The 144,179-nt window shown below is 43.1% G+C and overlaps 2 protein-coding genes and 1 long non-coding RNA gene across 10 annotated transcripts; 2 read left to right on the top strand and 1 right to left on the bottom strand.

Annotated features, from left to right (window-relative positions):
• Positions 1 to 23,753: 23,753 nt before the first annotated feature.
• On the bottom strand, positions 23,754 to 130,375 carry foxp2 (forkhead box P2). Of its 8 annotated transcripts, none has more exons than XM_074697879.1 (19): positions 130,032 to 130,375; positions 121,203 to 121,269; positions 120,504 to 120,569; positions 87,225 to 87,411; positions 66,365 to 66,454; positions 56,845 to 56,982; positions 55,596 to 55,685; positions 53,665 to 53,851; positions 52,555 to 52,864; positions 49,055 to 49,159; positions 43,440 to 43,527; positions 41,812 to 41,895; positions 36,673 to 36,883; positions 35,831 to 35,934; positions 35,542 to 35,643; positions 33,270 to 33,391; positions 33,084 to 33,153; positions 32,032 to 32,336; positions 23,754 to 27,409 (listed from the first exon to the last, which is right to left on the bottom strand). In XM_074697879.1, exons 4-19 carry the CDS (start codon positions 87,399 to 87,401, stop codon positions 27,265 to 27,267), a joined length of 2,328 nt encoding a protein of 775 aa, XP_074553980.1. In that variant the 5' UTR covers positions 87,402 to 87,411; positions 120,504 to 120,569; positions 121,203 to 121,269; positions 130,032 to 130,375; the 3' UTR covers positions 23,754 to 27,264. The 8 variants fall into 8 exon arrangements, with proteins under 8 accessions (XP_074553980.1, XP_074553984.1, XP_074553985.1 ...); XM_074697883.1 differs by having other exon boundaries at positions 35,831 to 35,907; positions 130,032 to 130,374; XM_074697884.1 differs by lacking the exon at positions 87,225 to 87,411 and having other exon boundaries at positions 130,032 to 130,374.
• Positions 96,653 to 100,311, top strand: LOC141810391 (uncharacterized). The gene is made up of 3 exons (XR_012600092.1): positions 96,653 to 96,838; positions 98,237 to 98,489; positions 99,166 to 100,311. It is a non-coding gene; the product is annotated as an uncharacterized LOC141810391 (long non-coding RNA).
• Positions 130,376 to 135,415: 5,040 nt separating the features above from the next.
• Positions 135,416 to 140,514, top strand: ppp1r3aa (protein phosphatase 1, regulatory subunit 3Aa). Its single transcript, XM_074698812.1, has 4 exons — positions 135,416 to 136,167; positions 136,917 to 136,975; positions 137,084 to 137,181; positions 137,645 to 140,514. Exons 1-4 carry the CDS (start codon positions 135,416 to 135,418, stop codon positions 140,447 to 140,449), a joined length of 3,714 nt encoding a protein of 1,237 aa, XP_074554913.1. The 3' UTR covers positions 140,450 to 140,514.
• Positions 140,515 to 144,179: the final 3,665 nt, after the last annotated feature.

Below are 144,179 nucleotides of genomic sequence, written 5' to 3'. Positions count from 1 at the left end.
TGCCAGCGTAGATCTGTTTCATTCACCGCCTCTTCATCACTTTGGCATTAAAATACATGAGACAAAGCATCTGACATGATGGGAATTCACACTGTAGATGTGAGTAATGACATATGTTACGTTCCATTCATGCCACTCTAACACGTTAAGTTATCAGACACCAATTTGTGACAGATGGTTTGAAGCTCCAAATGCGTTCTCTCTTTTATAAGCATTAGCTGATCAATACTGTAAAGAAACTGTTATTATTCTGACATGTTATTTTCTACATTTCTAAGCTTGTTTCCACCAAACACATATCTGCTTCACTTAAAAAGTTTTCTGCCTTCTTCGTCCTCTGCTGCCTTTGTTGTCCAACATGGAGTGATAATCAAAAATGTCAGACTGTTTGGATTTCTGTGATCCTTCACAGATTTGCGATTAGCATAAACCATAAGCCGAGCTAAAGCGACACTGGCTAAAATCACAGTGGGATCCTTATTTGTTAAGGCGTGACGCCTCATAGCCTGTGTGTCCTGCTTTGAGCTTTCTCACATGGTGCCAGCATGCACCCCTGAGTCCTGTTAGCAAAGCCCCCCGGGTTGAGGCAGATCAAATTTTTACCTACGCACACTCGCATGCACCCAAAAGCACAAATGACACACAAACAAAGCACAAATATTCTTCCACATTTGTGCAATAACTCATGCAAGGGCACACTTCCCTGCACGCTCCTCCACAGTCCACAAACACACTGATTTCTTGATTAATTGGATGCCCTGCCTAAGCTTCCAAGATTAGGCTTTGACAAAGGTTATAATTAAAAAAGACAAATTCAGGAAGTGTATGAAATCACTCATTTCCTGAGCAGAAATGTGAGTTTTAATTTACCTCATGCGGAGACGAGCTGTGGTCACCTGCAGAGAGCCAATTCACTGTGCATTGCTCAGCGCATGATGTCTGGCTTGGACAGAATGCGTCGTTAAAATAAACCCCCAATGCCAATTTATGGAACAGCGGTCAAATATTTATCCAGTTGATGAGCTGGGCTGTGTGTTCCTGCCTGACAATAATTAAAGACAAACCCAAGCTAAAGGTGAGCGGCAGCTATGACATCACTTCAGATCTCTGCTTGTGAACAGACGGGAGTGGACAATAAAAAACGACTCTCAGTTGTAATTTTTTCTTTTCCTGCATGGCTGCTAGAAGCAGGCATGGGTGTTTTATTCAGCTGTTGTGGTTTCCTGTTAGCATGCACTGTTGCATGCTGGGTAAACAGTCTAAATGTCAGTGCCACTGCTTATCCAAACTGATTTAACCTCCTGATGACTTGCTGCAGGGACAAGTGAGTTTGCCATCCAGATCTGAAACTTCACCAAATCACAAAATGCACGAGCCTGGATGGCCTCTGTGGTGGCCTGCTCGCTCCAAGGTGGAGGGATTCAGACCTCGTCGGCATGAATGGGGCGCTGGATTGGCCCTGTTGCACAGGCTGTGGTTTCTCAGACAGAGATCACAGCCTGAGGTGCTACGTGTGTCTAATGAACAGTACTCAGCACCCTGGGATAACAATGAGAGCAGCACAGTTGTGAAAATCAATAAACTGCTGGAGCTCTCCGTGGCCTCCTTCATAGAGAAATAACAGCATGCCAGAGTCTATCAATGTCTCTTTTTGCCTTTATCTTCTTTCTCACTTTCTATCTCCTGACACAACCAGAAGAAAATGGACAAAATAGAGAAACAAACCCCAAAAAGATGTTTGTAAGTGATGCATGGCAGTCTGCACAGCAAACAATAACTTCTCTGCATTTAATCTCTTCACACTAATCATATTTCCTATACATCCCTCTGCGAAGCATGCCCCTATAAATGTCACATCTAATCCACAGACTCACAGCATTAATGTGAAGATTGCAAGACGTGCATGGAAACAAGTCAGGACGGCAGAAAAGAGGGATTTTGTAAATCTTTCATCAAAGTTGTCTAATTATGTTAATCAAGAATTCTCCAAATGTCAGCGTCGCTGGAGAGGATGAGATTTGGGGGAAGAGTACAGTAAATGATGAACCAACCAATCAGCCGGACCACAATGATAGTAATGACATTAATTAATTTAAGTTGGACATACAAAAGAGGCAGGCTTAAATCATGGGTACACTTCAAGAGTGAACGCATGAATTAATATCAAGAATCAATTTGTTGAAAGATAAATGTTTTCTTACGCTGAATCAGCATAGATTTCTCTCGGCGCTTCAGGAAATTAAGAGTTTGGTCTCTGAATGAGAAATTTGCCATCTGTAGAGAGTGACATCCATTAGAAGTGGCTTAGATAGGACTACATTAACAGAAGAATGTGTGTAAAACATTCGTTCTCCACCTCTTAAATAATAAAAATGGAATTAAAAACTCTTCAAATGATGTCGCTGAGCATGCCGTCGAATCAGGAAGTTGAAGAGGATTTGGAGATATGGTTGGGACAAAGTCTGGTTTGGGTCCACTGGCTGAAATACAGTAATCTTTAAAGAGGAGTTTGAAGAATTAGCATATCCTATCATGCTAATAGTTTAAGAAAAGGCTGATATCACTTCTATAGTTACATATAGGTGAAATTAAAGCCTGCAGCTGGACATGAAAGCTAGCCTAGCTCTATCTAAAGATTGCAGAACCACCTATAAAATCACACATTATATTTCTTGGGATTTATCCTGACATCCCACACAAATACAACTTAGTGGACATTTCATGTCACGATGTTCGACTTCTGATAGAGCTAGCTGGCTTTCTTTTTGCACCCTTAGCTAAATTAATTATCCCTCAATATTATTTACATGTCATACAAACACTTCTTTTCAAAGTGTCAGAGTAAACATGTTTCCTGGAGTTTGTCCGCTGTAACAGAGCCAGGCTAAAGGATCTTCTCAGTTTCTGGTACTCATGAGAAGCTAAGTGAGCTGAGTTTGGCTTCTTTTTTTTGAGGGACGTTCTAGAGATGAATGCTTAGATGATATCAGTTTATAGGTCATCATTCTTCGGCTCAAGAAAAAAGAAGTTCACGTCTTCTAAACATTTTCTGCGGCTGTGTTTTTTCAATTTCTATGTCAACACCATAAACGAGACTCAAGGTCCATTTTCATATGGCCACCAGTTTTCCTCAGTTATTTATTTTTTTTTTTTTAATCATTTGTACGGTTGCCTGGGTGAAATACAGTATCTTTTGATTCAACCAACATTTTGGCCTCTTTCAGCACCAGCTTCTTGTGTCCACTAAAACATCTCTCTGCATTTAATTCTGAGGACGTGGCTCATTTTACCTGACTAACACTGTATTTAAAGTGCCTTTTATTCACCAAGTTTTATAGTGATTGACAAATTAAGTTTATTATCTGATGTAGAGTTCAACATTCAGGTCACCAACACTGAAACCCAGCCATGTCCAAAGTCAAGCCTGGGGGCCAGTTGTGACTGGAGGTCTATTATCATATGGCTCCCAGCTTTGATCTTACACACGTATTAATTATGACAAAGAAATGAATCATGTCCTAAATCATGTGTAACTTAACATTTTCTGCTGGGTGCGCTAACCGAACCAAAGCCCATCTGGTACCCACTAAACATTAGGGGCTCTAATTTTGTGGCGCAGCGCAGGGGGCGCAAGCCTGTCGCACCCTGCGCAGTGTTAATTTTGTGCGGCACACCGCCATGCACTGCCAATTTGACAATTTGGTAGACCGTCTGCGCACCAGGTGTCGGCATATTCATGTTTGCACAGTGACAATTCCGTGCCAAAAACAGCACAGAAAGTGTGCTGAAACTCACCAGCTCCAACCTGGTCTATCCTCGGCGCAAAGCGGAGTGCACCCTCTGCAGCTGTAATTTGGTGACAGGAGCACATGTGCGCACATGTCAACAAAGCCTCAGAGGCAGGTTTCCAGAGTGTCAGGCACATTTTAATGCAATAAACAATCACAGAAATCACTATTTAATGTAACTGTCTGAACCAGCATATACATTTGTATCTATATTAACTGTCCCGTCACATCTGATGTCAGATTAAAGCCGTTTGTCATAATGGAAAGTTAACCTGACGGCAGCTGAAAGTTTGATGCACATCTTACAATTAAACAATAAACAGCCTTAACATCTGATACTGAGTATATATCTGGCTTCTCTCATTTCATTTAATTCAAAGAAAAGAGGGAGAGAAAAGACGAAGAAAAAAGAGATGAAATAAATGTATGCCACTCTGGATTTAACCCTGATTTCCGATATTTGACCTATAAACTGATAAAAAGATGGAGTACATTATTGTAAGGAGGATGAGGCGGAGACACCAGGAGAGTATACAGTATATCACCAAAGGTTCTGCTATTTGGCGATGACAAACCAGGAGTGCAGGTGGATCAAAAGTATTCTGAATGTATAAGCCAGCTGTGTAACTGTCTCTTCATTTTGTACTCCTATTAATGACAAAGGAACAGATTACATCTGTTCCTGATCTGCCTCTCTTGGCACTGCAGGAAACGTGCAAAGTGCGCCGGTCACGCCCTGTCCGCACGGTGAAGGCCGGCGCAGGGCAGGTGCGCCTGCGCTTGCGCCTAGTCTAGGAATTAGAGCCCTAGATGTCTGATGGATCTCCAGATAAAGTCTGTATCACATCAGTAGGTCCAAGACACAACGTTCAGATTAGGTCAACTATTTGGACGTCTAACCATGACCCCATTTGGACATCAATATGCAGTTCAACATTAGAATGTCAGCCTTTTGAATGTCAAGTGGACGTCTAAGCAAGAGACAGTCAGTGAGCCTACTGCACAAAGAGATGTTCAAAGGACGCCCTTTCAATGCCGTTTTTGGACGTCTAATCTTAATTATTAGCTTTGAATCAATATAAATATTTTGTTTGTTTCCATTTCCTAGTTTCTTCTCTAAAATGGTGATGTCTTATTCTGTAGAAGTTAATTTTCATGTAGCTTCATGTGGCTCAGCAACAGCTTTGAAGTGGAAATGTATAATGTCTTTGTATGTATTTACAGTAACTATCTGCTGCTGAGAAAATCAAATGAAGCTTCAGGAAAATGAACAGGAACAGTCTGCCACCTTCAGAAACTGGACTACGGTTGGACACAGACACTAGAAGGAGAAAAAAATAAGAATGATTAATGGCTGATACGATGGCTGCTGTGACACAGCAGAGACAGTAGCTAAGTTCATTGGGAATTAGCTCTGGGCCCAGGACCAAGGTTGTGTAGCTCTTATACTGAGGTACTGTATGAAACCCCAAAAGAGTCATAATAAAATAAATAAAAACAACATTTTGAAATTAATGCCATTTTGATAATTAACTAATAAATACGGTCATATAATTGTGAAATAAGGCAATGTTAGTATGAAATTTTTTTTTATTATTATTCTTTAATGTTAAACTATCATAATTAAGTATTTCATAATGATAATTTTCACAATTGTATATATTTTTTTTAAATACTGACTTTTTTATTCATTTTCCAAGCTTAAATGATAATGATAATATTTTTTAAAAACAACAACAACAACACATTTTTACAAAGTCTATGTTTTCTTGCATGATGTTTTTTCCACAATGGCCTGTTTATTTCCTAATGTCATTTTTCATCAGAATGACTTAGTCTTGGTCTGAACCTTAAAAAATGGTTCAGAACGCAGGATCAGAAATATTTTAGGTTTGCTGGTCAAAAAAGTCTAAACACTGATCAAACCCAGATCTTGATCCTGTCATTAAAAAAAAAAAAAACAAACAAACAAAAAAAAAACATCCTGGCATATTTTGCCCATATCGCCCCTAATGGAGAACAGCAGTTTGTTGGTTTTACACAGCACATAACACTGCAGTGAACTGACCACTCACTTAACTGTAGATTTTAATGCTTCTGCATAGGCTTCATACTTTCTGACCAACCAGAGGTTTTTGCTTGATCAGTTCATGTCAAAATGTCCATGATGTGTTTAAATCTGATAAATGCTCAGATTGAGCTCAGCAAAGATAAAAAAAAAAAAAAAATCCAAAGGGAATGGTTATTAATAACCATCATCAGACATCCTTTTCATCTGCAGTGCGCCTCAGTGAATGTATGGAAAGCAGGCGTCAGAGGCAGACATGAAAAACAATCAGCCTGTTTATTGTGTTTGCAATAATTAAATCTTAGACAGCGGGAGGCTGTTTCTCACTGATTCCCTAATTTGATACAGTATCATCTCATTGCCGTGCCGTGGGTTAGCCACACAGGGAGGAAGCATTAATCTAATCTAACACTTCATTCCAAACTCCAGAGGGATCTCCGCTAAGTGCTGCAATCTCTGACTATTACATTAATGTTGTTGTTTGTTCCACAGCAGAACAAATAGGAAACACTTGGTGATGAATTAGCTGCTGTGCGCCTGTGAAGTAAATAAATAATATAAAGCTTACACACTGGAGTTGGGTCTGCATCAGCCTGGTTAAAGCAGTAAGACTGAGTGTTACCACTGTAGATTTTATCCTGTGTTGCATGAGCTCTGATCGTTTAACATGATGTAAACTTAAAGTTCTATTCAAATGACAAGCATAAACATTTTTCCAGACTCAAACTCCACCATGAAGCAGTGGGTCATATGTCAGCCGTTCTTTAGGACATACACTGGCTGCGCTTTAATTCCCATAACACCAAAGAACTCTCTAGAACGGGCCTGACAACAGAACAAAACATTACACCCCATTTGCATGTCATTAGGAAAATGGAAAGCCACCTCCCCCTGTGGGTTTAACCCCTTATAAATATATTTAAATATATAAATATCATGAATACATTAATTGAAAGTGCCCTCACAACATAACCACTAAAAGCATGCCGTGTGACGCTGCTTTGTCTCTCCAGGGAGAGGTCATGTGTCTAGACAGCTCCATTCTTACCTGGAAAAACGCGCATATATGGAATCACACAGATGAAAATCATCACAACTTTTTTAACTCATGGCTGACCTTCTCATAAACACGCACCAAGACTTACTCCACCCTTAATAAAACAGTCCCACGCACACACACATCCTCCCCACACCTCCCTGACACACAATCCAGCCTCGCTCCTGACTTTACAGCACAGACTGTCTCTTTTCTGCCTCTGTCTTTTGCTACTTTCCCTTTTCTCCCTCGCCTTTCTCTCTGTTTTCATGGATCAGCGGAGAGAGCAATTACATCAGCGTCGGTCTGGCGGCCTGGAGATGAAGAGCTGTGTGGCTGTGGGCAAACACCTGGCCACGGTTAGAGGAGCAGAGCAGAAGAAGAGAGGAGGAGATGCAGTGTAGACAGATGTGCTGCAGGTTCTTTGTGATGAAGGGAGCACAGTGTGTGTGTGTGTGTGTGTGTGTGTGTGTGTGTGTGTGTGTGTGTGTGTGTGTGTGTGTGTGTGTGTGTGTGTGTGTGTGTGTGTGTGTCAGGGGGTATGATGGAGAGCACTGAAGCACAAACGTGAGAACCAACAAGATGTGTGTGTGTGGTTGAGTCGAGTCAGTGAAGCCCTAAAACAACCCCCCATCACAAGCAGTTAACATTACCATCCTTCACAGCAGTCAAAAGTCTGCTGCACCAAAGTTTTAGGGCAATTCATTCAGCATGCGTCTGCCTTTCTACTTATTGACATAGTCACAGACATTAGCATTACAAAAGGAAGCTGTTTGAAAATATGCACAAAACATGTCATCTCTGATAGGGCTTCAAACTGCTTCAAAAACATGCCCCAAAAACACTGGAAACTCAAACGTAAAGAGGACAATAGAATGTGAAACACTTGCTGTGCTGCTGCTTCCTCTTTTCTGTTGCTGAGGGATATTTAACTTTAATGTGAGGAGGGAGAAGAGGAGGAAGAAACAGAGAGGAAGGGTGGAATAGAAGGAGGGAGAGAGTGCAGGAGTGGGGTTGCGTGAGGATCACAGATCTGCTCTTTGACCTCAGTCCAACCTCTCTGAGACCTCAGACAGACATGTGGTTGCCATCTGGTCTGGTTTAACATACTATTATACCAGCTGATTTATTCTTAAATGCTACTTGGATCTTACTGTTCTGGCTGATTTAGCTTCAGTGTTGTTGAAGGCTGGAGTTGGTTTGACTCTGACTCAGAGTAGTGTTACACTGTTCACAAAGACGGTTACAAACTGCCAGGGATTTAACTGTAAGCTCCAAAATGTAGACAGCATACTTTGGTTAGCCAGACAACTTATCTTTTTAGTTTCCTCCTGTTTTAAACTGACAAATATTCAGACAAAGTTTAGTGTTTCTAGCGAAGGAAAAGGTTTTACTTAAACTAGTTTTAAAGAAGTTTGAACAAGAGTTTTGGGTATTATTATCATTATTATTATTATGAATATTATCTCAAAGATTTTCATTTCCATTTCAGTCTGAGCAGCTGCAGGTAACTTAACTGGTAGAAGATACAACTGGTAGCCAAACTAAGTCAGTAAGTTTTAGGGCTCTAATTTCGTGGCACAGCGCAGGGGGGACCAAGCCTGGCGTACCCTGCGCAGTGCTGATTTTGTGCGCTGCCAATTTGACAATTTGGTAGACCGTCTGTGCAGAGATGGGTGTGACAGCGCACCAGGGGGAGGTGTCAGCAGATTCATGTTGCCGCAATGACAATTTTGTGCCAAAAACAGTGCAGAAAGTGCACTGAAAGGTCGCTAGCTCCAACCTGGTCTATTCTCAGCGCAAAGCGGAGCGCACCCTCCGCAGCTGTAATTTGGTGACAGGCGCACATGTGCACACATGTCATCAAAGCCTCAGAGGCAGGTTTCCAGAGTTTCAGGCACATTTTAATACAATAAACAATCACAGCAATCACTATTTAACATAACCGTCTGAATCAGCATATACATTTATATCTATATTAACTGTCCCGTCACATCTGATGTCAGATTAAAGCCGTTTGTCATCATGGAAAGTGAACCTGACGGCAGCTGGAAGTTTGATGCACATCTTACAATTAAACAATAAACAGCCTTAACATCTGATACTGAGTATATATCTGGTTCTCTTATTTCATTTAATTCAAAGAAAAGAGGGAGAGAAAAGATGAAGACAAAAGAGACAAAATATATGTATGTCACTCAGGATTTAACCCTGATTTCTGATATTTCTCTGTTTTAGTCTTTATTTTTAATGTGATCTAAAAAGATGTCAAAGCCAGCTGAGTAACTGTCTCTCATTTGTACTCTTATTAATGACAAAGGAACAGATTAAATCTGTTGGCCCACACGGTGACGCGCTTCGTGTCCTCCAATGCGCCCTGCTGTCCATTCTCCTGCTGCAGGGACAGCGGTTCTGACAGTCTCCGCTCCCCGGTCTTTCCAGAACACTGTTTCTGCTGGGGATGCTGGGGATCACTCAGACCAATCAGACGCTGCGCCTTGGCCACAGCACATTTAAAGGCGAGGAGAGGCACTCGGCTGTGTTAAACCCACTCACGGCTTTTCTCCTCCCTCTCTGCCATTTGCGTGGAGGGAGGCGTGGACGTGCACCTCTGCGCTCCTCTGCGCCTTGACTGTGCCTCTCTTGGCACTGCAGGAAACTTGCAAAATGCGCTGGTCACGCCCTGTCCACGCGGCTAAGGCAGGCACAGGGCAGGTGCGCCTGCACTTGCGCCTGCACTTGCGCCTTGTCAACGAAATTAGAGCCCTTAGTGGTGGCCAGAGAGTAAAGCTAACTCTAAAGTAAAGTATCCCTTTAACTAAGAACCACTTCATCTCCCCTGTACAGCCTTTGCAACACTATTCAGTATTTACAAGAGCTTGCAGTTTGCCTGTGAGAGTCTATAGAGCATGCACACAAATGAGGACCTGCAGGTAAGAACAATGTCCTTTGTCTAAAACTACAGGCTGGTGGTAATCTAGGAGGTTTGTAATATGTGGACATAGAGGGAGGTAGACAAACCTGGAAGTCAAAGACTATTATTTAGGTTATTTGAAGAAGGAGTGACGGCTTTGATGGTATCCTGTGTCTGCTGTGGCTGATGTTAGCTTTCACTAACACACAGTTTAAACTGACACAGAGGTTTGCACTAAAAACAGACTGATGTGCAGCTAACAGTTTAGAAGCTCTAAGCTTTGCAAAGGCAGAGGCTTGGGTTGTAGATCTAGCTAACACAGCTCTATCTGAGGATGCTAATCAGCAGTTCAAACCCAGCTCATCGGCACTTGTTGCAGATGAGAGCAGAGCCGCAGTACAGCAGCCTCCTAGCCAATTAACAGCAGAAATCAACCCAAACAGATTTCCAATTGATAAATCTTTAATGATACCAGGGATTTTACACAAATGCACACTTGACAGTGCTAATTTAAAGCAAATAGGAAGCTTGATTAAAAATTCCCCAGACATGATGGGAGGTGTGTGTGGGGATAAATGTTTGAATAATTTAACTGATTTAATTGACACGACGGCGATGCTGTAAACACAAATGTTTTGATGTTCGTAATGCATCTTGACATGATGAGATTTTGGGACGGTTCCAAAGACGGGAGCCGGGTGAAGTGCGAGTAAGTGGAGAGAGAGAAATGTAAAAAATGCATTTTTATTCCGGATGGAGCCTCGACGAGTGCTTCTGGGTGTTTTATCAGAACGAGTAAGAGAAATAAATAAGCGCAGGGAAAGTGTTGGATAGGCAGTGAGAAAGATCAGCAAACACAATGATACACAAGCCTGCAAGCCACCCCGAGGCTACAGCGCTTTGGTTTGACCCCAAGAATGTGACGCCAAACAGGGAAGCAGGAGACTGAGCAGGAGGAGGAAATTCTCAAGCCAAGCACATATGGTGTTTGTCACAAAAATACAAGCACACATCAAGATAGACAGAAGAGTGTTTGGAGGGGAGATGAAGGAGAAACAGGATTCTTCGTGGTCCACAGGGGACCTCACAGGGAATCTCGCAGGGGTTAGATGGCCGACAGGTGCAGGGCCACTTGTTCGATAAGAAACCGATCTGCATGTACCCGTCTGCTTTTCTGTCTGGTAAACATCCCCAGTTATCTGCAAACAAACAGAGTTTACTACCGACTACGAATGAATACATCAAATTTTGATGGAACTGCACATGTTGGACTCCTCTACGCTCCCTGAATGCATCCAGACCATGATACAATGTACACCTGAATACATGAATAGCCAACAAGGACGCCCTCGCTGTTTGTAGGGGGCAATGTTGACTGAATTTTTAAAGATGTTATTTTGATTTGACACGAATGCTGGCTCAGTGGAGTTTGAAGGGAGGTTGAGGAGGGAAGGAGACAGCTGGAGGAAGGGACAGCTGAGCGGCCTGCATCCAGGGAAGGTGCAGGGTAAACAGTGAAGTGAGCATGGAAGGAGACAAAAGACAATCAGCTGCTCAGGGATGGATTTACCATATTGACTGTCATGGGGACGGACAGTGTGGAAGAAAAGAAGGAGATGAAGATACAGAAGAAGATAAACAGGTCCAGGGATGACAGGCTCGCTGACAGTCCTACACACCAGGACATGAAAGCTGGAACACATAACGGCAGATGTAAAGATGTATGTCAGCATCACAGACAGCAAAATAAAGTCACCCAGACAGCCTGCAGGTAACACAGGTAATTGGCACCATTTGTTTTTCCTTACACCTTCCATTTATTCCCAACAATGACAACAAATGTGAAAGCACAACGCACACACAGTGCAGAAAAGGATGCTGGGAGCAAAGCTGACATTACAACAAATGCGTTTATGTTGCTCGACAATGTATCGCTTCCACATCAAAGGAAAAGCTTCACCTTTCGCGAATGGGGAAAGCGAGGCTGAAATAAGTGGAAGCCCTTGCTTTATTAACTCCCAATCAATAAACATGCAGTTGGTGGCGAGGTAATCAGGAAACACTGGCAAATGGCCTGACAATGAATCAAAGTCGACGCTGCGAGGCAACAGCACAAACTCTAACAAGCATTTTATTACCGGTAGCTGTTACTGACATTAGTCAAAAAACCAAGAGAGATAAAATAGAATAAGGAATGCAGCGTGGCGGCTGAGAGGAGCCCTCGGCTCAGAGTGTGCGCCTTGTTTGATAGCAGCACGCCTCCTCTTTGATATGATAACAAATATAAATTGTTTAAAAGCATCAAATAGGAAACCAGGATGCAGGCTGGCTGTGACGGATGTCTGGTAGAGGTGTCCGTGAGGCTGTGAGCCGATGCTTGAGTGGTGATGATGATGATGATGATTATGATGATGATGACAATGATGTTGATGATGTTGAGTTACTGTTTAAGAAAGGAAACAAACGTCCCCTCTGTGTCACCAACTCTTTCTGTTCTGGATCTTTGCCATCTTATTTGTGTCTTGCCAGCTCGGAGAGAAAATCTCAGAGAACAGAACCAGAACTGTTCTCATCATGTCCCAGACAACAAGCCAGAGCACACGTGTATGAATCTAAACAGGAGGAGAGAAGGAAAAACTTTCAGTAGCAACTCAAACTTCCAAATGTTAAACTTCATTTCTAATTTGAAATGGTTATCGCTAATCAATTGATGATCCATCTTGAAAATAATTAGGTTTATCATCCAAAACAATTTGGATTTCATAAAAAAATTTCAACTGAGATGGCATTGTGTCACTTCATTGAGAGATTAAAATTTTCACTTGACAATGGAAACGTGGTCGGAGCAGTGTTTCTGGACTTGAAGAAAGCCTTTGACACTGTAAGTCATAAAATACTTGTTAGCAAACTAACACATCAATTTAAATTTTCTGCCACTGCTGTTAGTTGGCTTAGCTCATATTTAGAATATTGACAATAGTGTGTTCGCTTAAGGAATTTGAAAACATCTCCTCTGTACAGTAAGACTGGACTGCCACAGGGATCAGTCCTAGGTCCTATCCTTTTTTGTTTATATATAAATGATTTACCTACTATGTGTACAGACACTGTACGCTGATGATACAGTGTTTTTTTTTTTTTTGTCTCAGCAATGAACTCCCATCAAGCTTCAGAGATCTTAAGCAGGCAGATGGTTAATGTTTCAGAATGGTTACAAAGGAACCACCTAACACTTAATTACAAAAAAACAGCATCAATGTGCTTTTCAATAAGAAAGAAAGTTCTAGCTAAATTTCACATCACTATTGATGCGAAAGAAATAGATGTGGTAAATGACTTTAAATATTTAGGAGTAACTTTAGGTTCTCAACTTAAGTTTGATTTAAATGTAAAGAAGTTATCTAAAACTGTAAAAACCAGTCTGAACTGCTTTAGACTTATTCAATCATGTCTCTCTTTTAAGGCAGCTCATTTATATCTGCATGCCATGGTCCTTTCACATTTGTCCTATTGCATCACTGCCTGGGGCCAGGCCAAAGACTCAACTACAAAACCTTTATTTTCACTTTATAAACAAGCTTTGAAAATCTTAGATCAGAAGCCACAAAAATGGCACCACTGCAAAATTATTGAGAAATACAATTTGTTGACCTTTTCTAACTTTATGAAATTATCTTTTCTGAAAGTTGTTTTCAAGTGCCTAAATGGTCTGGCTCCACAAGTGATGTCCCAGAACTTTACAAAGACAGACAGCTGTAGGACAATAACAAGGAACTGAATACAACAAAACTGTAAAATCCAAAGATGCAGGACAACATTTGGGCAGTCATCGCTCTCAGTGCAAAGCATACACCTGTGGAATTCCTTAGCATCTGAAATTCAATCTCAAACAGAACTTAAAAAGCTCAGTGCAGAAGTTAAACAGTGGCTTAAACAGCAGCAGAGATACGAACACTTATTTCTCACAAGTAACTAACTGTAAACTATTTTAATAATCTTTGATGTTTTAGCTCTAATTCACTACAACTGTGTCTATTTATTTATGGTATTTGTTGACTGTATTACTTGATTTGTAAAATTGTATCAGTATAACTCATTGTACTGTAAATCGTGATCAGGAACAAGGACTGCAAATTAGCTGAAGCTAGACGTCTTATGTATGTTCACATTTTCCCATTGTGGCAGTGTGGTATATATCGTCCCTGTCAAATAAACAAATAAAATAAAAAATAAAATTTTATTGCTTGGTCAACACTGATATGTTAAAGCATGAGGTTGTGTTTTTCAATAAAGTAACCCTGCAAAAAAGTGTTTCTCTTCTTTCTCATCAAATTCTGTCTTTTCAAAGAACGCGGGGATGGCCTGGTGGATTTCTGAGCATCAGTCCCCATTGTCCATGTCTGAATAAAGGCAAAAAAAACAACAACTAACAACATCCTTTGAGGTAAATGTAAATATCAAGGGCTAAGCTAAGCTAAGGATGACTGAAGGGAGTTTAATATATACTTCTTGGCTAACTCTTCCCTAACTCAACAAAAGTTGAAATCATAAATTAAACAGAAGTTTTGGATCACTCAGAAGTACACTTGTGTAAATTATTTGTCTCTCTCCGTGCTCAGAGTGCTTGGTAGACTCGTTCAGGGCTGCCTTCCCACCCTAAGGATCACACACAGGTGAGAAACCCAGATTGAAACCCTCTCCTTCCGTCAGCTAATTTGTTTGTTTCGTTCTGGGGGCATAGCTGATATTAAAAGGAGATCCTGAGTTGCGCGGCGGTGGGGAAAGAGAGAGTTGAGGGGGAGAGGAGGGGGAGATGAGTTTACAAGCCTCAGGTACGGTGAAAGGGGTGAGTGAGAAGATGCAGAAAAGGAGGCAACGAGGGAGAGAGAGAAAAAAAATCTCATCCAAATAATTTTCACCCTGTGGGCGCTAAAATGCAAATCACAGATCAAAGAGGTTTGGAATGGAAAACTAGCGAGATTGGAAGAGAATATCATCAAGCTGGGGTTATATATGTATGTTCAGGATGTGAGAGAGACACGCTGGACTCAGGTAATGGAGCTGACCTGTACTTGAACACTGCCCCCCACTGCCACTATCATTTCCCCGCCTGTCTTCTCCCAGGATTAGAGCATGTACAGTACACTGAGAGGTAATTTACTTTCTCCTTCGAGTACCTTTATTCCCTCTCTGTTCTCTCCCTGCCCCTTTGATTTGTGCGGCTGTCACATGCAGGCTGTTTACATATTTGGGCCCTAAGGTTTGATTTAAATTTGTTACAGCAGGAAATACAACAAGATCCATCCATCTCCCCGCCTGTTAGTTTGTCTTTATAAACTTCTCCGTCTCTATCCTTGTCCTTCTTTCTGGACCCGTCCAGTCCTGCTGATGAATGAATCAGATCCTGCTCTGGGTTTTTCTTTACCAAAGCACTAACTCATGGTGTGTAAATGTTGGGTCTCTGTAGACCAGGGCTTCCAAAACTTTTTCACCCCCAAATGAGTGATTACTCCCTGCTGTGGGAATACAACACTAAAGATACTAAGAACAGGGGCGTATTTAGTTGTTTGGGGGCCCAAGGCAAACCCAGTCAATGGGGCCCTCCATGTCCTTGTAACTCATCTTCCTCAGAGCTAGACTGGCCTTCCCTGGGTCCACTGTCTCTTTCTGAGAATCAAGGTATGAGACAGTGCTAATCTTGTACATGGTAACTTAACGCAACTAAATGCATTTCCTCAAGTTCTGTACTTTAGTTTGATTTTGAAAAAAGTGAAAACACAATTTAGTCCACTTTGTCCTGGATTTGAAATCTTTTATGGTCAATTGACAGCTTATTTGTCCCACAGTGGGGAATTTACAGAGTAACAGTAACAAACAAGAAAGTATGAAGTGAAAAACATTACAATAGGTAAATATTGAAAAAAAAAAATAGTAAAGAAAAAATATGTAAATATCAAGCACAACATAAAACTGGAAAAAAAAAATCTACTGAAAGAGGTGATATTTACTGTTACAATACTTTTTGGTACTATTATTTTAAAGTGAATGCATTTTTATTTGACCTCCGTCCAGTGAGTTATGTATCCAAAAAAAGATATTTTGTACAATAATGTTTATCACCAACACAAAAAGTTTTATTTTGAGAAAATGATCCTGTTTCCTGGGCTAGATAAAGTCCTTAAAATCCTAAAAGTCTTATATGTTTATCTCAGATCTCAGAGCAACATTGTTTTTATTTCCGACTTGGTTGAAATAGAAAAAAAAAAAATGAGGAAAAAAAAGTGTTTTATACCACTTTCTTCCTGAATCAAATTTTCAGATGTGTTGTAACATGGAATAGGTCATTGAATAAGAAGGGAGGGGGAGCACCCAAAACCATCATTAAAGATTAAGCCTTTTGATGTATTTTGAAGCATGTGAAGTAAGATTTAGAAAAAAGAAATGCTTTCAATTGAAGAGAACTTCATAAATCAGTTTTTAAGGTATGCTTTGGGGGGCCCTGGGAATCTTGGGGCCCCAGGCAACTGCCTGTGTTTGCCTAATTGTAGCTACGCCCCTGACTAAGAATCTGCTTCCACTGGTACTGTTGTTATTCTTAGCACCTCTGTGGACATGTAAAAAAAAAAATGTTGAAACCAGATCAAACATGTTCAGATTTCATAAAAACTATAGCCCAGATTTGTGTTTATGTTTACACATTTCTTTTTTACAAAAATGAAACAAATAAGCAATCATAGTTTTGATTTTTGAAGCATATTGAGACCCACACTTTGGAAAAAGTGTATACTTATTAATAATATAACATCATCTTGCCTTACTCTTTACATTGCTTTATATTACTAATTTGTTGTCCTGAATTAGGCTGAAAAACAAATTAATGTTAATTTTTGTAGATTATGTACTATTTGTCCCTTTGTGCTCACTGTAGTAAGGCAGCTACAGAGTCTTCTTGCTTCCTGCTGTCACGATGATGAAAAAAATAAAAAAATAGCACCACTGTACCCATTCCAGATTTAAATGGTCTTTGTATAGGTCAATAACACCAGCAAAGTTCTGTGAACCTGAGCAAAGCATACAGGTGCAGCTAAACAGGCCGACTTTTGGTATGTTTCCCAGACCTTTGGATTAGCCCTGAGTCTGATCAGTCTGAGTCAAAGACGTTAAAGTCAGTGCATGCCTAATGTGTGACTGCAGGTCAGGCAGCACTATGGAGGCCTTCATTTTTCAGTGGACAATAGATTCTTGCATTCACAAACAGAAAAATCTACCAAACTGGAAATTCCAAGTAAAGACCCTGATAGACTCAAAAAATGTTTTGAAAATGCAGGAAAAAAAAAATTATCATCAGAAAATATACACTGACTGCCCCCTACATACATAAATCCATGGATACATTAAAATGATTCAGACGACAAAGAATCATCCCAAAATTCAAGTACGCCGAACAAAATTGACATTAGTGGATCTTTCAGTGGTCTAAATTGCAGTTGAGTGCTTCTATTTACACAGATGAGTGGGTGGGTGGGTGGGTGCATGGGAGGGGGGTACATAGGCACGTAGTGGAAGGATGTGACTGGCAGAAGGTGAGGGTAGACTGCGTACAAAGAGTCTCTGCATAATGCCTAATTAATGTCTGTCTCCCCCATTAATGTCTGATTAATTATTCATGTCTGTCTCATCCACCTGAAGCTGTCACAACTTTTCTTGTATCCTGACATTGAATGTGACAGTGTTGTCCCCCGGCACGTACTTTTGTTGTCCAATGCTGGCTTCGAATCACGAGAGAAAGAGTCATGCATAGTTTCAAAACACAGAAAACATACAGTGAGTTTACTGCCATAAGTATTTTTTTAGGATTAAAACATTTCACAAGCTTCAAAGCTTCAAATCAGAGTTGTTTTATCTCCTTTAGATTGAACTTTGGACCCTCTGGACTTCACTGGCAGTCTTTATGTAATACGGTTAAATCTGTGAAGTGCAGTTAAAAGCCATTTTTCTGTAAGACACAAACAGTTCACTCAAATCTAAGACAGTTAAATGTGAAAAATGGACATACTTTGCTTTATTTATAACTTAATATTAAAAGAATGTCTGAATTATTTTCCTGTGACTAATTTTTATTCACATTTCTCCAAACAAACACATTAACATGTGTACTTTACCAACACGCTACAAGCTACAAGGCTAACATGGCTCTCAAATGCATCCAGCTATTTCAAAATGCAATGCGCACACACACACACACACACACACACACACACACACACACACACACACACACACACACACACACACACACATCAGCAGCAGCAGCAGTCTTGTCTCCTGACAAAGTGAAGGTTAATTTTCCCTCTCTTCAGTATCTCTTCTCCAGGTTCCAAGTTGCAGTTTCTCTCCGTGCCATCTGCATCAGCAGCAGCAGCAGCGTGCGTCACTGATGTGGATTAGCGGTTCGTAGCACTTTGACTCCCACTGCCACAGGATTCAAAACACAGCTGCTTTTTAAAGCTGGTCAGCACAACCTGTGCAGAGCCACACTTCATCTCCATCCATCCTTCAAAGACTTTATTTCTGCTGCACTCTACTCTCTTTCTCTCCTGCTATTTGCTTTTGAATGTAAATCCTTAATCCTTAAATCTTTCCTTTTCTCTCGCCACCTTTTCCTCCTCTGTCTCTTCCCCTCCATCCCCTCGTTACTGCCTGTCGTCCACATTTCCTGCACCCGGTGTCACCTGCTTTGTAATCTGATTACTTCACGGTGGAATTAGTATGTATATTTAATGCAGTTTTTTTCTTTTCTCCTCTGTGTCTTTTATTCTTTTAAAATCTTGATGAGTGATGCAGGGAGAGGAACGGAGATGGGGTGGGGTTGCTCTTCTCTTGCATGTCTGGCGGATATGCCAGGGCCATGCTAATAAATGACAGCTGATTTATGCGTCTGTATTCTTTTATTTATAAAAAAATAGCAAGCGGGCTGATTTCTGATATTAATAATACAAGTGGATCCACTTTGATTAGGCTTCTGTGGAGAGCTGTGCATATTCAGCATTACAATTAAAGCCTCTGATGTGAAATAGGAATGACACGCTAATGAAGCGAGCTAGCGAGCCTGAACCGCGACTGTCCAACAGCATTACGGCCCATCTCGGATGAAGAGTAATTATACGAGGAACACTGAAATGTCATTAAAAATCTTCAGTAAGTGATTTAACCCACCATTCCTCACTAATGCTAGATATTTCTTTTTTTCTTTGCCACCCCCAACCCCCACATGATCAACTCCCAAGGTTTCCTTTGCCTTAAAAAATCCTTCTTTTCAACAACACTGAGACCCCACGTCTCCTCCAGAAGTTCCTGAAACCAAACTGGGGCACCAGGCTCCTTAAACACAAACATATTGAGCTTTAAAACAAAGACGTACAATTGCATTGTCCTAATTTAATTGCAGAAGTCGCTGTAGTGCCGGTGGTGGTAGGTAATTGAAATCTTTCCATTAGAAATTCCATTATGAGTTGGTGATTAAGGCCAGAGGTGATTACCATGGATTAAAGATGATAGTTTGGTTTTTTCCAGCATAACCTCTCCAGCCACCTGCAAACTATCCAACTATCCACCTAGATCAGCTCGATTTACCACAGCTGACATGGGAAGGATGTTGGAGAGGGACAAAACATGTGAAGAGAGTAAAAACATGTGTGTTAAAGGCGAGGAGTCTGTGTTGTCTCTAAGAGGATTTAGCTAATCTGATTCCACCCCTTCATTCATGTTTGCTGGGCTCTTCTTCCTGAGCAGAATCAGCCTCAGAGCATTGTTTTTGTTGTTGTTTGAAGAAAACAAATAATGAGATGTATCATGTCACCATATCATTTTCATTAGGCCCATTGTCAAGTCTCAGTGCTCGTGTGTGTGTCACAGAGGGAGAGAGACCCTGATAGGATGTGTGTGTGTGTATGTGTCTGTGTGTGTGCAGATAACGCCACAGGCAAGAATTCATGAATATCAGCACTTTCTCACCAGTTTGTTGGGTTAATCCCTTGTTTCAGTTGGAGAAATCTGAGTTTCTCTTGCATACATTACACCAATGCCTGCACATGCTGAAAAAAAGTACCTCCACGTCAGGTCCCTCTGATGAAATGATGAGTGAAGTTTTATGTTTGGAGGTCACAGGATTTTTCGTCTGTCTCAGCAGCTTCTTCAACAGAGAGGAAAATCTGACGTGTGGCGATGGGGCAGCTGAGTTTGGAGTTGGGTTAACATTAAAACGCAGTGACCAGGGGAAAACACAGCTCCAGAAAAAGTGTTGAAGGAGTCTGACCTCATGGGAGTTTTCATTCCTACTTGAAAGTATTATTTCGTCCTTTGTTTGAAGTGAAAACTTGCTGACTGAGGACTCAGGGGATGGCTGTGAACAAAAACATTACTTAGCTTTTCAAGCTCAAAAGTGCACCCAAATCATCAGGTTTATAAGAAAAAACAAAAACCTGACCACAAAACTATCAGAAACAAAAACTATCAGACAAAACAAAAACTACACGTAACACTGCACCACTGCTCAAAAGCTTTAAAAACTTTGCCAAATACTTCAACAAATCTTCACCAAACATTGCACAAAAGTGCATCGCACACCTCGCGACAAACCTTTAAATCATAATCAAATACTGCAACCAAAAAAACCCAAAAAACTTGCTCCAAACAAACAAAATTTTAAAATGACTACATCAAAAAAGGCGACAAAAATGACTAAAACAGCATCAAGAAGTCAAACAAAAGCAGCAAGACCCACATCCACAGCTACACCAAAGCCGCAAAAATCTTGTCTCAAAATCTCATGACAAACCAAAACACACCAAAGACTGCCCCCAACCAACAACACACCAAACACTGCATTTCATTTACACTGGACAGACAAATTACACCAGTAACCACAACAAAACACCTCAAACTGCAGAGAGTTCTTTAAAAAATCTTTACCAGATATCGCACAAAATTTAAACCAAGTTCAACCAAACCAAAACCTAGTCACAAAGCTATCACTAAATCAAAAACTATAACAAAAAAAAAAAGAAAAAAAAAAGAAAACATTATAAAAGAAAAAAAAAAAACAAAAAAAAAACTACCAAAAAAGACAAAAACTGTGGCAAAATTCTTCACCTTGAACTATCCAATCACGGGATAAATCAAAACAAAATCTATGTAAAAAATAAAATTAAAAAAAACAGAAAGAAAAAAAGAAAAAAAAAAACATTATAGAAGCAAAGAAAAAAAAGAAGAAAGGAAAAAAAAACCTACCAAAAAAGACAAAAACTGTGGCAAAATTCTTCTTCTTGAACTATCCGATTACAGGATAAATAAAAACAAAATCTATGTTAAAAAAATAAATAAATAAATAAAAAATAAAAAACTGCTCTGAAAACTCTTAAAGAAATTAAACAAAAAGTACAAAAAGCACCAAAAACTTTGCAAAAACCACCGTCTACCTAGCACAGCCCCAACTTCTGCTAAAAAAATTGAGGATTTTAAAAAGCTACACCATCAAATCTGTGCTTCCTCCATGATAACCTTGTGACTCCTGTGATGGCATCTTAAATTGGGTGCATCGTCTTGTGGCACCTAATTTGGCACCGGCTGGGGCGCTTACAGGAGCGGGGTGGGGTGGGAGCGGCTGCACGAGTGCCCCTCGCCCACCACCAAAACCGAGCGTCATGCCTCCCAGCTATGCAATTATTTTTGCACTGCGTCCAATATCAACTTGAGAGCAATGCAAATTATTTAAGACGCGCTTTTCAGGGCTCGCAATTATAATAATGATGATCTCAATTAGCGTTGCCATTGCCTCGGACTATTTAGCAGGCAATTTTGCAGCCTGGGGGCGAGGGTCTTCAAGGGAGCCGACACGCATCGTCAGGTCAGAAAGAAGTGGAGAGAGGAAGAAAGAGACGGAGGAGAGAGTCGACACTCTTAATCAATAAACTGTGAGACTGTGAGATATTTACCACCCAATCCCAGAAGGGGACGCTTCATAAAGTGACCTAATTGGTCAGTGTTGGAGATGAAATGAGTGATGCTAGGATGCACTTCTAATTCAAAAGGGCAGGACGTTAGCAGTTTGAGCTCTTATCCTTGGACTGAGACGAGCAGAGAGTCACAGAGGAGTCTGTTTGGAGGATACTGGTTCTTCTTATACGAGCAAATGAATACAATATGAATCAGAGCTACAGCTGGGGGAAAGTTAGGACAGGACTGGAACAATCGGGCTCTAGTTATTATAGGTCAATGATTATAGGTCAACTACATCTCTGAGCTTTAAAGGAGCGTTTGTTGACTTAGGCAGCGCCACAGAAGTTGTTTACCTACACTGATCCTTTAGTCTAGGCCTCACTAAGCAAAGTGGAGCTTTATCTTTATGACACCAAGATCATGAGGATTTTATCTCGATGTGAATTTACCAAATGATCGAATAATTTCTCCCCTCCTCCTCCAAATAAACCCATTCTGTGAGTTCTCCGTTCCCCCGCTGTAGACGCAGTGTACTGCATTGCCACTGCATATTAGAGGGGCCTGTTTCCCCCGCCATTCATGTGGAAAGGCTTGCACCACCAGCTACCCTTTCTTTTATTCATCGTACTGTAAATAACTCCACTTTATGAAAAGCAGCCAGTGTGACTCACGGATACCTCTCTAACCACAACCCATTATTATTTCATGGCCTTTGAAAGAAGGGTCTATAGCAGGCGCTCTCACACTTTAATGTCGGAGCTCTCTCTGATGTTGTGTAGTACACAGCGGCCCTTGTTGCGCTCCGTATGCGATCCCTCACTTGAATTCACAAACACTTCCAAGTGCATAAATAGCACGGAAGACGAGTGCCTTGCGAGCTAGCTAATGCTCCGGAACGCCATTGCTGAGGAGATAACAGGAGCCTGCCATGGCTGATGCTGGGGACTATCATTGGAGGGAGGGAGAGAAAGGGAAGTGTGCCTTTTATGAAAAATGCTGTTGTTTTCTGACCCCTCATGGGACATCATATGGTAAGGAAAAAGAACATGCATCAGCGTTACGATTAAATGACCAGCAGACATGATTCAAAGGGTCCCACGATGTCCCTGAGCACCCTTTGGAACGTGTAGAAAGCTCTCGGCATACAGACGAGCTAATGGGCAACCCATTGGTCATGGTAGATTCAGTTTGAATCTCAATGAGGGTGTCAGTGTCTGGCTGCTCCATGACCGACAAGGTGTGGTAGGCCTGTTGGAGTTGATTTAGCCACACAGCCTGTCATAGCGCTTTAGCAGTCAACATCCATCAATCCAGGGGCTAAAAGGCATGTTTCTTTTTTTCACAGTCCAAGTGTCAAAAGCAAACTGCTGCGCTGAAGATTGATGGAAAATGCAGGAGTTTTGATGAGAGTTGTTTTCTCTACATGAAGCAGAAACTTGATGGTAATAAGGTCCATTTTTTCTGCATGACAACAGATTTAATAATGTGGTTTGCGTCAAAACCACTTTTCAAAACCGACCTGGGTTCTTACAAAAGCCTTTCAGAAGGTGCGCAGCAGTGCTCTGTGTATACTGGGACATGCTTGTGCTACATGAAAGCAGTGGGCTTGAATCATACAAAGGCTAAACCCATTACAGGTCCAGAGGGGTGGGCAATGCAGAGCCTTCTTGTCCCGCTCTTCTAAACAAGACTCTAGGTGCTGCACGCTGGAACAAAGCCTTGTAACATTTACATTAAACTTTAATTGTTTTTTTTTTCCAAGCCTCTCCCTCACATCTCTGAAGTAGCTGCTCCTGAAACGTTAAAAGTGTAATGCCAGCTAGATTTTCATGGCTGTGCCTTTGTAGAATAAAAGATATATGTGTAACAATGGAGTGAGGGGTGTAAAAAAAGAAAGCCTCTGATGCTGGAGGTAGACAGTTGCTTTTCAAATTCCAAGTTTTGGTCCTTTATTTTATTCAGCAGTGAAATGCCATGAATACAGAAAATAATAACGTCTGTTACAATTCTCAACCATGACCTTCTAATGTCAGAGAACCTTTAACGTATGGACACAGTACACAGTAATGAAAGTATCAAAAAAAGGAGCTGAATCTCAATCGAAAGGAATCCAAAAGAAAAAATAAAAGTTTTCACCAATTACATAAACATATGTTTGCTACAGTCCCAATTTACTGTATACATAGGGGGATCATATTCCCAATTATTAGAGAAGGATAGCAGTAGAAAGGATACATGACTCAACTGCCAGACATAATGCTTCATAAAGTATGCACAGAGGTACAAGCAATAAATACACACATTAGGTTAAGCCTTACAGCTACGCAAAGCAGATGCAGAAAAAGCAGGTTTGCTATTCTTAGCGAGCAATGAGAGAGAAACAGTAAAAATTCAGGTAAGTCAGAAAAGAAACACTGAGATTTTTTTTTTTCCTCTTAGAAAAAAGTCTGGTAAATTTATGGGTCCACCAACATTTTTTTATACATAAGTATGCACAGTTATCAAAATACAGACAAAATCAACCCAGAAAATCCAGACAATCCTAAAATCTAGTGGAGGAGCAGATCGCAGTTCTGGAGGTCTTTCTGGTATTATGTGCAAGCAACTATTTTAGACATTTTTTTACTTAATTTATACAAAACCCATGCAAATCTACAGGTAATATGCATTCTGTGGCTGACAGGTTTTATCCCTCCCAAAACAGTATATCTGAGGTAATGCACTCTGATGCATTGTACGTACATTTAGGCCATCGTCCGATGATTTTTATTATGTTCTTTTACAGGTTCTTGTTTCCAGTCCACCAAATGATTTTTTTGACATGCATTTTTAAAACACAATATTCCCTTACAGGTAATCTATACATCATCATTCTACAAATGTTTGAGGACAACCTATTACAATGCAAATCTTTCCATATCTTGACGCAGGGAATGTAAACGTTGGTTTGAGCCACGTCCTATGAGACAAACGTAGTAAAGTGTATCAGCTCCTGTGGCGTGCAATCTGTTGTAATTGTTCTGAATTTGTTGTGCAGAGGTAGAAGCTTCTTGAAAGCCTTTTTGGGTGAGTGGGAGAACCCTTTTTTTTTTTTTTTTTTTTTTTAAAGACGTAGCGTCCTTTTTATTTGGTGTGATAGGATTATTAAGGACGTCGTCTTCAAGTCGTTTTGCTGACTCCAGCTATGTGTTGAAGGGAAAAGCTTTGTTCCTGGGCCCAGTAACCTTTTGACGTGAAACTGGTGTATGTGTGTGATCTGTTTGTGTGTGTGTGTGTGTGTGTTTGCACAGTACTGCTCGTGTCTGCGTGTTAAGCTCTGGGCACAACACTTGAAAACCACATATGCACAGTGTACAGTACACTTAGGTCAGTTGTTTGTTGCAGCACATTTCAAAGCCACTCTTTGACAGTTAGCTCTGGGTCTGCGTGTCCGTTGGCATGTACTGCACCAGCGTAGATGCTAGTTTTCCATGTGGTTGTTTTACCGTTTCTTTATCCCATACGAGAGGAGGCAGAATTTTGTGTAACTTTGGTTTACTGAAAACAGAAGTGACCATTAAAGCAACAACACTTTTCTAGATGACATTAGCGGTGAGGAAAATGACGGGGCGAAGTCTCCACTACATCTCTTTAGTTTTTACAGGTGTGTTAGAAAAAGCTGGCAACCCATACAGACTACATGTGTTGTATCTATGTAGTCTCGAAGCTTTGAACCACACGGTGAGCGTTTGATGGTGAGTTAAAGCAAATATCACCTAGAAAAGGTTAACGTTCACCTTTAATATCCTCTTAAGCAATGGCTATTATTATTTGCTTCTCTGTGGTGACTTAGCCACATCATTTCTACCAGAAATCATGACTTATTTGGCTTCACTAGATATTTTTCTTGTTTGGTTAGCGATGTTTCAGTTTTCGACGTGGCTCGGAAACAAAAAACCGCCACAGAAAGAGAGACATGACATTATTTTGACAGTCCCACTTGGAACGTTACATAATCACCAGGTTAGGAAATCAAATCCCTTCAAAATAAAAGGATGATGTGTAATGCAAAACAACACAAATACTAATAATAAGTAAAAAAACAAAAAAGGTAAAATTCACAAGAACACAATGTGTCTGCACTTTCACTGAATACACAAATGTTTTGTTTTGGTCATATTCCACTTTAACAGTTAGCTGCTCTCTACCAGGCAAATCACCAGCACACAATGACTGCAGCTCAAATATCACATTACCTTTAACCTACAGTACGTCTGGCAGAAAGATCTCCAAAGTGGACGCTCTATGAGTTTATCAAATTACACATCAAAATCAGCATTTCCTTCCCGTTATCTCTTAACACGTGATCATCTTTGTATAGGGCTAAATGAAACAATCCCAGAGGTTTTTCAAAGGTAGTTTGTGGAACAAAAGCTTCTCTTTGTTACTCATTTAAAGTCACAGAAGACCGAGAGGAGTTTGGTGCCTTCTGTTAATAAGCTATTGGCCATTGCTAGTGTTGGCTTTGGTTTCTAGCTGTTGCCTGTGACTGTTAGCAGGTAGACAAAGCTTTCGTACAAGGAGGTAAAGGATAACAGCAAGAAGAAAATTATGCAGAAATGCATTTGTTTTGTAAATGGTGCTTTACACAAACTTCTTTCCCAACTAATTTTCCTGTTTTTTTTTTCATTTTAATCACAAACAGATAATAGACTGGAAGCCAACTTTTTTTTCTTTTTTTATCACTTTTTTCCTGGACAGCTGCAACAACAGTCTTGGTACCGCAGTTTTGTTTCTGGTGTGATTTAGGGAATGGCATTTACAGTCGGTGGTATCTAAAAAAAAACATATTTTTGAAATCAAAGATGGTAAAAAAAAGAAGCTAAAAATAATATACTGGTTTTGATAATAGTAGCAACATACAGGCAGTGACACAAACTTCTGAGACTACTCCTGTGCAAATGAAAACAGAGCAACAACTTGAATTGAACCAGCAATTGTCTCTAGACATGAACAACTACTGGGAGGAAGGGGGAGGAGGAGGGAGGGGGTTATTCACAAACATAAAACGTCTTCCTTTTTGGCAGTATATGAGGCCGCTAGCTTTCAACGGAACATGATTTGCTCATCTGTTTCAGATTTTTTCCCCATCCATGAGTCCATCATCCTTGTACTGTACGTGGCCACGCCATCTCGAATGAAATAGGTCTCAAAGAGTTCATTTTTTAAACCAGACATCTCATGCCTGTCATGTTCAGGGGGCATCCCAAAGGGCTGCAACAAAGAGTTCCTTTGGACCGGTCTCCATCCGGATGCATGCTCAATAAATAGTCCCAGTGGTGAGAGAGACGAAAGAAGAGAGTCAGCTGTGGTTTTCTTGGACTGTGGAGTGGTTTGTTTTTTTCTAGTCTTGCAGGAGGTCTGTGTGAGACAAACAGTGCGGCGGGGTGGAGGGATACGTCGATGGGAAACTGTATCCTAGTCACTCCAGGTCCTCTGATAAATTCCCTTCCTCAAGCTCCCGGTCATCATCTAGCTCTGGACTGTGATTGGCGGTCGTCACCAGTGACATCGGACAGTCGTCTTCGTCCATGTTGAGTGGCTCCTCCTTCACATGAATGGACGGCCTGTGACACAGCACAAGAAGTGTTAGACTTACAGGTGTTTTTAAGACCCATTTCAGTATCGCTTTATTTTAAGGTCCTGTAATAAGCATTAATAAGAACTTTGTAAGTATTTATAAGATACTTATTAACATTATTATTTGTTTATAAGACTATATAACTGATTAATAAGTGTTTAATAAGATCATTGTAACGGTCAGGCGTGAGGCCCCATGAGAGACAAAAGCAGAAGATTAAAAACAAAGAGGGTTAGGGTTACGTTCCATATAGCTTATAGATTAGGTAAACACTTATTAAGCAGTTATATAGTCTTATAAACAAATAATAATGTTAATAAGCATCTTATAAGTACTTACAAAGGTCTTTTTAATGCTTATTACAGGACCTTAACATAAAGCGTTACCCAAATTTCTGCAGAAATACAACAATCGTTTTTGATATTTCTTTTTAAAGTTTTTCCAACAAAGACTTTTTAGATGCTTTCTTTTACTGTGATGTGTTTTTTTTTCTTTATTTGTAGTTTAAGCACTTAGAAGCTTTGTTTTGAGATGATTTTTGCCTTAAAACAAAGTGTAAAACAGAGGAAGGCTTTCTGGTCCTTCACACTGTGTGCTGCACACAGAATACAAAGTGTGATGTTCAGCCAGCAGACAAATATTTTGTTGTATCAGAAAAGAAAACAGGCCATTACATGCCTTATCTAGCAGAGCAACAACCATGTTGTTTGCAAGACGCTAATTCGACATGATGCCTCACGTCTACTGTAAGTAAGCGCATGAAAATTGCATGAAAAAACACGGCCCCTGTAAGGCCGATAAGCTGTGATGTTCCAGACATGTTTGGCATTTAAAAGTTTACTGATGACACCAGGTTGAAATACATGAAAAAGGAAAAAGCGGGGGGAGAAAAAAAACAGGCCACATGATAAATAATGGAGAATTTCTCATCCCTGAGCCCCCTGGAGCAAAGGCAGAGGAGAGGCTTTTTTATCTAGTTAATAGAAAGCGCAGCCACTCGTTAATATGCAGGGGCTGTGCGTGTCGCTCCTCAAGAGGAAAAACCGGCAGCTAGGTTCTGCCATTAATCAACTTCAGCCCCGGCAGTTCGCTCGGACACCATGATACATGTTTTTAACTCTAAATGGATGAATATCTTTAGCCGCTGTCAATAAGTGCTGGGCAGGAAGCAGCCGCGGCGCAGGAAGCGGGACGTCTCTGCCTTCAGAACAACAGAGGAGTGGGCGGAGGAGAAAAAGAAAGTGTTGGGCGACTAACAAGAATAATAATGCTGTCACACACAAACAAGGCATAACATGATCTGGGGCCCTGAGTCGGGGAGTGGGGTTTGTGCCACGATGATAAATCTGACAAAACCTAATTATTTCTGACACATAGGATGCATCAGAAAATCCCCGTAGACTGTGAAAGAGGAGAGCAGAGGGGGAGAGAGAGGGAGACTTATCAAGTGGTGGTGCGTTAGGACTCGTCTCGGAGCCGCTCTCCTGGGCTGCCTTCATCACGAGGAGAGGAGCGGGGAGGGAGGGCGGGCTGGCTTTGAATTTGAAAAGAATTTTAAAAGGTACAGATGACTTTAATATTCAGAGCCAAATACTGTAAATTAATATTCTGATGTGGTGGGATGAAGAGAGGAGGCTGATCTTAGCAGGATGCAGCGCTAAGAGATGAATATTTCTGTTTCTGCGCTGCACATCCACGCAGGCAGCGAGAGGAGGGAGGGAGGGAGGGAGCGCGGTCAGAGGTTAGAGACACAGAACAACACTGGTTCTGCTCCTCCAGACCACCAAACAAAAAAGACAGTCCAACCACACCATGTGTTTGTTTGATGCAACCTTTGATGCAAATTGATCTGAAGGTTTAGACCCAGCTGGGAAATATCTTGTTGTGCGATAATTCTTTAAAACAGCTGCATCACAAAAAAGGATCAGCGAGGGTTTTAAATTTAAAAAGTTTTTTATGATTTGAAGCAGATTGTTTATCACTTAAATAAGTGTCTTCACCTATTTGTAACACAACAGAGGATGATTCATAAAAATATCACAACAAAACAGGAATAATAGTAAAAAAACAAGAAAAGAAAAAGTAAGAAAAATGTTTATGACTGGATTGTGACTTGACTAAGATGGAAATATCAAAACCTTACTTTTGTCTGTTTTGTTCATACTGACAGTAAGAAATACTAAATGATCAGATTATAACCCACTCTTATTGTTGTTTAAAAGCCATCATTTTTATTAACTTATGCAAACACAAAACTTTGCAGGATCTTCTTTGATCTTTAATTTTGTTGACTACATCAAATACTTCTTCTCCCTTTTCAATCATCCCCAAAGTGTGAATAGTTGTTGACAAACCTACTTCACGCCAGATGCATTCATTTATTCATTTGTTATGAAGTTTTTAAAAGGAAAAATCTGCAGCTATAACCACCAAAATTTCAAAATGTTGTTTCGGCTGTTTTTTTCTAAACATATACCTCTGGTCCTCATACCTAACAATACCAGTTTGTGTTTACCTCGGTGTTTTCATCACACTGATCAGCTCAATAAGAGCTACATACGCTCAGCTGCTCCTCTCTTCTTGCTCCATGCACCGTGTGTTTCGTGCTCTCTGTCACTTTATGAGCAGAGCTGTTCAGTGCAGACCAGTAGCTGCCATTACTGAGTCGCTCAGGGGTAAGCAGGGCGTAATAAACACACACATCTGAGAGAATCTGTGTGTGTGAGTGTGTGATCAATCAGGGATTAGCAGCAGAAATTGTGCAGGAGTATCTCAGGGAGGCAGAAAAGGTCATTAGTCCACAGGGCCTGATGAGAGTAAGGGGCGGGGCAAGGACTGAAGGGCCAATCAAACACGTCCAAAGCATTGCACTGTGACTTATTCAGAGGAGACAAAGAGGAGCTGCACGCTTCTCTGTGATGCTACAGATAAATAAACTCAGAGTTTTTCTGCTTCATTTGAAGTTTTTATTTCCTGTGATAAATATTTTACTCTTCTCATTTTCATTTTGTGCAAAGTTGCTAATTTGCTTGCGATGGAAAACCTAATTTTACAGATGCAGTTTTGGTCTTGTATTCTTTCTTTTAAGCATACCCCTTAGGGTGTACATGAGCTTTATGCACATGCATCCACACACACACACACACACACACACACACACACACACACACACACACACACACACACACACACACACACACACACACACACACACACACACAGAGCCTGCATGGCCTGGGGCGATCTGGTTTGCGGTTAAGCAGTTAGCATTAACCTTCAAACGTTGCGGGGAAGGAGGGGTGGGTCTAATTGTTGGATGGTCTTGGTGTTTCTGCTGGAGGAGTCCTCTCCTGAGAAAGGCCTTCAAAAGGTGATGTGCTATTTAGTTTAGTGCTACAAGCCACTCCATTATTTAAACAACACGCTGGAAAAGACGGTCGTGAAAAACACATTTCTTCCATTTTGAGGTTGTCGTGGGGGGTGTAAAGGCAGGCGGGGTTGAATGCATCTCATCCTCTGGTGTCAGGGCGGCGTGGACAGAGAGGAGAAAAAGCAAGCAGGAAAATAAAAAGAGGAGAGGCCAATGCTGTCCGGTTACTAAAACTTATATGAGCTGGGAGAGTGGGAACACTGGGATTCAGGCCGACTTTGCTCCACTTCACACCCTGTTTCAGAGCAGGATAAACACGTCCAGAAAGATTAATGTATGGACATCAGCAAACACTCTTTTCTCCTCTCACAGAGAGCCTGAGTGCATCCTTTCTCCATTACAGGCCTGGTGAGCTGATTGTGCAACCTCACGTTTGATGGACAGGAGAGTGTGTGTGTACGTGTGTGTGCGACACTGCTCCTGAAACTCACACATGAATTTTTCACAAACACTCTCTTTCTCCATTAAAACAGGGACGAGGACGGAGGAGATTTTTAGGGTAATTAATGCTGCACATGCTCAATATTAATAGGAAGAGCCTTGCATAAAATATGGCGGCTAAACCCCCATAATGCAGATGCTGGTGTAATTAAAATGTGTAACAGAGCCTATTTTTAGACGCTGAACTCACAGTTATCAAAACATGGGGCTCACCTCAGAGAGAGAGGGAAGTGTGCTTATGATATGATACATGCTGGAAAGTGAACCTTGCCCTCAGGTCATGGCAAACTGAAGAACATTCTGGTAATTGTGGGTTAAATATCAGGCAATTAAACTAACAAAGGGCACGAGAACAGGGAGGGAAGCCAGTGTAAGAGTGAAGGGGTGGGGGGGGCATGTGCTCGCATTCTCAGAGAGGCGTTCATAAAAATGTGAAATGTGTGAGTCTACGTGTGACACAATTATCTCTCAAACTGAACTGTGCAGAGAGAGAGCAGAGGGGGATTGTGGGTAGTGGGATAATGAGTTGACTTTGTTTGGGGGTCAGTGGACTGGATGGATGTGGGTTTTAGAGTCGGACAGGTTTGGTTTGGCGTCATTCAGACACGATTTAGCAGCAGATTCTGTTTTTATCATGAATTACCAGAACGTATGAAGCAACTTCAGGACGAAGTTTACTTTTACAAAAAATGGATCAGATTTGGACCCAACATCCAGCAACAAATGAGTTGACTCACATGTGTACTGGTGGGGAGTATCCGGGGCTGCTGTGTCCGTTGGTGTCCAGGTGGTCGAGCGAGCCATTCAGTTCATCGTGGCCTGACTGCAGCAGGCTAGGTGGGCTGCCGCTGAGAGTACCTGGGGGGCTGCCGCTCAGCAGTCCTGGTGGACTCCCGCCCAAGAGTCCAGGAGGACTACAGCCCATCAGTCCGGACGGGTCGCCACCCAGGAGGCCATGACAGCTGCCTCCCATCGGACCTGTGGAGCTGTTCATGAGGCCGGGGTTCCCGAGCAGAGGCAGGGAGGTCTCTGCCAGCGCGGCCTGGAGAGACAGAGACAGGAGAAGGCATCTTTAAGGAGCGATCAGGTCAAGAGGCTTTTGGTGAATCTGGAGATATGTGTGGAATGAGAAGAGGTGTCAGGTCAGACAGGATAATTATCAAAAAAAAGCAGCTGTCTGATGCAAAAGTTTTATTCTGCGGCTATTTATCCCCCTGTGACACCTCACTGACAACCACCTCCCCACCACTGCCCTTCTCGTGCCCTTGCAGGGCATTAGGGCGATTAAAAAAGTCCCTGGAAAACTTTACCTCAAAATAATAAAAAAAAAACCTCCTGACACTTTCGCCTGCTGCGCATTAAAGTTATATACAGTGATTAAATTTTTAAAGTTTTTGCCATGAGCACCTCGCCGGCGTACACTATGAAGCCAAATCATTTATGACAGCTTAGATAAATATTAATGCACATGCCCTTGCATTTGCACATGCCGCCATCAATCTAAGAAGGCAGGCAGAGCTGAGAGGAGGAAGAAGGGAGAGGAGGAAGAAGAAGGGAGCGTTGCTTCCTGATCCGACCACAGGGTGGCCTTGTGAGTCTGATGAGCAGAGGAGTGGGAGAGGGAGGAAAAAAACTTGCTTGCTTTTATGCATGTGAGCACTTCTGAGGGCCCATTGTTCACAGAACGCTCGCTCATTCAGTCACTCAATTGGTCAATCAGTCAGGCCGCCGTCCTGGCTGTCAGTCAAACACAGGCAGCCTGTGAGGCGCGGGTTCTGTGGACATGTACCTGTAAGCTGGCGTTTAGTGCAGTTCCATAGCCGAGACTGGTGGGCAGGTTCTTGACAAGTGATGGGCTCCTGAATGCATCACAAACGAGAACACAAAAGATGCATCAGTAACTGAAGTGAAGAGGGCATGAATAAAGAAAGCTCAGACGTCCTGTGATCCTCCGAACACGTCGCTGAATCCTCACCCTGTGATCTTCTGTGACCTGCGTTTCTGGTACTCCACCTCATCCACTGTCCACACCGCCCCCTTCACGTTCTCCACACGCACAAAGCACTTGTGCAGACTGAGGTTGTGGCGCACGGCGTTCTGCGGAAACACAGACACACAGGTCAGAGAGAGGGACGAGGTAAAAAGGAATCATATTCAATCATTAACAGTGGAGATCAAAAAGAAGACGGCTTGGAAATTGATTTTTTTCCCTCGCATTTTGAAGAAATTCTTAACATTCACGCACCATTGATTTAATTAGCAAAAATTGAGTGAGAGCGAATGCTCTTACAAGTCCTGCACACAGTACATATCAATCAGAGTAAGTAGGCTAAAAGGAGGTAATCAGCATAGCGAATGGCTTATGCTGGTGACAGAAGTGGTAATGCTGGCCTTGATAATGGTGATGTCAGTAACCCTTTCTGCACCAGAGAAGCATTCCTCCTAATGGACACGTCGCTTTAAAGATGACAGAGAAGACAGTCATCAGGAGGCTGTAAGAGCCGCAGATGAAGGTGTGTGACACATCTGTGTCCACACACACTCTGTCAGGCTGAACACACTCTTACAGGATCACTGTGTTGAACTAAAAACAGGAAGTGAGGTGTTTTGATTAATTACAAAATAAAAGAAAGCACGCTCTGGTGTTAATGAGACCAGATGACCATAATTAAAACATGCATCAGACTCTACAAATAATAACCTTGGCTTTAATATCCCTGCCTCTCATATTTATCATCTCCCTCAGCTTGCTGTGTGTACTGCTCGCTCTCCAAAGAAAAAGGGATTCAGAAAAAAACCAAGAAGAAAAAAAACTCATAAGCAGATCTCGCATCTGACCTGAAAATCCCAGGATTTGATTGATCTTAATGCCCATGGCTCTGAATATGATAATTTTAATATTAATGAGCAAATGAGCAGTTTTATTATGCATGCTATATAGTTAGAACTAATAAGCTTCTGGGTGAGAGAGAAGGGAGGGAGGGGGGGTAGATCCTTCTTTTGAGCTGAGATATTAAACTACCTTTCATTTCTTTTCTTTCTTTTCTTCCTTTTTTTAAATAAATTCTCTCCATTAATCAAACGACAAGCCCGTCACTGATCATCTCACGAACACTTACAAAGGGAGTGAGGGGGGGTGCAGATGTAAATAGATCACCTTGGTTATTGTGGGAGGTGGGAGAAGACAGATCTGATGTCAGAGGAACATCAGGTCTATGGTGTTCACAGGAACAAAAGCGCTGTTTTCAGCTTTTAAATTGTTTGTTTCAGTCCTGAGAACACATCACGTCATCACGTTAAACAGCAGAACATGTCCCGTACTGTACCTAACAAACTGTGAGAGAGCCCCCACCCTTTCTGCATGCCCTCCTGAATTGGTGATCACACGCCCATGTGCTCATTTGCATCCCAAATCCAAATTAATTCACTTTGCTAAATCTAGTGCTGCGCCATGTCTTGCATGCTGATGAGCGGCTGCTTCCAGTTTTCCCTCCAGTCCTCTGTGCAGTCACAAAGGCTAACGGCAGCTAACGAATGACACGCAGGGGCCGAGGGATAAAACCGCAGAAGACACTGACGCTCGGCGAGGCTTTCTTTATCAGCACGCAGACACACTTCTGGGTACGACATGCTGCAGGAGAGACATTTTTCAGCAGCTTTGTGCGCGACGACAGGACAATAAAGTTGTGGGGACAGATATACAAATGGGGCCTTTTGTGCGGGTAAATAAAGAGTGCTCCCTCCATGACAGGACAATTCTCACTTCCTTCTGCTTTAGTTCCACATGAACACACCCTTAACCCCACAGTTAGACACAGTTTATGTTTTGTGTGTGTGTACATGTGAGGACCCCCCCCAAACACAACCAGAGCTGGTTAACAGGCAAACAGCCATCTTTCTTTCTAATTAACCAATGATATGCGAGGGAAGGTGGTTTCAGGAGTAGGAGGTGGGGTGTCTCTGGTAACAAAAGGTGCTGATGATGGAGTGGCTGCTGTATAATTAGTGCGTCAGAGCTCTCTCCTCTCTGCGCCCAAGCCTCCACTATTAATTGCACCAAATTAGAAAACGATATCTGAGGCAGAATATTCTTTCGGCTGTCATTTCCAAACAAAAAAGGCAGCACGGTGGAAAAATAAATAAGACGGAGAATGTGCTCAAGCAGGAGGAGGAGGAGGAGGAGGAAGCGTGTAGTGTGAGAGAGGTCACAGCAGGGTGCAGGTGGGTGAGGGGTTCATCAAGGTTACCTTCCAGGTTGCAGCGTTGCGTCTGAAGTAGGCGAACGTGCGTGTGAACCAGCTGTAGATTTCATTAAGCGTTAACTGCATGTCGGCAGAGTCCATGATAGCCTAAAATGAGATGACATCAAATAATGGTTTACTAACGAGACTGCGTAACTGACACACACACACACACACACACACACACACACACACACATATACACACACACTAAGAGAGAGAGAGAGAGCAGCCATGATTCATGCAGCAATTAATTTTAATCTAATCAGGCAAAGTTAATTTATTTCCCACTCACCTGTCTTATGAGGGTTGCATAAGTAAATGGCGGTCTGACATCTGCGTTCTTATAAAACTCGTAGTTTGGGGCGATCTCTGGAAAAATAAATACTGTGTCACCACCTGAAATAATTGGTAAATTTTATTCCTTTAGGTATTGAATTCACTCAAGGTTTCATCAAATTAAAAGGGGGAGGAGAGAAAAAGGAGGAAGGCGGGGAAGGGGGGAGAAAAAGGACAGGGTATGGGTGGGTGGGGGGGTTAGAGGGGGCACATCAAATCAGCATTTTCCATGTCTAACAAAATGCATTTTTAATTAATCTCTCTCGTGAGAGATCTTAAACACTAATACATCCATAAAATGAGATCGGTGTAGTTCGTTAGGCTGAGGTGAATAATTTATGTGTCTTCAAACTAAACATGGAGAGTAAATATAAACATCAAAGAGCGAACGTTTAAGATGCAGAGCTTAACACATGGAATGTCTTAATGTAATAAATATTGTATTTTCACTATTATTTGAACTTCATTAACATTCATGTAATATTTATGCACAGAGGAAGTTCTTGTCTGTTTACATATAGAGTGATTAAATACACGCTGGCTTTAACAAAGCAGCAGAACATCCAAGACCAACAAGCCTGTGTGTGTGTGTTTATGTCAGTCTGTGTTTGTTAAACAGTAAGAGCAGAGCAGCAGAGTGTGTAGTTTCCACTTTTCAACTAGATGATGTGGTTAGATTTGAATATTAACTGTTTAAAGGAGAAGACTGAAGTCCACAGAGTGGGAAGCAGTATCTGTCTCCCTGTCATGCCTCCACCTAAACGTGATGTGTGCACAGCGCTGAGTAGTTGGTCCTACCTGACGACAGAGGCATGGAATATTTGTCTGAGTGGCGTCTGCGCATGGCGCCCATGCTGGGCACGTTGGCTCCTCCCAGCACTGACGGCACCTGAGGCATGCCGGCCATTGGTGTGATGGGCGCTGTGGGCGTGGTGGGTGTCTGAGGTAAGTTGGGAGGCGATGCCGAGGGCAAGTTCTTGGACATGGTGACGCTGGATACCAAGTTGAGCTGGATTTAAGGGAAAGAGAGCCGACAGAGAGGAGGGAGGGAGGGAGGGAGGAAGGGAGAGGGGGAGAGGCATTATTTTGTTGTTTCTTTGACAGAGCCGAGTGTCTGCTCTCCTCCTCCTCTCTAACACAGCTGTGTTTCCACTAACAAGCCTCGTGGAGAGGAGCCAGCCCATCTCCACTAATTACAACCACCAAATTGTATCATAAGAATTCTAATTAGAGCACGCTGTTCAAGATTATCCAACGATCAGCCTCCGTGTTATCCCGGCCCCATCTCTCTTTATCTCTCTATTTATCACTCCCTCCCTCTCTCTCCCACTTCCCTCCCTCCTGTTACATCTCTCCCCTGAATACAACCACCCCTAATCCGTTCAGACAGAGGAGATAGGCTGCTGAAACCTTGTTTGCTGTCAGTGTAAATTGTTCAACATGGGTTAGCTGACCCTGGTCCAGAATCTCAACCTGTGACTCTGTTTCAGTCTGGGGCCAAAGTGGGACCAGAGGGGGACCAGAAAGGGACTACAGTGACTCAGATGTGTAGGGTATTGTACAACAGCCAAAAGGTCTGCTATCATAAGTCGATTCTGCAGTGAGGGTGTAGAAATCTTAATATCTAAACTCTAATTAGAGTGAATTTTTGGTGGAAGAACCTCTAGTCAACAGGAAGAGACGTCAGGGTAAACATGCAGTTTGAGTAGCTGGGGGGATATGGTCTTTAGTTTGTGACCAGGTACATTTCTACCAGGTCATCGTCAAACATTTTATGACTGAGAAGAAATGACGTCCCTCACAGCAAGGTGTCCCAACAAATCTACTGTTTGACAAATGCTCTCTGTGTCATTTGACTGTACACTGCAAAAACTGAACTCTAAGCAAGTGTTAACATCTCATTTATAATAAAAACATCTTATCAGATTTATTTTAAGCCACATTCACCTGACGGCTCCAGAAAATTCAAGATACATAATACAAAAATGAGGCCTGAAACCTGCCAATTTTTCTTATCTCAACCTGTTTTTAGTCACTTCAAGCAATTCATGCGTCATTTTGTCTTTTCATTTCTTGGTTTAAGACAGTTCTCTGAACCTGTCAGGTAAAAGCAACACATATTGAGACATTTCAGATGTAACCAGTAGAAATAAGACTAACACTGGCTTATATTTCAGTTTTTGTCATGAGTTTACAAAATCAGTTTCCTCATCTTTATTGTTTTTTGTGTTGAGGACCAAGAGTTGTAAAAATGATTACACATAAAAAACTGAGTTAATGTGACCACATTTCAATTCTAAGGAGCTTTACAGTTACAGTTATCACGATCTACTGTCTATCCTTTCATAAAGAAAAACGAGACGTTTTGGCCGCTGTAAGGATTTATGAAAAAAAAAAAAAAAAGATTTGGATCAGTGAATTTTTGTGGACTCAGTACACCAGGAGCATCCTTTTAGGCAACGTAGTTTGAGGCCAATTCTGACAAACTTGTCCTGATTTTAAAAAATACAGTGTAAACACTCAACTGGTTCTTGAAAGCATTACTGTACTGTCCAGGAACATAATTGTTGGGTGCTTTGGTTGGGTGTTATAAATGAGAAACTCATTACACAGTCTACGGCAGGAATCAGTGTGAAATGTCTGTGAAAACAGGTGAGCAAAATGTCCTTGGAGGTAGTTATCCTTAAGAACTGAACTACTGGATGTGTGAGGAGGTATTGTGATGCCTTCTAAAGCCCCATTTAACGGGCGTTGTTTGAGCCCATGTCCACACGTAACCGGTGTCTGGGAAACAGCCGATGTTCTTATACGTTTAGGCCTGAACCACACGTATACGGATATATTCCTAAACGCACATTTTTCTGTCCAATTGGGCCTCTCAACCACACGAACACGGCGATTTCACTCACATTAACAGAGATTTTTAAAAACTGATAAAAAAGTGAAGAAATAAAAAAATATCCGGTTGAGTGGATCCGTGTAGCTGTGTTAAACGGAGCTGGTGTTGACGCGATGACGTCAAGTGCCTAGCAACAAGTCAATGTAGCAATGGTTGTTTGACTACACATGCTCATAAGATAGATAGATAGATAAAATACTTTATTAATCCCCGAAGGGAAATTCATGAATTTATGAATTTACAAATTCAATAACGTTCTTCTTCTATGCTTTTCACATTTTGCCAACCTGCCACTTATCGGCCAGGCATGGCATTGCAGGCTTCAGAGGCGATCGTTTTCAGTTTGGCCTCTTCGTATGGACAGAGATATTTCTGTGGTGTGGACGAAGATTATTTTTAAACGAAGACAAAGATATCCAATCAAAAAAATATCCATATACCTGTGGTCATCCACAGGACACCGTGGCTTTATGTCACTAAAAACAATGTTTTCTGAAAACTCTGGTTTCATGGCTTCATGTAGTCAACGGGAAACAGAGTTTTTGGGACACAGCTGAATGACAGGGTCATTCTGATTGGCTGGTTTCATGTCCGAAGAACCCTGCCACATATAGGTTTGGCATGCTGTGAGCCGCACTAATCGGCAGATTCCCACGGTTACATGTGGATTAAACTATCTTTAAAAATAAATAAGAGGGGATATTTTGTTTGAAAATACATGGCCACATGTGTACAAGGCCTGAAACTCTTATCTGAGCTATCTGAAGAAACTTGTGATCCCAGAACTAAGGACAAAGTCAACTCTGTTAGACTCCTCTGTTAGAGATCATCAGCTCTAATCTAATGAGACCTCCATGACGTCAGGAAGTAGAATAAGACAATGAAGAGGAGGAGAGAGCTTCATCTCCAGCTCTGGTGACACCCTCATTCACTCTGTCTTTGTCTCCTTCAACACGAGCACAAACCAGAGAGCGTGTTCGTCACCTCTGGCATGAATGCCAACCCTGCACGCTAATCGTCCTGCTTTTCCACCACTTTTACGTTGGCTCCCCAAATCTCATGTGAGTGACTCTAACCGACTGGAAAATTCCTAACTGACCTTTTAGTCTCTGCGCTAATTTAGCCGGAATGGTAATGACATCGTTACATATTCAAACCAAATTGCCTTAATTGTGAGTCTACAAGTGGAATGCATCCGTTGTGAGAGTTGGAATTAGAAGAGACTTGAAAGATGGAAGGGAATGTGGGGCCGAAGGCGCTGAGAGACGGAGGAGCGCGGCTCAGGAGAAGGTATCAGCGGTCATTTGTGGCATGTGTTGATAAATAGGATAAAATGTCAAGTTTGAGAGAGTCGGCTGGATGGAGGGGGCTCAGATAATTACGTGCCCACTTAGCTGTAATGAGCTGCTACAGTGATCGGCTGGGACAAGGTCTGGGTGCATATATGGAAGTCTGCTGAGTACAGAGGATGAGGATCAAAGAAGTAGGAGGCCAGAATGACTGCATTTCAATCCAATTCAACATCTGGATCAGGGTTGGATTCATGTTTGTGCATAAAATAATCTCTGCAACCTTAAATTTTAAGAAATCTCACTTAAAGCACAGAATATTGTTGTTTTGATTCTCAACGCTTCCATTTGTCTTAAAAATCCAAACGTGCATCCCTTTTCCTGAGTTCCAGCCGAAGCAGTAAACACACTCATCACCTCTTACTTCATCCTGACAAAGGTCATGGCCTTTTTTTTTTGCATAAACCAGATGCAGAATCCTAAAATATGCCCTGAATCACCTTCAGAAGGCAATGCCCTAAAATATACTCACATCAAAATAAAAGCCTCCCTGTGTGCAAATGCAATCCTGCTTTTTGTGCAAAACTGAACGGATTCAAAGAGACGCAGGAGTATGAGGAGTTTGTCACCTCTCTCTTGCCTGAACACACACACAAGGTTGAGATCTTATTATGCACAACTTGCAGCTCTGCTAACTTTGGCTCTCATCCATCCACGGCATGGCCAAAAGGAAGTATTTAATGAAGTGATTCAGGGGATAAATGGGGTCACATTGGAGACAGCGGTGTTATGTATTTGTAAACCCATCAAATATCCTCTATGCACACTCACATGTTACTTCCTCACACCAACATATGAGCAGCATCCCTTAAAAAAATGAACCGAGGGTCTCAGTGTTGGTTTAGGAAGTCTGAGTCTCCCTCACCATCAAATGCAATTAGCTGCTCTTTCATGTGTGTTTTATGTAATGCAATACTTCATTAGCAACATTCATTCACATTCAGGCTCTGATTGAAGGCCGCAAAGTCTTTATTGGACGAGATGGAACCAAGCTGCTTGGGCTCTGAATATTAAGAAAAGGCAAACAGAGACTGAATCCTAAAAAGGGAGTTTGATTCCTGATGGAGATGCTAACAATGTTTAGCACTTCAAAAACCAGCTCAAAGAAAAGCTTTTGTTATCCCTCAATCTTAAAGTTAAATGCAAAAGATAAAAATAAAAAAAATACGTAGTGTGACACCGTTTTCCCTCAACAATGACCTCTCTCTCAATTTTGGATTTTCTTTCTCCTGAAGCAATTTCAGCAGCATGTCGGTATTTATGTCAACACGGCACCGTCTCCGGCACTCAGCTGTAATTTTCAGGTGTTTGTTGTTAAAATGACACATCTTCTCCTCTCTCATTCCACTCTGGAGTGCCACTGCGGCCAGCGAGCCAAACAGTCATCAGCAGCCAACAGGTTGTTTTGGTCGATTATATCCATCACAGAGAAATGACCCTGCGCTTCAGAACAGGGACTCCAGCGCTCGGCCATCTAATACACTTCTAAACTCTATTGTCCTCCTCTCTGCAGATGTAAGTCAGTATTACAAATCTCATTCCTCCCCCTCTTTCATCTTCTGTCACTCACTCTCTCTCTCTCTTCTTACACACACACACACACACACACACCTGGTGCTTAAACTGTTCATTTTCTGCCATTGAGAGGAGGGGGACTTGTTTACGATAGCTGGAGCAATATGCACTCACTGGTTTGGGAGATGACTTGGGTTCCGAGGGCCGCATGTGCAAGTGGGCCATCATCGCCTGAAGACGCTCACGTTCTTTAGAAAGCTGTTAGGAGAGAAGAAGAAGAAGAAGGAGAGAGTGCGTTAGAGCAGATTAGAGAGGAGAGGAGGGAGAGGAGAGGAGGAGATGGAGAAGAAACGGTGTGGTGTGAGGCAAACAGCTGGTGTGAGGATGTGAGGAGAATATGAGAGGCCGTGGGGAGAGGGTGCAGACAGGTCAGGCTAAACAAATAGCATCTCATCTTTTTGTCAATAGCGAAATTTAGGTCAGCGAAGACTCTGACAGTAACAAGCTAGTCAGGCCATAAATTAGGCGGTCCTGGGTGTCTGCTCAAAGTCCTGTGGACACTGTTAGGGGGATGGAGCGCAGCCAGCAGCTGCCGAGAGGTGAAGGGGTCTTCCAAACAGGGTGCCAGGTGGCCCCGCCTCCGCGGTCCAGTTAGTGGCCCCGGACATCGCCTACCATCAATCTAATTCACGGGGAGTGACAGTGACCAGACCATGTGAAAGCTCGACACCCCCACTCATCGCCCCCTCACTGTTAATACACACACACACACATGCACACACGCGCACACAGAGCTGGGCCTCATTAATAGTGACGGCTCGTAGAAAGAAGAAGAGAGGAAGAGCGGGATGGTGGGAGTGAGGAATGAAAGAAGACGAGACACAGGACAGACAACACGAGTGCAGGCCTGTAATTGGTCACAGTGTAAAGCTCAGGCTTCGCTAGTTTAGTGTTTCAGTAAAAAAATAAGACACAGATAACGAAACACAACTGAATAAATAACACACATCCTCTTCCTGTTGGCTTTTTCAGGCATGCAAACTGAATTTATTTACTTCTAAGAGCTCCCACATGAACAATTAAAGACAAAACATTTATGAGGAGAGAAAATAAGAAGTGCTGGGGGAAAAACTTTGGCTTAGGACTCTAATGTAGAGCTTAAGACTGAAAGTTAGACTCTGATCTCTTTATAATATCATAGTTAGGATTTTTTCATTAATAATAACGTCACAAAAGAGATCTGACCCTAAATGTGCTGATCCAGGAAGCAAAGACTTCCTGTTTCCACTTTATAAAACACACGTTTCTATTTGTTTCCAGAGGAAGATGAGCACCTGTCTGCAGTGCTGAGTAATAATGTCGCTCAATCAGCGCTCTCATTATCTAGCCAGCATGATTTCTTAATAAGGTCACGCTCCACCTACTGAAAATAGTTCCCTCCTTTTGAGCTTTCTTCAGGTGCAAAGTGCAGTTAATTAACACAGCAGACCGAGAGAGATGCGCTCGCTATTAATTGGAAAGAAAAAGAGGAGGAGAAAAAAAAGCAGAAGAGAAAATAAAGCACATGCTTAATTCAATTAAAACAGCCATAATGGCTTTGGTTGTAAGGCCCATGGATTCCTTTGTTTGGTGGCTTTGTTGAATTCAGCGGGGCCTGGATGGCAGCGTGGCCTTTCTTTCACTCAGGAAACTTTCAAAATATAAAGTTTTGACTGGACGGTTAAATGAAGAGTGTGAGAATGTGACAACAGACGTTAACGCACAAAGCTTCTTTCCAGCTCAGCTCTTTAAGGAACACTTACTTGGATCTCCAGCTGCTGCACCACTTGCATTTGGACTCGACACTGGGCTGTGCTCCGGTCATCCAGGGCGTGCTCACTGTTTAGATGCCTGCAGGACGACACAGAGAAAAAGATGCTCTCAGCTTTAGCACGATGATCACATCCTGAGGCTGATAATTACAGTATCAACTCCTCCGCTGTTTTGTTTTTCATGATAATATTTCTATAGTGGGACATTTATCTATAGGACGCATTGTTCGGCTGTGAAATGAGGTAATTAGAAGTAACATGTTGGTGTGGGTGCCGTGTTTTACATCACAATGGGCCTGCGTCAGTTTCGATGGCTAACTTCAGTGCCACCCCGAGCGCTCCTTTCTACGGAGAATAAAAGATGCTAGCCCAGCAGAACGCCTTTGTCTCCTTCGTTTACGGAAAACAATGCGCACAATTTAACACCGGCAACATTTGACACACAAAGCAGCTCCTCATCTGAAGGTTGCATTATACCGGCAGCAGACATATTAAATGTATCTGGTGTGTTCGCCTCATTAGAAGAAAAAGGCAAGCCAGACAGCCATAACAGTCAATGAGGGTTTTTGTCTTGATTGGATTTCGTCTGTAGGACACAAAAGAGGCTCACCATTAAGATAGACCTTTATTTCTGATAAAGCACACACACACACACACACATATACACACACACATACAAACGCGTGCAAATACTGGGTGAAAAAAGGGGATTCTAAAGTGTTGTGATGCTGGGTAATGAGCCTCTATCTAAATGATCATTGGTGACAAACTCACAAAGCAAGCTTTGAGGAGGCATGCTTATGAAATGCCAGAGCTGCCACTTTATCTCCAGTAATTATAGGTTAGCTTGCAGACCCTTCAATGATCATTTACAGCGCTGCCTCCAGTGCATTAGAGGGAGTGCAGAATCTCTCTCCCTCTCTTTTGCTTTCACTTTATCTGAGACTGCACACACAGTTGCTTACATTATCACTCAGTTGCACTGAAAACCTGGGCGCACACACACACACACACACACACACACACACACACACACACACACACATATTGTCTCACTTCTTGTTTATCTACAACGTGCAAAACAAGAACCCCCTGAGCCGGCTGCCAATCAAAAGCTGAATGTAATCACGATACCTTTCAATTACACACATTTCAAACCCTCCTGCTTTTTTATTTTCTGCAGCACTTTAAGGTCGTTTCCTTCCTTGTACACCCAGAGTAAGGAAGAAGGAGGAAGAGGAGGAGTGGGACGGATGAGGGAAGGGTTGGATTTCTCATCCCTGTGCCTAATTGCTGTTTCAGAATGTGCATGCAAAAAAAGGGGGGGCATTACATTAATCATTTAATCACGTCCCTCGCAGGATGAGGGAACTAATGTTGCAAATACCCTTTTCATTTCACTGGCCATAATGCTATCTTATGCACTTGATGTATGGCGTGTGTCATGAATTACAGCTGCTTCAAAAGCATAGAGCGGGGCTGCTCGCTGTCCCTGAAGATACCTCATTACAAAAAAAAAAAGAAGAGGAAAGAAGATGAGGAGGGATCTAAGTTTGCTTCTTATTGGAAACAGCTTGTTTGGTTGTGTTTCTCCTGCATGTACACACCTTCCACTGCTGCCCAGTTAGTGAGGCGATTACAGGCAGATTACTACATGCGTTTATGAAATATTCAAATGGCAGCATGTCCTACTGTGCATTAATAATGCCACACAAAGACAAAAAAAGAGGAGGGGGAGGGTGGGAGGGTGGGGGGAGGGCAAAGCCGGGGAGACAGAAAACAATAATGAAAGAACACCTTATTTACTGAGATGTGTGCAAAAAGGTACTTTGTGTTCCTCTCCTCTCTGAGCTACAAACCGTCTTCTCTAATTACATAAAATCCCCTTTACTCTTATCTCTTGTTTCATCTCCTTCCAAAGCTCCTCGCTCTTGTATGATTTCTCATATACTCATTTGAAAATTGTCATTACACCGCCGCTCTGATCTTTGCTTCCCTTTGGTCGCTTCTAATCATAAACAAATCTAAATCATTCGTAGGTGGGGACGTCAGAAGTAAATTAGTGTGAGAAAAAAAGAAACAGAGTGAGACATCTGACTGTAACATCTTTGTGGTGGTTTGTGTTTACAGCTCGGGGTTTATTCCAAAGGAGGATTGATTTCTGGGGAAGAAAGGAGAGTAGAAGGTAAAGAAATCAGAAAACAACTTAAGAGATAAAAAGAGGACGGAGGGGGAGGAGACACTCGTTTCTCTTTTTCATTTCTTTCTCTTCACTTTGTTTCCTCCAAAGGAAGAGGGAACAAAACATCTCAGAGGCTTCCCCAACAGCTGCGTGTATGAATATGTATAGACCATCAACGTCCACTAAGGGCCTAATAATAAATCTACTCAAGCCAGCATGCATGGATGATACACTCCTGCTAATTGACTGTGTGTATCATCAGGGGCTACGGAGGCCCAGAGGAGACACAAAGATGGACTTCAGCTCTGTAACACACAAACACAGCAAACTAATGTCCTTAAAAGCACAGAACAGAAAAGATCCTATCACACATATTTAAACGCAGCGTGCACACACACACATACACACACACACACACACACACACACACACACACACACACACACACACACACACACACACACACACACACACACACACACACACACACACACACACACACACACTCCTGGATGCTGGTGGTGCATAAGTAATGCCCTCCGTTTTAAAGGTCTTGTCATAGAGCAGCAGACATGTGGAGGGGTAGGGAGGAGCACAGCCATCCAGGGGCCAGGGGCCTGCCTCCATAGTGTGTGTGTGTGGTATGCTACACAGAAACACTTGGCTGCTGCCTTGTGGGTTTAATTAGCAGTGGGTTACAGACACCAGCGTTCAGGTTAGCGACTGAGCTCGCCGTTTCAACGTGGAAGTCTGCCTTCCTGCCAGTAATAAGGAGCGTGGAGTGGTGACAAAGTGGAAGAGTTAAGTGTGTGTGTAAGTGTGTGTTTATGTGTAGAGTGTGTGTTATTGATATACAAGGTGAGAGGCCAAAGAAGAGGGGAAGAGATGAGTCCGTGCAGGAGGATGGAGTATTTTTCTGCTCTCATGAGAGGTGAAGCATCATGGGTAATTTGGATCAATGAGCAGAGTGATTTACAGAAAAGCACAGATACGTCTGTGAAAACACACATGAAGGGTTAAATGCTCCAGCTTTAATTACTTTTTCTATCTTTTCTGTTTACCATAAATGCTTCCTGCAGAAATAGCTCCAGCACATGTACTAACAGCGTTTATATCCTCCTCTCCTCTCCTTCTCATGAGCTGACACAAACACACACACACTAATACACACCACTCAGGCAACATTCCCAGCAATATCATTTCATTTTGAACTTCAGAGAGCTAATTCAGGGTGCCAGCCACCTCGCGGCTACCGTTTCCAGGTGAGAACACTTAAAAGCAACGCTGAGGAGCTATTAAATGCTGATCTTGACAAGTTTCTTCATGCAACAAAACAATAGATGACTAAACGTGTCACCGCCGCTGTGCAGAGCTCCTGCAGTGAGGGCCCCCCCACCTTCTCCCTCACACACGTAACCCACACCCAACTACCAACATCTAAACTGTCATCTGAATCTGACACCCGCTTTATGTAACCCCGTTTAAACTGCGCCTGTGTGTGTGTGCATGCGCCCATTGTGTGTGTGTGCATCTCAGGCAACATAAAAGCGCTCCCTGTGACACCGACAATCACTGCTCCGAGGCACGCCACCAAGCAGCCATCTTTGTTCTGATGACGAGTCTGTTGCTTTGTTGGCGCCTGTTTTTATGTTGGCTGGGTTACAGTACGGAGCCAGCCTCTGACTCGCACAGATGTGTGTGTGTGTGTGTGTGTGTGTGTGAACCTAGACACTGTTCTGTTTTGTAGCAGCAAATGTTCTGGCAAGCGTTCTTACAAAACCGTCTGCCAACCTGTGCTCTCGCTTTCAACTCTGAAGCCTACCTGTTTTCTCTCCGCCTGTGTTTTCAGTTTGTCTTGAATCCTTTTGCATCGGCTCGCCAGCTTACCGGATTCAGTGCACATCGCCTCACACCCTGCACCTCTGCCCCTCACCTAAATATCCAGCTAAGCTACCCAGACACAGTATCCGTCGGGCACACAGGCTTAGCTTTTTGTTTGTGAACTGAGCGTACAGTGCGCAGGGATTGACTGATGTCTTCTTTAAGTAAGTGTACTGAGGTGATAGGACAAGAAAACCTGCTAATCCCACACACGCTTGCCTGCTCACACACACACGTTTGTGACCAAGCTGCAAGGCAAACTCTTGCAGGTAGAGGACAACGCGCTGCACACAGAAATCTGGCTTTCCATAAGCAAGGATCAGGAATCATGCGTATGGATGTCTGCTGACGGAAAGTGATGTTGACTTTGACATGTGTGTGTCACATTTTCCACAGAGGATCAGCAAACACTCCTGTCAGAGTATAAACGTAATATATATTCACCTCTGCTTCATTTGAATCCATGACTGTCAATTACTGTTGCTTTGAGTGCATTGTGTGTGTTGATGGAGTGTGAAAATCCAGCTTAACGTCACGTCAGCGTCTCCTTAAAAGACTCATAAAAACTTTATTTATTAGAGTCATTTTACTGCTCAGATACACCTTTTAGCTGCTGGAACAGAAGCCTGACCTAAATCCTGCAGCACATCCCCATGGGTGGACTACTTTCGTGTATCAGTACATTTTTTTTTTTTGCTTTCTGCAACTTATTACAGTCAAGAAATGTATAATTTGGAAAAAAAACGATACGCTGGAACAATGTCCTGATTTCAAGAGTTTGTGCGAAATTCACATGGACATTTACAGCCGGTGAAAAAGCCTCACCAGATCGTTATTTCACAGTTAATTACAAATCTAATTAGAATATTCAAATTAAAGCTTTTCCCTTTTCTTTTCTTCTCAGTGTGAGAGCAGGGAGCCAGGGAAGAGTGATAGAGAGAGGGAGAGAGGGAGAGTCTCAGTGAGTGGCAATGTGATAACCTGTAATCGGCAGAGCTGCAAACACCTTCTTCCTTTGATGTCCCCCCACTAACATCCAGGCAACAAAGCCGGCCAATTACAAATGAGCTAATTAACTAAATTGTTGATGGAGCATGAAGAGTTCATTCGCTCCGGCGCCTGCACCATGACAACAGTGAATAGGGGCCTTTTGTTGTGGAGGTAAGTGTGCGGCCGTGCGAGTTGCCATTAGCTCTTGACGCTTTTTTCCTCACAAACCTATCAGGCCCCTCCACGCCACCGAGGAGATTTGTTATGGATCAGAGTTGGTTTGAATCCTGCGCTGCCAGAGCTGAGCCCTGTCAACCGGCTGTCTGCAAGGTCAAAATGTGCTCTTTGAAAGGCACTGATGTTTTCTTTGTCCGTGCAGAAAGGAGGTGCTGTGCTGCAGTGTGTGTGTGTGCGTGGGTGTGGGGGGGTGGACTTTTGTGTGTGGTACAATGAAGGAGAAATTAGCTTCTTGTACAGACACACACACGCAGACACACACACAATCCCTAACAGAGAGAGGTGAGCTGACATCATCAGCAGAGCAAGCTCTTACTTCAAGAACTGTCCAAAGTCCTCGCAGATGTTCTCACAGCCGGGCCATTTACACACCCCGTGACCGTATAGGGGGTGGGTGCCACCGCTTTCTTCATGTAGTGAGCTGTAGAGAGACAGACAGACAGAGAGCGACACAAAGCAAAGGGAGTTAAGATACAGAAAAACTTTAAAGATGCAGCAACTTTTAGCAGAAGACACCTGGCAATAAATCAGATATAATCTTCACAAGTTTGTTCATGATAGTCTGAAACTACATGGTGACGTTGATCACTGTAATTGAATGACTTGGTGCGCGGATAAAAACGAGCAGTTTGGGTCTGGTCTGTCCATCCAGGTAACCTGTGTTCAAATCCAGTCTGTGGCCTCCTCCCTGCATGTCTCTCCTCACTCTCGCCCCATTTCCTGCGCTATCCATCGCCCTATCCTCTGATTAAAGCTCTCCAAATGAATACAATTAAAAAACAAACTAGAAAAGACTGAGTCTGCTTCCACTGAGGCTGAAACCTTGCGCCACCATGCTTCAGTCTGAGCACAGTACGCACTGACCAGGAGCACAGAAGAGTTTTGAGAAGAGGAGAGAGGTTGACATTTACAACAAGTCCAGCCTCTGGTAGCCAATCACAGCTCAGGATTTGGAGCAGCTGTAGGGATGGCCAATCAGAGTTTTAGAAGAGTGCAAACATCTGCAAGCTCCAGATTTCCTTCTGTGATGTCATCATGCTTTATAACCATTCACAAGGTCAGCGGTAGAGAGTGTCTCTCAATCACGAGGTCGGGGGTTCAATCACAGCTCCTGCAGTCACAGGTTGAAGAGCTCTTGAGCAAGACACTAAACACCAAGTTGCTCCCACTGATGTTGAGGTGGATGGTGTAAATGGGTTAAGTCAAGCTGATGGTTCCTACAGCAGAGCTCTCCACCATCAGTGTGTGAATGCGGTGTAGATGGGTGACAAAGACTACAGTGTGAAGAGCTTCCAGTAGGGATGGGTACCTTTCACATTTAAAACGTTATGGTACCGATGCCCGGTACCTGGCAATCGGTACCGGTACTCGACGGTACCAATTTTCGGTACTTTTTTGTGTTTATGTGGTTAAAATATTATTTTTTTAAATAATAAAGTACACTTTCTTTTTAGATTTAACATATTTCCTCTTCAATATCTAACCTTGCAATGCCGTGCTCATGTCCTGCATGGAAAATTACCTACCCTCCCACTCCATCACAGTCACAAGGATGCATTAAGGTACCTAAACATGGTACCTTTTGATTTCACCTGAATTGGTACCCAGTACTTTTGACAGAATTCGGTCGGTACCTATAAAAGTACCTGATTCGGTACCCATCCCTATCTTCCAGTGGTCAGGGAGACGAGAGAAAAGATCAGTAAGTACTGATCCATTTACCATAAAGTTCATCTACCATAACTCAACATTATGAGGAAGGAAAAACTGAGTTTCAAGTCCCTTAAACTTTAGCTTCCACAGATCGCCAAGGTACAAGGTGTAAGAAGCTAATCCAAGAAAAAACAAGGATACAGCACCAAAAAATGATGGGAAATTCTTTTTCTATCAACGATGAAACTATCAAAAGCATTTGTTCTCTGTGCAAGAACTCAAATTACCCCAAGCAGATGATCTGTGGGCAAAAGGTGACAATTTCTGCAAGCTACTGTTTATTTCAAACAATCAAAAATTTGACCCTTCCAGCGAATTTCAAACATTTTCTTCAGGTTTTTTATCTACTTTGCACAGATTTTAGATATTTTTTTAATACTTATTTTAACAAAAAAAATCAAAGCAAAAACCTAAAAAACAAGTAAATTACAAGAAAAGCGTTGTTTGGTTATATTTGTACATTAAAGTTAACCTGAAATCAAAATGTTTTATTTGCTTATTCTGCAAAGCTGGGTAAAAGTTTGAGTCAAACTGAACTTTCTAAATACCTCTAAAAGATACCGAGGTTAACTGGCTCACATAAACTTCAAAGTTGAACTATTTCTAGGTAGATGAAGATGAATCTGCAGAAAATGAATCACAACAAGTGAAAAAAGTGATGTAGGAATTTCTGACAGAGTTCACGTTTAAGGAAATTTTGCCAAAAGTCGGCAAAGTCAAATAGTAAAAGAGAGGAAAGAGAGAACAGGACGATAACTAAGAGATGCTAAAGATCAGTGTGGGTCTCCTGTCTCCTCCACAGCCTGTGAGGCCATCTTTGGGAGGAGGAGGAGGAGGAGGAGGAGGAGGAGGAGGAGGAGGGGTCACACACTTTCAAGTAAACATTAAAAATCCAGACAGCTGTATAATTTTCATCAGGAGATTAATACTGTGTGTAACTTATGTTCTTTGAGGACAAGGGGAGCAGCTCGGGGGGGTCGCCGTGGCGTTTCTCAAATGGCACCCAAATAAGTTACGACCCTGCCTAGACAGCACATCCTATTAAAGATGACAGTTTAACCTTTAGGCTTGGCACTGGTGTGTGCGTCTGTCTCAGAGTGTGTGTGTGTGTGTTTGTCTGCTTATAGGTTATGCTTGTGCATGTTTGTGTGTGAGTATGTGTGTGTGTGTGTGTGCTGGCACAGCTCACACTGTGTTTTACAGAGGGGGTTTCCCCGCATCGATCGGTGGCATGTTAGTAAGCAGCGCTCCTGACAATACGCCGTGTTCGATCATTATGAGACGGCGTGCACCCCTCGAGACACAGGCGGATAAAAACTCCTTCCCTCCTTCCTCCCTTCATTCCCTCCTCTGTAGGTATCTTTTTCAAGCCTCCTTTTAGTGGAACTGGAGAGATAGCATCTACTTTAAACCAATTACACAGCACTTCCACCTACAGTGTCTCTGCACACACACACACACACACACACACACACACACACACACACACACCACACACACACACACACACACACACATACACACGCTGCCACCCCAAGTCCTTATTATAATATCGCCCAAGAAAAGCCTTTGAATAATACATGGGCCAGATAGGCAGATATGTGAACAGTCAGTGTTTTGGTGCATTTATAAAAGACGCCATCACAAGGATAAACATCCTGGAAACGCCACTCAAGGCATCACGTATTCTGTTTACATGACAAGCAAGCAAGGAAGGTAATTTTCCAAAGAGGGGGAAAGAGACAGAAGCACTAAATACTTAATGTAAAAGGAGGTTACCTTGTTGTTCCTGCCACAGAGCGCCTGCCTACACCGCGCCTCTCCCTGCGTTTGATATCTGTGTGCAAGCTAAGTGCGTTCAATGGCACACGTGTTCCCCTGAGACGATGCAGCTCTTATCCTTCTGAATATCACCAGGATGCTAATAAACTATTGAACAAACAAACAAAACAGCAGGTTTCCCCGCTGCATCCAGAGTGTTGTTTCAAACACGGCGTGGATGCTGAAACAACACTCTCATGTGACGAGGGTTTGTGAACTTTTCTTCTTCTTTGGTTTCTTTTCTTTTCTTTGGTGTGTGGATGACATTTCAATTATTTTTACCTCTCTCGCTCCCGTTCTCGTTCCCGTTCCCTCTCTCGTCTGTGGTTGAGCACGGGGGACTGTCCGTTGGCGATGGAATGGTGGGAGATGGGCGGCGACGCTTTGGCGGGATTTGAGGAGGAGGTAGTTGAAGAAGAGTTGTTGGTGGAGAGGTCCAAGCCGCCGCTGCCTACACCACCGCCGTTACCTGTTCCGCCACCGCCGCCGCTGCTGCTGTGTTTGATGCCGTTGTCCTCCATGTTGTGGCCGCCACCGCCGCCTCCGGTCACATCCTTCCACAACTGCTGGAGCTCTGCGGGGCTCAGGCCGGCTGGAGGAGAGACAGGCAGGAAAGATGTGACTACACACCTACATCTCAGCTTCTTCTGAATCAACACTGATTCTAAAACTTTTGTGGTCCAGGCGCTCAGAGATGTGTGTGTTTCACTGAAAAAGAACCCATTAAACATTGATTCTGATACAAACAAGCTTTGTTCACTGCTTGTTTTTCTGTTTATACCCAATTACTTCTTTGATTTCCCTCTAAACTCCCCCCACCTCGTCTATCCATCCCCGCCATCTTGGAGGTAAACAACAAACACAGGTGTCTACTTGGCTCAGGAGGAGGAAAATGGAGCCTGCTCTCTCTCTCTGTCCTTTTTTATCCTCCTCTTCTTCATCCTCTTGCTGGCTCTCTCAGTCAAGGCAGTAAACAACAACAACAACAAGAAGAACTGGGGGAGAGAGAGGAGGGGAGGCTTGGGGAGCGGGGGAATAGAAACAGAGATGGAAAAACAACAAACAGAGCAGAGCAGAGCTGGTAGACAAAGAAAAGGCATAATCAGACAAGAGAAGAGAATGGAAGACTAAACAAAATGATGATGTGGAGAGTTAGGGACAAAGTGGAAGGCAGGAGAGCATACCAATGAGGAGGAGGAGGCAGACGGAAAGACATACTTAGAGATAAAGCAGGAGAGGACACAGGTGCATACAGATGAGAAACACAAAGACAGAGACGGCAACAAAGTGACACAAACAGACGCTGAACACCTGCAGACAGAACCCAGAAAGCACATGACCACCGCTGCTACGAGTCACGTGCCCCCTGGTGAGCATCCTCTTCCTCCTTACCTTGTGGGGGCAGAGTCTGTCCAGGCAGGGCGGCCTGGCCGGGCGCAGGCCCGGGCAGGGAGAGCAGGCCCTGCCGCTGCATGTTGAGCAGGTGCTGCTGCTGCTGGAGCTGCTGCATCTGCAGAAGCTGCTGCTGGAAGACGAGCTGCTGGGCGGCCAGCTGCTGCTGCTGCTGCTGCTGCTGTTGCTATAGAGAGAGGAGGAGGAGGAGGAGGAGGAGGAGAAGAGAGGAGCACAGAGGAGAGAAAATTACAGGCGAATTAACAACGGAGAGGTGGAGGAGAGAGAGGACAGAGCTGTGTTTGTGCTGTGGGTAAGAGTGTGTGTGTGTGTGTGTGAGTCTGCACTCACTTGCCTCTGTGTGACCTTACTTATACCTCTCTGCTTCCTCCTCTTGCTCTCTCTGCCTCTGCTCTCTTACTCGTCCTCCTGTTATTTGGGCTGTACCAGACTGCCTCTCTTATCTTTGTGTGTGTGTGTTTGTGTGTGTGTTTACAACAGTGAGCACTCACACAAACATGCTACAAAGCTCTGCTGATATACCAGCTTTCAGCCTGTCTGTGTATAAGGTTTGTGATTGTGTATGATACTAAGCCCCCCCTGATAGTTAATTGTCTGGCCTGCGCTGATGGTCTGTTACAGCTGATGTGGCCGGAGGGAGCTGGCAGAGGGAGAGATTTACAGCATCATGTGTGTCTGACTGCATAGACACAAATGCAGACACACACGTATGTATGCACATGAACCCCCCCGCGCTCTGCTGCTCACTGAGTTGTTTATCGCCTGGCTAAGACTGGAGATTGCGTAAGCGGTGTGCAAAACAACAACAAAAACAACAACATGGAGAACATCACGCTTAATCAAGTCAGCAAAACAAAACAGAGTGAGTCAGACAGTCCGTTAGGAGGAAGAGCTCCAACAATAAATGTGTGCAACAAAATATAAAAACACATGAAAGCGGAGGTAATGTTCAGGTTTTTCGTCAACCTTTGATATTCAGTTGGAAGAAGTGTGTGGACAAGCGGGAGGGAGGAAAACTTGTGATGCGCTCACTGGAAAACAGGCTGCATAATGGCCTGATGGAGAGAGGCAGGTTGCCGCCCCCCATCCACCCTGCCTCAAGAGAAATAAGGGAGCAATTTCTATTCCATATTTGATGGCGAGGCCCCTGAAAAACTCTATTCACAAATCCAAACAGAAACAAAGCCGTCGGGAGGTCAGCGATGGCTTCCTGTCGGGGCGGCATAATGGGCTGCTTGAGGAGACACTGAGAGGTGCAGCAAGAAAGAAGGAAAGACGAGACTGTGTGTGTGTTTATGTGGAGGCTGATCAATTTAACCGCCTCCACACAAAAAGTGGAGCCAGCACTCGGGCTGCTTCTTCAGGGTTCATCACTGTGTGACACTCAAACGCAGATGCGCAAACACAGCCGAGGCTGTCATGCTGGTGTCTTCTCTGATAGCAGAGAGAGGACGGGACGGTGTTGTGTTTGTCCACCTGCTGCCTGTCACTGTGATTTATGAGCGTGCTACGCTGGAACTTTGGAGGTGATGCATGTGTTTGCATGTGTTTGTGCACCCTTAGATGAACAGTTTGTTAATGAGTTGGATCCCTCTGTCTCTCATCTCCTCCACAGACCAGAGAGAGAGAGAGAGAAAGCATGCATGCAAAGGATGAATGAAATTAGCTGGAAGCATTTTACTGAGAGCTGCTGTTGATCTCCTGACTGCACAAAGTAAAGCAGGCAGAGATGTGCGACCTGTAGCTATCACCAGTTGGTTTTTATTGCAAAATTATTTCATGCAGGTTAGATTTTTCCTTTTACCATCTTTTTTAATCACATTTTAATCAAAATACCCCTGAATTAGACGTATCTAGGACTGTGGAGCTGACACGTGGCATACATGCATGTGTGTACGTGTTACACTCACCTCTTTAACCTGCTTCCCAGGGTGCTGCTGCTGCAGAAGCTGCAGGTGAAGCTGCTCCTGTTGTTTCTTATAGAACTCCTGCAGGTGTTGCTGCACAAACAAACACACACACAAACATGCTCATTTCAGAACAAACCTCCACGTCGCCTGCATTCAGTCCCAGCTATACTCAACATGTTGCTTTTGCATAATCTGCTGCAGATAATAAATAAATATGTCTGCTGCTTTTGGTTTTTGTATCCAGGCTGTCACCCCCCCACATCCTCTCCACGTGGACTTTTAATAGTCTCACAGTTCTGCAGGGGGCAACAATTCATCATATTAACAACACATTTGGCAGTCGGAGTGCTCTGGCTTCCACTGGAGAGTCTGAAATAAACAGAGAGCATCCTCAGAGGAGCAGGTTTACTACACTGAGCTGATTTCTTTAACACACACTGTGACAGTGATCCACACCATGATCCTGTGTTTATTTTATCTAATCTTCAGAAGGGTCTTTGGTGTGGATTTATGAAGCAGGTAAGAGGAATTCTCAAGAAATTTGCAGACGGGAATATTACAATTAATCAGAGCAGTTTTATAGCTCAAGGTAAAGTCATTTGAATCAACATAGACCAACTTTAAGGCCTCTTTCTAAGACTTAAGATAGCTCTCACTTTACAGTCGAGCTGATTTAGGATTCTTAAAGTCTTTTTTTTTCTTTTGTAAGGTGATAAACTTTCTGATTTTGAGTCGTTCATGTAGTTCTTAAAGAACAGCACCAAATCATTCACACTGGAATGCCTCTTCAGTTTCTGCTGCTGCTAAAACCAAGCGGAGCGCCTTAAATGAGGCGACATAATCAGAACATTCTTAATTAAACAGTTCTCTCTCTTAATCAAATCCATGAATGAGAAATGCATTTCAACTCTGACACCAGACAGAGCCGAGCAAGCACTTCCTCCAGCTGATTCCAAGTATTACATCACACATCGCCCATCACTCAGCTGCTGTCGTTCAACCCAATAGTGCCCTACTCTCTCGGTCCCTGATGGACGCTTGTCAGGGAATTGAACCAGCGACACACCAGAGGCGGTTAATTGGAGGTGACATGAGTGTCAGTTTCAGATTCCTCTTGGTAAGCGTGTCAAGGACACAAAAGCTGTGGTGAGCGGACTTATGGTGGAGTGTTTTCCTGATTCTTGATGTGTGTAGCTGAACTTTAAAGGTGTCCTGTTTTATTTTTTTGTGTGTGTGTGTGTGTGTGTACCTGCTGCAGCATGACAGCCTGCTGCTGCTGGAGCAGAGCCTGGAGCTGCTGTGGGGACAGGACCTGCTGCTGGAGGATCTGCTGCATCTGTTGCGGCGTGATCACCTGGGGACTCATCATGGCCACTGACACTGGAACCTGGATGGCGGGGAGAGAAAACGAAAGGTGGAAGTGAGGAAGGTAAACAACAAATAGGAGGATTTCAATGGGTGAAGCGTTGAGAAAAAATGAGACGTTGAATCATTTTAGGGGGCTCCTGGCACAGATCCTCAGGGACTGGGTAATTGGTGAGCAGGCCTCTCCTGCCCATGATGCCGGGCCGCATGGAGGAGACGCTGAAGGACAGATGGGTGCTGTGCCTTTGTGTTCTCGTCTTATTTTGCTCTGCCTCTGCCCCCCGCTGGGAGAAGTCCGAGATTTAAATAGACGTAGACCTTAATTAGCAGGACCCTTGAACTCCCTCTACTTTAATGTGCCCGTCAGAGCTGCATGAAAATACACAACTGTACAGCTGATTAAAAGTGCACTGATGAAGTGGACAAATCAACACCAGGTGGAGAGTCATGGCCGACACGTTTAGGGACGCCTTGGAGGCAATTTTCAAGTTGAAAAGCAGGTAAGACTACCACCAAATCAAGATTCACCTAAAAAAAAAAACAAATGAAAACATGCTTTTCTCAGCTCCAAGGCTGTTTTTTCAGCTGCCGTCATCAAACTAAAAGCTGTCAAGCTGCAGCAGCACAAAGGAAAAAACTCATCCTCTACCTTTCTAATAAATTTCCCTCAGGTAGTTTAAGCACACAGTGTTTAGAGGCTGAGTCTTCCTGGAGGTTGGCTGTGGTCATTGCCTAACCCAACCTAACCCTAACCCTAACCCAACCTAACCCTAACCCAACCCTAACCCTAACCTAACCCTAACCTCACTCTAACCCAACCTAACCCTAACCCAACCTAACCCTAACCCAACCTAACCCTAACCCAACCTAACCCTAACCTAACCCTAACCTTACTCTAACCCAACCTAACCCTTACCCTACCCCTAACACTAACCCAACCTAACCTAACCCTAACCTAACCCTAACCTAACCCTAACCCTAACCTAACCCTAACCTTACTCTAACCCAACCTAACCCTAACCCAACCTAACCCTAACCCAACCCTAATCTTACTCTAACCCAACCCAACCCTAACCCAACCTAACCCTAACCCAACCTAACCCTTACCCTACCCCTAACACTAACCCAACCTAACCTAACCCTAACCCTACCACTAACCCTAACCTTAAGTCTTTGTCAAATCGGTATGCGAAGAAACACAAGAGCAGCTGTGGTGACCCCAAAAAGCTCAATGATGAAGAAGATGTAGGGAGGATATGGTCTTTATAGCAGCAGTTGCTGGTTAAACGCCAAGCCACAACCCTTTGCTGCACATCACTTCCTGCTCTCCACGTTTCCTGTGTCTCTCTTAGACGGCAGAGTTAGTGGCTGTTACAACAGCAGAACAATAAACAGTGATACGGCCTCGGGCTTCTTCTGCTCCTCTTAAGCCTTTAACATTTCTTAAAGCTCCTGTGAGAAACTGGTTTGTGTCCACTTTGATGCCTCCTGCGGACTCATTGGGAGGCCATTTTGATCTATCTTCTTTCCTATCCTTGTCCTCTACGCTACTTTTTGGGTTCCTTTAGCAAAAGTCATCACTCATCCTGAGAATTTGCCCTGGACGAAGGCAAAGACTAAAACATTGGTCCAACACCCCACACGTGGCAGTCGTTATAACGGCTGAAATAAAAACACTGCCTCGGTCTGTAATGTTCTTGTTTTCTCTCGCAGGCCATAAACACATGTTGGTGTTCATCTGCGTCTGTTACATTTCCACTTATAAACTCCTCACAGGAGCTTTAATCAGATGTTTACTGCACAATAATGAGCAAGACTGCACCCTGTCAACACATTTAGCTTAACGCAAATATAATATCAACATGTAGTGCTAGCTCCATGGATGCTAATTGTGACAGTCTTTGGTATAGAGCAGCCATGACAGTAGCTGGCCTATACGGTGTGTCAAGGGGCCAATAAGACATCCCTGTCCTCATCGGCAGCTAATCAAGCTGCCTTGATTACTTTCCACGCATGTCCTCCTTCCCTCTCTCTCCCTCTGTCAGGCCTTGACACGTCCTTGTTTAGCTCTCCTCTCCTCCCCACCCCACCCCACCCCCAGGTTTTCCCCCCTCTTTGATTAGCCGAGACATTTGCATGGTCACTACACATTTTTCATTTTAGAAGTCATTATGCATTAGTGGCTCCTGATCGCCCGCCTTGACTAATCCTGATGAACTGAAAATCACAGCTGAAGGTCAACTTCCAGCCGGCCCCGCTGCACATTCATATTCATATTCAAACAAATCCAGCCTCCATTGTTCATTAGGGGTCTTAGAGAGAAGGGACTCCATCTAAAGGTGGTGGAGGAGGAGGAGGTGGAGGAGGAGGATGTTGTGGTACATCTCTTTTCTTCCTCTGGACTCCTCTATGCAGGAGTGCAAAAAGGAAAAATGCATTCACAATAAGCGTGGTGCAGAACAAAAGCCGTCAAAAGTTGCAAATTAAACAGTCTGTGTGTAATTATGCAAATGCAATGCTTACACCTTCAGTGTTATTAACCCTTAAAGGTACATTTGCCGGGTAAGTAATTACCCCCGCAGTCACTCCTGGTTTTGTGTTGATGCCATGACAATAGGAGGAGAAACAACATGAGTGATGCTCTCATTAAGACTATTAATTGGATGCTGGTTCAAAGATGTTTTGGTTCACAAAAGAGATGCAGCTCCAGACATGCAGGATCTCAAATGTATGCACACGCATACATAAAGTGGAATTAAATATAAATTCTTTATTGCACTTCACTTGTGTTTCTTGTGTGAGTAGCAGCTACAAGCATTTGTATTCCGGTACCTGTGAATGAATAATGCAGGATTTCAGCAACAATGAATAAAATAAAACAAGACATCAAGAAAAAAACAAAACAAAACAGCATAAAGGAAATTTAAAGTGCAAACAACAAGGTTATAAAAGTGGGAAGTGCCTCTTACACTTTCATCAGCTTTTTAGAGACATAATAGGCGATAATCATCTTCGTTTCACCACCGCTCCAAACAAAAAGAGGGAAGAGAAATGGGAGAAAAGGCAGCAGGAAGAAAGAGAGGGGAGAAAAGGCAGTGGCCCACGTCCATTGTGAAGTGCAGCACAATGCTAATTCCAGCATTTAACTGCATGCTTTTCTGCTTGACGTATCAGAGGCTCCGAGATGAAAGCAGATAAGTAATTGCTCTCCTGGTTCTTATTCTTCACTGACAACCCATAAATTTAATTTTACACACACGTTCATTTACATTTTCGAGTATATGACATGATAATTGCAGGAATATAACACCTCCATTTTGCAGGATACCGCACGAGGGCTTGATTGACGGGAGCGGTGAATTGAAAGGAACAGGAGGCTGAATTGCCTCTCCTAGAAATGATTTTGCCACGAAGGGATAAAATTAATGAGCATTTATGAGACGATGGCAGCGGCGTAAACATCCACACACCGTGAATAGACTCGCTTTCACAGAAGAGGAGCCATGATATCCGATTGGGCTGCTCCTCTGAGCCTCTGTTGTACAAAAGGATATATTTCTTAAAGTGCTGCACAAAAATAGCTAAAGAATTGATTCAAGTGTTTGAAATCTGCTGATGTGGCCACTTGGGCCCTGCAAAACAAAAAGGTGCTTCTCCTGTTTTTAATGGTGCAAAGAGCGGTTTGCAAATCACTTTTTGACGAGTCATTCAAATGCAGACCAAGTTTGCAAAGGACATGCTCGTTATTTAGTGTGTTTCCTATTTGAACCCCTATTTGTTTATGTTCCTTGTCCGAAAAAGAATGATGAGCTGTATTGACATGAACTTTGAAGCCATGTGGCTGGCCCGAAAGTTGGAGAGCAAAACAAAGGACCTTTAAATTGGCTCCTGATGTGAAAACACTGGCGGGGCCCCTCACCAGAACAAGCAGATCATTACACTGCTCTTGTCACAGCCGCAGCCTGTAACCAGCCTCTCCAATGCCTCGCAAAAGGTCAAGCTCTTTCAATGGAGAGATCTCAGGTATCTCTTTCAGGCAAAAAAAAAAAAAAAAAAAAAACCTTGGCAGCACCCGGATGCTCTCGTTATGTTTGATTTAACGGTGCATTCTGGCATTAAATGCAAAACACCACATCAGCAGTGAGCAGTGGCCGGCTATCTGCAGCTAACTATCTGCACCAATGGACAAATGCACTTCCAGCAAATTACGCCCACTCCTCTGTGTGGTGCTTTATCTTTACAGGTTTTATGAGTGAACTCAAATTACCTAACGTAGGAGATAAGTGGTGTATCAGGGTTCAAACTTAAACAATTAAAGTCCAGCGGAGAGGAATTCTTTTTACTCCATTTCTCTCCGTACAATTCACTTAGCAGCAATAAGAAGAGAGGAGCTAGTGATTAGATGTCGGCCATAAACATCGCAGGGGCAACGGATGTGGAGCGGTTATCATGACGGAGGTTGTTCCTGTGGTGCTGGACAGGCGTGGAGCAGCCTCGGTTGAGATAAATGCAATGAAAAAGGGAAGAGGGTCCTAGCTGGTAATTACTGAGGATCCTTGGCAGGGGGAGTCACTGCTAATTAAGCCACGAGCTTCATTTGACACTCTGAAAGAAAAAAAACAGAAAGATTCTCCTCCCTTGTGTCCCCTTTTCATCTCAATCTCCTGAGCCTCCCAGGGGGTGCAGGACCCAAACCCAGTCCCCTCAGAGCTGGTGGACTCCTGACCTCTCAACTCCTGCTCTCCATTCTCTCGCCAATTACTGCCAAATACAGCCACACCATTATTGATATCTGGGACTCTTCACTCGAGGACCACAGAGGCCAAAGGCCGGCTGCCTGGGTGAGCCTGTCGCTCACAAGTTCAACTGTGTGGTCTGCCAGAAGACGCACACACGTTTGGATGGTAAAATCATGTAAGCGCTCAAATGCACGTCGTGTTTTCAGCTTAGGGAGATCAATACCCCAGATTGTCAGGAGTGTAGCTAAGTGGATTACTGAATGTTTTCCTGAATCAATTTCCATAACAGTTTGGCAGCAGCACACGAGAAGCACAATTTATCATAACATAAAGACCCATCGTGTAACAGGCTCTAATAAAAAAGCCTGGGGAGGTGGGCATCAGCTTCTAACCATTTCCATATTGATTTATCTCGACATGCAGATACTCATTGATTAAGCCTCCTGAACGTGGAGAACACTTCTACTCATTGTTTGTGTCATTATCGGCACAAATCATGGCCCTGACTGACGCCTCCCTGCAGGTGAACATAATTTAAGACTGAATCAGGAGTGACACGCAGAGCAGGAGAGGTAAGGAAAAAAAGAAAGTGCAGAGGAGAAGAGTGTGAAAAAAAGTAAGAGAGAGGGAGCACAAGTGAGAGCGAGAAGGGGGTAGGCACTTCCCTCTGATGTTGCAGGTAATATGGCCTCCACTGGATCAGCCTCTTCATCAGTGACACACAGTAAATTACAAGTGCTTCAAGCAGCTCAGTGAATTATAGTTCATCACTTGGAAAAGGCTTTCCCCCCTCACCGACGGGGCCCGGGCGTATCAGATCTGCCGGTTAGGATCCAATTAACACCCTGGCCAGAATCATCTGATTGCATGTGTAAGGGCTGGTATAACTCGTTTATTGCACCCATGTATCTTCTGTCACAAGGTAAATTTGTTGCTGCTACATCAAAGGTCTGAGCTACTTTTTTTCTTTATCCTTCCCTCCTCCTCCTCACTTTCTCTTGATCCCCCTCCAAACTCAGCTACCTCGCCTTGGGGTTGCATTTCCAACTTCTTTTGCATCACAATGATGAACCTGCTCTGTCCTCGCAATTTAGCAATCTTGTCCTGTAGGTGTTGTAAATGCAGAGGGGGGAAAAAAAGAACGGAGGTGGGGTGGGAGATGGGGACCGAAAAAAAATCTTGTTTTCTGGTTACAAAAGCAGTAACCAAGGGTGTTTGACTTAAATATGCTGACGTTTTTTTTTCTCTTCTTTCTTTCAGAGTCAACAGAAGTTTTTCTCATGAATAACATAATATTTTCCCCCTCTCTTTTTTCCTGTCGCAGTGATAATTTTCCTCTATTTTCAGATCCGACCAGAGGGGATGCAGAGGAAAGATATATTCATAAATGTAAATGTGAACTAGCATGCTTTAGCCACGCACGTTTGGAGTCGGCTAACCTATACAGAGGCCTAGCGTCGCAGCCCTTTTCCTTTTGCATCCGCGTGTGTGTTCCGGATGAGAGCCAATAAGCAGATGAGCTCTGAAATCGAGACGATATTGGCTCAGCGCTGGAACGTGTGGACCTGACCTTTAAGAGTGTGACACTTCTCAGGATGGCCCGGTGCCCACGACCAATCCGACTTGGCCTGGAAACTGAAGAATCTAAAGAAAGCGTCTGTGTACCAAACCTAAAACCTTCAACATTTCATTCATACTCTAAGCAGAGCATGCACGGCCGGGGCTGAGGTTATTAGTCTTGTAAAAAAGCCAATTCACAGCTTGACAGTGTGAAAGAGGCCGAGCAGAAGTTGTAACACTTGCTTTGGGGGGAGCTCTCAGGTTTTTGGTGGTTAGGAAGGAGTCATTAAATACTTTGAGGAGGGTGGGGGGGCTCCTTCACACTGTCAGCCCCTTATCTCACACACAAGCAGAGTAATGGCTCCTTCCTGCTGTTAGACACAGGCTCCTTGCTGCATAGAGGTGGTGGTGGTTTGTCACAAAGGCAGCTTGGGGCAGGCATGTTTGGTGGAACATCAACTTCAGATGAGCCGTTCAACAACTTTCTCATCTAAGCTCAGCTCTCTTTACATCTCGTGTTGCACAAAGTAGCTTCCAGCAGCGTGAAACTTGAAATAACTGTCATTGTGCTGGTGTTTGTTCATGTGCGTGGATGCATTATGTACGTGTGTGTGTGAGCGAAACAACAGACAGATTCGTAGGCCACTGTAATCCTCTCCGCCTCTCCTTGTCCGCATTTCTTTATTTGTATTTGAAATGTCAGTGTATAAATGCCTTTTCGGGGGGAGGGGGGGTGCCACACAGAGAAGCAGGAGAGTGAGAGGAGACCAAAGGAGACGAGAGGGTGGCGCGTGCCTTGGGAGAGCGCTGTAAGCAGCATGGCAGAGGCAGGAGGGGATTTACGGGGAGAAATAGGTGTTTATTGAGTGCTCCCGTGGGCTTACTGTGTAATAATAGACCTGTCACATTACGCAAATGTGGAGAAGCAGCTTGCGTGTGTGTTTGTATGTGTGTTTGTGGGACTGTTTTTTTCTCCTTACATGTGTGCGTGAATGCCAGAGCTGCCTGCCTCCGCATCATCAACTCAGCGACGAGCGAGCGGATAGAATTAGTCAGGCGAGAGCCTTTAGCTGCTAATACGCGTAATTAAAACTGTGAGCTGAGGCACTTAGATGCTTGTGTACTAAATAATTTACATGCCATGATCTATGGATCATTTCCCGCTCTTAAATACCAAAGATGGGCGAACAAGAGGAGGAAAAAGAAAGACTGGCAGAGGATTTATCAGTATCTCTGCCATAAGCAGGATGTCATGCTAATATTAATCCTTTTCCCACTTTATTCTCTGCTAATCATACACGGGGATCAATGTGCGTGGAAAACATACAGCTTGATTGCCATTGACTCTTATCAAGCCGTGATGCTAGCAAACACTGCACCATGCCAGCCGCTGTGGCCTCGTAATCCAGGTAAATAATGCAGCTTTATTGGGTAAACTCCCTCCAGGCATGAATAAAAAAGTATCTGAGATTCAGCACAATAACAGCAGGCTTTTTCATCCTAGTTCCCCCGCCTTATGCTGATACTCACAGGATGGAGTATTACGCCTAAAATGTCATCTGGAATGAGTGGATTGGAGCTGCAGTCCCACTCTGTTAGTGTGCATCAGTGGGAGAGTTTCTTTGCATGGAGACTTTTTGGAACAAAGAGGTGAGGATGTTAATAAAAGCTGGATCAACACATGGATTAGTTGGGGGGGCTGAGGACAGGCCTCTCTGATTCATATTGATTCATATCGCCAACACAAGCCAAGGATGGAGTAAGCAAATGTAAATATTCAATATTTACCATGTGCTGGTGTTATTAGAGGCAGGGGCTTGGGCAGGGGTGGACAGTTATCATGCACCCACACCGCTCTGGTTCAATATTGTTCTTCCTGCCTTGTATGTATTCTACTTTGTGAGTATGCAGGCATTTGTAGATCAGGATCCCATTTGTTTGAGAGCAAGAGCTGCAGAGAGCGTGTGTTTAATGAAGTATTCTGCTTGTTTTCACACAACAAAATAAATAAAAAAATACACCCTCTAATGAATAAACACCCCCACAAAAACATATATGTGAATCGTGGAATTATTCACACTCTTGATGAGGTGGAGCAGAATTATTAAAATGCAAAAGCATGACTGAGTCTTATCTCCAGTACGTAATTAGGTACACAGGGGTGCGACTCCAATTGAAGGTGTCGCCATTGTTAGACTCTGTGAAAATATCAACGGGTGAGGTTAACGCCAATTTCCCTGACATTAATGAAATGCACAGAGCCCCTAATGAGGTAAACCATTGCTCCTTGATAGTACTTATTAGCTGAGTTGAGGGCACAAACTCCCACACTTCAATTTCAAACGGCGAAAAAATAAATTAAATAAAAGGAAAAAAACACACTAATAATAAAAACATGGAGCAGATGTCAAGAGGCCTTACATAATTTGGGGCAAGAAAATCCAACTAAGCGTCTTGTTGGTTTAAACGAGGAGGAAGAAAAGAGTGTGAGGAAGATGGTAACACCAGGAAGGAAGAGGCAGGCGATGTGTTAATGTGTGCGTGAGTGTGTCTGTGTGTGTGTACAAGTGTGACCTTTTCCAAATCACTGACAACAGGAATAGACAGCTCTACGAATCAATAAGGCAAATTAGTGTTGAAAAGGGAAAATGACAGGCGGGTAAAATTAGCTGTGGGTGTAAGATACTCGTGACATGTCTTTCAAATAATAACCAACCTCTGCATCTTTAAGTGTCAACAGCAGAGAGGCTGATGGAGCACAGGGTGTGTAATATGAGTGTGTGACTGTGGAAGTGTTGTTCTGAAACTCTGCCTGAAAATAAAGCTTACAAAAAAATCACATAACCCTTTACTGTGACATTTCTCTCTGTGCTCGGCCTCTGTTTTGTTTTTCTTGTATGTATGTGACTCTTAGCATCCTCGGGGACCGGCTTTGTCCAGCGTTAGGATTCTAGCAGCAGGTCCGAGGACTGCAAATCAAACACACTTGTGGAACAGAGGAAATCTTCTTTTCTGGGGACCATGTATTATGGATGGACTTAAGAGATTAGACAGAGGGAGGCGCCTTCTTTTTCTTTTTTCTTTCCTTTTTTTTTTTTTTTTTACCTGCAGTGGACGCTGCTTGTCCTGGCTCTTTGGAGATTTCAGGCCACTGCCTGGCTGCTGCAAGAGTAATTGCCTCGCTGCTTGTAGGGCCTGGGAAGAAAAAGAGACAAGACAAAAGGCAGTGTGAGAAAACAAGAGAGAAGGAGAGGAGAAGAAGGCAGCTTTTTCAGGAAACCCTGTCAAATAGCAGATGAACAGCGCATTTGAGACACCATTTAGTAACAGCTTCTGGTGTGTGATCAAAAATAAATAGAGAGAAGAAGGAGCGCGTGGAGGAGGGCGGTGGGCTGGGGGGGAAAAGGCAGAGCGTCAGTAGAATTGACCTGTCTAGTGCATGCTCAAGTGAAATACCCACTTCTCGCGGCAAATTACCAGCACATTTGCATATTCATAATATCAATTTGAAGTAGAGGCAGCACCATGTGAAGTGTCCCTGGGAGCTGTAATTAAAGTTGACAAAATCAACATCAGATTACATTTAGAGTGAATTAACTAGCTGCACAGGTTGTGCATTAAAGGGTGCTGGGTGGTGGGAAGAGAGACTGTTTACACGTGAAAAATTAAGGAAAGTCTGATTCATAAGTTGTAAAATCTGCAATCATGACTCTTTGATTTGTTCACCAGACATGGATGATAAGAATCAGAAGGGGGCCGGGATGTGGTGTAATTTATTTCTCCAGGGTTTGATGGGATTACAGATCCCCACCCGTCCTTTTTTTTTTTTCTGCGTTTGTTTGACGAGCGAGCTCCAGCTTCACACAGGTACGGCGGCAGCTGGGCCAGCAGCTTCACTGCGATTCTTCAAGAGCAGCTGGATGAAAGAGTCTGGCAGAAAAGAACATTGTGCACAGCTGCTGCTGCTACTGCTGCTGCCGCTGCACACAGGAGTGTAGCTTGTATTCCTCAGGCCCACAAGCATCAAGTGGGGAGAGAGAAAAAACATGTACGCGTACACACAACACAACACAACAACTTCACAGGTGTCTCTGTGTTTCTGATGAAAAAAGAAGAGGACGAATAGGAGGGGAGACGGAGAGTGACACCTCCTCAGCTCATTTTTATTTTCTGGTGCTTGCCAGTATCCATGACAACAGCTGCCTTGACAGGGCGTGCATATGGCGCAGCTCTGCCAGCTGGTGGGAACAATGTTTGAACTAGTACATTGAGATCCTGAGCAAACAAGAGGAGAAGACGAGCGAGAGGGAGAGAGGGACGGAGCGGGAAAAAATGAGAGGGAGGGGAGGAAAAGTTGCCATGTCTTAACCCCTCAGGGAGTGCAGCCACCCCCTGATCAATTATGAAAAGACAGAGCTGAGGAGGAGGAGGAGGAGGAGGAGGAGGAGGAGGAGGAAGGCATGGGGAGGTGGGGGTCTGTCTGTCTGGGTGCTCAGGAGGAGCCAGGCTCTCTGAACTCAAGTAAACAAACACATTACACTGGCACTGGGTCCTAAACGCATTGATCTGTCTCCTCGCTAAGAGCAGCCCAGTCGCCTCTGCTTTGTATGCATTTAAGTGTGTGTGTGTGTGTGTGTGTAATGTGAGCTGTTCACAACACACACATATGCACCTATAAAAAGTTGCTTTTCGCAAACACCTGCAGAAATGTAACGCACACACACACACACACACACACACACACACACACACACACACACACACACACTCATACACACGCGTGCAGCTTTGTTCCTTGTGGGTTTTGGCTTAATGGACGGGAAATCAAACATTTGCTGCATGCACTGAAGGCAAAAGACAAAACAAATTCGCTGAATGCAGCCAATCACGTCGCTAATTAAAAACACAGGGCCTAATTAATCTCCCCATGATTGGTGAATCAAAGTAATTATAAGGTTTATTGAGTCCTGCACACAGTAGTTAGAGGGGAAGGCTGCCTGATGAGTGCAACCCGGCGTCGCTGTCAGGAGGAAATGTTTATCTGTGTGTGAATCAATAATGACTCACTGTGTTAGACCCAAAGTCAAGAGAGCCACTCCATATATTACACACGGTCAAGAGTACAGAGGGAGAGATGTTTTTAAGCGCGCTGCAGGTAAATATCAAGGGAGGTGCAGGCATGAGAGGTGACGCCAGGAGATCAACTCCAGCCGGCTTATTAAAGAAGAAGTCTGCTCAGACTGCATAAAGAGTTCTCCTCCAAACATAACACCAGGCCTATCAACACCGGCAAAACTTTTCCACAGCGGTTTGTCATGCCTGAAACTGTCTGTCACCTCTTCCACGGAAGCGAGGTTAGCCATTTTTCTGAAAGTCTGTGTGGAAGGTAAGAGAAAAAAAAAAAAAAGTCCTGTCCGCTCGCTTTCACTGGCTCTGAGTATTCAGCCATTACAGTAAAAAGCACCAATTTGTGCCACCCACTTTTCCCACTCCACAGAGATGGCAAGCTGGAGCCCATCTCGTAGCACAAAAAAGCGCAAAATGCCAAGGAAAGTCATCAAAAGTTTGCTGAAGAGCTGCCGGAGCGGACAAAACACAGACGAGTGCGGGCACAGCGTCTATTTAACCTGGGTTGCTATGCAAGAAAAAATGACATCCCCGGTCTATTAATGCACACATTGTATAAACAGCACAATGTGACACATTCTTCAGAATGGGCGAGCGAGACAGACAGACAGAGGAAGAGAGCGGGAGAGGGGGGAGAGAAAGAGCCAGACCCCACTATATAAATAACAAGGCACTCAGAGGCATATTTGATGTTGATATCCATCACCGAGGTTGGAAAAAAGGGAAAAAACAAGAGGAGGGAAAATAACACACGGAGCGACCGAGACCGCGACACAGGGATCCTTATGAAAATAAGATTCAGCCCAAATGGATCTGCTGTAATTGGTTTCAGATAGTGAGGTCAGGAGAAAGGCGATACAGCCGACTATTATGCGAAACGGACTGAGAAACAAGAATGTTTACACAGGCATTCCTCTGCTACATTAATAGGCATGCAGAGATCACCGGAGAGCCAGAGAGTGAGAAGAGACTGACAGAGAAAAAACACACATCAAGCATCCATTCATCCCTCTCTCACTCTACCCGCCTCTCTCTGGGCCCCGGTGTTTAGACTCTGGACTGAACAGGGTAATAAGCAACACCTATCACAATGCAGCTCCGTAAAGAGCATGCAAAGATCTTAAACAAGCATGAAACACATTAGCAGGCCCTGAACACCGGGCCCAACCATAACAAATCTCCAGATTGCTTATTGTGTGTGGTGCAGGGGGGGATAAGACTTCCACTAAGAATGTCACTCTTTTAAATCCACCTGGAGACCGACACGATACGCAGCCGTGACATTGGAATTGGATATATCTGAGGGGCTGTGACATTGTGTTTGGACAGCGCAGATCACTTCCTGGCATGGGTCACGTTGGGGGTTGTTGTTATTAGGGGATATAGGAGATATTGGAATGATTGCACAGGTATGAAATAAGGGGCTGGCAACACCTTCAGAGGGTTTCTGTACACATCCAGACACTTTGGTTTCGTGAGGCTGAGCTTTGTGATGCTTTATTAGCTGTAGTTAACCCTGATCTGAAAGGTAAAGATGAATTTTTTGTTGCATTTGAAAGAAGTGGACATGCCACTACGAAAAAGTTTCAAGACTCAAATTTACAACTTTGGTCATGGCCATCTTGGTTTTTTTGAACCAGAAGTGACATTCATTGGATGAAATGACCAGTAACCATTAATCAGTCTTTAATCTTGCACTCCAGCTAATCTCATTCATATGGACTCACACGTGACTCACTATGTGGTTGGCAGACACTTTAGTGTGCAACTGCAAGAGATGGAAACATGTCACTATGTTCCACGTTAGAGACTCAACCACTGAGCCACAGCCAAGTCTACTTGCTTTATCAGTGATTTTACTTCTAGATAATCAAGCAGAGGATTCTGGCATGGCCTCATCTGCCTCCAAGCTGCAGAGATTAAATAAAGAAGCCCAAACAGGTCAAAAATCTGGAACACTTTTGGTAAAAAGAAAAAAATTCTAGGTCTAAGCTGTTCACTTAGCTGGAAGTGTTGCTGGATTTTTGATTTTTTTATTCTGAAAGGTATAATTTTTTTCCTAGTTGAACACCACGTTGAGGGTGATTTCCTATCTGCTTTCACTGTCCTCATTTTAAGTCAACCTTTGTTAGGCAACATGGTTATGCAGGTTCCAGAAGTCTTTTAAAGTAGAAGTTACAGCCTTGTAGTAACAATAGGCCTTGATTTTAACTTCAAACTAGCTGTGTCAGGGATGATCAAGAGTGAGCAGGTGGCAATGCAAATAAGAATCCTAACAGGGTGAGCAAAACACAGACATGAAACCTGATGTACTTTTCTAGGTTCACCGATTGTCATTATTCCCCAAATCACAACACCTGCATGAAACAGACACTAAAGGCCTCTGCCCACTGAATCTGTTACTTTCTGATGCATTTTTTGGATCATAATCCAGAAAACAAAGATCATGCAAAGACACCTTGCACACGGAATCTGATGCGTTTATTTTTCTATTAATTGCAAAAATTTTGCAGTAGGAGACAAATGAAATCATCGAGTAGTGACAATGATTTTGTAGTTCTTACTCTACCTGAGAAACGAAAAGAAAACTCTAGGTTTGTCCACCCCTGAACAAGACAGAAGCGAGGAGAGCTTAACCTGCTACACACACACACGCACGCACGCACACACGCACACACACACACACACACACACACACACACACACACACACACACACACACACACACACACACACACACACACACACACACACACACACACACACACACAAATAAAGCCCAATATTACAGAAAATGTAAAAATGTGATGTTGCAAGAAGCATACAGCATCTCTGAAAAGTCAAACAACCCTGGAAACAATCTGGGGCAGATGCGGAAGAAACTAAAAAAAAAAATCAAACTTGTTCTGAAAAAATAATGACTGACAAAAGTTTTGGCGTGACAATACATGGTATCAAATTTCCTTTTTAAAGTTTGTCAATTTCAGATGAAAAAAAATGACTTAGTGTGCAAAGGCCTAAACGATCATCCACTGACCCTGTCCCTTTATCCATTAAAAAAATATCACCTGTCTTATCCCGTTCTGACCAATCAGGATAAAGAATTTAACACAGTTTTGTAATAAGTAAGAAACAAGGTAATATTTACCTTTCAAGGACAAAAAAGTGTGCACCTTCATCTTATAATGTGTCTGTGTATCATATGTATCTTCAAACCCCACTCCAGCCTTTGCGCAGCCTGAGTAAATATGGTGTGTATCAGTTGTTGATCAATAAGAAATGTGTTGACTCATAAAAACAGACTCACAGAGAAGGAACAGATGTTTTGTGTGTGTATGTGTGTGTGTGTGTGTGTGTTTGTTGTGGGGAGTAGAGGGCTGCTGTTCAACACATGGCTACCGGCCAGAACAACTCCAGTCGTGCTGACAGCTTTGACAACTCCCACACGCACACACACGCACACACACACCACACACACACGCACACCACATTTTGCACACAAAAGCAGCACACCACCAGGCTTATCTGTCTTCCCTTCCAGGAAACACAGAAGGAGGCGAAAAAAAGGGGGAAAAGTGTGACACTTTATCGAGCCGCAGCGAGACTCAGGCCACGGAAAACAAGGCACAAACAGTTTAAGCTGAACAAACAAACATTGCTGATTGGACTGAGGCTGCGGCCCCGCTGGCGGAGGAGATATGCGCTGACACTCCACACCAAAATATTTACACCCTATCTTCTTATATAAGTAGATTCAGGGCAGATGGATGGGTGGATATGGGTTTAGAGGGGCTGGCTGGAGAGGATAGACAAATGAGGAGAGAAGGGGGGAGGATAAGATGTAATGTACAACATCTGAATGCCTAAAACTGTCTTCATGCAACAATATAGGGGAATGGTACAGCCACAAAAATTACTATGAGACAAATAAATAGATAAGTCATGTGTGGGCTCCCACTGATTCAATTCACCTCAAGTAACTCGATCAGATGATTAGATAGACTTTTAAAAGGTCAGAGTCAGGGATGATGCACGAGTGCCTCAGCAGTGGCTGCAGATTCAGTACAAAACCCACACAGCACTCGACACACACCTGGATTTACCACATCTGCTCAGTTTAGTGCTTCAGAGGGAGTAAAAAATAATGACTTCTTTTGTCTGCCGATGCAGACAGCAGCAGGAGGAAAAGTTGCAAATTAATAAGGTTGTTGCAACCTGACAAGATTGGATTTTTCTTCTTCTTTATTCCAAAAGCAAACGCTGAAAGTTGAAGCTAATGAGAAAGTGCCTGAAGGTGCACTAACAAAATATTTTTAGACTTGGAAACATGCGCATTTGAGAGCATATTTGCTTGACTAATGAGTGGATAAACAACTCAGATCAGCTGTGTTGGTTGCAGCTCTTATGATCAACCTGGAACGCAGTTTATTTCCCCCAAACCTGGCCTCAGTAACTGCTCGCATTGTGCCCCTGAAAAGGTGATTTCTGAACGGGTGTTTTCATGAGAAACTACAGGAGAGAAAATAAAGGAGGAAGGAGAATTTGGAAAGTATGTAGGAGTAATGAGCATTTGAATGTATGACTCAATAAATCAACAGTCTGAAGTGAAGGGGGGAGGGAGGGGAGAGGTCCATGGAGAGTCTGCTCTGGCCTCAGGATGGAGGTAAAGCTATCCAGCAGAACAATGGGCTTCTGTGTCCCCTTCTGCTATCTCTATCCCACCTTTTCCAGCTACTTGCTTGCTCTGTCCCAATTCTTAGGAAAGAAAACCTTAAATATTGATCACTTGCTGTCTTTAAAGCACCTTAAACTCTCCCTCTCTCCTTCTACTCATATCCCATTATTCATTTCTTCCACTCATCTCTCTGTCTTTCTTCCCCCTACTCTCTCCCACGTCTCTCAACCCTTGTTTATTGATTCTCTAGATTAAGAATTCCTTGGGTGGAGGATTGTAACACACAAGCATCAAATTATTTTGGGCTGTGCTTATTTGCCTTTCCCTTGCATCTATTTGGCCTGCGTCTGTAGACAATTATGCCTCCCCAGCCCCAGACTCAGGTGCTAATAATGAAGGACAAATAGAATCATATGTGTAAACTTCCCCCACTGATGAAAATTTATATTAACTTTCTGCCACAGTAAACAGAGCTGCATAGCTACACCCTCCCGGGAGGATTGACGAGATGAATTTGCTCGCTCCTACCCCAGGAAGAAGAGCAGCACTATGGGGGGAGAAGAGTGTTGGAGGTAGGAGGGGCCTGGGGGGTGTCTCGCTCCATTGTGTAACCTTACACTTGTTTTTCCACCAAAGAAGACAAAACAGAGTTCTGTTTTGCTCATCAGATATATTAAGTGTGTGTTTATGTCTGAGAGAAGGAGGTGAAGAGTGTATATGAACCAGCATGGATGAGTCTGCTTCAACCATTTGGAGGTTGGCCAGTAATAACAGAGGGCACTGATGCTAACTGCTAACACCGCACTTTGCAGGGAAACACACATCGTAATGTTAAAGCTGAGCTTCACACATTAGCTCAAACTTTTATAACAACCACACGCTGTCACTCATCTTGACTCCTGACATGTTTGTTATTCTTGATAAGCTGATGGATTATCTGTGTTCTAGCAATGATTTTTTTTGTTTGTTTGTTTTTTTGCAGCCAAACTGAAGATAAACTTGAACAAAATCCTAAAGTTTATATAGTAAAGTATAAAGTAATATGCCATGAAAAAAATAAATAAATAAATTAAAAAAAATCATAAATAGTAAAATTATTTTTTTATCTGTTCACTTGCCTGTTGTTTGTTTCTGCATCTGCTAACTTTATCATGTTGCATCTTTGTGTCCTGTGGTTATCATTATGGATATTCTGTGCAAATAACCCAGATGCTTACATGAAAATGCATTTTCTGCAATTTTAGAGAAACCGACCAACAAACTACAAATATTAGCCTGCTGTGTTCAACTCAGAGGCTTACCTTGCTACATTGCACCTAATGACAGCATCGTATGCTACAAACGCATTTAATAGCCCTAGTACATATTAAATTACATATGCGTGTAACGGTACATGTATCTGTGCGAGACCGCTCCATAAGGCCGTTGGGTTCGGTACAGTGCTGTATTCGAACGAGTACAGTGAGTTTACGTTAGCCGCTGCACATGGCTCTTTAATATTCACGTGAGTACTCGTCTATGATTGGCTGAGCAGGGAAGGTGTTTTAATTTTCATGAGGAAAGTGGTCTGTGATTCCTGCTTTGCGATCATGTGCATATCATGTGGACGTGACGTCTCACTGCGAGCCAATCAGAAGATGAATATCAAAGAGGAGCTTGTGTCTGAATTGTGCATCATGGCTGCAGCTAACGACCAACCGGAGCTTAAAGAGCCTCCCCCCTCGCTGTATATTGGCAAATTTTTGGTTTAATAAACATGCTAAACAAGCAAATGGTTTTGCGTTGTTCCATACTGTACCGAAAATGTACCGAACCGTGATCCTAAAACCAAGGTACGTTCCGAACCATGATTTTTTGTGTACCGTTACACTCCTAATATCATTTGGATATATATAACTGAGGTGGGACACACTTTCCATCTCTTTCTTGGAATGAGTCTGCATATCTGAATACTGGAGTAACAGTTAAAAGAATGGTCATGTGACCTGTGTCTCATCTTAAAAGGGTATTTTTTTACTGTTTTTTTTTTTTTTTTCAAATCAGCCCTGTGTTGTCATGTGACAGAACTGCCAGGTGGTGGTTGTACAAATCTGAAAGATGTTTTTAACCCTTCAGAAAACAAGAAGTGTTCACAGTAACAACATTGTGAATATCTTGAGAAAGTATAAGTGCCGCTGAGTTCCAGAAGTGGAGAAAAACAAATAACTCCGTGAGGAACATCTATTAAAAAAATAGACAAAACACGAGGTTATGTGCAAACTGTGCCAAGTAAAACTAGGACTTATTTGTATATCATGTCTAACTACAATCACAATCATGAAATAAATCCATCTCCTGATATCTGTGGGGGAAAGGAGTAATTGGATTAATCACTGGCTAGTTAGCACAGACTAAGAAATAGCAGTTTTTCTTGGGCTGCCCATCCCCATTTCTTTTCGTGCAAACATAAAAAGCCAAGGTGGGAGAGCATCAGCAAAGAGCCCCAGGGTGCGGAACAGAGTGAACATCAGTAACGAGCATATGACACTGGTGAAAGAGTGTCTGTGGTCTGCAGGGTGAGCAGAGAGAGGCTGAAGGTGCTAAGAGTGGCTGATGTTCTGTAGACCAAGTTTAGCTTTGTACTGAAGCTCTATTATGCTCTATTCAACCCACCTGGGCTTATCATTACTTTTATTAACACGTATGTTTCAGAATCATAGAACCCACGATAAAAAGAAGCTTTTTGTTTTTTCTGCACGTTGAAGTGAAGTCATAAATCTTAGCTTGTTGGCTTTAAGTGAAACTGAAGTCATTTTGTTTTTTTGTTCAGCTCTTCTTTCTGTATCCCACTTTTATCCCACTATTTTTCTTCTGTTCTTTTATCATATATAACCTCACAAAGCCTTCTCCCCCCTTTCTCCGTGCCTCTCTGCTGGTGGCTTTAGCAAAGTCTTCACTTTGACCTGCACCGCAGCGCCACGTTTAGATAAGGTGACAGCAGGCCCATTCACAGCGCTCTTTATCTACTGCTGCTCTTAGGGAAGTCCTTTAGAGGCAGACAAGTGAGAGCTACTACAATATACTATCACAAAGAGACGGAGCAAGGAGGAGAGGCGCAGCAGAGGAAGGTATTTGTGTGGCTGGAAGACGATAAAGAAAAGCTTATATATGTGTGTGTTTGAGGTCAAGTGTTCCTTTGACCGGGTAAAGCTGGGATGACGTGGCCACAGGAAGAAAAAAAATCACAAATACATGAAGTCCTCTGGACACACACACTGTCAGGGCTCTGAAATGCTTGATTTCCTCTTTAGGTGATAATGATCCCTTTTATTTTTTGCTGTTCCAGGTGAGTGGAGGTCACACAGCTGGATGAATACCTGATCTGAAATGTTGCATTCAGGCACAGCTCACGCTGCGCACAGTGGAAAAACTGGAAGTGTGGAAAAAAAAAAACTCATTACTCAGACGTAGTTACCAACAAAGGTAGAGAGATCATTCAAACTGAGTAGTACTGATATTTTAAAGTGGCACGACTGAGTTTCTCATCAGTATTTCAGAGCATCAGACCCAGATATTTGTGTCTGTCTTTGTTGACAAGGCTTTATTAAGAGCCTACACTCCAAAAACACATGGCCAGAGGCACCAAGCACCAGATCTCACTGCAGCTAGAGAACAAGCAGCGGAGGAGCTGCATGTAGAATGCCAACACCAACACCAACACATGCTGGTGTGCTAAAACATGTGCACAAGGGGAAGTCAGGTAAATAAATGGTAACTACATCATCAAGATAAACCACATTAAAGAGTTTATACCTTATTAAATACTGAGAAAGAAAGGACAACATGCATGCAGCTCATACACACTTCTTTCCTGCAGAGGAATGCAAAACAAGCACTATCAAAGACAGGAAAGCTGCTCAGCATCACTGTCATCCATCTGCACAGTGCACACCAACAACAGCAGCGGACGTCATTTACAATCTACAAACTGTGTGTGAGCCAGTGTGTGTGTGTGTGTGTGTCCTGTCTTGAGGGGGCTCTGCTGTTGCAGGTCAATAGTAGGAATGTGTGTGTGTGTGTGTGTGTGTGTGTGTGTGTGTGTGTGTGTGTGTGTGTGTGTGTGTGTGTGTGTGTGTGTGTGTGAGAGAGAGAGAGTCTGTCTGCTGGGGCACAGCTCAGGTTAAGTGCTGAGTCTAAGTGTTCTTCTTTTCTGGGGTCGATGAGAGAACGTCGTGACCTTAGCTGAGGATGACATCATCCCCCTCTTCGGCTAACCCTGAGCTTCGCCTTCAGCTGGAATGACATACAAGTGACATAAGATATGGGCCTATTAAGGCTGAGTGTGGAGCACAGATCCACCTTTATTTCTGCAACGAGTGCCCTGAGTTTACAGCGAGGGATTACAAGTCCTGAAAGGTTGAGAAACACACAACTCAGAAGATTGAGATTTGTGACTTTTTTTATTTCTGCTAAAAAAAACATTGATTCATTTTAAGTTTTGCAGACTGATGAGATTTTTAAGACATCTTCTAGAAATAAAATCAAAAAGTTGCTGGTTTTTGCCTTAAAAATGTAAGGATTTGCTGATTTTTGGAAAGTAAACTGAAATCTTAAACTGAAATTTTCTTGACTTTTTGAACTTTTCAAAACTCTCAGGACACAGTTATTCACCTTAAAACACTCTCCACATAACCTGATGGCAAAGATAACTCAAGCTGCATCCTGACTGCTTCTGAAGGTTTCCAAGTTTTCATCTCTATCACCGTATTTGCTGTTTTTCTTTGGCCAACAGCCTCAAGGCTTTAAAATCCCACACCAGGTGCTGCATCTTACACTGACCTGCCCTGAAAAAAAAGCCTCAATCAAGCTGTGTAAGGGCAACAGATCACACCCACCCTCTGCCCCCCCCATCTCTCTCCTTATGTAACAAAAATCTGCTCCTGTGCTCTCTTCTCTCCACCCTTCATTGTACTCTGCTGGTTGTCTTGTGAATATTCCAATTACAGCGGTGTGTTTGACCTTTAAATGTCCTGTAGAAGATATAGTTATCTGCCTTCCACTCTGACACCCAGCGTCTATCAATCAGTGTTTCACCCCCAACATCCTCAACAGAACAGACGTGTGTATGTGTGTGTGTTTGTGTATATGTGTGTGAAGAAAAAAAGAAAGAAAGAGACAGAGCTATCAAGAGCAAAGACTGTGACTTATCCTGGCGATAAAAATGTAGGAATGCACACACACACAAACACACACAAACACAGAGAAGCACGCACAGAAACGGAGAGAAAGGAAAGTTTTTTTTCTTTCATCTGCCACCAGCCCGACGGAGCTCTCCTTCCATAAACATTTTTTTTTTTTTATTATTATTTTCCAACAGCATCTTATATCACGCTTCTGAGAACAAGCAAGGGTGAGCAGAGTCATACTTCTTCACTTTCATTTTTACTCCCCGCCCTTTCCAAAGGGCTAATCTACATCTTTCATTGAATCAAGAATGGAAATTCACCAGAAATGCTTCTTTTTCAATTTCATGCTGAAGTAGCTCAAGTTAGTGGATGTAATTTCTCCTAACAAGAAAATTTATCACTCTGTCGCACACTTAGTCTGGCTCTTTTCTGCTGTTTTTTTTTTTCCTTTTGCTCGAGCTTTGATAAATGTGCCAAAAGCATGATCACTCCCTTCATAGCACTCAATACAAGGACGGAACAATTACAGTGGTTATTAAAAAAAATAAAACCTCTGGCTGGAATTTGTATGAAAGATAAATGACATATCATTTAAGGGTGTGAAGGCATTACAAAATTAAGTCAGGAGTGGGCCACGAGGGGGAGGGGGCTGTTTTACACATACTGTCAGGATATTAACGTTAGACTGAGAATTATGTCATGGTACACACACACAAACTGAAAGCATCTTTTTAGACTGGGATTTTCTGTGCACACATCCAGAGTTGTCTCTCTGTAACAGCGGTTCAGGGAAAGACCAACGGTGCACAAAACTCTGACAAATCCATTTGAAGTTTTGTGCAAATTACCATTATCAGTTCCTGCTGAATTGGATGATGAAGTCCAAACAGGTGACAGAGGGAATGCATGAAGAATAGTATCGCTGAAACAATACCACGCATGGCCAAGCCCCCAGGCTAATGTATATTTATCATGTAAACTTCTGATAAATGCATATGCAGAAACAATCAAATCTCCGGCTTTCAATTGGAGAGATTTTCGCACCACGGATTCAAGCGTGAAACCAATATCAGCTTAGTGTCTAGTCAAGCTTGAAGTGCTGCGCCTGGCCCCCACAAAAGCATGTTCTGCATATGCTCATGGGTTGTCGCTTTTATTGGGGTGGAACAAGCAGCTTTGTGGTGCTATCGCCGATCAATTCGTGCGAGTTAAGTCCCGTAGTGTGGGTAAATAAGCAGTGGTTTGGTGCTGATGAGGAATGGCGGGCTGTTTGGCGGGGCCTGTCTATCTCCCACCGTTATCCTCAGGGAAAGTGCATCTTATTCTCAGTATCTGCCTCCAGGAAAGACTCAGTCTACCACCTCTAACTGTTTCCTCTCTGAGCCCTCGTTAAAAAACAAAGACAACATGTTGTTTTACATTCCTACAACGATGTAAATAATACAGATGTCAGTCCACCTTGACAGCAGCCGGAGCACCTGGCCTGCTCGATACACTCTAAACCCCAGCAGCTTCAGCTCTAAAGCCAGCGGTGAAGAGAGCCAAAGCCGGCGCTAAGTGACATGTCAGTCAGTTCGTCTGCTCGAAGCCTTCAATTCCCCCCGGCCGCAGCTTATTTACTGCATTTGTATGAAAAGCTGTGAAGGGGAGAGGACCAAGAGCCCCGGCTGGATCTCTTACATATGTATACAGTGTTTGAAGGCAATGCGTAAAAGAGCATCTCCCCTTTGCAGCAGCCTGCTGGCGTTACAACTACAAACAACCGGGGAGCGCCATTTATATATTCAAAAATGGGTCAGGGATGGAGGTAATCGGAGCAGCAGAGAGTGTTAACAAGAGCACCAGAGGAGGAAGAGATACCTGGAATCTGCTGGGACAGGATCTGAGCACAGGTGACGTTAAAGAGCCCACATTTCTCACTAATCATCAGGAAGAAGTCACTTTAGTGAGAGGAGGGGAACGCAGAGAGGGGGTACACACAACAAACCATCAGGCAAGCGTTTCAGAGTCTGATTTGTTACTATTCATGGCTAAAGCGGAGAGGAACTGTAATACTAGACATGCTTGTTAAATTCACAACACTCCAAAGCTGCCTTCTAGCAAATCCTGTCTTTTGGTTGTCAGCTTAAGACTACCCCAGCATATGCATATGTAGGATTTTTAAGCTCTGTTAAATGGATAGTGGTGTCGCGGCCTATCAAATGACTGTAAGCCACTTGGATTTTTATTTTGTTGGGGGAGGAAGGGAAGCACACGCGTTACCTTGTGTGCGTTGGAAACCAAACTCCGCCAAATAAACCTGTTTTCTGTGGCTTGTTAACACCGCTTTGGAGCACAGCAGAGCTATTTACATGAGTGCTTTCAGGCTGTGGCTGACAGTAAGACTCCACCTCGCCATATTAATGACTGGTACTCTGTTTAAGCCGACGACAGGGGAGTGGCAACAAACAATGACAGAATGCTTGTTTTTGATTGTGAGGCCACGACAGATGACGCTCTATTTGCCACAGAAGCAAATAAATTATTGTGGAGGGTATTGAGCTGAAGCAATTGCTCAGCTCACTCAGAGTATGTGTGTGAGTGTGTGTGGGCATGTGTGTATATGCATGCCTGTGTATGTGTCTGTGTGAGTGGACGTATAGATCCAGTGCCATTTATTTCCCAGAGCTGGAGCGGGGCAGTTAGGGAGGCGTAAAAGGAAATGAGTTGTGAAGTGGCCATTGATCCTGGCCTGCGCTGGGTTGGCTGGAGACTCTGGGGCGACTGGCCACAGTGTGTGATACTCAATGGCTGCCTCTTATTTACACTGAGGTGGTTAACCCCGGCCCAGTTCATTTATCACCGGGCTAATGCGCTGCACTTCAAAAGAAATGGGTGGAAAAAAGAGAAAAATGTGCCGGCAAGCATGTTTCCAACACAATACAGGAGGATACAGACGCAGCATGGACAGAGCTAATGGCCAATCCCATAGTGGTGACAATACAAGTCCAAGGCATGGGCCAGAGGGGTGGACATGAAAGGGAAAACAAAACATGAATTAAAGTCCTTGATACAAACACCGGTTCCAGTATTTGCACAGGTTAATGCTGGTAACACACTGGTACTGGGTTCATGTCTGGTTGGTGGACTGGGGCAGTGAAACCAAGAACCGAAATTTAATAATTTGAACAATTCTGAGAGAATCTGGATGTAAGTCCCAGTTTACATCAATGCTCCAGACTTGTTGCCCAACCCTACTAGATCCCAGATGATCAGTGGTCAGTTTTCAGCAGTGTTATGTGTGTGTAAACATCAGCAAACTCTGCTTCTGACCAAGGAACATGTTCTCCATTAGGGGGCGATGTGAGAAAATGTTTTTATGGCAGGATCAGGATCTGGATTCTTTTTTTTTTTTTTTTTAGACTGTTTTGACCTGAAAACAACATTTTTGGCCACAAATATTTCTGATGCATTTTTTGAACTAGTTTTTCTCTAGTCTTGTGTCCTCTGAAGTGCTTTTTGAACCTCTATACTTACACATAACTTACAACAAGCACTAGTTTTCAGAAGGTTTATGTTAAGTGTAATTTAGGAATCTATAAGAGAGGACAACATCCAATCCAAACATCCGTGAGATCAAATATAATCTACAAATTTAATGTATAAGCTGGTTTTTATTTCATGCATCCGTTGTTTTTATGTCAAACTTTATTCCATTATTTCTGGTGAGTGAATCCCGTCTGGTGCTACCTCTTCATCTTGAATATGATACTTCCTACTTCCCACCCCAGCTGCTTGAAGTATATAACAGCCGTACGTCTGTGTTTCCAGCAGATTTCCCTCTGCCTGTCTCCTTCATTCTCTCTGTCTCTCCTCCTCCATCCTCTCCTCTCTCTCTCTGTCCCTTTCTCCTCGTCTCTCTTTCAATCCGTACAGCTTGACATTTCGCCGTGCTCTCGGGGGACTCCTGTGTGAAATGGAGTTACTGGGAGAGCGTCACTGTAAATTCCAGAAGGCCACATGTAATGTGTCTTAAACATAGATGGACAGGCCAGGTTTGGAGGAGCTGAAGAATGAGGCGCAGGAGAAGAAAGGTGATGAGGAGCAGGAGGAAGAGGAGCTTTGATAATAGAATAATACTGTGTTTTGTCTGGGGAAGGGTGAGCAAACAGAAGCTGTGCTGTCATTCACACCTTATATCTTCAGTGTCATCGCAGAGGGGGGAAACTACAGGCCTATATGTCACAGGCCTGTATGTACCATCCTGTAGGGAGCGTCTGCCAATAGTTGAGCTTGAAATAAAAAGAAGGATGGCTTTCATTGTAAATAAGTCCGACACAAGGATTGCCAGAGAAGAGCGAAGGAATAATTTTACAAAGACATACAGTACATGCCGCTCCTCTTTACAGGAGGCTCTTATCTCCTCACAGATGATGATGGCCAACAAAGGGCTCCTTTATGAATTCGTTCATATTTCAGCCTAGGTCTGTCTCCTGTCCTGAGAGGTGATTGATGCGCCAGGCCGGGGCCGGTGTCTTATTTACACAGTTGAGTGGGGCAATCTCAGGCCTGAAAGATAAACCTAATGAGCTTCTTTGTGTAAGGGTGCAAATGAGAGACACCATCCTCCCTCCCCTCCTCCCCTCCCCACCTTCCCTCTTCCATCCAAAGGGACAGTCTGGGTGATTAGGCCTTTAAATTATGCTCAAGGGCAAAGCACAGATTTGCATCTTGGGTGTGTGTGTGTGTGTGTTTGTGTCAGTGTGTGTGTGTGTGTGTTCTCAGAGAGGCAGGTGAAGGGCAGAGAGAGAAAGATGCTTGAGGCTTGTTTGTGAGAGGTGATGCTAGGTGAGCACTGTGACAGGATTTTTAGTATTTACCTGCTTTCAACGACAAACTCGAGTTGTTATAAAGCGGAGGTGAGCTCACACTTCTGGCACTCACACAACACACACACACACACACACACACACACACACACACACACACACACACACACACACACACACACACACACACACACACACACACACACACACACACACACACACACACACACACACACACAGAGTCTTTCTCCTCCTTTGTCTGTGGGATAACTTCCTCCCTAATGACTTTCATTTTTGGGGAGAATTTCATTTGCCCCTAAACCCTAAATATTACCCATCACGAGCTGTCAGATTCCTCATCCCTTCCTTTTCCTGCAGCTAAACAGCGAGGAAGGCAGGTTAATTGCTGTCACTCTCAAGTTGGACCATTGCCTAACTCCCGTGTAGCGACAGGGTTAGCCTGGGAGTACGATGGCACCTCGGCGCTCTCGTGGTAATTTATGTCAGAACGCTGCCGTCATTTAAATGGGGTTGGATGGTTCGCATTTTGCTGCATCATGTGCCTCAGGAAAACAGGGGAGATGCATTTTAGACAGAGTTTACCAATACAATATTAAAAGCACTTTTCTGCAAAGTAAAGAAAATATTAACATAAAATCAGAGTCTGATTCTGGACAGACATGAATCTTAATGTCATCATTTCTCCATCATGTTTGAGTTTTATGAGCCGGTGATCAGGGCAGAGTTGGGGCCTCTGTCCTGCACTGATTATCAATAAACTTCTTAAAGTACTGACTCCATTTAAAGGAGGCAGCAGCCCGAGTAGTGGCTCATCAATCCCTCTGATAACCCCATGTAGGATTAAGTCCACAGACCACTGTAATCAACTAACAGCCTCATTATGGGACATTATGCTATAGATCCAAAGATCAATGCATCGCTCTGATGTACACACACAGCTGCATCTCAGATTAAAACATAAGACTAAGTACAGTCGATGATAAATTGATTGCTAATATGAGCTCAGCACATTTTTCTGAGGCAGGGGGAGCTTTTCTAGTGATCATTTTAGCGTAGTAATTAAGGCTGTGCTACATTTATCATTTGCTGTGATACATATCTGGAGCTGGCAAATTGCAATCAGATACAGTGGGGATCTAATCTGTGATCTCAAATCAAATTAGGTCTATTTAGACAACCTTGGGAACGGGGGTGATGAAACCCGGACGGAAAATTAGGGCTTGGAAATATAATTGTGACATTATGGTTATTATTCAGATGGATGGATAAGGCAGTGTGTGGCTTTAGATGGATTAAAATTACATTTAGATTAAACCACATTTAAAGATGAAACATAAAGAAGAGCATTTTTGTTGTCTACTTCAAAAAAATCTGATCTATCAATATTTGAAGAAGGTAAAAGTGTCTGTGTGTAACCCGGCTGAGGAGACCTTAAGATGCTGCTCTTCTAATTATAGCTGCAGGTGGTATTTTGGAGCTGCTAAGGTAATGGCAGAACCCACAGGGACAGTGGAGAATTCATCAGTGCTTATTATTAATCATCCCCCCAGCAGCGTGATGAGAGACCAGAGCTTCTATACCCACTGGACCACTCAATGTCATTCCAAATATGGGTGGAAAATTACACCCAACAGCCTTCCTTCAAAAATGGACTCAGAGCAGAGAGAGACGTGGGCTGGAATTTTTTAAAGGTGCAAAAAAAAAAAGAAAAAAGGATATGACCACACGAATGCATGCTTCACACACGTGTTCACCTTTCTTTGGATGAGCATGCTAACAGCACTAAAGCAGCGAAGCTCTCTGCTTACTAATGAATAAAAACCTCCATGTTCCGTCTCCTCTTTTGGACCCAGCTCTCTCTCGGCACAGGAAGTGTGTGTGAAGTTAACAGCACAGGGCCCCCTGCTTTAAAAAGCCTCCAGAGATCTGTTAGCTGGACTGCTCATTTCAATGTGTCTGTCTCTGGGTTTGTGGAGAGAAGGGCTTGGGCTGGCCTCTTTTTTACGAGGCGCATACTGTCACATCCTCTCCCAGCACCACCCACCCACCACCCACCAGCAGCACCATGAGCTGCGAGCTGAACGTCAGTCTCAGAGTCTTAACTACACATTTTATGCTTACGTCGCTTTTTTTTTCTCTCAGCCCTGGCTTTAAAAAAACAGATTCCTCGCCTTGAGACGGCATGCTGATTTTTCTACACACTTAGCTGTAGATTCTTACAATAAATACCAAAAACATTCCCGAAATCAGTCAAAATCACACCTTGCTCACAAATTTCTTTTTTCCAAAATTTCAAAAAACCTGCAACTAAAATTCAGTGTTGATTCATAAATAACCTCCATTACATTCACTGAAGGGACATTTCTGTGCAACTAGAAAAATAAATAGATAAATAAATAAACACAAAATACTCCGAGAATTTTTTATAAACTCTCCAATATTTGCACATTTTTTTCACTAATAACAAAAATCAGGCAAGTGTTAAATATTATTTCAACTTAATGTTTTTTTATGTTTCTGCAGAATAAAAGTCTTGAGAAATTCTTAGATTATCTTCAAAGAAAACAAAAAAATAGTTTTAAATTTTCTTTTAAATTATGAAAAAACGGAATAAAAAGAATCAGAACAAAATGATTAAAAAAGGTGAAAAAATTAATTACTTTTTCTTGTGGAACATAACGCTTGCTCTACACCTCCTTCTTTAACTGCTCCATTTCTTTCTGCAGAGTATCAAGCCACATAGAAGCACTACCGTCAAACCGAAAGGAGTGATGACTGAGAGAGCAAGGGAGAATTGACCCCAATCAGGTGTGTGTGTGTGTGTGTGTGTGTGTGTGTGTGTGTGTGTGTGTGTGTGTGTGTGTGTGTGTGTGTGTGTGTGTGTGTGTGTGTGTGTACAGACTTGTGATAAATGAGGGGGTAAGGCCACAGAGCTGCTGTTGGCCACCAGCAGGTCCGCTGGGGTCGTGTTGTGTTCGGAGGATGGGTGCTGAGATGGGACGAGATGTGTGTGTGTGGGGGGGGCTTTGCTACACCAAACATCCCCTTCAGCACACACACATACACACTTATACACAGGAACACACAGGAGTCCATAGTGCTAATCTAACCAAAGGCGTTCAGCTGCTTCACACAGACATGCAGGGGGAAAAAAAGCACGAGCATCCCCAACAGCGCGAAAGGACAGCGTGCATCATTACAGACCGGCGGCGTTGTCCCCCGATCGCCTCGCAGCACAGCCCTCTGACCTTGTCTCCCACTGCTCTTTTGGTGAACTGTCAAAGCCATCATTCACCGTGAAAAGACACGAGAGACACTTGACTCTTTAACTCTGCTGGTGACTGACTTTCACAACCCCCCCCCAAACACACACACACACACACACACCCTGCAGCTCGTTCACCCCAAACCTGCTCTGACTGAGAGGAGTCAGGACAACAACACATGAAAAGGAAAAGTTAAAGAGAAATGATATTTGTCAGAAAATAAATGATAAAAAGAAAAATTAAGAGCGAGGGATGATGAGACTAAACAATCCTTCAGTTACAGTTACAAAATAATCCCAATCTATTTCTGGCTGAGCTCAAACTGCTAGGAAACATTCCTCCAAAAGTGTCCCGGTCAAAGGTTCCCGAGCTGCTGGTGGGTCTGTATCTGTGTGAGCCGACTTAGGAGGCCCTCTGGTGGATACAGCACTGCCATGACACACACACACACACAGTCACACAGAGCTCAAAGTGGTTTGGTTCTCTAACACACACTCTTTCTCTTTCAACACCTAACACTGTCTTTTTACAGCTCCTGCATGCACACACACACATATGCTCAAAGACACACTCACACATCTGTTTGCTCTCTCTTAAAATCGACAACAACAACAAAATCTAAAAAACAACAAAATCATCTTTGATCACTCTGCAGGAAAAACCTCCTAACCACCAAGAAAACTCACAGCACAACAACAAAAAATATTTGCTGTTCCCCTCCATAAAAACACAACAACACAAAGATATTCACATCAACTCACAGAAAATAATACTTGTGAGCCTCTCCATGAAGAAAGAGCCCTGGGAGCAGAGAAGAGTGGGAGAGCGAGGGGCAAACAGAGTGGGAGAGAGAGCGGCAGGGAGAGAGGTGCAGAGACGAGACGGGGGAGAAACACAACTTACCTGCTGTTGTTGCAGATGCAGCAGCTCGACTGTGCTTACTTCGCTGCTCGTGTCACCAGCGCTTGATCTCCCATCTCTACTGCCAGCCTCTAATTGGCTGCTGCTTAGGGTGCTCATTCCATTTTGACTCATTGAACTGTTGCTTATTGTCTCTGTGGCCGACTCCTGCATCATCATGATTTTAAACCTAGAAGTGATTAAGAGGCACCGGTTAGGGCTCTTGTTACAATTCACTCCCCCCCTTTTTTGCCTTCCATTTTTTTTTTTTTTTTTTTTGTTATGCTTCTATTATCAAGCCCTCAGTCCCCCTCTGCAAATTAAAGCATTTAAAGAAGAGGGAGGGGGAGAGGAGGAAGGGAAGAGGGGGGGTTGGATGCAGGAGGAGCAATTATGCATTCATTGTGTAAATGAAGCAATACAAAGAGATGCACGTCCTGGTGCTGCTTCAAACAGGAGGTTGGCTCAACGTGGTTTTAAACTCCAAAATTTAAGCATCTACAGCAATAGTCATGAATTTGTCATTATTATTATTATTTATTGAACACATTTAACTGAAAATGTCCTGATGAAAATATTCTCAACATCTCTCTCACACTTCAGGACAGTCATCCTGCACAGACAGAAAAATAAAAGCCAGGCTCTCTTCGAAACCGTCCCCGTCTTGATGCTGTCAGAATTTGAGTGTGTGTCGCATGTGAATGAAGTTGCCTAATGACGCAAAGCTAATCATGCAAAATTAAAATTTGGAGGAGGGGAGGAGGAGGAAGCTGGTCACATGGTGCAGCGATGGTGATGAACACTGTAATGGGTTTGTCAGTTTTGCTGTGGCTAAATAAAAATCTGCCGCTCTGTCATCTCTTTATCTTATAATGCTGCTGTATCCTTTTTCTACACTTTGATTTCACATTTTAAAACCTGAGACAACAATTTCAGAGTAAATAAACAACATGTAATGTGGTGTTCATTCATTAGATTTCCTAAAGAAAGCAGAAGAGGAGAGAAATCTATCATGAATATCACTAATGATAGTGCTAAAAACAGCATAAATTATGCATATTACCTCCTCTCTTCCAGTAATAAATGTTTTATCATTCCCCCTTTCGCATTTAATGCTCTGTACCTTCAGTGGGGCAGAGAGGAGCCCAGCGACATCAGTCGACATCCTCAGAATAAATAAAAGACACTCAGACCAACAAACGCTGCCTGGAAATGTGCCCGAGGATTTTGGGTTTGTGCTGTTTCTTTGAAATCCCACATTTTGAGCTGAAATCTGATGAATTTGTGGAGCTTATATCTATCAGAAAGCAGTTTCTTGTATTTAAAAACAGCTTTTTCGAATAAATCAAACTTGATGCCAGAGAAGCCACACACATGCAACAAAAGCAGCTCAGCGCTGCTGATGATGGTGTGATTTTCTGAGCATTTGCGCCCAGCTCACATGGGCACCAACTGTGTGTATTCTTTGGCCGGTAAATACCGTTTTAATAGAGGTGTGTACACGTCCTTCAATGTGTTTGTGAGAGTGTGAGAGTGTGTGTGTGTGTGTTTGACGAGGGGCAGATACAGGACAGGCCTTAAAGGATGTCCACAGCCAGGATAAACAGGATCCAGGCGAGGGAGAACAAACAGGGCTGAGCTGTTACACAGAGCAGGGCGACAGCTGCCCGGGACACAAGTAAATAGGGAAGAGGCCAGGACAAGGCGTGCTTGTGAACAAACAGGCCCCTGTTTAACACCGCGCCGCTCACTACTGATGGAGAGAGACACGCAGGAGAGACAGACAGAAAGAGAAAGAAGGAGAGAGGGTGGGGAGGTGACGAGGAGAGAGACAGATGAAAAGAGTGAAAGAGAGGGACTGAGTGGGAGGGAGGAAGGTGGTGGTGGAGGGGGGGTAAGACTGGCACAATGTGACATCCAATCCGGTGATGAATCTCAGCATAAGAAACTCAAGGCTGCAGCCCGAGATCAGCCGGCTAATAAGTATTCAAATTAGGCATAAATTTTACATGCCCGATGTTTAAAATATTCAGAGAAAGACTGTCTGATTGCCTTTACTACAATTTTATGAACATTCTAATGGAGCCGGGATATCTCCCTTTTTTTTCCTGCTTTCTTTCTCGGACCAGGGATGGATGTTCGGGAAAACTTGAAGATATATGAGACAAGGAAATAAGGTTTTTTAATAACATCTGAATGCAAACTGCAGCGGAAGTCTGAGGAAAATTGCTACTTTGATATTAACAAACCAATGAAATATGGTTATAATGTGCATGCATGTGATTACTGTAATGTAGGGTATTAATATTATAAAAAGGAAAAGGTAAGAAATTAAGAGTCCAGCTATCTCTGCATGAGAAGAAAAGGAAAATGAGAGCATAATTTGATTTTAATACACAAACAATAAAAGCTCAATATGCAGCCTAATCTCTGCCCCATAATCTCCCTCCTCCTCCAAAATAAAATCCCTCAATATGCCTAACTGCAACATAATGATAATGCAGATATATGCAAAGTATATTCGCAGAGATCAGATGGTGCTTTAACCTTAATGACAGCGGTGAGATAAATTAATTAGCCATCTAAAGGCGGCATTCAAATCTGCCAATTAGAATGTCAATTAGAAACACAGCCAGGCTGCGGTGATGAGCGGGCACCCGAGCCGCCGCGTCGACTGTGGGGGTGATGGAACTGTCACACACTCTCACAGAAACACAATACTCCGGAGAGACAGATAGTGACAATGCTCAGCACCTGAGGGTGTGACTGGATGTGTATCTGAATCTGTGTGTGCCTACGACGGCTCCCTGAGGGATACCAGCCCTGACCCTGGCTCAGCCTGGCCTGAACCAACTGGGTCGGAAGGAGTCACAGCACTGCCCCGCAGCTACGGCGCCGATCTTGGGGGTCTGGCTCAGCTTGAGTGAAGGCTGCCGGCTTTGCCCGCACGTGTGTTTGACATCCCATAAATTGCCGGTGTCCCGCGTTTCAACACACCCACTATTTGATGCTATTTCCTCAAGCCATAATCTTCCAATGAGGGAGAACCTAGACCGCTTATTATCGTGATCTGAAACAGAGAGGGAGCCTGTTATTGCCCTGCTAATGCGCTGTGGATGTATAGCTGTGGGAAGGAAGATGATAGTGATACTGAGTGTTTAGGTTGAAGGGTGGTGGGAAGATAGTGAGAGACGCAGATAACTCTGGAAATTTACAGTCGTCTCCAATGTTTCTATCATGGTGGAGGCTCGGCAGAGAGAAAGGCATCTCCTGATTAAGCAAAGCTAGACGCAGACACTTTATTTGCAAAGCTGCAGCCCAACACCAGCCTTTGTCTCATTTCTTGAGCAACCATACCCCTTGCTTGCTAGTCCTCTTCAGCTTGAGCAAATATTTACCTCTGAATCTCACACTACGCAAATCTGTCTCTTCCATCAGGTGCCGAATCGGAGAAAGGGTCCTGACGACGCATTTGGCCCCGAGATTGGAAGAATTTCTCTCTCTTTCTTCCCAGAAGTGACATAACAAAGGTGTAAGGAGAAATCTCTGTCCCAAAGACACTCACACACACACCCTCTTTTTCCTGCACATGCACACCAAACACACACCTATCATTAAAGGGGAAAGAAGCAGCCCTCCATCTTTATTTGCGAGCTCTAAAAGCCCTTAATGTAGCCTCATTACCTGGCCTGTCTCCCGCTCTATCATGTGCAGTAAACACACACTATGACACTGGCCATCCATCTAGTGGGAATACACAGCTGTCTGCTGGGGAGCACAGGGGGATTTAACACACTCACACACACCTAACATTGTTAACACACAACAGGCTTGACACCGGGTTTTGTTCAGAGTCTCTTGGCGATCCATTTTCTGTGAGGATCCACTTTTTTATCTCATTTTTTATGCATGAGTTGCAAAAAATGTTTTCGTTATGAAAAATTAAAAAAAGGTGACCGGTGAAATCTGTGATCCTCGACGTTCCTTCATTATCAGTTCACATTTCAGGTGGCAACTGGAATTCTTTGGGTTTGTGGATCAAAAATAAAAGGAAATCATAATAATAGAAATTACATTTCACAGTCTGCTGACTCCTCACAGCTCTGTGATCAAGTGGAGATATGCTTACCATTTAAAATAATCACAGATTCTGTGCTTGAGTGAAATTAATTCATCATTGCCATAAGTTACCATGCATACAAAATAAAGAAGTAAGTGTGCAGGCAGGGGCGCACATTTTCAATACTCCAGATTGCTTAATAAATCAAAATGCCACATATGTGCTGACTAAAAAAATGGGTCTGGAAACTGCAGGAATTCAAAATCATACATTAAATTTGATGACAGAGTGAAGAGGGAAAGTTTAAAATATCTCATTTTAGTGTTTTGCATATATTAATGCAAGTGTGTCGTAAATTACGTCGTCTAATTACGCTGAAATGTTTGTTTTCATGTGTCACAGAAGCAGTTTATTACAGATCCGGGAGGTGAACTTGAGTCAGAAAGTGGAAAAAGTCCACTTGGAAAGCCTCATCCGACAAAGCCCAGTCTGCGGGATTATGGATGGCACGCCAGGCAGAATTAAAAGCATCCTTTTTGGCACTAAAGGGCCACCATAAAGGAGCATTAATAACTACTTCTCCTAAACCTGTGTATGGTAATGGTTTCTGCTCTCAGATAGAGGAATTTCAAAAGTGTTTCACCGGTGAATAAAGATTGCTTTAGAGAGGGAAAAAAGGAAGAGGGGGGGGGGCTTAAGAAATCATATTTACAAAATCAGGAGTGGGGCCAAATGAAAGGAGATGAATATGAATAATGGACTTTGCTTTTTTCCTGGGATTAACATTATTCAAAGCAACAGAATCAAATGTGGTTATCTCCTGTCCAATGAGCCCTACATTGAGAAAAACCCTCCGTCATATTTCAATTCTTCATTTGAGCCGACAATAAATCGTAGTTCTGTGATAGGACACATTCAGTCAAGAGTGTTCAGAACTTAATTCTCTTCTATTTACAATAAGGAGATGAGACAGAATAAGATAAAAGACAGACTATTTGCTACAGTGTGTGTGAACAGAGTGTGTGTGTGTGTGTGTGTGTGTGTGTGAGGGAGGCAGTGTTTGTGGGGAGCAGAAATAGAGAAGAAATGACAAAGAAAATGCAGAGCAAAGGGTGTAAAGTGCATGTTCAATTGTACGGTCTGCACAATGTCTCCTTAGATTCAAATGTGAGCAGCACTCATGAATAGAGCCATGATACTGTGTTAATACAAATTCATTTTATGTGAATACAACCAGCTCAGAAATGTGACAAAAGTAAAAACAGTTATTGTACACGTGCTATCCGATTTCTAATAAAAAGGAGGGAAAGTGGGCCGACATCAGAAACTTAAATTAAAATTCACAAAGGAAATGTTGCATGAATTCAGCCGGACTCTCTGAATCATCCCCCTCTCAGAAAGAGAAAAAGAGGAGAGGAACTAGTTTCCTCCACTTCCCGTATCATTTCCATGTTACCCATCAGCCACCTCTCTCTGCAGACGCAGGAGACAGCACCCGCCGCCGTGCTCCAGCGTAAGTGAGACAGTGACGAAAGCTGATCAGTCAGCTCTCATTTGCATATTTGCCAATTCTGTTAATTAACTCGGCCCACCTAATCAGGGCTAATTGACCTATAAAGAGGGGAGGCCTCATTGTCTCGTCCAATCATCTTTACCCAGAGCAGAGGAGGTGCAAACACGGGCTGCTTCCAACCTTACTGTGTTTATAGAGCCCGTGTGTGTGGAAGTCAGGAAAGATGTTTAGACTTCAGGACTGAGCCGCTGTGACACGGAGAGAGCTTCTTCACTTATTTTTGGAGGTTTTTGGAGGAAACGAGGGGAGTCAGAGGAGCTAATGACAGTCGGATGGTTTGACTTTCTGATCCTCTCCACATCCAGCGGACAGGCGCAGGGATCCAGCCGCGGCCGGCGCAGCTACAGAGACATAGCTCATTGTGACGTTTCCAGTTATTTCTGGTTGATTAGGGCCATTATGTCTCCAGCTCTGATTTATGTTGTCATTCCCCCTCAGCAGTCCTGCATCGATAGATCTTAATGAATTGGTAAATAAGGGTGAAGATTGCAGTTGACAACACCGCAACATTTCTCATTCATAGCAGACAAGATTTATGTAACCAATTAGGGGCAAATAACAAGGGGAGGGGTGGGGGGGACTGGTCAGGAGGAAAAATAATCTTTCCACGGGAAAATTACCAAAGTCTAACCCCGGACGGATCAGATAATGGGCTGTCTTTAACATCGGCTCGGTCACACTTTCTTCATGCCTGGTTGGGGACTTTTAAACTGCGAGGCTCACTCATGCTCCTCTTAGGATTAAGAAATTGATTTTACAAACACACACACACACACACACACATACACACACACACACACACACACACACACACACACACACACACACACACACACACACACACACACAGCTCAGCCTGACTACACCTTTCCGTCACAAAAAAAAAAAAGAAAAAAAAAAAAAAAAAACACCCAACTCATTCAACCCACATCTGCATAATGTCCAAACCAAAGATGATGATGGAATCAACAGATTAAAAATTAAGCCCTCGCCGACAAAGCACCACTTTGATATGGAAATATTAAAATTCAAGAAGCTCTCTCGCTCTCCACCATCCAAAAAGAGAACCAATGAAATTGAGAAGTTGAGGGGCGTGTGTGTATGTGTGTGTGTAGGCGCAAAATCAGTTTGATTCATCCATTAAAATAATAATCATTTGCATTTTTTTACAGCATCGAATTTGCATTATTTGATTTCTGGACACTCTCCTGGTTCCAGAGATTTTGAAGCAGACAAATAAAGGCCTCTTTCCCCTAAAAAAAAAATCCAGATAAAAGTGCTGATCATCAATAGCTGGCGACAGGCCAGGAAGACCCAAAGGGCAGAAGTGAACAGAGGTGGAAAATTAAAGCAGAGTGATACGGGAGCCGGCTCCCTTTTTTCAGCCTCTCTCCCTTCAAGCACATGCAAATGAGGCCGTGCTGCTTAACTGCATCATTTATGTGGATAATAGCGGCATCATCATTACGGGGGAACTCAAATTAAATTACATCACAATTAGCATAACAAAGTGATTGGTTAAACTTTCAAAACAAATAACGCGGCTCGGCTAATGAACGGTGTTAATTGGAGAGTGTGCGTTCTAAATAAAACATGTAGGTAAACATGTGTTTTTAGTTAAATACATTTTAGCATTCTCTTTCTTTCTTTTTTTTTATTATTATTTTTTTTTTAAAGCAGACAGACGTGAGAAGAGGGAAAAAGCAGAACTCAACGTGAGCACTGCCAGGGGGATTTGTGAGCTGAAATACAAAATGTGTAGCTTTTAATTTTATTGCGCTAAAGAAGCTATTATATGGCAGGCTCTGGAGAACAATGTAAATTATCTGCCTTCAAAATGGAGTTTGGCCAATTCTCCATGTGAACTAATCACATAGCTCATTATGCATTAGGGTATTAAATTATGAAGAGGAGTCTCTTTCGCATTCCTGCACAAAGCCCTATGAAATGTTAATAATATGCCCACAATAGCCCAATAGCATGCCTCGCTCAGCCTCATCAATATTTAAGTAAACAAATTATCCCGCTCGCCTTTGATAAAGATAATTAGTGCTTGGACGATTATCGGTCTGTCGGTGACCTCTCCTCACTTCAAACTGCTCCAAAGAGTTAAAACACACTCTGCGCATGAGAGAAAAACCACACGAGTCAAAGTTGGAGTAAAAATCTTTGCCCTCTTTAAATCCACAGCTGATTGAAAATGGATTATTAGCCCGTTAAAGGTTATGATCAATGATTAGCTTAGCAAGCATGTAGCAAGGTCTGAAAAAAGAGTGAGTCCAACTGGTACCAGAGCCAAAAACACACAGCCAGAGTTCACAGTCACATGCACACACCCACACACACACTTACGCACACACACACGAACACACACACACACACACACACAGGCTCACACACACACACACACACACACACACACACACACACACACACACACACACACAGGCTCACACACAGGCTCACACACACACACACACACACACACACACACACACACACACACACACACAAACACACACACACAGCCATTCATCAGTACTAATTAAGCAGCAGATTAACAGAGCAGCGCAGAGCGAGGCTGCACACTTCCACAGTGGGACGAGCAGCAGAGACGGCAAGAAGACACGCACCACACGGCAATAAAACACAACCATTAAAACACAGCCAGGAGATGATGGACGGGTGATTGATGGATGGATGGATGGATGGATGAATGGATGGGGTCTTCCTGACTTTCTTTTTTTTTTACCTGAAGCTGAGGAGTGCCACAGAGCTTGACCACAGAGCAGAAGAGTGCTCACCTCTCTACCGCCACAGCCGAGCGTGTCTCGCAGTGACGGCCGCAAGTCGACTGGTGTCACCCCGTGGAGAGGCAACACTATCTGTGTCATCACTTCAGCTGTGTTTATGGGGGATGGCATCATAAACAAGCCACCCAGCCCCCGCCCCGGTCCCCCCCACCTTCTCCTTCTTTCCACTCCTTTCCTCTCCCTCTCTCGCCACCTCACCACAGCCACCACCGCCACCGTGGTGCCATTCATGCATACTTAAATCACCCTCGCCCCCATTAAAAAAAAGAAAGCCCAGACGCCTCTCCTGACAATTATTCTATCATTTCCAGTTGTCACTGGGGCAATTACCGACCTGAGGCCCCCACCCTGAGCCGGTCGGACATGCAGGGCCCCCCGATAGGAGAGGCTCGAGTTGGGGGGAGAGAATGGGACAGCTGAGTGTGTGTGTGTGTGAGTGTGTGTGTGTGTGCATGTGTGTGTGTGTATGAATGGGGGGGTGGGGGGGTAGTGTACAAAATGGAAATTTATGACAGAGACACGTTGCCTTCGTTCTCCCTCCACACTGGAAATAATTAGACCATCATTTCTTACGCCTGCCTCTGATGAAATATATCACCATTACTGGAAAACACCACTTATCATTTCAGTCCTCAATTTATTAGAAGAGGAGACGAGGTAATTATTGGAGTGATCTCTTTTTCCTGTCTGTTAATTCAGGATTTAACCTTCAAATCTGATCACATTAATTCACCTGAAGTTTCAAAGATTTTTGTTTTTGTGCTTTAATGTGAAAGAGCAACCATGTGTGTGTGTGTGTGTGTGTGTGTGTGTGAGTGGGTGTGTGGGTGGGTCCCGTGTGTGTGTATGAGAGAGTGTGCGTGTGTGTGAGGGCTTCTTCACACGGGGAGCGCTGTGACTCCTCGCAGGATGCTCGGCGGCTCTCCCCTCGCGCCTCAGCTCCATTCTTGCCAGCTCGCTCTGATCCCACATCTGCTCCCCTGAACGCTCTCTGTTCCACTCTCTCTCTCTCTCTCTCTCTCTCTCTCTCACACACACACACACACACACACACACGCACTCTCACACAACCAGCAGGACTGGCTGCGTTTGAGACACGAGGGAAGCAGAGAGACAGACGCTGGGTGCTCGGAGGACTGCCGCTACCAGAGGTGCATTCGCCGCAGCAAAGGTATGTGTGTGTCACTTTGTCCTCATGCACCTCACCGCCTTTTCTTTTCAGCCCGGGTCAGAGTGTGTGAGTGTGTGTGTGTGTGTGTGTGTGTGTGGATGTAAAGAGTCTGAATGGGATTAGTGAAGGGTTCAGCAGAGAGTCGGCACCAAAAGGAGCGTATAGGGCTCTTAAAAACTATTATCCATATCGCATCCATGCATTAACGAAGCAGCGCTACGCTACCACAAGTACCAAACAAATGACTGCAAAAAAGAGAGACAGGGACAGACCTACCTGTGAAACAATGAGTGTGAAATCCACTCTCCCCGGTAAGGAGCATTTGAAGAAGTATTCTCAGAAGCCTGGCAGCGTTACCAAAAATGAAGAAAGGGGAGAAAACGCCACAAGTAGAGAAAAAAGTGGAGAGGTTCTGCGTGCTGTCAAAGACATCAGCGGGGAAGTATTTACAGCCGTATTTACAGTAGTGCAAGGGGGAGAGAGCACCTCTGCCTGGTCACGTCTGAGAGACAGTTGCCGTTTCAGCGCTGCCTAATTAAAACAAGTCAGGCGGCCCCGCTGGATTGTTTTGACGCCCGAGGACCAATAGTACACAAAAACCAGCAGCTTGATCGGTGGGGTAGGGGGGAGAGAGGAGGAGGAGGGGGCGGAGGGAGGGTGGCGAGAGTTGGCAAAGGAATGGTGGTGGGGGGGTGTGACTGTGTGTGTGTGTGTGTGTGTGTGTGTGTGTGTATGCGTGGGTGTGTGTGAGGGGGGGTTTCGAGGCGTTTTGTAGAGGAATCTGAAAGGGGAGGGAGACCACAAAGGTTCAGAAGTGGGGAGACGTCCACAAATCCTCAACACTCCCTCACCTCTCCTGGAAAAAATGAGGCGTTTAACTTTAACTATTTAAAAAAATAAATTTAAAAATAAATAAAAAAAAAAACATACAGTTGTGAAAAAAGTGAAACCCTGTGTGTAAACACAGAGACATTTAATTCGGGGGCTTCATAAAAGTGCACACAAACATTTCACAGCTTCTTCCTCAGCCGCAGATTTTTTTTAAAGCGTGGTTTACCGCTTGATAAAAAGCCAGCGTGTCTGTGCAGATGTCCTACACCAGGACTCAGATATTTGAACAAGCCTTCTAATGAATTACTTCACTATCTCTAACTGGGACCGCAGAAACCGCCACAGCCGGCTTCAGGAGCTGGAAAGGCTGAATGAAGCATATGCTGGGCTCAGATGTGCTGAATGTGAAGTATCAACATGTTTCCTCCCACTGTAAACAACACACAACAGGCAATGAGCTGGAACATTTAGGGGCTAATGGTGTTTGCCAATCCTTTAGTACATTTTTTTTATCCCCCCTCCCTTATTTTCCTTTTCTCTCTTTCTTTTTCCTCTCGCATGCCACAGATGTTTTTCTTCGTCGCTCCAACAGACAGGAATCTACTGGCAAGAAGAAAAGGCTCGGTCTTCCCCAGGAGAGAGGAGTACAAAGCCCCCCAGTCTGCGTACGGCAGATGCAGAAAGCCGGTCCATCTGCCACCAGCTCGCTCTGCCACATGGGCCAGAGAGATTTAATACAACAGCCGACTTCTTTTTTTTTTTTTTCCTCCATATAACTTGGTGCCATATAGAAAAAAAATAAAACACAAATCTGAACCTGGTGAGGATGCAGCGCTAAAATTAAATTCTAAGTTGCTCACAGCTGCAGACGGAGTGAGTGCAGGTTTTTAAAAGAAGCACCCGGGGCAGCTCTGACAGATTTATTTAGCAAACATGCAGCCCCCTAACCCAGAGTAAAGACCACTTGAACTTGCAGCTCTGAGCACCGCGCTGGCGTGATTTAACAAGCTTTGAATGCATATTATCACCCCGGCTCTGCAGGAGCATATTTCTGCCGTATGATATCATTATTTAGAGCCCAACACGGAGCAAAAGATGCAACATTTTCATTAGTGTCTGGAGCTGGGAGGCAGCAAGGGTAAACACTAAACAATCACAGCAGCGAGAGGGAGGGAGAAAAGAGAGGGAAGCAGGCTAACATTGAACAACTGCTGTTAATTGCTCCTAGCATCCACATTATGCTGCTAATTTCTCCCCATTTCTCTTTCAGCAGCGACGGCTTCAGGCTAGAAAGCTCCTTCAGCCCCTTTAATAAACTACCCAGAGTGCCTCACTGGAAAAGACAAACAAGAGGCCCCTGGCCCTAAGAAACATGCGCTTCACTAAAGGGGGGAATGCTACGCCTATTTCTACACATCTGTGACAACTGTGTGCCTCCTCCCTTCAGGTATTTATTCCCCGTGTCTCTTCTTCTCCCTGCGCTTTCTGCTGCCAAGGTCAACGGAGACGAACGGGCCCACCAGCGTCTTGATGTGGTGGAAGGAGGGAGTGAGAGGAAGGAGGAGGAAGAGGAAGAGGAGAAGGAGGAGGAGGGAGATAGACATGAGTAGTGGGTACAGTGAGGAGGGGTGATGGTGGCAGCAGCTGGCGGCCAACCCTGGCATGAGACGGAGCGGCAGGGGGAGCCATGAGTCGATCAACGGTGCAGTGCAACGCCATGACGCTCAGACGCCGCGTTTTCACAGTTTACACACACGCACACACACACACACTCACACACGCTCATTCAAGCTAACTATGTGATTTCAATTAAAGCGGATGTGAAGTGCACCGCCGGGCTTTAGGGAAAGTTGAGCAGCAGTCTTTCCCTCGTCATCACTTCAGTAGTACTGAGACACTACGAAGAACACACACCGCCGTGAGGTCTGTCAGTCAGCAGCAGCCTTCAGACATGTGAATCACTCTGTTAACCCTTCACACACATTGGCCTGAAAGATGCAAGCTAATGCTGGAGAAGAGGGACGTTTAGACGAACAAACGGGGAAAAATCCAATCCGAGTCCCAAGTGCCCCCACACACCCCTACACACATACACACACACACCGCCCCTCTCTGGTCCATTCTCACATTTAAGAGCCAGCCAGACAAAATGAAGTGATTTTATTGTCTGCTAAAATGTGTTCAACCAGCCCTGAGAACTCCCACACAGTGTTAAGCAAAGCCCTCACATCAGCACCATTCATTAGTCTTCACACAAATGTTCACAAGCACCATCAAGAGATAAATAAAAAGCCAAATAAGGCGTTTTTTTCTCCTTCTGTGGCCGTGTTGATCACATGATACGTTGCTTATGTCCACAGAGCAGAGACCATTACGGACCGGTGATTATATAAGTGGTTGGAAGGCAGCACCATTTTAATATACTGTACTTAAGCACCAGGGTATCCATGGCAACTTGCCCTGCACAGTGCATTCAAAAAATCCCTAATGAAATGCCTATTAAGTGGCTGATAATGACAGAGTCCAAATAGATTTGCATATGTGTTCAGTGGAAAAGAGAGCAGAGAGGAGAGGGATTAAAGCAGGGTTTTGTTGTGTTTGTGTTAAAAAATATATATACTTATCATTATCTTCTAAATGTTTTAAACAGGATTTAAAAAATTAAACTTAGGGAAGTTAAAAAGTGTTGGATTTCAGTGAGAATTGAGGCATCAATCTCGTCCTCTGGGAGTCTCCACATGTGACTTCCATTTGCGACTTTGGCTGGCTGCCCAACAGGACATCCCTGAGAGAGTGTTTGCTTGACTCAATATCAACAGCCCGAGTAAGCAGCCGGGGGATGGGAGTGGGCGGGAAGGGGAGGCGAGGGGGGGCTCACACTTTGGCCAACCCGGCCTCAGGTTCCTATTGAAAATAAACCCGGCGGTACATTCACCGGGCCCAGAAACATCAACACTGCTGCGAGGAGCCACGTATAGCACTCAGCAGCGTTCCGCTGGTGCCTCTCCAAGGCTTAATGATACCTGCACCTCCCCTCCAGCTGCTTCTGCCGACGCTGCTGCCGCACACAGACAGCGGGCGGGCGGGAATTAAAGTATACATTACAGCAGAAAAATAAAAAGAGATCGAAATGACAGAAGTCAGACGGTTCAAGCTGACCGGGCCTCTTGAAAAGAAGCAGCTAGCAGACGAGCGACAGACACTCCAGGTTAAATTGGCCCTCCTGTGCCTCCTCTTATTCTCCCACCACTGCCACAGCTGCCTCCAATGTCCCCCACCCCCCACCCTCCAAAAAAAAAAAAAAAAAAAAAGAAAGAAAAGCTTTTCTTCAAAAGCGTATTTGAATTAAACGAGTTGCTGAAATCAAAGGCTTGGCTGAGCCGGGTAAATTTAAACAAGCAAGTGCAGCTCACAGCAGTTTACCTGTTATTCTGCAGATGGGAATCAGATGAAAGAGTGGGCATGGCAGACAGCGTCCCTTTACTCACAGTGGTAGATATCATCATATAGTGAAGGTGGCTGCACACTAAACCAGAGGCATGCTGCTCAGCTGTTGTTTTAATGTTCCTGCTGATGAGATGTAATCGAGATGAGGGAGGAGAAGAAAAACACTTTTTGATTTCCTGTTTGGGATGAATCTGAAACCCGTTTATGACAACGATCCGCGCCTCCACCAAAGAGACTGTCGTTCCCAGAACCGTGGCTTCACAGATGAATGAAGTGAGACAGGCTCCACTGGCAGTCAAAAGAGCACAACACCTGTGTGTGCTGTGAAACAACCTCCATCTGAAGGAGTCCTGTTGATGCATATGCGAGTAGCAATGAAGAAAGCCACGCTTCCATGAGGGATGACGGAAATCAAACACAGACCGTGAAGAAGCAGACGATGAAGACGGTTCAGAAATTTCCAGAAGCAATTGAGACATGGATCCCAGAGTCCTCCGATTACCTCGGCCTTCTGACTCCCTGCTGACACAGGGCAGATTCATTCATTCATAACTAAAAACACTGTTTAACTAAAAAGCCCCTGATCAAATTAATTCAGGAAAACGGCATTCCTGCAAAGAATAATAAACTCATTAAATGGAAATTTCAAACTCCTCTATTCTCCGACACCGCGGCTAATTCAAACCTAATTTTTACTAGCCACTAATTTGAGGGCGAAGGGTGAGGGGGGGGTAGGAATTACATCTGGAGGTAATTCATTGTGAGGAACTGAGCCCAGAGGAGGCTATGATACCCCACACACCCCTGCCTCTAAAAGTACGGGGAAAAACAGACAGACAGAGAGACAGAGAGAGGCATTTAGGTGAGTGGGACGTCTGAAGCATTGAGACGACGCTCCTTACAAATATTTTCAGTATAAAGTCAGAAAGGACAGTCTGGAGAGGATATAGACTCAGAGGCAGATTCTTTCTGATGTGGCGTTTAAGAATTGGTGGTTAATTTGGACTCTCAGGTTGGGTGTTGTACCCACTCAAGGACCAGGCTTTATGAGGACGCCCCCCTCTCAAGTGACCTGCTCCATCTGGGCTGCCTAAGTGGGCTGCCCAATAAACGGCACACTCTGCATGTTCAAAGCTGTGGGCAAAGGGAATCCAGCTGTATCACTTTTTCCTGTATGGATGCAAACTTAGCAGGACAGCGTTATGTGCAGGGGAGAGGACAAGTCTGAGAGATTTTTCTTGATTATATAGAGAGAAGTCACGCTGATCAGGACTGAAATACCAAGTTTGGCTCAAAAAAAAAAAAAAAATCCCCGCAGGAGGACTTTAACATTAACATACTTCCCTTAGTCCCTTCCACATCCACGGCTCCCCACCACCCCTCCAACACTAAATGTGTTTTCCAAATGAAAATAAACGGAGTCCGACCGGTTTGAGGCAGTCATACTCTGGAATATGAGATCAAATAAAGGCTTCTGTGGAGGCTGAAAGGAGAAATGAAATGGCTTCTGAGGGGGAAGAGATGTACCGAGTAATAAAATTACTCCTTTATATCTTCCTAAACAGCACATGTTCCCCTGGAGTGGGTGAGGGCTTCACTTTGGTCAAAGACAAGTATGCAAGTGGCAATTTTTCCTTCAGGGAAGATTCCCCCGATACACTTCTCCAGACTCGGCGCGCAGCAATTTTCCTGAAAACGAGAAACTATTTCGGCAACAAGTTAAGCGGAACTTTGGAAGTTTCACTTTGATGATGTGCTGGCACACGCTGTCATTGAAAGGTATGTTCCATTAAATTGGAACAGCAAGATGACTCATGAGGCTATTGCTTTTCAATGAGTTCAAACTAGGCTGAAATGTTCGGATGAACACTCGTATTTTATAATAAAACATACAGTTGACTCGGGACTGACCATGATGTCACTACTTGAAATTGGTTTGCTTTTCCAGCCATATGAGCGCCGTTCCATTTGGCATTGGGGGAAATTTACAACAAAAGTATGAATCTAACTACTTAAAATCATGCAATTGATTTGTATTCTTAAAAAGCTGCTCACAATAATATTCAGATGGACTTTTTTGCTGTGGCAGAGCACAGGCTATATTAGAGGACATTTGCAATTGGAGAGAATACATTATAATTCATTATACAGTAGCTATTAAACCTTCAGTAAAAATGCTTTAGTACAAGGATTGAGCCACTTATCAGAGCTACTCACTACCTTTAAAAGCTGTCCATGTTCAGTACTCTGAGTGGCAAAAAAGCAATCGCTGATGACTCTGAAAATAGGGCTTGATGTACAATTTATCAAAACAGAAACGGCTGCCGAGGGTTTCAGAGAATCCAGAGTCGAAACTGTTTGTTCAGAGAAATCACGGGAGAAAGGAAGACTGCAATTTACGGAATTAAAAAAGGAAATTCAGAGACGGGGTTTTGAAAGTTACTCAGAGTGGTTTGGCTTGCAGTGTCCAAAAACAACTTGAAGGAAATTAAACAAGAAAAGAGCGTACTGTTCGGAAACGCTTCATTGTGCTGGATGCAACGACTTTAAATGAAAGTTAATTTAAATAATCACAACAATCGACTTGCAGATGCAGTTTTCACCTTTCAGTTTCTTTCGTGCTCTTTTATAACGAAGCTTCACGTCAGCTCCATGATGTTTATGCTGTGGATTAATTTCTCGTGTAGGCATTACACAGATCTTCATTCTTAGTGACAGCCTGTGAACCTGTTGTGTACAAACAAACACACGTGAGAGGAAAACTCATCAGGCAGCTGAGAATAGTCCAGCTTTAAGCACTTGTCATGCTTTCATCATTTACACAAAGGCATCCAATTATACTCACAGCAACTTTCTCAGCGCTGGACTTGAGGAAACATGATTAACTTTCTCTCTGTTTTGCCTTTTGCCCCTGTCTCAGCCTGTAACCGTCTCCTCAGGAAGACGAATGGCAAAGGGGATGTTTCTGACAGCTTAAAAGTACCCATCAAGCTGCCTGCGAGACATCTCCCCGCACATCCAGGCCTCCGAAGCCTCCCCAAACAAACAGCAGGCTCCACTTCAAATACATAGCAGGACTATTAGGTAATCTTCTCCTTTGTTCACTCTCCCTGAGCCTCGGTGACTAACCTCAATCTCTCCCCTGTTCCACCTCCTGCTCTGGAGCTGACAACACAGCACTTAATGCTGCTCGCAGAGGATCGTGATGAATGGCTGCGGATAATGTGGAAACATACACGTTATGGATTCAGAGGTGTTTGTTGTGTTTTGATGACAGTAGCTCTATGGTTTTTAAAAAAAGGGGGAAAGAAGAAGAGGAGGGTGGCAAAACAAGGGCTCTTTGTCTTTAGGACATGAGCTTTCTTTCCTATTGGATATTCAATATCCTGGAAGGTACAAAACAGCGTTACAGTAGTCTAGTGTCTGGACTTTTTTTTTTTTTTTGGGTGGTGGGGTCCAGAGGCTCTCACTAAGTGTGTCTGTGAATTGTTGCATGTTTCTTGCTTCTTAGTCAATTGCTTGCGTGAGTCGCTTCCAACAAAGCCTGGGAAATCAATCAATCTGCAGAGAAATACCTCTTACGCCAGATGTGGCACTTGGAGAAAAAAAAGGGGGACTTAAAAGACTGGCCTGTATTAGGGACTGTGAGGGTCCAAACTCTATGAAGCTGTGCTGAATTTAAATATTTATTACAAATGGATCAAGCTGTCAAAATTCTACCTACTCCACTTTGCTTGTTATTTTAGGTGGCTTCTCTAAGGCGAAGCATGTCAAACCCTAACGTGTGTAAATGTCTCACTCTGAAACACATCTCCACTGTTTACTTAACAAGTTGCCAAGGAGAATGAAAGACAAATGTTTCATTAGCAGGTGACTTTTTTGGTTTCTTTTACAAGTCTTCAGTAGTTCCGCTCCTTGACACATATACGTTCACTCTCGAATACAAGGGGTGTAATTATAAATGCAACGCTCGCTATAGGGAGCTGAACTTTTCACACCTTTCAAAGCCACAAAATTGGATGGTTTTGTGGTTGTGCAGCTGCCGCTCCACGCTAATGCAAGGCGGTGTCATATGAAAAATATTTCTCTCCCCAAACCACAGGGCTGGTCATTAATGAAACACAGGCGGCGCAGTGAGGTCATACAGAGTCTAGATTTCAGCAGCCACACTTAAAAACCGCTCAGAGAGAATAGAGAAACATGAACACAAATCAGATTCCAGCTCCAAGGACGGGGAAAATAAATAAATAGAGAAAAGGCACTGGCCCCCGCTCACATTTTCCCCCAGCGCTCTGCAAACAACCGTCAACTGCGGCTCAGAAACAGCTCACAATGAGAGCAGACTAAACAATCTGGTCCCGGCCAAGGAAAATGCTAAGCAACTCTGCACACAGGATGTCTCACCCTAATTGCCAACTATCAAATCTCACAATGGAATCTATCCATTTGGCGATATCTTCACAGCAAACTTGGCAACGTACTTTTTGCTTTTAAAAACTTTTGTGATGAGAAGACAGGACTTTAAAAAAAGATAAACTGTTGAGAATTTCATTTTAATCCTGGATTTTCTGAGCTTACAGGAAAACTAGCAATAATGTGTGCCAAGAGGAGAAAAACTCAGATTGGATAAAGGAGCGAGGGGTCTTGTAAATGAGTGATTAAAATCCTCAGCATTAAGATAAACAGACTAAATAGGTCCCCAAAGACGTGCTCACTCAGGAAGGAGAGCACAGCGTGCTGGAGGAGGGCATGGGAGTGTAACTGGAGCCCTGGGACTGGTATAAGAAAACAGGGCTTTACCAGGAGGGACTGTGGCTTTAAACAGGAAACTAATGGACAGTCTCCGGCATCCACCATGTGGCATTGTATTTTCCAGACAGTCAAAGCCATGCGCGCAGAGACCCCGTGACTTCAAACAGCCAAAATAGCAGCACATTCATGAAACAGAACAGAACTACTGGGAATTAAAAGAAGGCAGGGGAAAAAATGCACACACACTGGAGTAAAAAAAAAAAAAAAAAAAAAAAAAGGAGAAGGTAGCGGGCCTCGACAGCAGATGGTAAAATTAACATTTCAACAGTTGCTTCCTTTCATGTAGGTCTCGGCAGAACTTTTTTTCTGAGAAGGAGGGGCTTTGGTTTTGGTGGAATACAGTGGTGCAGGAGGCATCTGGAAAAGGGGGAAGAGGAATATTGGCTTATTGCTCCTGATGGTCCACCTCTATGAAAAATTAAATAGGTCTGTTTTGCAGGTTTCCCCTCTCTGGAGTGCCCTAAGCTGTGTTATGGAAACATCATCCCGGTAATTTATACGCCACAGAACACCTGGTGATGAAAGAAAATAAACTGTCCGTCCTTTCTTCTCTGTTTTAAACCAACACTTTCGCTCTGAGTGCTCCCCAAACTTAAGCTTTCTTAAAGTTAGCTTCTACTGCGTTAAGGTGTTTGCTAACAGCAAGTCAGGTTTCATTTCCAAGTCTTCAGAAGACGCAGTAGAGACGTTATCGTGGACAGGACGAGAAACTGAGGCATCTCTAATAAAGACCCAAACAATGGACGGCCTCTCTCATTTCCAACCCTGTCCAATGGAGCGTCTCAGTAGTACCCATTAATTTGGACACAGTTCTGGCTAAATTACATGTGTTCCACCTCTGTGACATTTTAAATGCAATTAAAAGCTGGTTATGGAAGTGTGCGCGGACTTCCCTGTGATGAAGGGAAATCACCGACGTGATTAACATGCAAACGAGCTCACGCTGGCAGACTAGATTGGGGTTTGAAAACCTCAATTACTTTTGTGTGATTATCTATTTACCAGTACACAGATTTCCATTTCTCATCTCCAGCCGAGTTCCCCCATGCACGAGGCTCAATTATACGTGGCACACCTTTATTTATGATGCGCACGATGCTGAAATACAAGCGCTGGTTATTTTTCACTGTGATATATTGCGTCTTTACGGGCAGGGCCACCAGACCAACACTTCCTAATGCTGAGCACTTAATATGATCTTGATCCCAGCCACCCTGCACACCCTCGATCCATCCATCCAACGCTCTTTAAACCCCCTTTAGCCCCCCTCCCTCCTCAGCAGCAGGGGAGTAATGGACAAAGGGCAGACATTTGTCCCTTTCAAGTGAATACTGTTCTTAAATACTTTTTATTTATGTGTCACATCTAAAAGAAAAGCTCCTTTAAATGCCTGAATGACTTCCTGTGGGTCTGTGTGTGTGTGTGTGTGTGTGTGTGTGTGTGTGTGTGTGTGTGTGTGTGTGTGTGTGTGCAGGGTTTATTATCTGAGGACTAATTGCAGGTAAGGATCCCTCTATATCAAGCAGCGTCTGAGAGGAAGGTGTGGATTAAAATGAACTGCAGAAACACTCCAGGCCTTATAGTATGTATCATCTTGTTGATGCAATTATTAAAGTAACGCCTGGCAGCACAGGAGGAACACAATTTAATTAATTTAAACGCCTGAATAGTGACAGAATTCCATTTTTTTTCTTCATTTTGAATTTACATTAAAATATACATCACATTCCCCAAGCAGGCGCGATTTCAGATGCAGAAAAGGCGTCAAACTTTAAAAGCAGAAGAGGCACAAAGCAGTAGGATGAAAATATTCCAAAACACACAAAAAATTAATGAACTACAGTAAAGTAGCTGTGCCCAATGTGTACTCACTTTTCAGCTGCTTTATGTGAAGTGAAATGATTTTTTTAAAAATTGCGTGGTGCATGATTTTTTTGTTTGTCAGTGTTCCTGCCTGTTCCTCGGTGCCCAGGGACGGGAAGAGAAAGGAAAAAAAAAAAGACGCTTGGATCTGTGGCACAGCCGGGCTTTTCACATTGTGCCCAGCATACATAAAACATGCCCTGTTGCTTCAGTGGGAGCAAAAAGGAAAACAGTGCCATCAAGTGAAATTTCTGAGGATTCCTCAAACACCTCAGCAGACAGATCTATCACCTTATCAGAATTAAAAGAGCGAGGAGCAGAGCGTCCTTTTAGTCGGCTTAAATTAGGAGATTTAATTCATCCGGACTCAAAAAGGATCTGTTTCTACCTTCATTTAGACATTTCTTCAAAACTGTGATGTGTTCAAATGCATATTTTTCCTCTTACATTTACTTCAAGCCTCTCTTTGAATGGGACTGTTAGACAGGAGAGAACCTCCAGCCCAAACAGTGAGATGATAAGACAAGAAAAGAACATGATGCTCTGCTGGCTCCATGTTCACAATCCTGTTTGAGGTACCTCAGGAACAAAGGGAATCATTATTACTATTTGAACTCCAGGACTTAGCTACAGCTCTGGTATAAGGTTGCTAGAGTAGGTAGTGAGAAAAAAAAGGAGTGGATCCAGCATACTGAGTGAGTGAGTGAAGCTGGTGACGGCTAGAAATCATGAGAATAAAAGAGAGGGAGAGAGGGGTAGAGCTTAGATAATAGCAGATAATGGACAATTAACTCGGGCTGGTAGTGCCGGCTGCAGTGAATAGCAGCTTGTGGTGCGGCGAGTCCCCAATCACCACTCAGCCATATTCACATTGGGAATACAGGCGATATCAAGCTGCAGGCTAGTGGGGCCTCTGAGGTGTACACGCTGCATTAGCAATCTCCACAATGCCTTCAAACAATGCTTGATACCAACAAAGTGTCCCAAAGAGCAAACGCAAGCACTCTGCCAACGGGAAGTGTGTGGTGCCGTAACCTTGTCCATTGTTTCATGTCCTTTCAGCGTCAAAATAAACCCAGGAGCCGTAAATCCATTAAAAATAAAGTGACACGCCGCCGTTCCTGGGTGCAGACACAGGAATTAGCATAATTAAACCTATATATAAAAGCTAATTGCAATGAAATAAATGAGTGAACGTCACCGCTGCGCATCACACAAACAATGCATGTGCTCATACCAGGGGGCTGAGAGGTGTTTTAACTGCCCTCCCACACACACACACACACACACACACACACGCTCATGCACGCACCCCAACCCCCTTCAAGCTCCATCTAAATCTATTGATCTGTGAAACACAGGGACCCAGGGGAGCCAATTCACTTAATATCATACATCTAATGATGAGATGAATAACGATTATACCATTTGGTAATTAAACGTCTTACAAACCATTTAACTGACTGTGCGTCAGGAGGGGTCGCTGGAGGTCGGAGCGATTGTTTTTCATTTTTTGCACAGCACGAAAGCAGGAGACACATGCAGGAGGGAAGGCTGGGGGTGGTAGAAAACAGTGCACGACACAATGGTGAAAACACACTAATGACTGTTAGCAGCTATGGCACTAATCCCTAACGCTGTCAAGACTTTGAAGGGAAAAACAATTTGGAGGGGGCGAAGGAAGCCAAGGAATAAAAAGCAACACAAATATCTCAGCCTTCCTGGATTTTTTTTTTCAGACGTAAAAATCTCATTAGCTTCCTTTTCTGCATCCTTTCACAAAAAGAGATGACGAGTGAGGATGAAGACTCAGCCCGTATCTGTTTGTAAACTGTAAATACATGACAAGGGTGACATGAGAGCGCAGGAGGAGGGGGAGGGTTATGTACAGACGCATTCACTCTTTAAAAGAATGTGTCTGATCCACACAAAGGTGTGTTAAACACCCGCTCTGAGAGCCAATTTACTGTCAACATCCACAACCTTAATCCCTACTTACAGGCAATAATTACTCCACATTGCCGTGTCTCCGTGTTGTACGGACAGGCAAACTCCAAAGGCCTGCTCAGAGCTTATTTTTTTACTGCAGTGTAATGTATACATTAAACAGGGATGAGGCAGAGCAGTCAGGTGGAGAAGTTTGAAGACTTTCAGTTTACAAGACGAAGGGGGGGGATAAACAGAGGGCTGTGCCCCTTTAAGCACCCCCTCCCTTCCCTTGTGTTTTCCTGAGATTCAAATTGTCTAAAAAAAAAAAAAAAAACTCAATACACAAAAATATAAACTCAGTTTTTGTAAATGACATTCCTCCAATGCACATGTTGATTCCTGCTGATCTCCATCATTGGTTGGTTTCTTTCCAAGTCTGACATTTGACAACGTCAGTTTACTGGAGGTGATCCAGCTCTCTGCCCGAGAGTTACCCCAAAGTTTTGCTTCATTTTAAGCTACATATCTGTGTTAAACCTAACTCATTCTGGACTAGTTTACTTTTATTATTATAATTAAAAATACTGATATAGATGGATTACATCAGTTGTGATAAATTTGTAATTCTGGAGACATGCACGGTGAGCTAACATTGCTCTTTGTGCTTTGTGCAATCATTAGAATCAGAATCAGAAATTCACTGATTTCCTGGGGGAAATTGCTATTTTGTTACAGCTTCTTCCAAAAAATAAGTGTTAAAAACATAGAAAGTACAAAATATAAGCAAAAGTGTCACTTAAATTAATTATAAATATAAAAATATAACTTTGTGCATTTACTAAGAGTATAGTATAAAAGTAATGACTTAATAATTAATGATTAGCTACAGCTAGCTGCCATGCTAACTAGCTAATCAGAGATCTGTCTTTTTCTCTGCTGAAAATTATTTCTGTGATTGATTTTGTAGTGATGGTGGACACTGGAGCCTCACTGTCAGACAGGAAAAGGACAAAATAGCAGAAGAAAGAGAAACAGGAGAGAGATAGAGCACGAGTTAAAGGCTAGAACACGAGTTAAACTGACATCTCAGAGCACAGGGCTGCAAGTCAAGCTAAATATAGCTGTCTAATAAACTATGTTACAAACTGACAAAGTTAGCTTGTTGTCACGTTTCAAACCATATTGAAACTGTTGATAAATACTTTACAGCCTGGCGTTGTATCCAGTCAAAAGCTGTCTTTAACAAAGAAAATTAGAGTTTGAGACCAGTAGAGACCACATCACTAGGGATGGGTACCGAATTAGGTACTTTAACCGGTATCGACCGAATTCTGTCAAAAGTACCGGGTACCGATTCACGTAAAATCAAAAGGTACCATGTTTAGGTACCTAAACACATCCTTGTGACTGTGAGGGAGTGGAAGAGTGGGAGATTTTCCATACTGGACATGAACATAGCATAATAAGGTTATATAATGAGAAACAAATATGTTAAATTGAAAAGAATTGACATTTTATTATCAAACAATTTTTAATACAAATAAACAAATATTTTTAACCACATAAACACAAAAAAGTACCGGAAATTAGTACCGTTGAGTACCGGTACCAATTGCCAGGTACCAGGCATTGGTACCGTATTGTTTCAAATGTGAAAGGTCCCCATCCCTACACATTGCTAACTGTTGGATGCAACTTTGCGGGCGAGTCTTTAGCCTCACTGATTACAGCTACAGGGTGCTCACTGTCAGCCATGCCCTTATATGGGCATAACTAGTTTGTTTATAACTTCAAAGACAACAAGTTTTAACAAAATTAGTGCCGGAACAGAAATGATCTGCTTCAAACAAAACCATCTTTGAACCAGGCTGCAAACAATTTGGGTCTTGCTGTAAAGTTCTACTTTTATGACTTGATTTGTTTCTGCAGTGCACCTCAAGTGGGCACAAGAGGAACTGTAGTTTTCTACACTTCTGTGTCCACTTTATGTTTTTGGACCAGAGATGGCTGATCTGTCACAGTGATACAAATCACTTCAAATAAATGAACTTGTGTTTTCATGCATTTTATACAGAAAAATATTTTTGATGAAGCAGGCTACTCCTGCTGTAAAAAACAACCCTGAGATCAGTTGAGCCCTACTTTTTGAAGGGATATCTGTTTTGTGACAAACTTCATTGGCACTGTAAACACTCACATCGTCCCAATTGTAGCTCCCCCTTAACACAGCTGCTCCTGCCCCTCTGCTGCGCACACGTCTCATCGCTTTCTGTGACCGAGCCTCCCTCCTCCATCAAATCCTCACACAGCTGACAAACCTTTCTTCTGTTTCTGGTTCCACACATTCACAGAACATTTGCTGACAGAGGGATGTGTGTCACGCTCCTGGCTTCTTATTGAATGATAGCTGGTAAACACTGTCATTCCAAAGAGAGACAGGATTAAAACCTGCTTTGCCCATTGAGGGGAAGACTACACAGAAAAAGAAGCAGAACAATGGCCCAATGGAGGACGGTATCACAAGGTTCCAATGTCTGCTGTGATGAATATGTGGGAGATTATAACCCATTCCATCATTTCCATAATGTAAAAACTCTCTTTCTTCTTCGCCCGGCGACTATTCACTAAATAAATGAGAAAACTATCACCCGCACGGAAATATTTGACAAAAGGCAGAAGGCTGGGAGAGTGAGTTTTTGAATGACCCCGTGCCTTCGACAATACAGCCGCTGTCCGGACACATTCAGAGGCAGCAGAGTGAGTAAGACCTGGTGGGTATTTATCACTGGGCACAATGCAAATGTATTACCATGTCACCTATACCACTTTACGGCGCAGAATGGAACCAAGACGGACACAAGAGAGTTTTATAAAATATCAGGTTGGAATATGAAAGCGGTGTTCTGCTGCCTGGCTGGCTCGCTAAAAGGAGGGATCACTTTGACGCTGGTTTGAAACCCTGCAGCCACAAAGACTCAGGCCGTGCATTTAACCAATGTGCTAAGTAGCCTGGCTAATAACTCGTTCCAGCGTTTGAATTGGACTGACTGGAAAGGTTTGAAAGAACCGCTGAGAGAAAAGTAGAACTGCAGAGTAAAGAGATGGAGAATAAAAGAATGTGAAATGATGGAGACCACCTTTGGCTGAGGGTGAGTTAATGACCTTTAAGCTTTTTTTTCTCTTTTTTTTTTTTTAACATCTGTGAAAGACGTTTCCAAAACTCAACAAGTCAAAAATCAACGTCCCTTTTGTGTGACTGAACTTGAGCTTTAACCCTACCTGAGTAAACGGATTATTCATTCCACTGAAAGAAAACATTGCTGTGTCATTTGGTTGGTTTTTTCAAGCAAAAATGTGTTATTGTTTTAAGCTTGTTTAATGTAACAGCTGACGCTTTTGGCAGCTCGAGGTGAAGTCAAGGCTGAAGCTGTGCAGCAGGTTCAGTCCAAACCTGCCGTAAGACACACTCACCTTTCAGTCAAAACAGTAACTCCTTCAGTTTTTTACAGTGAGGCATCACTCTTAGCCTCAATACCTTGGTTCCATGACAGGTGCACCTACAGGTGTCCATCTGCATCCACTCTGTGCTTGTGTTTCCACAGAAATCACTGTGACTCATCTCAGATCTGGACTGATATGCAACCAAGTTTCAAGCTGAACAGAGCGAATCGTCTCAGAGAGGGAGTCAGACGACAGGACAGAACAGGACACACACTCACACCCACCCACCCACCCACTCTACAAATAAAAACGAGTGATGAATTTACTATTAACAACATTTATTGTTGTGGGATAAAACGCTTTACTTTTTGATTTCTTTTAGGATTTTTGGGGTGCCGATTCAAATCAAATAGCAATTCTTCTTTATTTCTAATTTTAAGTTTGTTTTTTAACATCAGACCATGAAAAAAGATTGAATAATGATGTCTACCAACTAAACCAGGAGCCATATTTTTCCTATAAAATAAAGATCAATTGTGGAAAGGAAATATTTCCCTGACTGCAGGTTAACTTTTTTTTCCAACTCTGCTTATAAAGATAGACTAAAAAGAAGGATTTGAATTTGAAAAAAAAAAAAAAAAAGAATCAATAAAAGTTTTTTGAACCAAAAAACTGTGATTTAAAAAACTATTTTTTTCCCACTTCAACAAAGATTCGAAACCAGAAAAAAAAAAGACTCAAGAGGGAAACTTTTCCTGTACATTGTATCCAAAGAGCTATATACTGTTTTACCATTGGTGTTTTTATTCTAAGATGGTATTTGTTCTGTTTGTACTGCTTTTTTTTTTATTTGCTCTTTCCTCTCAGCCTTTACGCAACTAAATTTCCTTTAAAGTCTGTCTAAATATCTTCATATTTACAAACTAATATCCAAACAAGTAAATCAATCTCTGAAAGGCAAAGTGTTTTGTTCAAGGTACTTTTTCTCTAAGTACATAGTTGCTGCTGTGGGATCTCGATCTTGTAGAGTTTTTAATGTTTTTGAGATCTTGCGAGTGATTTTAAAACAGATGTGTTGTACTTTTTCAGTGAAACCAATGGCTTATGTCGGCTCTGATACGGCTTCCTTTGCTTTTTTCAGCCAGCCCCTAGAGGCCACTGGAGGAGCTGCAATGTTTCACACTTCCTAAATGGCTTCATCTACCTTTGGTCAGGATTTACAGCTTCTCTGTTTTTGAACTTTGACATAAAAAAACATCAAAGAAGTCGCTTTTAGCTCTTGGAAATTGTGGTGAGCACTTTTTACAACCTTATGACACTCAGACCGATCAGGCACTCGTTAAAGTAATCCTCAATTTAATCAATAAAAACAGCTCAGTTGGAGTTGAAGACTGAACACTGAGAATGAAAGCAGCCACTTGACCGTCTGCTCTTGAATTTAACTCTGACTTTTCTAGAGAGCTCCTCAAAAAACATTAATCCTGTGAAATACCTCAGCCATAAAAAATCTCTCTCTGCTCTCACCTCGACATCGCTAACACATCTTCAACCATTCATACGCTCCATGCGCGGGTGTCTGTTTGTGTGTGTGTGTGTGTGTCTGCAGTCTATTCCAGAGATTTCTCCCATGGTAACCCAGTTTATTTACTTTATCTACAATATAATGCTTCACTGAACATTAGCAACTTTGAGACACAAGTTTCAATCAGCTGTAGGGCCGTGTGGCGTGCGTGTGCTCAGCCAGGTGCAGAGAAGAGATGAACACCGGCGCCACAGAGATGGCAGCTCTTAAACCGAAGGACTGACAAAGAGGTCCTGAAAAAATAACACAAAATAAAAACGGACAGAGAGAGAGGGGGGAGAGGGGAAACAAAAGGAGAGAAGAGCCAGGAGAAATAAACTGGACTGGACGGCGGGGAGAGGAACTGGGAGGAAACGTTGAGAAGGGTTTTAAAAAATAAAAGCAGTATTGGCAGAAAAGAGAGAATGAGAAAGACAAAAAAAAAAAAAAGTGGAAGGGGGGAGAGGAAAAGGGAGGAAGACAAGGTGTTCTCTCTGGGTAGTGTGGAGCAGGTCTTGTCCAATAAACACAGGTGAGCAGCTCGACAGGCCGGGACCACCGGGCTGACTGACAGCTGAGAGCGCTCACTGACCGCCAGCTTTATGTTACATGACATGAGGAGTGCAACTGGACTGACAAAGAGAAACAGAGTATGGGAGGGAAAAATATCCACTCTGGCACACACACTCACACACCCCGACAGTCGGACAGCCGTGCCTTTTCCCTTCACAGGTGAGCAGAAGAGGGAAACACTGCTTCGCTTACTTAGTAGGAGAAAGTGAGGAGTTGTAAGGGTGGGAGGGTTGAGGAGGGGGTGAGAATGTATGCTGTGTGCCGACTGAATCTTTTCCACATGACGGGCCTCGGGCTGTTTTTGTCAACTGCACTCTAGAGCGGCGAGGAGTCAGGTAGTGTGACCACATGATTGCCCGAGAGGCAGTGTGGTGAGAGAGGGAGAAATGGGGAGAGAGGGAGGCCGGGACAGGAGCGATGCAGCACGCATGATGAGGTGTAATCACAAACCCCATTCAGAGTGCAGTGGAGTTTGTCAACATACACACATTCACATTCCACTGTCTGTCAGCTCCATGACCCAAATCGAGCGTGCTGTGAGAGCGCGCGTGTGCCCATTTTCAGCTCCAACCAGGTAGTAACGGCTGCACTGTCTCAGCTTGTGGTTTGTGGCGAGGAAGTCAGATTCCAACTGCTTGTAGGATTTTGACGCTGCCTGTATCCCTTTTCAAGCCGCGATCAAGTGATCATTATGAACAAAGGAGTTGGCTTGTTGCCTCTGGAGTAAAAGCTTTTTCAGTGGCTGTGACTGTGTGGTTTGATTTAAAACCTGACACAGAAAGAAAAGACAGAAGAAAGAATGAGCCGGAGCAGACGACGACACTATCCCATGATGAAATCTGTAAAATATTACACTTGGGACAGTAGAAAAGTCATTTTCAGAATAGAAAGGCACTCATTTACAGAAACTGAGTAGAATTTAAGTCTGACAAATCTCAATTGAAACATTTACTTTGAGTAAAAGCACCTTGTATTTATTGAAACAAACTGTGGGATTGTTTCTCTTCACTTCAGCAAACTGACACCGCATTAACCTAAAAAAAAAAAAAAGTACAAAATTTATGATATGTTTCCTAGAAACTGGTCCCTGCAGACAAAGCAAACATTATACGACAATTTGACGTAATATTTGCATTTTGGAAACGTCCAAAGTACTTATAGTTTGGCTTGATTTGTTGGCAGCAGCAGATATTCTATGCACGCTAACAAGGCACATTTTCCCTATTACAAACAACGATCAGCAGCAGGTTAAAACAGTGTACATTCAGCGTAGGTCATAATGACCATATCCCTATAAAACACCGCACTGTGAAGGGCTAAAATAAACCAAGTGCTACGTGTGCAGGCTGAAAAATGAGTCTGCGTGACAGCTCGCTGATAACACACGAGTTCAATCTGTCAAGACAATCAGCATTTAGACCTCGGGAGAAGAATGCGCGACTGTGTGCGACCGATTCATTGGACACGATCACCTGCGAGTGAAGCCTCTCATAATTCTTCCCACCTGAAATAAGGAGTTCAAACTAATGTCAGACCGCTCTGATGTCATGCCTGCCTCGGCTTGAGTTTCACAATAATCTCAGGCTCTTGGAGGGATGCCATGGGGTCCGGCTTCCGCACCCAACATTTCTCCAATTAAAGTGCAGGGAAAGAATAACACGTGAAACACTAGAGCCCAGCTAGTTTATAGAAATTAAGGTGCTGAATGCAGTATTTGCAATCAGTCATTTCTGAAGCATCAATCATCTTCAGTAGGAGGTGTGCAGACCTGCAGGAAGGGCGCAGAATAATCCGAGGGCAAAGTGACATTTTTCCTCAGTGAAGTTTCTAAAATCTCAAAAAACCACAAAGTTTGTTGTTGCAAACAAAACTAGATCACAGATAAAGTGGTGTAACATAGAAGAAAGCAGTCGCACAGATCAATAGCCTCATTGGGCGTCTTTATCTTCCCTTTAAAGAATGATAGTAACACTCACTCTGAGCCTCCTCACCCTCCCGCCTCATCCTCATGGCAACTGTGCACTCAAGACAAACACTCTCCAAGCAATCTCTTCCCTTCACTCCTCACTCTGCACCTCCTCATCTGCTTGTTTTTCTATTTTGCCCTCAGCCATTATTCCCACACGTCAGAAGTGCGGTCATATGGAGTTAGAGGAGATCTGGACTGAATTCAGCCGTGTTATTGTTATATTTTCAACCTTTGATTGGTCACATATGAGGCATTGTCATCAGAAAAGGAAAGCTCTTGGAGTGTGTATGTGTCAGGTGTGAAAAGTATTTCCTCTGCGGAAATAACGTAAGAAAACTCTGGAGTTTATTTAAAAACAGAGCAGCACGTAATCCCAGGGATCAGTGAGGTCCAGGAAGTCGTCGGTCGATGTACTTGGGCTGAAATTTGCTCTCAGCACGACACGATCAGAGCTCCAACCAAACCTCATTAGGTGGAAATATAGAAAGTTTGAGAACTTCTGAGACTTCAAACTTCTCATTTCCTCAGTGTGAAGACAAAACAGCGGACCATAGAGAGAAGGGTGCATGAAGAGCGGGGGGACTGAGAGCAAAAGGAAGGAAGAGAGGGGAAAGTAAACCTTTGATGAGTAAGACTTTTTTGTTAAGCAAGGAGGGCTTAACTTTAAAATATTCTGGGTGGCGGTGAATGGGGGATTGACCAATGGCCCTGATCTCAGCCACACACTGGGGCACAGGGGTTAATGGTGGATAAAGATTAGAAAAAAATAAGGGAGTTGCTTTGCCTGATCTCCATCCACCCCCACACTCCACCCTGCAGTGTTCACCTCCTCCCTCCAATCCCAAATCGGCCAGACAATAGAGGCTGCCAATGAGGAATGATCCTGGTCCCTTTGATTCCTGCCTCTACCCCCTCGACGGCTTCCAGTGCCCAGGGTAAAGACCCGTGGAGGTTCCCCCTGTTTGCCCGCTCACAGGGGCGACACTCAGCGGGCTGGCAGGGACCACTGAGGATTGGAAATGGAATGACAAGAGGTCTCTGATCTATGACAAGAAATCAATTTCAAACTGGAAATGTGCGCAGAGGGCTGTTCAGTCCGAACTGCAGCTTCTTTCAAGCAGCCAAAGATAGATCTAATTGCTGTAGATTTTTTTTTATATATGTCTACAGAGAAAGCTAGCTGGCAGTGTTGGGGCAATTACACTTCTTTGCGATGATTAGAAGTCCTTTTTTAGGCCAGCAGATATGCAGTAAGAGTTCATCTTTGAAGATTTAACTGAATACCAGACAAATTAAGAACTAATATATAAATCTCTTTTAGGTGGAAGAGGAAATCTGGACTCGGCTCCACTCTGGGAAGATAGGACTCTCAGGGAGGTAGACCTGGTGCTACAGCCAAGACACCCAGCTACTTTGCTCCTGCCCACAAGCTTTAATCATATCTAGACCTCCAGGGTGCTACTTCACGGTGCTGCGCAAAGATAAGAGATTTTTTAACCCTTTGATTGGGAGATGAGTATCTGAATAAAATTATGCTCTTAATTGACATAAAAGAGCAATTTCTAACCCTGAACCACCACACAGCCATATTCTCCTGAACACCATGGCTGGTAAATTTACTGAATAAAGTTTATGAAGACTGAGTGACCAACAATGGAGTATACCCTCTGTTTACAAACTCATAAAGAAGCCCGGCTCTAAAACAAGTTTAGATAACGTGGAGAACATGAGGGCATGTTTTATATATGGCTCATCGCCCCTTCTTAAAGAGAGTGTCATCCCACAGGCAGGCAGGTCAGTTCATCACCTGGACTCTTCTACTACAGAGCCATGATATTGTGACTCATATAAGCTCTGTCCTGAAAACATCATTGTCTGGGTGGCAGCATGTGTTGCTCCAAACCTACAGCTGGTTGGTTGCTCTCCTCCAAATGTGGATTTACCAGATCACAGGACGGTTTCGCACTTAAATACTGTCAATCAAAAAAATATGACCCAGGAAAGTTTCTTGTATTTCATGTTTCCTTTTTTGGTTTGTACAGTTTGAACCCAAACTTGTGGCTGCAGCAAAGTGGGTGGTTTCTGGACTTAATTTTGAGCCCATGAAGTGATTCCCACTACAGAGTCAGCCTCTCTGGAGTTCCCCTTTCCTAACGGTAAAGCACATCGTAAATTGGGTGATGGATGTGTTTTATGGAATGATACATTTTTTTTAAATGTTTTGCTGTAAGACATTTTAAAATGATCCTGTATTTGCCATAAAAACCAACATTTTTCAGTTTTAACATTTAACACACTGTCTTGCACGATATTCATTTAAATATGGGGATTTTATAATATGCAAACCATCTCAATCTGTTTTAATTCACATCTTCACATCCTGACTTTTCATTTTAATTTTTTTTAACTAACAGCACAGAGATGTCACAGTGTGTGCACCTGTCGAGCATGGAAGCAGAAGGTTATGTGAGGGATTGGAAAAACTCGAAGAGGCCACATTAGTCTGTCTGTGAGAAATAATTGCTGACCTGAGATTCTTTGCTCCTTCTTGTCAAATGACCTGGTGACAAACACTGTGTTGTTTCATTAGCCTTAAAGAGGAGCTGCAGGATGCTAGCTGTGTCTGAGTGAAGCAAAGGTGAAGATGGAAGACTGATGAAATCACTGAGTTTTTATAAACACATTCTTAAATGACGTTTTTTATGACTCAATTTTTCTTCTTAATCAACATTTTTCTTGAGAACTATAAAAAATAAGACTTAATTACTCAAAGTAATTACTCAAACCCACTGATTATTTAAACCCTTCAGATGGCAGCATTTGATTTATAAATAGTTTGAATGTGAGGGAAGATGTTTGGATTAAACAGATATCTTAACGTTCAAATATTCAAACTGGTGCTTTAAAAATACTTGAATGGCTCGGTCGATCAAATTTTGTGAAATCTGTCTTCTAATGGGCCACATTTCTCCAACACTTCCCCTTTTTTTCTGATTAGGATCAAAACACCATGGTCCACACTGTGCAATCCACATTAAGGGCTAAATTGTGTTTCTTTCTGGAGTGTGGCTTCACTGTTTGTTATTCCAGCACGCGACGCGTTACCCCAAACCCCAACAGTTACATGACTGATGTGGCTCATTACAGTGGACACATTAATCAGAGGAGGAATTAAAAATACACACACACACACACACAACACAGAGCATGCGAGAACAATGGAAAGTGTTTTCACTCACCACTTTGGACTTTACAGTGTGTGTCGTCTGCTTCTTTTTACGGGCGCAGAGTTGGCATATTTCATCCTAAAGAGAGAAACACCAGAAAATAGATGTTTGGACTCAAAGTATGAGCTTCATTTCTTCTTCCTTCCCTCTTTGAGAGAGCAGTGAGTGATAAATTAACCTTTTGCTCTTTCTTCTGTTCTGTTCGGCCACAAATCTCAATCAAGACATCAACAAAACAAATACAAAACCCTATACTGAAGCCTGCCCACATTTGTCGGCCATAATGCATATCATAACTTCTAAGCTGGAGTAGATTGAAAATCCTTGGGGTGTGAAAACCAAACAGGCACACCTGAAAGGTTGCCCAGTGGAGGGGGAATTCTATCAAGGTGGACAAGATGAAGATTTGTTACATTTGTGCGGGGAACAGAGGCCCCGTTGACCTCAACTAGCCGCTACAATCATCCAAACACAGCGGAGCTAACAATCCAGCAACACCACAACCAAAGGTAGAGTCTGAATCATGATGAAAATCAGTTTGTTGGAACATGAAAAGGCCTGAGAGGTGAATGATCTTGAGAATACACAGTAAGGTTACAGTTAATTTTAACACTGATCCTGCAAAGACATCGTTAATGCTGCTGTAATCTTCTTCAAGGTTAAGGATTCTCCGACAGATGGACATGAAAAGGGCCGTGTTCCAGTACTCACCCTTGGGGAGAGAACTTGCAGTTGTTGTCCGTCACAGGAGTGGAGGGAATCCAGCACTGTCAGCTATCTGGAGCAAGAGAGAAAACAGTTAAGAACACCATTAGTCCAAGTCCATTTCAGAGTTTTTTCAGGTTTCCTTGGCACATTCAGCGCCGGGCGGACATGTGTGGGCTAGATCCTATCTTGCGTAAGTATTGTCTGTGCGGCTTGTCGGTGAAAGCAATAAAGTTTAGAACAACAAAGTGCACCTGGATTCTGCTGTGAAGCTTGAGAGCATGTGTGTGTGTGTGTGTGTGTGTGTGTGTGTGTGTGTGTGTGTGTGTGTGTGTGTGTGTGTGTGTGTGTGTGTGTGTGTGTGTGTGTGTGTGTGCATGCACAAACAGGCAACTTACAGTAAAGTACAAGATATAGTCCCCCCATAACCCCCACCTACCACATCTCACACACACACATACACACACACCTCACTCACTCTTAAGTTAAAAGGTGCAGTGCCTGGAAGGCTTGAGCTCTCAACGCTGAGTAAATCACACTGTTAACCTGACACGATTGATTTCTCATGTCGGCGCATTCAGCTGTCTGCATCTCAGCACACATGCTATGGCGTCTGTATAATTTAGGAACCATTAGTATTGATGATTTTTGGTGTTACTCAAACAAGTACAGCGAGTGTGCACAATGCCACCACTGCAGCTGCAGATTGCTCCGGACGTTTTTACTGCACATGCATCACATTAAAGGTAGAGGAGCGAATTCCCATCATTGATGAGGAACCTGGGGGTGAATTTCTGCCATGAGGGGCAAAAACAGCCCAGATCTTCCTCTCTGACTTTTTTTTTTTTTTTTTTGTTTTTTTTTTTTGCTCTCCAGAATTCCAATGACCCCTACAGGCAACTAACGGCTGCTGAATCCCAAGGAATGTGCTCTCTGAACTGTACAAAAAAAGCCCTCAGCTCAAAGAGCACAGCTGAAAACAAAACATGCCAACTGCTATAATTTTTCACTGTTGTGAGTTTGCAGAAAAATGCTGCACAGATTGTGGTGCAATGTTGACTCAGAGTGCGGAGGGGGGGCACCAGGCAAGGCAGCCAGACAAGTTCAGGATCAAAAAGAAGAGTGGAAGAAAACTGAGATTAAAGTGTAATGTGCACATCCATACGCTCTGACTCTAAAATGAAACTCTTCTTTGTTTATCTGAAGATGCACAGAGTCTGAAAATGAAGCTGTGATGTCTTAAACTGCTACTACTGAAAGAAAAGAAGACGTTGAGTTAATAGGACATTCTTGCTGGGTAAACTTTACTATCACAACACCTCGAGGCTGTGCAGATGTCATATTTTATTCACTGGAATAGCATTAGGAATGCTATTAGTCTGTATGACCTCCAATTCGTAGGGATTTACAAATACTGCACATATCTTTACGCCAAATATTAAACCTCTGGTAAATTCTATCAACTTATAAATATGGCAAATGCATCTGAAGTATTCATGAAGGCCTAATAATGCTATAGGCTGATATTTACATAAAGCGCTCGCTCACTAAGTCAAGATAAACTATTTAAGACCCGGACCACAAATACCTCCACAGTGCAGAGAAAGGAGGGTCCTGCGATGAAAGAGGACATTATGCTAACAAGTCAGATTACTGTACACAATAACTTTATCTTAAAAGTAAATACCATCCTCCGTGTTGGGAGGTGGAGGGGGTGGCAGTATGGAAAGTCACTGGCAATATTTCTGTGGGGACCAAACGCTCCTTATCAGTGTTAGTCGAGCAATTCAGGCCCGCCCGAAGAAAGATGAGTCTTCAAACTCATTCTATTCATGGTCAGACGTGTAATTACCCTCAGCTCACAGTCTAGACGTAACCGCTTTCACAGTATTTAAGACCCCCTATGCAACGTGTGGACGCCGGCTCCTACCAGCGAGCCCTGCGCGTTAAATCTGTGGGCAGATAAATTAGCGAAGAATGCAATAAAATAGACACAATGAGAGGAACTTTATCCTCCCCGCTGCTAAATGAGATTTCTTTGAAATGCAGATCAGTGGCTCTAGATTAGTGAATTTTAGCTGCTGTCAACATCATAACAAAATACAAATGCGATTGTTCGCCGCAGCCTTATCTCCTTGCTTCCATCTGTTGGCTGGTTATTTACTCCCCCCTGATTTACTATGCAGATCTAAATAAGTCGCATCAAAAGGAGGGCTTACTGCACAATGCCTTCTTAAGCTTCTACATCAAGGTATTTGAAAAACTGGTAGTCACATGAAAAGGCTGCCCATCAAAGGCACATCTCTAATGAACTCTCCCGTATCAGAGGGGGCTTGTGGGGCCTGGCTTTAATGCCGTCTGCGTGGAGGAGAGAGAGGAGAGGAACTACAAATCAGACCCACCAAGGCATGGCGGAGGAGGGAGGAGGGAGGGGGGAGAAAAGAAAGGAGAGGGAGGAGGAGGGCCTCAGTTATCAGATGAGATTAGCTCAGCAGAGGGACTTGTTCTTGGTCTTTCCATCCATCCATCCATCCATCCATCCCTCTATCCATCCATCCATCTCTCCAGCGGAGTCAGGCACTTATAAAAGACAACAACAGGACTGGATTAAAACTGGTTACAAAGGATTTCAGCAGACACAGGTTGGTCACACTGGACAGCTGGAAACAACTAGAGTCAAAATACGAGTCCCACCTCAGGAAACTACCTGAAAAGTTCCTCTGAATGCAGAGGCCTCCTCTTGAAGCCAAATAAATGTCAGACAAAAAAAGACGATCCACCTCTCAGACAGATAAAGAGATTCTCACACATTTCAAAAACTGCAAAGCAAAGCAGACTGTCCTCCCTTTCCTCTTCTCCCCAGGTCTGTAAACGGTAATCTCTTACAGAGCCTCAGCATTACGCTCCTGCAATAACCTTTAATTTCATGGTGTATTTGTTGCATTGGGCGCACAGACCGGATTACAACCGACAATCTTCAGACTTATACGAGGGAAATAAACTGCATGGAAAGATCATGATCTCTCCCCCACCCACCCGCCATCGTCACCACCGCCACCACCATCACCATCAACATCCTGCTTTGTAGCAGTGTGTCTGCATAAAGGGGGAAACCCCCCCTCCCACCAACAAGCATGCAGTTTACCAGTGAACAATTAGCCCCGGAGCAAGAGCAAGGCCTGGCACTGGCACATGTGGTTAAGAGGCGAGCGCTGCGGGAGAGCACCAGATGATGAAGGGATGGGGATGGGAGAGGGAGGAGGGGGAAGAGGAGGGGTGGAAAGAGGCGTGTTGCGTGTGCCAGACACGCGTTTGCTATTTTTTGGCTACTGGGTACGTCCTTTGTCCTTAACTAGCTGAGAGTCTATAGAGAGATAAAGAAGTCCTGGATTCCAGCTCACTTTGACTCATTCAGATTGAGCTGTAATCTAGAGACACTGGACGGCTGAGTCACTTTCCAACACGAACCCAACTTCACCTCCCTCCCCTCGCCCTGCCTCCAGCGTCTTTCTGCTCGGTGGTATGCCAACTGGGCCTGGTGCCAGTCGCATTTGCAACCACAAGGGACGCTAGTCTTTTTGCCTTGCCTAATGAAATGACAAAACAACAGATTTGCATATGCAGAAACAGGTGTTGTAACAGGTTTGACTCTTCTTGACCTGAGTGATGTTAAAGAGAGAATGTGCAGAGGAGGAAAAAAAACATGCAGGAGCTGAAAAAAAGGAGAAAAGTTTATGACCAACAGCTGCCTGGAGGTATTTAGGCTCTAATGGGCACTCAAGTTTGCACCATCTGCCCTGCTGCTTGCCAGAAGTGACAATCCAAATTAAAAACCACTCATCAGATATCATAAAAATAAACCATTGTTGTTGCTGCGTCCATATGTTGTGGCCGTTTTATTTCGTTCTCAGAGAGCAGCGTCGGAGGCTGAGCTCCGAGGCCTGGAGTTGTGATCCAGGGAAAATCCAAAGAGCCGCACAGTAGCCTGTAATTACCCTCCTACCGATCCGCTGTCTTCAGACCAGAGCTCTGCGTCATCCCGCACATTATCCCAGTCCATCCTCTCCACATTAGAGAGGAGAAGACCTAACGGAGGCAGTGTGGTGAAAACACGGGTCATTGTTTAGAGTGGGATTAGGGGTTGCCTTCAAGGAGCACAAGCTGGGTGTTCAGATGTGAAAGTGGATAAGATCACTGCACCGTGCTTGCTCTCAACTTGCCATTACTTCTTCATGCAAAGACAAAAAACAAAAATAACGCAGAGGGAGGGACAGACAGAAAGAGTGTTGCTATGAAAAAACAAACTTAAATTGAGGCATTTCTGCAAATGTCAAATGTCTCCTCTAAGCATTCTGACCAAATTACATCCTGACCCAAAGGGCTCCACTGGCAACATTTGTTTTGTCCTTCACTGAAAAACACAGCGACTGTACGACACCCTGCCCACCAACCCCCACTTCCATTTTGCCTCCTGTTTTTATTTAGACGAGTGAGACAGAAGGAACAAACCTGAGACTGCCATGACCCCACGCGAGTGTTGTAACTTGGTCTAGAGCTACGCCGGCAGAAGGCAGCACCATATGCCCTCAGCCCCGAGCTGGATGCTCTTTCTGCAGCCTAATGTGCCTGTCAAAAACTGTTACTGTCACGAAACCCCCTCCTCATGTTTTTTTTCTCTCTCACAACATGTTTGAAATAAACATTTTTCCCCTTTTCTCTCTGAGTCTCTCTGGGTAAGGAGAAAAGGTCCTTGGAGATGTGAGGTAGAGGAGACACGGTTGTTGGTTAGCGAATGCATCGTTGTAGGAAATCCCTGAAACTTCACTCAGAGTTAACTATCACATCCAGGCATAAATTAAAACCTTATGGTATTAATTCTGATTCTGTTTTGAGACACAGATTTTGTAAAGGGACAGTAAATCTTTTTGTTTTTTTTTATTTATTTTTTTTAGATAAATGATCAATCAATTATTCGGCTCAGTAATGAGTTAATCACATCTACTTTTTGTGATTGCTCAATTCTAAGAATTCTTTCAGGTAAAAATGTCAAAATATTTAAATTCACAGAGTTCTGAATGTAAGATTCATTGTTTTATATCTGGGAAATTGTGACAAGCATTTTCACAACTTTCTGACATTTGTTTGACAAAATGATCATTCCATTAATCACCAAGAAAACCAGTTAACTGTTCTGTTTTGAGACTTGAAATGAGGAAATCTATCACACCTATAACATATCCACTCTGTGTTAATGTATGCTTGACAGTCTTTACACAAAGCCTTTCACAGAGTGTGTGAGTTAGCTTCCACTGTTAGCCCCACTGCTGCCACACATCATGTTTGCCTGTTTACGCAGTGACAGGCTGATGGCTGAATGCAGGCAGAGCAACAGTGACCTTGCCTTTTACCACGAGTGACCCTCTCTCTTTAATTCAGGGCAAGACCCCCAAAACCAACACATTTTTTCACACCAGGACACTGTCCATCTGAGCGTGACTCGAATAAAAGCTGTCATGCCTTCACACCACACTGACCAGCAAGTAAACATGCAATTGTTAACTCAACGCGGAAGGGGGAGGGAAAAAAACTGAGGGTGGAAAAAAAACAACACACAAGCAAGGACTGTGGCTGCTGCTGGTGTACTGTGATTCAAATGAGTACACAGTTTGTAGGAGAAACACATTGACAGGTCAGCTGAAGTTAAAAGTGTCAGCTGAACGGGAGACCACAGGGATCGCTGTCGGGATTCTAAACCTTTTGAAAGGTATAAATTACAATACTTTGCATAGCTTTAAAGAAATCCTGTGCAAACAAACCCAAAGTTTGTTTTACAAAGCATGCATGTCTCTTTCCATTTCAGGATATGACACACTGCAAGAGTTACAAGGCACAAGCCAAAAGCTACACACTTTGGTCATTTGTTTATGGCTTTACAGCTCTTTGATGGAAAAAAAAAGGGCTGACGTAAGTTTTAATATTTGCAAAACAATCTTTGTGAGACATTTTGACCCCTGATTGTTTTGGTCAAAGTAAAAATATAAACACATGCTTGGCCAAGAAAACATAAAACTCCTAAAAAACTCAAATAAACTAACTCCACATGTGCGATGAACTCAGATAAAACAAGTTACTGACTGCAATCTGCTTTCTAATCCTCATCCCCTGACCCCACCCTGCACTGCTTTTCTCCGGCCAAAGAGTCACAACGTTTCTGCCTCACACCAAGCGCCGAGTTGGGCTTATGAAGTGACCCAGAGCGTAACTAAAAAAGTCTGAGCTGTCTCAAGACTCTTAGTAACTGTGGCACACAAAACATCATTACTGTGATGTGGATAATTACAGTGAAAACGGGGAGGCCTCTTAAGCATGTAATACACTCTTTTATCTTAAGGAGTCAATCTGTGTGAGTCTGACAGCTTGCAGCATATGATCCTGGTAAACAAATACTTTGGAGCGGCACAAAAGTGCCATTAAAGGCCAAAACTGTCAACACAAATTCCATTCTTAGAGAGGAGGGAGGGGCAGGAGGGGAAGAAAAGGACTTGATCACTTCTGGTTGCTTTAACTTGCATGGAGGTTGTCATGGAAACATTTCTATGAAGTTAAAAGGGATAAAACCTGCACATTTACCATTTAATTGCATTTAAGCTTTGTTGCAGGGCTTCGTAAGCTGCACATGAAAACTCACAGCGCTGCTTACATGGAATAACTCTGCATGCTGTTCAGAAAAGTGAAGCTTGTTCACCACTTCCTTGATTTTTTTTTTTTTTTTTACCCCTTTTCCCCTTAAATGCAGCAACACCTCAAGGGTTGAGCGAGCAGCCTGTTTCATTACAGAGGTGTTGGGGGATGGGTGATGGTGCAATTCAAAAGCTAATCCAAAAGTGAGCAAGTGTTTCATTGCCTTGGAATTTGAGTGATCTGTGTAGATAAAAAAAAAAAAAACACTTTCTAAACTTTATCTGAATTTGCACTGAGTCATTCTACACCAAATCAAACGTGTAGAGCAAATTTGATCAGTTTTGCACACAAACTTTTTAACATGACTCACAGAGCTACAAGTAAAGTGCAAAGCGTTTTCTACCCAGCTCATCTGGCAGCAACAATTTCCATATCTGAGATAAAAATCATGCATCAACCCGTGTTCATTGAGCTGAAAGCTGAATCTTAATTTTGATAAATGATTGAAACGTATGACAGGGTATACACATTAATCCTGTGGAGGACATTCATTTTCCTATTACCATAATGTAGAGCACGACCGCCCGATGATAAATGCAGCAATCAAAAAATGGACGCAGAGAGGGGAGAGCCGGGGTAATAAGTGCACTGCTCCCAACAGCGGTCAGACTTACAGGGAGGCTAATGACAAATGTGGAAAAAAAAAACCTGCACACATCCTGTTCTACAAATAAAACGACCACAGCACCAGCAAACACTAGTAAACAAAAAAGTATGGAGAGTTTAAACATGCCTTAAGAAATGATTACAGGGGCAGTGCAACAAAGGGGCTGATTGTGCTCCGTCGCTGACATATTTCACGAGGGGCATTTATTGCCGCCTTGGCCTTTGAAGAGTGAGAGCTGCTGAGTGAGAGGGGAACTGGCCCACACCTGCATAACTGAGGAGGGAACACCTGTGCACCCTGCGGCTCCAACAAGGAGGGTCCATGCAGCTAATCCAGGGGTGAAAGCTGATCAGAGGACAGGCCTGGAGAGTCCAGTTACCCTGTCAGCCTTTCTTTACCACCACAAAAAAAGATATCTGTATTGATTTTTAGGGCCAAAATTATTGAGAGAGGACAGAGATAGAGAGAAGTCCTGTGAGCTCCAGTTCAACCAGATTTAATTCTAGGATTTTAAGTAAACTGATTTTCCAGCAGCAGCCCAGTTTGTTTCTGGACATGGGAAAAAAAAGATGGAATATAAAAATGGAGCAAGTGAGCACGGTAAGGTGTTAAATGCTGATGATCATTCTTACTAATCATGCAGATCATGATAAATTCAGACTTTAAATCTCAATGCATTTAACTTTTTTTTAATCCTAAGAGATTTCTTAAAGTATTTTTTTTTTTAAATAGAGCACAGACAGTAGATGCTTTCTAAAATTACATGTGTCAAAGATGAGACTTAAGGAATTTGCACCTTGCCAATTAAAATATGAAAGAAGAAATATGAATTTAATGTGATATAACGTAAATAATTCACTCTATAATTTTTTAACAATGAAGCAAGAACCAAACATGTAACAGAAAACACTAAATAACTTTTACACCAGCATCTATCTCCTCTGTGTGAGTTTAAACTGGCGTTATAAGACGTGAAAGGTTTATGAAAAAATTAACCCAGCGTACTCTACAGGATACTTTTAATATTGTTTTTAAATAATCACTTTTATGAACAGGTGGTGTTAAATGATAACGTTTCATGTGTCATTACCAGGTGTTCGCAAATAAAATCACTGTGTATGGACTGAACTTGGCACGCCGTGTTTTAAAGTTCATTTAAAGGTTAGAAGAAAGAGCAGACATGAAACAATAAGTCGTGTTTTCAGAAGTCAGTGTTTAAACGGGCAGAGTGTCCAGCGCTGCGTGGAAGTCCTAACGTAGAAAAAGCTTTGCAAGGTGAAATATGTTCACAGCTGCACGCGACATAAAAGATACAGGAAGTGCACGCGCCACGCGTAAATAAAATGTTCCGAATCAGAACGCAAAGAAGCGAGAGATAAGACAGATAAGTTGTGGCCAGCGGTCCACTTCCTAATTCAAGCGCGGTGGGCAGAGCAGTAAAAAGTCAGAGTGCGGAGAGAAATAAACGCCTGGGCAGAAAAACTTACCACAAAAAAACGGCAGGTATATTTCCCTCACGGAAAAGTCAAAGGGACACACCAGGTGAGAAGTCGCCGTCCTCTATACTTGTCGAGATCTTCACACGTGACTGTCCAAGTTCACCATAATGTAGAGAAAATGAACAACAAGCTGCAGAGTAAATAAAAAAGCTCAAATATTCCTCCGCTGGGCACCGCTGTCTGAGAAACACACACACACTCTCCTGCTGTCTCCAGTCAACGCCGCTGTTATTACTAATGCAACAGAGGGAAAAGCAGTACACCGAGTCCTGTTTGAATGACGCGCAATGCGAGGAAGACGCCGCTTGTTTTTTTCGTTACGATTCAAACACACACATCAAGCTGTATCCCAGCAAGCAAGTATATTTGGGACTAGAAACCCCCCCAGGGGAGGCATTTGCTTGTGCGCGGAGGTGTGTTGTTATTTTTGGGCGTACTGCGACCCCGTGTGACGTCAGGGGCCACCTGCTTTCTCAACAAAAAGTATTTTTTTTTTTTTTGTTAAGTTTGTTCCCGTTTCCTCAAAATGCTTCACGCTTCTGTATTTCCGTGATAGTAGTCGCTCTTAGTTGAATTTGCAGCTCCTTGTGTTAGAAAGGCTTCGCGTTAGTCACACTTTGTTATTGTCGGTGATTGAACCAGTAACCTTTCACTAACGGGACGGTTCCCCGAGCGAAAGATGAGAGCGCTTGGTGCTGTGTGAGAAAAACTTGTGACTGTTTGAGGAAGATCAGCGAGAAGTGTCTTTGGCGCAAAAAACATCCGAAACTATATACTACAGAGAGAAATAAAAATAAAAAAAAGAACAACTGCTCATTTTTTGTATAGTTCCCCAATAACCATCCAATAAACCACATTAAACCTGATTTTCTTTTTCAATTTTCAGATATTTCTCACATTCGCTCTGCTTTTGTGCAAATACAGGCTACATACGCATACAGGAAATACGCAATTATTCGTTTGTAAACAAAAGAAAAGGGGAATGCACAGATGAAATATTGAGATAAACATTAAACATTTAAAGCAAATATCACCAGGAAATAAAAATAAAACACAACTTCAGCATCTTTCAAACTGTGCGGTAAAGCTTAATTTCTGGGGACATCCTTAAAAAAATATCAAACACATTTATCAGCTCCTCTGAAAATACTCAGAATTAAAACTTGTAAAGAGTGTTCGCATTCCGTTAGAGGACGTAGCTTTAACTATTACTGCAAATACTCTGCAGGCTGTCAATGTAAGGCTGGATAAATACGCAAAACGTTTAATTCAATGGCGGAACTCTTTCACAAGTGCAGATTATTTAAAGAAGATTAAAAAAAGAAAAACATTTATTTTTCTACTAAAGGAATTTTCTCTCATACCTTCACATCGTAATTTATCCTATTGATTCATTTGTTGCTTTATCCGCAGTCAGCCACACTTTGAGATGGAGTTGAATCCACTTTGCTTTATTCTGCTTCGTCTTTTCTTTTCTTCTCTTTTTTCCCCCAAACCGCTGAGACGCTCACAGTCAGTGAGAATAAATGGTCAGGTTATTTTGAAGAGTAGCGAAGAAAAAAGGAGGGCGATTGGAGGGTAAGAAGATGATATTCTTATGAGTGGTTTTATTCTCCTCGTCAACATTCAGGAAGATATGTTTTGTGAGTGTATTCATGATAAAAATGTGTTAACATGAAAACGTGATTTGTGCGAGGCTCGGTGGTTTTATTTTTCTGAATGACAAAAACACCATGTGAAACATCCTGTGTCTTAATAAATGTGTGTATAAAAAATATCTTATTTATGCTTTATTAACTGCTGTCTCCCAACCTCTTTTGTCATTAAAAATATTAAGATATATAAAAACTTTTCCCAATGTTTTTGCGCATGTATGAAATATCCTGCGCAAGAATTACATCGTAAATGTCCTTAAAGCGGCCTGGCTTTCTTTTAAATAAAGTGTTTTATTCATATTTTATTTAAAAGAAATAATAAAAAAACAATGATATTAAACATCATCAGTATTTTCACAAATCCCCCAAAAAAGAGAGCTCTGTTTATTAATTTTTTTCTGTTTTTTTTTTATTTTTATTTTTATTTTTTCAAGCTCCTGTTGTTATTTGCTGTCCCGAAATCCAACCAATAAAAGCAGAATTTACAGAGATGGTACGGCGGGAAAGAGAAAACAAGCGTCAGTGAAATGTAGTGATATGCTGCCACCTTCTGGTCACTTTAAAAACTGTCTCTCAAAGGAAACGTGTAATAGTGTCTGACAAACACCAAAAGAAAAGTGTTGGTGGTAGATTTCCCTTTATAAAAATAATTATAATAATACTAATGATAATTATTATTATTGAAAATCCAACTTCATCAATTCAGTTTTATTTCACCCACACACAAAAAAAATTGAAGGTGTCTGCCTGTTCAGTCTGCTGAGAAGGGGGCTGAGCCTATGTGTTAAATCTGATCATTTAGTGCCATCTACTGATAGACACAGGACACTAGCAGACAAACCATCAGCAGTCTGCAGTCAAAGTTGTTCTAACATTTGGTTCCACTTTTTTTTCTAAATGAGAAATTAACATCAGATCTTAAACAGCACACTTACAGATTTAAGTTGCTTTGCTCTGTTCAGATTAATCAGAGATACAGTTTTCCCTCCAATAAAGCAAATTCACTCTTTTTATCATGTTTATTATATCTGTGCACGCAAGACATGTAAAGAGGAACCAATGACCCAAACTGTTGTTTAAGGAAAACAAAATATACTACTATTATTATTATTATTATTATTATCATTATCATTATCATTATCATTATTATTATTATTATTATTATTATTATTATTATTATTATTAATGTAACCAGGAAATCACTTACTGAGAATGAAAAATATTTTCAAGAGTTGCCTAGCAAGACAGGGAGCAGCAAAGTCAGACATCTTTAAAAAATGTACAAACATAACAGAATAAAAGAACAACTTCAGCTCTCTCTTTAATTTCTTTGACCGCAAACTGCAGAAAAAAAAAAAAAAAAAAAAAAAAAGGTATTTTAAGGACAGCAACCCAAGCACCTTCCCGTGGAGGATTAAATAACCAGCGCCACATAAGATGCACTTGTTTCTTGGGTACAGTGATACTGTAATGCTGACATTTACATTCCACAGGGCACACACACACACACACACACACACACACACACACACACACACACACACACACACACACACACACACACACACACACACACACAAACACATTCAGGATTTGTGTTACCTAAAGCAGGGACATAAAATATTCAGTGTCTGCAGGATCTGTGGATGCTAAACCTTGACAGTCGTGTGAACTCCAGATCTTTATTTTGCAGGGTGCATAAAAAGGTCAAAGGTCAGCCTCAGATTATGTGTCCTGCTTAAGGTAAGGAGGTAATGTTTTGGGTTCACTTCAGTCCCGACTGACTGGATGAGATCACATTGTTAGAGGTATTGTTGCACAGTATTGCAAGTTTCAAACACACAACTTTTTGTGACAGCCTGAATTATCCGCCAACCACAATCAGGGGCAGAGAAAGACTTTTTTTTTTTTTTTTTTTAAACTGGGGCACTGAGTTTTTCAGGGTCTGGCATGAGCAATGTGTCCAAACACTCATAAATGAATCACACTATTTATCCTCTTTGTCTGTAAAAAAAAAAAAAAAAAAAAAATTTCTAGTACCACAATAAAAATTTCAGCTAACGGAATATAGAAAATTCTTGTTTATTATTGTTATACTTAAAAGTTACACCTGAGTGTCTTTTACTCATCTTCCCTTTTTAACCTTTAAAGAGAATATATTGTGCTTTTTTATACTTTATTCTGTCCTTTTGGTGCCCCTGTAGTGTCTAAAATATTTACAACAACACAGAAAATATATCTCTATTTTTCTCTCCCTGGTGTTTTAGAAAAACTTTATTTCAGCCTCTGTCAGAAACACTTTATTTTAGCTGCTGTCTCTTTAAGAGACAGTAGCTTCCCTCTGATTGGACAGCCCTCTGGTGTCCAGACAGAGGGTCAGAGACATCGGGAGTTCGCAGATCATTGTGCGGGTGAAGATCTGGTGTTAATATAAGAACAGCGTGTTGTCATCAGTTTACAGACAGATTTGGAGATATCTAGGACATATGAACATGTAGAGGTTTGAAAATCTGCATGTCTGAACCTTCAGCGTTGGTACTTTCCATCCATATTTGAAATGTGGAAAAGCAGAATACCCCTCTTTAAACTCTCTGGGATATGTATTAAATTGCACTTTCAGGTACAACCAAAACTAAACATGTTTTATAGAGATACAAAGAAAGTCACAAGCAGCCCAAATAGTTGATATTTATTTAGGCCAGTCTCTGATTTGGTTTAAAGCAATCAAGGTTTAGAATTAAAGTTTGGCCAGTCAGAAAAAAGGAAAGCTTTTCCACCCTGTGTGATACACTTGTCTCTGCCGGATCATCAACGTGTTGGAAAAAAAAAAAAAAAAAATCAAGTCACAAAGTCATGTTTAAAAAAAAATCAAACACAGTTTCTACTTCACATGCTTTTTCCCCCTCATTTTGACTTTTTGCTTTCAATTTAAATATTTTGGATATATTTTGTATCAGTCAAGATTTCATGAGTGAAAGTGTCGGCTTTATTTTCTAAAGACTTATAATGAGAAACAGAAAAAAAAAAACTAACAAAAAATAACAAAAAAACAAAAACTTTTTTTGTTGTCGTAACTGATAAAGTTAGAGCCATTTTCAAATATTTATTTAGGTGCAGAAGTCAGCCATAAAAACAAACCTAACAGGATGTGAAAGTCAGAGTGTTTGTTGCTTTAAAAAAAAAAAAAAAAAAAAATTAAAAACTCAAGCGATATTACTGCAGTGTGTTTTTTTTCTGTTCAGTTTTATCCACACACAAACAGTTTCTGTTATTTTTTTTTTTAATACAGTCTTGTTTTAGTTTTGTTTTAGTCTTAGTTCAATTAATACAGATGTTGTGAGGGTCTGTTTCCCCTCTTTCATCGTCTTCAGTAACTTCAATTATCCTCCTGATTGTAGCGTCTGAGAGGGTGATGAAGTTTGATTCTCAGGTATTTACTGTGTAAATAGCTCCCATGTTGTGTGAGGATGACTGAGGGGATGACTGAGGGGATGACTGGCCTGCCCTGCTCCCGTTATACGTGTCCTATTAATAGGCATGGCTCAGACTCACAATGTTCAGCTGTAACCGAACTCCATCTGTCAAGTCACGTCCTCTCTGAGCTCTGCCTCCACAGTAACAGAGCAGCCAGGCTGGGGGCACTCCGCTCTGTGCCACCCTCCGAGCCAGACAGACGGCAGGACAGGCAGACAGCTGCCTCTCAGTCCATCCCACACCATGGAGGCTCTGTACATGCAGCCTTTTGAAGACAAAAGGCTGACACTGGAGAAGCAGGAAGAGGAAAAACGCAGGGAACAGGAAGAGGACGCCTCAGACGAGGAAACAGATGAGGACTCTGAACCAGAACCCCCATCGGTCATACAGAGAAAGGTGTCATTCGCCGATGCGTTTGGCCTTGACCTGGTGTCAGTGAAGGAGTTTGACAACGTTGAAGTGACGGAGTCAGGGTTCAGCCCAGCTCCTGAGAGCGAGGGGACCTTTCTGTCAGAGGAGTTTTACATGACCTGTCTCTTCACCGTCCCTTCATGCTCCGAGGAGCTGGACCAGAGGCTGCAGGGACAGATGGTGGAGCTGGAAAGCATTGAGCTACTTCCAGGAACCTCCACGCTCCGTGGCATCATCAGGGTGGTTAACCTCAGCTACAGTAAGTCTGTTTATGTCCGGATTACCCTGGACCGCTGGACCAGCTGCTTCGACCTGTTGGCAGAGTACGTTCCAGGATCCAGCGACAGAAAAACAGACAGATTCACATTTCAGTACACCCTTATTCCTCCTTTTGAGAAGAAGGGCACCCGAGTGGAGTTCTGTCTGCGTTTCGAAACTTCAGTGGGGACTTTTTGGGCTAATAACCATCGTATGAACTATGTGCTGTTCTGCCACCAGAGAGGACACGTACAGGAGCTGGGGCCCCAAGTGCAAGAGGAGAGCTGCAGCTACAGATGCAAACGGAGCTGTCTCAGAGCAAATCGGTCAGAGAACATGCAGTCTTTTTTTAAACACAGCTCCACGGATGTTAATCACACGTCTTTTGGACATCAACAAAGATTTCAATGTTTATTTATCATGTGCAGACTCAAATTTTAAGTGTTTCGAGTTCTTCAGTAGAAATGCATCACAAAGGTGCATTTCCCTCCACGCTACAGGGAGGAGAGCCAACATTTCTAGCCAACTGGACCTTTTGTGTGTGTGTGCGTGTGTGTAATGAGATGTTACATAACTTTCCTCCAGTAGATGTTCTCTAGAACTTGAATTATTGCCCATTTAAGGTCAGGTGTCTGACCAGGATTCCATGACGTCCTGAAATGCCAGAGGATGTCAGATATGCTGACTTTATCCTCTTCCCAAATTACCTTTTTCAGCTTGTGATATGTTTCCATGTGCAAAAAAACTTCCTCCTGTTTAAATGTCGAACAAATGTCATACACGAAACTGAAGAAGCATGTCAGTATTGAGGATGTCTGTGAATGTACAAGAAGAGTTCAAAAAACCTCAATAATCAGCCTTAAAGCTCACATCATAGTCAAAAAGTAGACACCTTCTGTTTTAATATCTGCAATATAGTGTCAAACTGTTCTTGAAAGAAGTTTTAAACATGCAGGAAAAGAAAATATGACAGAATATGAAAAGCTGAGACAAAGTGGAACAGAGAGTGATTCATAGCTGTAAACCATAGCTGTGAGCTTATGTAATGTTATTGCTGCTTTGTTTTGAACCACAGGAGGGGAAGTGCACAGGAAAAGGCCTTGGAGACCAGTTACACATCAACAGTTTTTGCAGGTGTGCACACACATTGTTTATACTGTGTGTTTGTGTGCATGCGTAGATCTGTGTATGTGTGTTTAAGTCTGCAAGCAAACTTTGACCCTGTTTGTGTTTCTTCTGCAGAGGGAGAGGCTGCACAGAGAGCACAGGAGGCGGACGTGAAGACAAAAGACGGTGCAGAGATACGATCTGTACTGAATCATGAAGTACACAAACCTTTGGTGAGGTTCATTTATTACCCTTTTAAAAGTGAAACAAGCTGCAGAGGTACGTGTCCTCTGTGTGCTCAAACATGATAGCTGAGTCAGAGATGCAGTCAGATCACAAGCAGTCCCAGAAGGCAATGCAGTCAGCTGATCTGACACTTGAGAGCCCGTCTGAAATCACCTGTGTGCAGACCATTAAAAATGAATGCAGCCTGCTCGTGCACGTGGAGCAAAGTTGATGATGTAAACAAAAATAGGCTGGTGTGTTGAGGTTGCAGCAGGGTTGCAACATGTTGCATCATCAAAGAAAACTCAGTGAACAGGCCATTGCATTCACTTTTTGTCATCAAGCCAGGATTTAGAGTGATTTACGGCCTGAAAGAGTTCAAAACCACGGCGCTGGAAGCCTCTGGGTGTAGTGCAAGTAGTCCAGCATGACACTTAACTTGACCTTCTGACCCTTTGGCCTTTTTGACAGGTGCAAAGCATAAAAAGCAGACACAGAATGGCACGCTTGGCACACGTGCAGGAGCGGCTCGCCCAAAGGAGGCAGCAGGCACTGAGGGCTTATTCACATGACTCAGGTGGAGGTCAGGATCCCCCTCAGAGCTGGGCCGCGCCGTGGTGTGCCTCTGCCAGCCAGAAGAAACTTCCTACCTACCATCAGATCCCTCTGCTGACGCTGGACTGGAACAATGACAGAATCCAGCAGTGGGGGTTTGCTGATCTGGATGACATCTGGAGTGGAGGAGCTGAAATCGGCTCGTCCAAAACGTCAGCGCAAAAAGATGAAACGCCGTCTGTTGTGGATATGTGGGAGACCTTTCATAACGGTGCAGATGATACAGCTGATAAAGGATTGTCTGTGTGCGATGTATGGCAGGCGTTTCTTAATGGGGCGAGTTGCATGGACCACTCTAACGTTCCAGAGTCAGAATGGCTGCAGACAGCAACCTCAATGTCTCCCTCCAAGGATAAAGAGCCCAAAACCCAATTTGCGTCAAGCAGTCAAGAGCATGAAATTCAGGTAGCGAAGGATCCACCCACCACCTTAAATCGGCACACCTCAGCTGCCTGCCAGCCGCTGTCACACTCTGTGAACACTGAAGACCACCAGCCAGCAGAGGCGTGTGTCAGCAGCCGGAGAGATGACAACACGGTGACACAAGAGGCGCCCCAAAGGTCACAGACAAACTGGGTAACAGATCTGCCACAGGAATTTAGCCTCAAGGGGGCGACGCCTATGTCCGAAGGATCTGCTGATGCTTCAGCTGAATGTCACAAGCAAGTGATGTGGGAACGAGGAAGAGGAGGAATAACAGGAGGAGCAGGAAGAGATGAGACCCTCAAAGAACACACAGCTGACTTCGAAACAAGCTCAGGGGAGTCGATGACAACAGGCTTGACAGAAACGCCAGAGTCTCAGAATGCCAACAGGGCTGATAGGATCTCACAGGGCGCAGGGCTGGATAGGAGTCTTTCTTCTCCACGGGAAGGAGAGGTTACAGGTACCGCTACAGATGACACGCTGGCATTTCCAGGGACAAAGGACAGGGAGAGGTTTGTCTTCGCAACATCCAGACAGACAGAGGGGAAAGCAATCATGAATAACTGCACGGCAAATAGAGTTTCCACAGAGGAGGAGGTATTTAGGCCACAGAAAACAGAAGGGTGTGAAATCTCCCAGAGGTATGCAGATGAAAAGCATCATGAGGAATTCAGGCTGAACCAATACAGAGAAAATCCATTACAGCAGAATGAGAGAGATGAAAATGAAACAAGACCTGAACAGTCCCACTCAGATGAACTCAATCCAAGCCTGAAGTGTGAGGGCGATGTGGAGGAAATCCAAACGAGAGGAGGCGAAATCATATCAGGTGAGGGGAGGGAGGAGAAAGAGGGGGAAACAACTTTTAGCTCAAACAGAGGAACGAAGACAGGGGGAAAGTGGTACAACTGGGAAAATGTTGGACTGAAATCTGAAACTGGTGATTACACATTCAGCTCAGATCAAAATGAAGAAGTAAGAAGTTCGAGGTGTGATGAGATCATTAGTGAACCACAGGAAACAACACCTTCAGCACAGAAAGACAAACCAGAAGACTCAATAAAAGTCCTGAGTGAAACACAGAGTGCTTTCCCACCAGAGATGAAATGGACCCACTCACATGAGGATGTGAAGGGTCGGAGAGAGGACGGAGGCGATGAAACAAGAAGAGAAGTTACAGCGAATGAGACTGTAGTGAAGAAAGACGATTCACCAGAACTCCAACGCCAACCTGAGTTATTAGAAATAATAGAGGAACATATAAGGTGCAGAGACAAAGATGAGAGGGGGAGTGTTGGGAGGCTGAAAATAGCAGCTGAGCAGTTGATGGGTAATGCAGAGAACCCTCAGGGGGAGAGGAAGAACTCACCAGACAAAATGGAAGAAGAAGAAGAGTTGTCAGCAGGTGTCGAGAGTTCTCCACGTGTTGAATGTAAAAAACTGTCAAAAGAGGATATTAAAGCAGAAGAAGCTCTTGAAGTGATAAAGTCTGGATTGGGAAAAATGATTGTGGAAAGATTTGGAGAAAGTCTGGTGAAGAGGATCTGGGAAGAGGTGTTTGATTGGAAGGAGGGAGGCATTGATGGATTGAGCGTCGACAAGACACATTTGCTTGATATTACAGAAACTTGTCATCCTCTTTTTGAGAAAGACTTCAGCGACACTTTTGATTCAGGTGTATTTTCTGTGATAGAAACACCCAATGATCTCACTTTGAGTACCTGCCAAGGCTTCGAACAAACCAGCACGACTCAGAGCGACGAATTCCCCTCAGAAGAATTGAACCAGTCACTCTCGACTGAAGAACAAACTTACCTTCAGACAGAATCCTCTTCAAGTGTTCATCTGAGTCAAGATCTCAATTCTGTCCTGGCTGCTCAGTCATCGACTGAACCAGCCCGAAGCTCGGGAAACTTTACTCAGCTCAAAGAAAGATCTGTCTGCAAGGAGAACATTCGATCAACAGACAAGTGGGAGAGACTCCAGAGTTCCTCTCAAGATGACTTAAAAGAGCCCAAGTGTCTAGTGTGGTGGAGCATGTTATACATTCTCTACCACATCACCAGACTCCTGATCTGCATCATCTTCATCGCTGGATTCTTCGTTGTTGTCTTCCTGTATGATTTCCCAGCATTCTTTGCACTCTACATGTTTTCACTGTGCTGCTGGTTCTCACAGTGGAGGAGACATGGAGTGACTACGAACAAGGGCATGGTGGGATACAGCAAGGGATAGGGCAATGTGACAGGGGGTGGCAGTATATCACGAGGGATGATGGGATAGGATGAAGGACGGCAGGATATGACGAGGAATGGTGGGATAGGGTGAAGAATGGCGGGATAGGGTGAAGAATGGCGGGATAGGGTGAAGAATGGCGGGATTTGACAAGGGATGGCGGGATAGAGTAAGGGATGGTGGAATGGGATGGTGGGATAGGTTAGTGGGATGGTGGATAGGTTAAGTAATGGTAGGATAGGATGAAGGATAGCGGGATATGACAAGGAATGGGGGGATAAAGTGAGGGATGGCGGGATATGACGAGGGAGGGTGGGATAGAGTAAGGGATGGTGGAATGGGATGGTGGGATAGGTTGGTGGGATGGTGGATAGGTTAAGTAATGGTAGGATAGGATGAGGGATGGTGGGATAGGTTGGTGGGATGGTGGGATAGGATGAGGGATGGAGGGGACAACTGATGTGTGCAGCACTTAAAACCACAGTTCAATCCTTGGTGATGAATGTTTCCGTACTGTATTACAAACGGGTGAGCCATACCAGGTGCAGTAACAAAGATAAACTTGTGGCATGTGTGTTTGGTCGTGTGTTTTCATGTTTTGTTTCTAATTTACTGACACAGAGTGGTTCAGATATTGTTTTTCTGGGTTAGTAGCTACTTAAAAGGGACATATCATGCTTGTTTCTCCTTTCACTATGCCAGACTAGGATGCCTGTAAAGCATTTCTGCCCTCAGTACAAGTCATTTAGTTCCTTCATTGCCCCACAATAGCGTTCTCAATATCCTCAGTTTAGGCCATTCTGAAGATCTCGTTGAAACACACAGTTTCTAGAATGACCTCCAGTAACCTCGCAACGTCACAGCCCTTGTGCTCTGATTGGTCAGTTCTATCAGAGGGGCGGAGGGGGTAGAGCCAGGGGGCGGTTTTTGCAGCATGGCAGTATTTATAAAATTGTCACATTGAATGGAGCAGACCGAGCGAGTTTGCTGTTTGCCACGTCCTTTTGTATTGGACCCCGAGTCAGACCCGGAAGGTTCTGCAGCTCAGGAGGAAGAAAATCCACCTGGACACAGATCATCTCAGGACGCTTCAGTGTGGTGAGTCAAACCGGTACTGTAACATGTATAGTTTATACGTTTATACTCGGCTCTTGGTGGGTGTATCCCTCAGTGGCAGTTGTGTGACTAACTGACATCACAGAGGAGGAGCTGCTTTATCAGATTACTCCAATAAAAAGAAAGGATCCTTGTGTCGTCACGAAGGTAGAAATCTCGCGGCCATCCAGCAATGACCTATTTTCAGAGGCAACAAATGTCGTTCTAGGATATCAGAAAAAATACAATATCTCATTTTTTGAAAATTCAGGGGGTGAAAGGTCTTGTTTTCAAATTTATTATATTATATGTAAGTATTAAATCAGGGATCAGCATGATATGTCCTCTTTAAAAAAGCCATTGCTGACCTGTGACCCCTTATCAATTTTGTTTTAAGTCTCCTGGATAAATCAGGCAGACCAAAGAAGATCGAGGTTAGGTTTTAATCTGGGAAATGAAAGGAGGGAAATTTAAGATTCTGATGCCCTAATATTGTTTTTTTATTTCAATTATTTTCTTTAACGGATGTTTCCTTCCCATCACAGTTTTTTACTCTCAGAGTCTACCACCCCTAGGGATGGGTACCTTTTAAATTTGAACCGATACGGTACCGATGCCCGGAACCTGGCAATCGGTACCGGTACTGAACGGTACCGATTTTTGATACTTTTTTGTGTTTATGTAGTAAAAATATCACTTTCTTTGAAAATAAAGCGTGTATTTTTTTTTTTTATTTGACACACTTATTCTTTGATATATAACCTTACGGATACAGTACCGATGCCCAGTACCTGGCAATCGGTACTGGTACTCAATGGTACCAATTTCCAGTACTTTTTTGTGTTTATGTAGTAAATTTAAAAATAAAACATATACCTTTTGTCAATTTGACACATTTATTCTTCAATATTTAACCTTGCAATGCTGTGATTATGTCCAGCATGGAAAATCTCCTACTCTTCCACTCCCCCACAGTCACAAGGATGCATTTAGGTACCTAAATATGGTACCTTTTGGTTTTACGTGAATCGGTACCCGGTACTTTTGACAGAATTCGGTCGGTACCTATAAAAGTACCTATTTCGGTACCCATCCCTAGCCACCACACATTAGAAATAAATCGCAGCTTATTCAAACCACTTTCAAAAGATGACAAATGCCCTTGTGTGCGTGTGCCCTTGAATGTTTTTAGTGTGTCTGATGTGTGAATTTTTGCTGTGTTTATGGGCCCAATATCACTTCTCAATGTACCAATAATGGAACAAAGTAAAACTGTAATGCCTCTTTTTTCTTTGCTTTTGTCCAATAAAAAATAATTTCACAAGATGAAAAAAAAGTTCTACTTCTTTTTCTTCATTTGTTTAAGATATTATTTGAACATATTGTACATATAAAAGTCAACAGCTAGCTCTGAACTCTGCTGAGTCATTGTGAGTTTAGCTGGATCCTTTCGGTCACTGATTCACATTCAGTCTGACGTGCATCTGATGAAGTTTTAGGGCTTCATTCATCAGGTAATGGGTTTGTTCAAGGTTCATCTGCTCTTACCTCCGCAGGGACCAGACACATTCATAACCCCCTTCAGCATCATTCACACAGATTTTACATTAACAACCACACTCTCTGTCAGTGTTACTCATGAGATAACTCACTGAACCTGAGAACTGAACCAGCACTTCTGTGCTCCTGGATTTGGAGGCTATGAAACCACAAAGTCATTTCCAAGAAACTTGAAGCGTTAAAAAAGATGTCAAACCGTGATAATGATTCAGTGATATAACTTCAGAGCATTTAACAGAGTTACATGTTGATGATTTGATAAAACAGCCCTTTGAAACAAAGCAGTGTGGGTTTGAAATGAAAGGTACAGTTTCATCTTCCATCGCTGTCTCAGTTAAGAAGTCATTTCATGTTTCACTTTTTCTGCATGTGAGTGAAAAAAGAAATTTACTCAGAGTCACACAGTCCTGGGCTGTACTTGCTTTTCATCTAACTCATTAAACACAGCTCTTACAGGATGGTGATGAAGATCCATCTACATTTAGAGATAAGAGAAAGAGTTTGTTACACAATTAGAGCAAATAAAGGTAGATGGCAGTCATGTTGATAGTACAAGAAGCAGAAAGTAAAGAAAACATGTAATCCACTTTATCACTTTAACCTTTAACCTGCAATACTTGCACCACCACAATACCTGCACAACGAGCAGGAGAGACCTCCTGTGTGTCACCGTGTGCGATAAAGTGGCTGCTGTCACTTGATCCCGTCTGGAGTATGTTGACCTTTTCTAAAGCTGGCTCCGATCCAACGCTGGCATCTTTAACAATCTGTCCGAGAGCCAGTGTTGGCACAGTGGAGGACTGCTCTTCCCGGTGCACGTCTCCAACAAACCTGGCACACATACACACACATACACAGGTGCACACACTCAGGAGTGTGTGCAGACAAAAAGTAGCTGTGACAGGGAGTGAGTGAGTGAGACACACAGAGCGAATCCTGATCAGCTGAGGTCATTCAGGTGCACGGCTGCTTGTTATATTGACTGAATCTCGTGCCAACATGGAGGGATGGGATTATAAATTATTCAATCCTGCACTAGATAGAGGGATAGTGTTTACTAACCCAGACTACAGTG

This window comes from Halichoeres trimaculatus, unplaced genomic scaffold (genome assembly GCF_033239565.1).
Source record: "Halichoeres trimaculatus isolate MK-OKI-2021-1 unplaced genomic scaffold, fHalTri1.1 fHalTri1_scaffold_21, whole genome shotgun sequence".
Classification (NCBI taxonomy): domain Eukaryota; kingdom Metazoa; phylum Chordata; class Actinopteri; order Labriformes; family Labridae; genus Halichoeres; species Halichoeres trimaculatus.
The sequence above is the reverse complement of the archived record's forward strand: the minus strand, read 5'-3'. Positions and strand labels throughout refer to the sequence as shown.

Coding starts and splice junctions, on each gene's coding strand:
- foxp2 (XM_074697879.1), bottom strand. CDS start 87,401: ATGATGATGCAGGAGTCGGCCACAGAGACAATAAGCAACAGTTCAATG. Junction 55,686..56,844: donor AGGCTGTCATGCTGCAGCAG/GTACACACACAC, acceptor TTGTTTGTGCAG/CAACACCTGCAGGAGTTCTA. Junction 49,160..52,554: donor CGAGAACGGGAGCGAGAGAG/GTAAAAATAATT, acceptor GTCTCTCTACAG/CTCACTACATGAAGAAAGCG.
- ppp1r3aa (XM_074698812.1), top strand. CDS start 135,416: ATGGAGGCTCTGTACATGCAGCCTTTTGAAGACAAAAGGCTGACACTG. Junction 136,976..137,083: donor CACATCAACAGTTTTTGCAG/GTGTGCACACAC, acceptor TTTCTTCTGCAG/AGGGAGAGGCTGCACAGAGA. Junction 137,182..137,644: donor ATGAAGTACACAAACCTTTG/GTGAGGTTCATT, acceptor CCTTTTTGACAG/GTGCAAAGCATAAAAAGCAG.